This window comes from Somniosus microcephalus, unplaced genomic scaffold, assembly GCF_052327205.1.
Source record: "Somniosus microcephalus isolate GS21.2 unplaced genomic scaffold, FLI_Smic_1.0 unresolved_chr4, whole genome shotgun sequence".
NCBI lineage: Eukaryota > Metazoa > Chordata > Chondrichthyes > Squaliformes > Somniosidae > Somniosus > Somniosus microcephalus.
In genome coordinates, this window is record NW_028225182.1 from 18,256,703 (window position 1) to 18,400,881 (window position 144,179).

At 44.8% G+C, this 144,179-nt stretch overlaps 2 protein-coding genes and 3 pseudogenes across 2 annotated transcripts; 2 read left to right on the forward strand and 3 right to left on the reverse strand.

Moving 5' to 3' along the window:
- Nucleotides 1-19,458: 19,458 nt before the first annotated feature.
- Nucleotides 19,459-20,281, reverse strand: LOC147089990 (putative G protein-coupled receptor 139). Its single transcript, XM_085977104.1, has one exon. The coding sequence runs from the start codon at nt 20,279-20,281 to the stop codon at nt 19,463-19,465; it is 819 nt and encodes a 272-aa protein (XP_085833230.1). The 3' UTR covers nt 19,459-19,462.
- Nucleotides 20,282-48,039: 27,758 nt separating this feature from the next.
- LOC147089991 (lysophosphatidic acid receptor 6-like) lies at nt 48,040-104,273 on the reverse strand (annotated as a pseudogene).
- On the forward strand, nt 93,179-95,695 carry LOC147089992 (putative G protein-coupled receptor 139; annotated as a pseudogene).
- A 26,824-nt stretch (nt 104,274-131,097) lies between the features above and the next one.
- Nucleotides 131,098-133,594, forward strand: LOC147089993 (putative G protein-coupled receptor 139). The gene has a single exon (XM_085977105.1). The coding sequence runs from the start codon at nt 131,170-131,172 to the stop codon at nt 131,986-131,988; it is 819 nt and encodes a 272-aa protein (XP_085833231.1). The 5' UTR covers nt 131,098-131,169; the 3' UTR covers nt 131,989-133,594.
- A 6,528-nt stretch (nt 133,595-140,122) lies between these two features.
- The window catches only part of LOC147089994 (lysophosphatidic acid receptor 6-like), a 4,638-nt pseudogene continuing 581 nt past the window's right edge, over nt 140,123-144,179 (reverse strand).

The following is a 144,179-nucleotide window of genomic DNA, read 5'->3' on the forward strand; positions in this document are numbered from 1 at the left end:
AAAGGCAGAGTATTATTTAAATGGTGGTAGATTGGGAAATGTTGATGAACAAATGGACCTGGGTGTCCTTGTACACAAGTCACAGAAATCAAAAATGCAGGTGCAGCAAGCAGTTAGGAAGGCAAATGGTATGTTGGCCCTCATTGCAAGAGGATTTGAGTACAGGAGCAAGCATGTCTTCCTACAGTTATACAGGGCCCTGGTGAGACAACCCCTGGAGTACGCTGTAAAGTTTTGGTCTCCTTATCTAAGAAACTTGCCATAGAGTGAGTGCAGCAAAAGTTCACCAGACTGATTCCTGGGATGGCAGAGCTGTCGTATGAGGAGAGATTGGGTCGACTAGGTCTGTATTCACTGGAGTTTAGAAGAATGCGAGGGGATCTCATTGAAACGTATAAAGTACTGACAGGGCTAGACATTCTGGATGCAGGGAGGATGGTTCACCCTGCTGGCTGGGCTAGAACGATGGGCCACAGTCTCAGGATACGTGGTAGGACATTTCGGACTGAGATGAGGAGAAATTTCATCACACAGAGGGTGGTGAACCTGTGGAATTCTCTACCACAGACGGCTGTGGAGCCAAATCACTCAATATATTTAAGAAGGACAGAGATAGATTTCTCGGCGCAATAGGCATCAAGGGGTTTGGGAAGAGAGCAGGAATATGATCCTGAGATAGAGGATTAGCCATGATCATATTGAAAGGCTCAGCAGGCTCGAAGGGCCGAATGGCCGACTTCTGCTCCTATTTTTCTATGGTTCTTCTCTGTTTCTATGATTATTATAATGCATTTCATTTAATGACTTTATTACAAATGATGAAGCTGCATTATCAATTTAATCCCGTGCCTACCTGCTACCATTCTTTGTATCACTGTCATATCGGTCAGTATCGGTCGAATGCACAGTCATTGTAACGGGAGTATTCTGACAGTGAACTCACTCGATATTGGATTGTGTCCTATTCCCATTATGAACTGATAGCCTATTGTACTCACAACACTGGAGGAAAAGAGCAAGAGTCACAGTATTTGAATAGAATTCAAATAGATGGTGGCGCAGACAGGATGGGCCGAATGGCCTCCTTCTGTGATGTACTATTCTATGAATGAATGTTTCTAGCTGGTGAAATCATACGTTGTTGTAATCGCCCAGAATTTGAGCTTCTAATGACAGTGAAACTCTCAGCCTTTGCCATTATTTCAACTGGGAATATGACAGCAACTTATGGAGTATGCACATGCGCAGTTAAATGTGGTAATCCAGAACTGGCTGCCAGTCACTCCCTGCCCCTCCACAGGGCGCGCTGTTGAATTCCCCACAGCAATTAATTGAAATCACTTAAAGGACTTAAGCTTTAATGCTGCAATACCTATGGTCATTCCCCGCCTTTATATTCTTGGTACGGAGCACCAAACGTGAACATGAATATTCAATTGCCGAGCATTGAGGGTAACATGTCTGTTACTCGGATCATCCATTGTTTGACGATTGGGAATCCAGGATTACAGGATCAGACTTGGACTCAATTCTAATACCCAAAACAAACTGGGAGTCAGAAATTAACACTTGTTGTTCAAAAGCTTGGAGTGAAACTTGTTGACTTCATCTGTTTGTTAAGTGACTGTAATTAAAGCCAGTCAACAGGGGACCTGATTTTCTGACCGGATGGATTCGCTCTCTTATAAATAAAGGGAACCCTCTCAATTCATCAATCGGAGAATTGCTCTCAGCAGCAGCACCAACTATCGAATCATCGATTCTGAGCGAAAGGGATAAAATGTCTCTTGGATTTCTGATTTCAAGATTTCTGATTTGCAATTAGATAAAGCCCCGAAGACCAGGATAAATTTTGCTCCTTCATACACACATACAAGTCTGGCAATCCTAACAAGAATTTCCACAGATCCCTTTTCATAATAAAATTAAAAGAAACACTAGCAATCTTAGAATCATAGAAATTTATGGCATTTTCGGCCCATCATGTCTGTGCCGACCGAAAAAGAGCTATCCAGCCTAATCCCACTTTCCAGCTCTTGGTCCGTAGCCTTGTAGATTACGGCTTGTCAAATGCAAATCCAAGTACGTTTTAAATGTGCTAAGGGTTTCTACCTCTACCACACTTTCAGGCAATGAGTTCCAGACCCACATCACTCTCTGGGTGAAAAATTTTCTCCTCAACTCTGCTCTAATCCTTCTACCAATAACTTTAAAACTATGTCACCTGGTAATTGACCTCTCTGCGAAGGAAAATTGGCCTTTCCTACTCACTCTGTCTAGGCTACCCATATGTTTATACACTTCAATTAAGTCCCCCCTCAGCCTCCTCTATTCCAAAGAGAAAAACCCAGACTATTCAATCTTTCATTACAGCTAAATGTTTCCAGTCCTTGCAACATCCGCATAAATCTCCTCTGTACGCACTCCACTGCAATCACATCCTTCCTGTAATGTGGTGACCAGAACTATATGCCGTACTCTAGCTGTGGCCTAACTAGTATTTTATATAGTTCAAACATAACCTCCTTGCTCTTATATTCCATATCTCGAATAACAAAGGAAAATATCCCGTATGCCGTCTTAATCACCTTATCTACCTGCCCTGTTACCTTCAGGGATCTGTGGACATGCACTCCAAGGTCCTTCTGTTCATGTACACGTCTCAGTATCCTACCATTGATTATATATTCCCTTGTCTTGAATTCAGAAGAATGAGAGGGGAACTAATTGAAGCATACCCAGCTATTACAGGGCCTGATTGGATGGATGCTGGGAGAATGTTTCCCTTGGCTGGGGAGTCTAGAACAAGGGGACACAACCTCAAGATAAATGGTAGGCCATTCAAGACTGAGATGAGATGACATTTCTTCACAGAGAGGGTGGGGATTTTTGGAATTCTCTACCCCAGAGGGCTGTGGAGGCTTAGTCATTGGGTATATTCAAAACAGAAGTCGATAGATTTATGACCAGTAAGGGCTTCAAGGGATAAGGCGATAGGTCCGCTGAATGGAGTTTATGCAGAAGATCAGCCATGATCTCATTGAATGACGGAGCAGGCTCGAGGGGCCGAATGGCCTACGCCTGCTCCTATTTCTTATGTTCTTAAGAAGAAAGACAGAAAGAAAGATGCTTAAACCAATGCTGGAAAATGGACCATGCTCACGCTGAAGAGGAAAGCCCTCCAAATGGTTGCTCCTGATGCTGGTTGTCTTCTGAATTTGCTTCGTCCCCTATTACCTATTCCAACTCGTCCACACCCGCAGGCATATCCATGTGCTGTCCAGCTGCCGGTTCAACCAGTTCACCTACTCGGCCCCACTGATCACCACAGCACTGACCAGCCTCAACAGCTGCCTTGAGCCGCTGATCCACTCCATCGCACGTTGCACTTTCAACTGGAAATGGTTCATCTGTAGGGAGCAGGCTCTGTGTAACGTCAGCCTTTGAAAGAAAGGCACATCGAAGAGCAAGACTTGGTTGTCAGCAGTTGGAGCGACTGGTCACTGAGAACTCAGGAGTTGGCAGTCTACAGTCACAGGACTGTAGTTTCAGAGACTGGTCACCGACAACTCAAGACTGACAGTATCCGTTCACTCAGATCCCAGGAATGGACTGTTTCTGATCATTGAGGTCATATGACTGGACAGTTTTTGGTCACTGAGATCACAGGATTGGGCTGATTCTGGTCACTGAAATCACATTACTGGGCTGATTCTGATAACTGAGATCACATGACTGGGCTGCTTCTGGTCACTAAGATCACAGGAATGGGATGTTTCTGGTCACTGAGATCACAGGACTGGGCTGTTTCTGGTCACTGAGATCACAGGACTGGGCTGTTCCTGGTCACTGAGATCACAGGAATGGGATGTTTCTGGTCACTGAGATCACAGGACAGGGCTGTTTCTGGTCACTGAGATCACAGGACTGGGCTGTTTATTGGTCACTGAGATCACAGGACTGGACTGTTTCTGACCACTGAGATCACAGGACAGGGCTGTTTATTGGTCACTGAGATCACAGGACTGGACTGATTCTGATAACTGAGATCAAATGACTGGACTCTTTCTCGTTACTGAGATGCCAGAAATAGGCCATTTCCGTGTCACTGAGATCACAGGACTGGGCTGTTTCTGGTCACTCAGATCACTGGACTGGGCTGTTTCTGAGCACTGAGATCACAGGATTGGGCTGTTGCTGGTCCCTGAGATCAAAGGACTGGGCTGATTCTGATAACTGGGATCACATGACTGGGCTGTTTCTGGTAACTGAGATCACAGGACTGGGCTGTTTCTGGTGACTAAGATCACTGAACTGGGCTGTTTCTGGTCACTGAGATCACAGGACTGGGCGGTTTCTGGTCACTGAGATCACAGGACTGGGCTGTTTCTGGTCACTGAGATCACAGGACTGGACTGTTTCTGGTCACTCTGATAACAGGACTGGGCTGTTTCTGGTCACTGAGATCACAGGACTGGGCTGTTTCTGGCCATTCTGATAACAGGACTGGACTGTTTCTGGTCACTCTGATAACAGGACTGGGCTATTTCTGGTCACTGAGGTAACAGGACTGGGCTGTTTCTGGTCACTGATTTCACAGGACTGGACTGTTTCTGGTCACTGTGTTCACAGGACTAGGCTGTTTCTTGTCACTGAGATCACAGGATAGTATTTTTTCTGTTCAGTGTCTTGACCTTGTCCAATCTAAAATAAATTTAAAGTTGGGAGGGCAGTAACACTGAGCGGCAGCTAACAGTTCAGTGCATCCACTGGTGGTGGAGTGTACTTTCAGCACTATCCAGAAATATACACCCGTGCACACACTTTCTCTCTGTCACACACGTGCACTTTGTAGCATGGGTCACCAGTGTGTGATCAAGAATAGGACCCCTGACTGATTTCCCCACCTTTCCCCAGCAGCATTCGTGCTGTGATCCAGGCCCGTGCTGGATAGCAGATCCAAAGTGAAGTTTGGCGGGAGGGAGTTACTTGACCTCTATATTCAATCATTACATATTGAGTCAATTACTTTTCAGTTTATTAACACTTTATTTTTTATTTCAGTACAGGAGCTTCATACACAATTTGTACCCAGTCACCGAGCTGCAGTGTTCACCAGAGAAACTGCACTTGTGCAAAACCTATGATCTAAACTCCAATTGTGCAAAAGCCACGTAGAACCAATGGCTAGTCCACTGGACAGTCATTGCTGTCTGCACTAACTGGAGGAGGAATAGAGAGATCAGTGCTGGTATGCATCCAGGGCGTGAAGCGACCAAACAGGATGTACTCTGCATCTCTGTGCAGGGATTATAATTTACAGTGAGGTCATCTGAAATCTTTACAATATATAAGAGCCGGACCTTGAACCATTTCATGGACAGGGGCCGCTCTGACGGTGGTTGTCAAGGTGACCAAGGACTGGATATTTTATGTCACTGCCTAATTCCAAGCAGCAGCATAGAGTCATAAGTCATAGTCCTAGAAATTCAGTATCGCCACGTTTGGGGCATTATAGTCGAGCGGTCGCTAAATTTAGTGCCCGGCGCAATTTATCACCACCTTCACCGAAATTGACTTGCTTCACCCCAAGAGGTGCTTGGTGCGTTAAAGCATGCGCTGCATGACTGTCCTAAGGTGCTAAGCCGGAGAGGTGAGGCGCTACCACCGAGGACGGGCACAGCGCAGGTGCAGCCAGTTAGCGACTGCAGCCAGACACGCTGGCGCTGGTCACCTCTTAAAGGGAGAGGGTCGATTTAGCTTGCAGCCACGCCCTGCACATTGGAGCCCTGATTCTCGGCCTGGACAGACCTGCTGCTCATTCTAACGCCGAGGACCATGGAGAGGGTCAGGGAGCGAGGGCAGCGGTTCAGTGAGGGGGCCCTGAAGGTTCTGGTTGGCTCAGTGGAGCGCAGGCCATCTATCCTGTTTCAGGAGGCCACTGCCCAACGAATATCGAAAAGCTTGGAGGGAGTTGGCACACAGAGTGTCCTCCAGCAGCATGGTACCTAGGAGCCCTGTGCAATGCAGGAAGAAGTTCAACGACCTCACTCGGGTTGTCAGGGTGAGTACCCTTTCCAGTATCCTCTTCATCCCTGCATGTGCACCTCACTTTATGGCCAAAGGGTCCTGAAAGCCCCAATGCCCAACCCGCATCCAACACCTATGGGCCTTTCATGAAACTCACATGCTCCTTCACCACTTCACACACTTTAAGGGCTATTCGACCATGGGTGGTAGTGCAGCCAAGATCAGGGCTTCACACTGTAAGGGCTATTCCACCATGGGAGGCGTTGCAGCCAAGATCAGTGCTTCACACTGTAAGGACTGTTCGACCATTGGAGGCAGTGCAGCCAAGATCAGGGCTTCACACTGTACTCAGAGCCCATCCTTTCCCTTGCAGGGCAAGCTGGCGCACAATAGGAGGCAACAGCAATGGACCGGGGGAGGCCGTCCTGACTTTAAATACCTCAGCGATCTGGAGCAGCATGTAGAGCAGATTATAGCAGGCCGGATGATTGGCCCTGTCGCCACTGGAGATGCCAACCCCGTTCTAGACAGCAATGGTAATGTCATCAACTTTTTGACCTCTCTCCTTCCACTTGTGCCTCACACCAGCATCCTTTGCCACTATCGAACCAATACAGTGCATTGCAGCACTCATGCCTCCCTCGCTCCCGCCCTGTCCTCACGCTAAAGCAACTCTTGTACCTCCCTGCTTTCAGATGCTGATTTGCCAGGTGAGGAGGCGGGCCCTCACACTGCCACTGTGAGTGATTCTGATGGCGAGGAGGAAGAGGAAGCCAGACCATCAGTTCCACCCTCAGCCGAGGCAGCCCATGGCAATAATGGGGACATGTCTTCCTTGGAGGGGAGCAGGGGGGAAGGGTCTGAGGAGGGTGAAGCTCTGGGGCCCAGCGGGCTGCAGCAATGCAGGGGGGGTAGGGAAGTTCGGCGGCCTTCTCCCTGGAGGGAGAGTCTAGCCTCCAGTCCTGCTACAGTGAGCAGAGAAGAGGTGCGGCTCCTCGCCAAAATGGGTGCCCAGGCGGAGCACAGGCACACTGAGCTCATGGCTGCAGTGGCAAGGATGAGCGAATCCATTGAGTCACTGGCAAGGAGTGTCCAGGACTTTGGCGCAGCACTGGCAAGGAGTCTGCAGCACTTTGGCACAGCACAGGCAAGGAGTCTGCAGGACTTCGATGCAGCATAGGCAGCACAGGTGGCTTCCACGCAAGTGCTTAGTGGTGCCATGCAGTCAGTGGCTGGTCTGATGCAGACACAGATTAGGGCCACACGAGCACTGACTGCTGCCACCCTCGCTGGATTGGGCAGGATTCGCCGGGGCCCTCACCACGCCGCAGCAGGTCTGTGCTTCAGGAGATTGCTGCGCATGCTGCAGTGCTGCCCCGTGGGAGTTCCAGTGTGTTGTCCGACCACGGAGTGCCTGTGATCTGTCAGGATGGCAGCATTCCTGCTGCCAACACTGTCACTCCTCCACTGCAGCTGCCACAACCCGTAGGACAGACTGCTGCCGCCCATGCAGAGTTGGAGCAGTCAGCAGCCGGGCCCTCCAGGCCCAGAGCTGGTCCAGGCCATCCCCCAAGGGCATTTGCCGACTCACTTTCTGACACTCATCAGCTTTCCCCCAGCCTTGCTGCAGCCACTGGGGTCCCATTGCAGAGGAGCTGCAGGGTGAGAAGGGGACAATCTCGCAATCGAAGCAGATCACCCTCGCAGGCCAAAAAGTAGGAAATGTGGCAAAATGCTGTGAATTTTTTCAGTGAAGGTCAAGGATCGTGGTCATTTTGGTTAACTCTTTTGTTCATTGTCTCCAGGTTGTGAGAGCCAGTTATGTGTCTGACTGTTTTTCGGGGGGTTTCTCTGTATTTCTTTGTCATGCGGGAAGGGCACAGAGTTTGTTAAATAAATAATTGTCTTTATTCAGACTGTGCATGTTTGCTCTTTGAACTACTTGTTGCCTTGACCGGCTCAGGGTTTGTGGAACCGTTGCATTCATGTTCTTTCAATGGCACAAGCCATTCTTCAGAGGGGGCCTAGAACCGACTTGGAATAAGCTGCTGATGGACAGCCCTTGCGCTTTGTGCCTCCCACCCGTCTTGGTGCTCCTCCTCCTCCTCCTCCTCTGGTGGTGCTCCAATGTCTGCTGGCAATGGCTGAGTCCTGAGGATATCCAGGTTATGCAGCATGCAGCACACTGCAACGAAATGGGAGACTTGCTCAGGTGAGTACAGAAGGCCTCCCCCGGAATGGCCCAGAGTGTGGAACCGTTGCTTTAGCACGCCGATTGTGTGCTCAATGATGTTCCTGGTCGCTTGATGGCTGTCATTTTACCGTTCTTCAGCAGGGGTGCTGGGCACACGGAGCAGGGCCATCAGCCAGGTGCACAAAGGATAGCCCTTGTCCCTGAGAAGCCAGCCTCCTGGGTGAGCCGGGGCTTCAAAAACGTCTGCCACAGAAGTCTGGTGCAGGATGAAGGCATCGTGGCTGCTGCTTGGAAAGCGGGCATTGACAGCTAGTATCAGCTTTCTGTGGTCACACACCAACTGCACGTTCAACGAGTGGAACCCCTTCTGGTTGCGGTAATCCTCGGCATTCTCTTGAGGCACCCGCAAAGCCATATGCGTGCAGTCAATGGTGCCCTGGACCATGGGTAAGCCCGCTATTCTTGCAAATCCCATTGCATGCTCTTGCTGCTTATCCAAGGTCATGGGGAAGGAAATGTACTGACGTCACCTTTTGAAGAGGGCATTCGTGACTTGGCAGATGCAGCAATGCACCACGAACTGGGAGCCATTGGCAATATCCCCAGTAGTGGATTGGAAGGAGCCGGTGGCATAGTAGTTGAGAGCCACTGTCACCTTCACTGCCACTGACAGAGACGTCCTGCTCCTCAGTTGAGGCTGCAGATCTGTCTGAAACAGGTGGCAGATCTCAGTGACCAGCTCCCTTCTGAATCGAAGCCTCCGAAAACACTGCTCCTCAGACATGTTTAGGTAGGAGAACTGCTGGCCGTGTACCCTGCGAGGGTAAGGCCTCCTGTGCCGACGTCTGTTGGCCCTCCTTCATCTGGTCATGATTGGCACTCTCTCTCGGCATCTCTGAGCCCTCTCAATGCAATGGAGAAACCCAACGTTTCCACCCATTGCAGCCCCCATAATATGTGGCCACTCACGGCTATGGCACTGAAAAATCAATCCAACTGCAAAGTTCTGGGCTGAAGCCAGAAGTACCTGTGCGAGCGTTGACTCAATGCAGAAAGCTCTCTCCCTTTGCCTCTCTGCAAATCTCTCTGTCTCTCACACAGAAGGATTGGTCCAAAAATGGCTACCACTAAGAAGCCAGAAAGAGCCCCCTTTCAATAGCGGCCCCCCCAACCCAACAGCGACTGGGAACCATTCCACTCCACCAGTCGCTGGGAGCACCAGGCGCCACTGAATTTCCGGTTCGGGGCGCACAAAGGGCGTTGCACCATGAAATGATGTAAGGATCTGCACGCGCAGCTGAGCGGGCATTGTGGTTTTGCGCCACCGCTAAACATCTGCTCAATGTCGCGAGAGGCACAGGCCTCGCCGCACCCGGGCGCTAGCCACTTCATGCCCCACTTATCGCCCTCTTAAGGTGCTAACGGCTGGCGCTAACAACTGAATTTCTCCCCCATAGAGTCATAAAGGCAGCGAAGGAGGCTATTTGGCCCATCATTTCTGTGCCGACTATCTGTAGAGCAATCCAGTTAGTCCCATTCCCCCGCTCTATCCCCAAAGCCCTGCAAGTTTATTTCCCTCAAGTGCCTATCCAGTCTCCCCTTGAAAATATTATGGGTCTCCACTTCCACCACTTCCATCAGCAACGAGTTCCAGGTCCTCACCAATCACTGTGCAAAAAAGATTTTTCCTCACATCCCCCTATATCTCTTTCCCAAAACCGTAAATCTGTGCCCCTCGTCGTTATATCATGAATTAGTGGGAACAGCCTTTTCCCATCCAGACTATCCAAACACGTCAAATCTTCAACAACTCTATCAAATCACCCTTCAACCTCCTTTGCGCTAATGAAAACAAATCCAGCTTCTCCAACCTGTCATTGTAGCTAAGATCCCACAACGCCGGAACCATTCTGTTAAATCTCCTCTGCACCCTCTCAAGTGCCTTCACATCATTCCTAAAGTGTGGTGATCAGAATTGGACACAATGCTCCAGTTGAGGCCTAACCAGTGCATTATAAAGGTTCTGCATAACTTTTCTACTTTTGTACTCAATACTTCTATTTATGAAGCCCAAGATCCCATATGCTTTGTTAACCATTTTCTCAATATGTCCTGCCACCTTCACGTACGTATGCACATTAACTCCCAGGTCCCTCTGTCCCTGCACACTCTTTAAAACTGTGCCATTAAGTGTATATTGCCTCTCCCTGTTCCTTCTGCCTAACTACATCACCTCACACTTCTCTGTATTAAATTCCATCTGCCACTAGTCTGCCGATTCTACCAGCCTTTCTATGTCCTCTTGCAGTCGATTGGTATAATCCTCACTGTTTGCCACACCCCCAAGTTTGGTGTCCTCGGCAAATTTAGAAATTCTCCTTTTATTCCTATGACCATGTCATTTATATATTTTTTTAAAACAGTAGCCCCGGCACTGACCCTTGGGGAACTCCACTGTCTACCATTCTCCAATCTGTGAAACAGCCATTTACCACAGCTCGCTGTTTTCTCTCCTTAAGCCAATTCCTTATCCAAGCTGCCACTCCCAACTATTTCACTAGCCTCAATTTTGTTAACCAGTCTTCTATGCAATACTTTGTCAAACGCCTTTCTAAAATCCATGTAGCTAACATCCATTGCATTCCCTTCATCAATCCTCCCTGTTACTTCATCAAAAAAATCAATTAGGTTAGTCAAACATGATATTAGATATCTGACAATAACAGCTCAAGCTATTTACTGTATCCCTCAACTGAGAGGCCACATCTCCATTTTGGAGGTGCTAAGTTACTTATTTTCTCCAGGCAAAGATGCCTCGATCTATCTTGGGCAGTGTGCTATGGTGGTATAGGCATCAGCATCCCCTCTATGAGAGGATTTATGTTTACAGGTATTGTTTTGCAATAAGCTGATGCACACTTTGATAAGAAATGTCCAGAAATGCAGGTGGTAAAAAAGCATATTGAATCTTGAATGGTCGGCTTGTGAACATCAGAACTGACGCACAGAATGTTAGTTATCTCACCTTCGGCCCGTTGTCCCAACTAGCCCACATTCAAATTCAGATAAACTGAGTATTTCCCCATTAGATTCTCATATTAAGGTTTGAGTGGGAAAAGCACGGTTTAATGATAACACCCCCGGGTAGTCACTATCAGGGAGGTAGACCACGTCATCACCGAAGAGAAGGACAATGGAACATGTGAGCACTCGAGCATCAAACAAAGGAGTGAGAACTATGGAGCTTTGCAATCTGTGAGCTATAAGGCTGGGAAATGCTGGGTGTGTGGTAGTTAGAAGATCGGGGCCCGCTGCAGTTAAAGGGAGTTTATGGTGGTAGGGAGCGGGGAGCTCTGGTGTTCCAATCAGCCTGAGCTTTTGTATCATCAGCTGTGCACGTTTATTCTTGCACAGATAATGAACAGCCCATCCTGAAATAATGTCCCAATATCAAACCAAGCGGCAAGTCGGCTTGCACATGATGACATTGGAACCAACATTTCACTAATCCACACACTCCCGTTTCACCACAAGCAAAATAGCAGAATGTGTTAGCAACTGTGAGCTGAGTAAATGTACCTGTTACACCAGGACACCGGGCAGCATCGCCGGCGTCCCCTACTCGAAACTTCAAACCGATGCATATCTTCTTCTCTAATACAAGAATTGAGTGTTTTGTCCTTCAGATTTAAAGATCTCTTGTCGGTCATTTTACCCAGTCAACTCTCGCCAAATCGGCCACAATCTCTCCTATGAAAAATTAATACTAAAGCGTTGCCTTAAAGTTCTCCTCTGCTACTGTAATACAATGTGCCAGAAAGGCTACACTAGTAAGTAGATACTTTTGGACGATAACAACTGTAACTTCAACTCCAGTCCAAATCATCACAAGTAAAAGGATTGGTTTCTCTAAGTGAGGTCGAAGCTCACAAACTCTGCATTTCACGAGGCTCTGCTGTCATATCTGTAACACATGCTGACCGATTGCACCACTAGAGCCGCACACGGTGAACTGTCTCACTCTGGTGGGAATAATCTTCAGGTGAGAGGCACTTGCTGTCCCCTTGATGAAACTAATAGCCGCACTTTCACTTTTATCTTCTTTCAAATCCTCTGCTTCCTCACACTACAAACGGATTTTGCTAAAATAATTGACACGTGATGCCGTTCTGGACCAATCGACTGCAACAAACTCTGGCTTGAAATCAATGGGAATGTCTGGCTTCAAATATCATCCTCTGCACAAACACAAGAACCGCATGTGCGGAAAAGATCAATCATCCATCTTCGGATTGTTTGTCCACAGGGAAGGGGGAGAAATATAACTGAGTTTGCACCGTTCTCACTCTCTCTCTGTCTATCTGCTGTGGTCCCAGCGAGAACTAACGGAGAAGCCGATTACAGATAGAAACAAAAGGTGAACAGCAACTTGAACTAAGGACTCTCGACCCCAGTGGTTTGATGCTCTCTGACTAATTGGTCCAGGTCCTTAAAATACTATTCCAGTTACACAATCACTACATTAGTCGCCAACACATATATCTTTCCTGGAAGAACAGGATGATTGAAAGTGGAAGATTAAGGTTGTAAACCCCTGCTCACTTCCTGGGGAATTATGACATGAACCTCTAATCTGTCTGATTTACTTTCCCCAATCGGCTGTTGTAAGACGGGTATTAACCCAATTTTAAAATTCGTGTATTAAAGCATTCAACATCCCAGTTATTAACCCATTGAACATAAGCTATAAAAAATACTGGTGTATAGAAACATAGAAACATAGAAGATAGGAGCAGGAGTAGGACATTCGGCCCCTCGAGCCTGCTCCACCATTCAATGCGATCATCCAATTTCAGTACCCGGTCCCTGCCTTCTCCCCATATCCCTTGATCCATTTAGCCTTAAGAAATATATCCAACTCCTTCTTGAATATATTTAATGAATTGGCCTTTACTGCCTTCTGTGGTAGAGATTTCCACAGGTTCACCACTATCTGGGTGAAGAAATTCCTCCTCATTTCTGTCCTATATGGCCTACTCCTTATCCTTAGGCTGTGACCCCTGGTTCTGGACTCCCCGACCATCGGAAACATCCTTCCTGCATCTAGTCTGTCCAGTCCTGTCAGAATTTGATAAGTTTCAATGAGATCCCCTCTCATTCTTCTAAACTCCAGCGAGTATAAGCCCAATCGACCGAATCTCTCCTCATAAGTCACTCCTGCCATCCCAGGTATCAGCCTGGTGAATCTTTGCTGAACTCCTTCCATGGCAAGAACATCCTTCCTCAGATAAGGCGACCTGAACTACACACAATAGTCAAGATGTGGTCTCACCAAGGCCCTGTACAACTGGAGCAAGACATCCTTGTTCCTGTACTCAAACCTTCTCGCTACGAAGGCCAACATAGCATTTGCCTTCTTAACCGCCTGCTGCACCTGCATGCTTACCTTCAGCGACTGGTGCACAAGGACGCCCAGGTCTCGTTGCACTTCCCCTTCTCCCAATCTATTGCAATTCAGATAATAATCTGCCTTCCTGGTTTTTGCCACCAAAGTGGATAACCTCACATTTATCCACGTTATATTGCATCTGCCATGCTTCTGCCCAATCACCCAACCTGTCCAAATCATCCTGGAGATTCTCAGCATCCACCTCACAGCACACACGCCCACCAACCTTTGTGTCGTCTGCAAATATGGAGATATTACATCTATTTCCCTTGTCTAGATCATTAATATATATTGTGACTAGCTGGGATCCAAGGACTGATCCCTGCAGTGCCCCACCAGTCACTGCCTGCCACTCGGAAAAAGACCCGTTTATTCCAAATCTTTGCTTTCTGTCTGCCAACCAGTTCTCTATCCAAGTCAATACCTTGCCCCCAATCCCATGTGCCTTAACTTTACACGCTAATCTCTTATGCGGAACCTTATCAAACGCCTTCTGAAAGTCCAAATACACCACATCCACTAGTTCTCCCTTATCTATTTTACCAGTTACATCCTCAAAAAATTCCAGTAGATTAGTCAAGCATGTTTTACCTTTTGTAAATCCATGTTGACTTTGTCCGATTCTGACACTGTTTTCCAAGTGCTCTGCTATTACATCTTTTATAATGGACTCTAACATTTTCCCCACTACCGATGTCAGGCTTACCGGCCTGTAATTCCCCGTTTTCTCACTACCAACTTTTTTGAATAGTGGGGTAACATTAGCTACCCTCCAATCCATGGGTACTGTTCCAGATTCCATCGAATGTTGGAAGATGATCAGCAATGCATCCACTTTTTCTAGGGCCACTTCCTTAAGTACCCTAGGGTGTAGATTATCAGGCCCTGGGGATTTATCGGCCTTCAATCCCATAAATTTCCCAAACACCATTTCCGTACAAATACTGATTTCTTTCAGTTCCTCCCTTTCATCAGACCCTATGTTCCCTGACATCTCTGGGAGGTTTTTTGTGCCCTCCTTTGTGAAGACAGAACCAAAATGCGTATTTAGTTGGTCAGCCATTTCTTTGTTCCCCATTATAAATTCCCCTGATTGTGACTGCAAGGGACCTACGCTTGAATTCACCAATCTATTTCTCTTCACATATCTACAAAAGCTTTTACAGTCAGTTTTTATGTTCCCTGAAAGCTTACTCTCTTATTCTATTTTCCCCATCTTAATTAATCCCTTTGTCCTCCATTGTTGAATCCTAAACTGCTCCCAATCCACAGGTTTACTGCTTTTTCTGGACAATTTTTATGTCCTCTCCTTGGATCTTATGCTATCCCTAATTTCCGTTGTTAGCCACGTTGAGTCACCTTTTTTGTTTTATTTTTATGCCAAACTGGGATGAACAAATGATGTAGTTCATCCATGCAGTCTTTTAATGTTTGCCATTGCCTATCCACCGTCAACCCCTTGAGTGCCATTCCCCAATCAATCCTACCCAACTCGCGCCTCAAACCATCGTAGTTTCCTTTATTTAAATTCAGGACCCTAGTCTCTGAGTCAACAACTTCATTCTCCATCTTAATGAAGAATTCTATCATATTATGAACGCTCCGACCCAAGGGGCCTTGTACAACAAGATTTCTAATTAATCCTTTCTTGTTACATAATACCCAGTCTAATATGACCTGGTCTCTGGTTGGTAAAAATAACGGGCAGAATATCCGTTACTGGACTATTGATATTAAAGGCAATTTCTGAACTTTGGCACACATAACAACACAGATGGTGGAATGATTCTCGCCCAGGTGGGATATATTGTTGAGAATTCAACATGAATTCATAATGATGGTTTAACGATAGTTTGTACAATACACTGCAACTGATTTACATAAAATACAAGCCTTATCCAAAACTGTAAACTGTGGATAATTTGGATCTGATGATGATGGCTGCAGCCGTTCAGTTAAACCAGTCACTCCAGTACGGGATCTGGTCACCTCTTTCTTCCAGAGCTCGTTAACCAGCGGGTTTCTTATTATGAGTGATGTATGGGAACCTAGGCGTGTGTTGTAACTGGTCCCGTCACTGTGCTGTACCAGGACCGGGGAGATTGCTGTTTCGGGACAAGGGAGAGTGATGGACTCAGACCCGAGAGTGAGCTGCACTGGGACAAGGGAGTGTGCTGCACTAGGACCCGGGAGTGTGCTGTACCGGGATACTGAAGAGTGCTGTACTGGGACCCGGGAGTGTGCTGTACCGGGATACTGAAGAGTGCTGTGCTGGGACCAGGGAGTGTGCTGTACCGGGATACTGAAGAGTGCTGTACTGGGACCAGGGAGTGTGCTGTACCGGGATACTGAAGAGTGCTGTACTGGGACCCGGGAGTGTGCTGTACCGGGATACTGAAGAGTGCTGTACTAGCACCCGGGAGTGTGCTGTCCCGGGATACTGAAGAGTGCTGTGCTGGGACCAGGGAGTGTGCTGTACCAGGATACTGAAGAGTGCTGTACTGGGACCAGGGAGTGTGCTGTACCGGGATACTGAAGAGTGCTGTACTGGGACCCGGGAGTGTGCTGTACCGGGATACTGAAGAGTGCTGTACTAGGACCAGGGAGTGTGCTGTACTGGGATACTGAAGAGTGCTGTACTGGGACCAGGGAGTGTGCTGTACCGGGATACTGAAGAGTGCTGTACTGGGACCCAGGAGTGTGCTCTACCGGGACAAGGGCGAGTGCTCTACTGAGACCCGAGATTGTGCTGTACTGTGACCAGGGTGTGTGCTGTACCGGGACCCGGGAGTGTTCTTTACCGGGACCTGGGAGTGAGCTGCACTGGGAAATGGGAGAGTGCTGTACCAGGACCCAGAGGGTAGCAATTACATTCCCTTCTGATATGGGCTAGAACTCTTACAGTCTATCCAACCGTGAACAATTTATCACTGGGCAAAGTGTCCTTTAGTTCTATTCATAATCTGATTTATTGAACAACAGGTAAAACTTAAAGAACATGAAGGCGATGTAATATGCACGGTGTAATATGTTCAACATCTGCATGGAAACTGTTACAAACATAATGAACTGATTTAGACTAACAAACGGGTGGAGGTTGAAAGTTTATGAACGGACATCGATTCCTTTTCCGTACCTGCCTGAGTGATGGTGCGGAGATAATATCCTTCAGTGTCTTCCTGCTGCCTTGACGTATCTCTTGTGTCTGATATGATTTTCGAGAAATCTTCCTTCAAAGATCGGCAGAGATCAGAAAATTTTTCAACACCGAGGTACTAAACACTCAATGATTGACGGGACATTGCGAACTAATGGTATAGTTCGTGGAAATATTTACAAAAACCGCTCAGTCCCAAACTACCCCTGGAGTGCGAGTTCAGCACATGAATGTCTAAAGCAGCAAACTGCTCTTGGGCAAGTATCTGCTCAAACCACAGCTGTAAATAGCCCATGTCTGGGTCCTACTTCTGGGAAAATGACAGCAAGGCGCGAACTATAATATGAGCTTACTTTTAAAATTGGCCAAGATTGTGAAATGTTTCAGAAAATATAAAGAATTTTAGAGGCACGGGAGTAAATTCCACAGGATAGATGCCAAAAATACCATTAGAATTCTCTTTGAATTAATTTGACCATCATTTCGAAGGGCTATTTAACTCCGTTCTGCAACTCCTCTCTGAATTTCCTCTGGGTCACTGCATAAATAAAAGTTTTTGTGCAGCAACTCAGGAGCTGGAGCATGAAGCCGATTTCCCGAACAAATGCCGGCGCAGAAACAGGATATCTCAATCAAGAACAGACCATGAACACCACCCACAGCAGTATGAAATTCCCCGATACAAGAAACAATACAATCATGGATTTCCTTCGGTTCTCCATCTCTGGATCACTGGGACTCTCACCACTGCTCAAACTCCGGAGTCTGCTGCGGGCTCTGCTGGCCACTAAAATGTGTTTGATAGTCAATGCATTGAACAGAAAAATCAAAAGAAATGGAATAAATGGTGTTAAAATATAATGCATTAATTCAACCACGGCCCAGACCAGGGAAAGAGCAACACGGGGTTTCACACGGCAAAACCGGGGACTGTTAGAAAGCCAATATTCATGTAAATATTGAAAATACCATGAAATGTTCTTCAAAAAGCTCAGCACAGTTACTGTTCCTAGAACCACAGTGTTGTACCAGGACCGTGGAGTCTGCTGTACCGGGACAAGTGAGATTGTTGTACTGAGACCCGAGAGCGAGCTGCACTTGGACAAGGGAGAGTGCTGTACCAGATCCGGGGAGTTTGCTGTAAATGGACAAGGGAGAGTGCCATACTAGACCCGAGAGTGTGCTGCACTGGGACAAGGGAAAGTGCTGTGCTGGGACCCGTGAATATGCTGTACCGGGATACTGAAGAGTGATGTACGGAGACCCAGGATTGTGCTGTACTGGGACCCAGGAGTGTGCTACACTGGGAAATTGGAGAATGCTGAACCGGGACCCTAACTGTAGCAAATACATTCCCTTCTGATCTGGCCTAGATCTCTTACAGCCTACCCAACTGTGGAAATATTTATCACTGGGAAAAGTTACTGTTAGTTCTATTCACAATCTGCTTTATTGAACAACAGGTAAAACATATGGAACACTGGGCATGATAGAATATGCTTGGCGTAATCAGTTCAACATCTGCATGGAAACTGTTTCAAACATAAAGAACTGATTTAGACTACCGAACGGGGTGGTGAGGGGAAATATATGGACAGCCATCGATTCCTTTTCTCTATCTGCCTCAGTGATGGTGCAGAGATTAATATCACAGAATCACAGAAACCCCACAGTGCAGATAGAGGCCATTTCGGCCCATCGAGCCTGCACCGACACATATCCCACCTGATCCCCGTAACCCCACGTATTTAATCCCCCTGACACTAAGGGTCAATTTATCATAGCCAATCAACCTAACCCGCACATCTTTGGACTGTGGGAGGAAACCGGAGCACCCGGAGGAAACCCACGCAAACACGGGGAGAATGTGCAAACTCCACACAGACAGTCGCCCGAGGCCGGATTCGAACCCGGGTCCCTGGCGCTGTGAGGCAACAGTGCTAACCACTATGCCACCGTGCTGCCCTTCATAGTCTTCCTGCTGCCTTGATGTATTTCTTGTGTCTGATAAGATTTTCGACAAATCTTCCTTCAAAGACCAGCAGAGATCAGAAACATTTTCAACACTGAGGTACTAAGCACTCAATGATTGACGGGACATTGCGAACTAATGGTATAGTGTGGAGAAATATTCACGAAAGGCAGTAGAGGCCAATTCATATACCACAGAATGGCAGTAGAGGCCAATTCATTAAATATATTCAAAAAGGAGTTGGATATATTTCTTAAGGCTAAAGGGATCAAGGGGTATTGGGAGAAAGCAGGGACCAGGTACTGAACTTGGATGATCAGCCATGATTGCATTGAATGGTGGAGCAGGCTCGATGGGCTGAATGGCCTACTCCTGCTCCTATCTTCTATGTAAAAATCGGTGATTCCCAAAATAACCCTGGAGTACGAGCTCAGCACATGACTGTCTAAAGCAGCAAACTGCTCTTGGGCAAGTATCTGCTCAAACCCATGTCTGGGTCCCACTCCTGGGAAAATGACAGCAAGGCGCGAACTATAATATGAGCTTACTTTTAAGATCCGAGCAGATTGTGAAATGCTTGAGAAAATATAATGAATTTTAGATACCCGAAAAGTGAATTGTACAGGATAGATGACAAAATACATGATAATATTAGAATTGTCACCGAATTAATTTGACCATCTTTTCGAAGGGATATTTAACTCCGTTCTGCAACTCCCCTCTGAATTTCCTCTGGGTAATTGCATAAATAAAAGTGTTTGTGCAGCAACTCAGGAGCTGGAGCATGAAGCCGATTTCTGGTACAAATGTGGGCAGAGAAACAGGATATCCCAAGTAATCAAATCGTCTCATTATAGAACAAACCATGAACACCACCCACAGCAGTATGAAATTCCCTGATATAACAAACAGTACAATCATGGATTTCCTTCGGCTCTCCATCTCTGGGTCACTGGGACTCTCGCCATTGCTCTGACTCCGCAGTCTGCTGCGGGCTCTGCTGGCCACTAAAATGTGTCTGACGGTCAATGCATTGAAGAGTAGAATCAAAAGAAATGGAATAAATGGTGTTAAAATATAATGCATTAATTCAACCACGGCCCAGACCAGGGAAAGAGACACACGGGGTTTCACACGGCAAAACCAGGGACTGTTAGAAAGCCAATATTCATGTAAATATTGAAAATACCATGAAATGTTCTTCAAAAAGCTCAGCACAGTTACTGTTCCTAGAACCACAGCCGCCGTTTTTTCAGTGCAATATTTCGATTTCAGCTTCTGGCAACAAATGGCCACAAATCGATCAAAGGTGAAAGCGACGGTGAACCAGACAGAACAGTCTGTGGCCGCATAAAGCAGGACAGCGTGTATATTACATACCTTCACGTGCAACAGAAAAATAAATTGATCCCGATAAACAATAGGAATCTGCCTCAGTATCAGAGCGAGGATAACGACCAGTAGATCCACCGCTGCCATGGCCACCAGGTAGCGAGTGACACATTTGGAGAGACCATACTTTCCCCGAGACAGAATCGCAATTGTCACTACGTTAACTGTAAGCAAGAGGAAAATAGGGAAATTATTCTCCTGACAATGAATGCATACAGTAGTTTGATGCGTTTCCGATCAAATAACGTAGTAGGTTATATAACAGTTACTTTTTCGTTCTTCACAGTAACATGAAATGCGCCAAGATTTTTGCTTTTTACTTTTCTTCCAGTGATGGAACCTGAATATATTATCTGTGACTGGGCTTCATGGAGATGTTGTTTGCAATCAGAGCAATCAGTAATGCATTGATAAATAGGTGGTGCAACGGGATCGAATGAAACATTATTTGAAACATAAACTGATTTTAGAATACATGCCAAAGTAACCAATCGGGAAGTGGAAGTTCACCTACACATGATCCAATGGGAGAAGGAAAAGGTGGGATGTTTGCAGGTTTGAATTGCAGAGGGTGTGACCAAGTTTTTGGGGTGATTCAACTGAACTTAATGTCCCGAAATGGGGATGTGATAAAAGAGGATTGGGATGAAGAGGGGTGCAAGAATCGATGGTGCTCTGAGAATGGGATCCTAAGTTGACAACACCCAGTCTCTGTGCTCATAGATGGACTATAGTCAATTGTCCAAGACATTGAGCGCATCTGTACAATGGTACAAACCCAGCCTGGCCATCCAATGTTTGTAATCTTCATAATAGGAACAAAGGAATTGCTGGAAGTAAAACGACTGCAGTTCATCGAAATCATCTTGTAGCCTCAGGGTAGAGAGAAGTTTAGTCCAAGTTTTATCGACTGTTACACTTGTAACAATTGTACTTTGTTCTAAATAGTGGAATAATATGACTGACACTATAATGGCTCAGATTCTGCGGTCAGATGCGAAGTGATGGTGCTCGCCGCTGACCTCGAAGAATGCGGCCCACCATGATCTAGTTATCTCTGTGGCATCGATATCACCTCACCGACATTAATTTGAAACTGACACCAAGTATAGGGGATCTCCAGCGTCCAGAAATAGTGATGTTATGAAGCTGGCTAAGCAGCAATTCACCTTGAAAAATTCTCAGAGAGCAAACCAGGAAGTAAAATGCGTTGATTATCATTCACTTTTTAATCATTTTACAGGGAGCGAAATAAAGATTGGCACATACACATGGGAATAAAGTAAAAGCTGCAGTATCGTAAACAACCTTTCTAATAAAATATAATAAAAAATCATAGAATTTTTTTCATAGTGGTAACATTTGACATTCCACAGGTATAAAATTCGTTTTGCAGGGCCAGAACGGGTGTTCAGCAGTAACAGTAATTATGACTCAGAACGCCGTTAAAACACATTCATCAACGATTAACATTTTGGGATTTTTATTAGAGCGATATTCCAGCGTAATATCTTAAGTCAGTTAAGTGGTTTCAATTGATTTCCACGGAACGTTCAACAGTGAGCCCTGTGAAGGAGCAGGGGATGAATGAAACCAATTCTGGATATCCACTTTTAACTGCGCATGTACATACTCCGGAAGTTGCTGTCAGATTCACCGTTGTAATAATGGCAAAGGCTCGCAGTTTTGCTGTCCATGTCGGTGAAAATTCCGGGCCATTATATCAACGTGGGATTTCATAAGCTAGAATCATTCAATCACAGAATAGTTCAACACAGAAGGAGGCCATTTTGCCCATCGAGCCTGCGCCAGCAACTATTTGAATTCTATTCAAATACTGTGACTCTTGCTCTTTTCCTCCAGTGTCTGAGTACAGTAGGCTTTCACTTCATATAGGGAAGCGGAAACAATCCAATATCGAGTGAGTTCACGATCAGAATACTTCCATTGCAATGAATTTGCATTCGATCAGTGATATGAAGAACGGTACCAGGTAGGCAGCTGATTATATTGATAATGCAGATTCATTGTTTGCAATAAAGACATGAAATAAGCTGCTTAATAATAAACCATGATTCAAGCTTAGAATTATAATTTAACAATTCAGAGCCAGTAACATGATGTAAAACGTTATGAATGGGAGTTCACATCAGTAGAGCAGGGACCGTTATCAAACACACACAAGAGCAATGCACAGAATGGAAGACATACAGGAGGAATGAAAGAAAGAACGAAAGAATGAAAGAAAGAATGAAAGAAAGAAAGAGCGAAAAGAGGATATAATTGCATTAGTTTAGCTCCTTGCATGCACACGTGATGCCCCATAGCGCTTTTCAGACATCGAAGTATTTTCGAGATGTATTCATTGCTGTAATGTAAGGAAAGTAATAAAATAAAGAGTTGGACACACGGACTAAGATACCACATTCTGATAATCTTGGGTTACTGAAGTACCAGCTGCAGGTAGTAACTTACCCGGGACACCAACCGCAGCCAGGATGTGATAGTAGATATTTTGTTTATCATTAATGGCCCATAGAATCTTTAGCTTGATCAGAAAACCAAGAGACATTCTCCCCCTTCCGGGTAGAATCGTTGATTCGATAGTTGGTGTTGACGCTGGGAGCAATTCACCGATTGATGTATTGAGAAGATTCCCCTATTTATAGGAGAGCGAATCCATCCGGTCAGAAAATCGGGTCCCCTGTTGAGTCGCTTTATTACATTCACTGAACAAACAGATGAAGTCAACAAGTTTCACTCCAAGACTTTGAAAAGCAACAGCGGAATTCCAATTAGATAAAACCCCGAAGACCAGGATAAATGCTGCACCTTCATACACACATACAAGTCTGACAATCCTAACAAGAATTTCCACAGTTCCATTTTCATAATAAAATTAAACGAAATACTAGGAATCATAGAATCATAGAAATTTACAGCACTTTCAGCTCATCGTGTCTGTGCAGACCGAAAAAGAGCTATCCAGCCTAATCCCACTTTCCAGCTCTTGGTCCATAGCCTTGTAAATTATGGCTTTTCAAATGCATATCCAAGTACGTTTTAAATGTGCTGAGGGCTTCTGCCTCTACCACTCTTTCAAACAGTGAGTCCATGGCCTCCATCACTCTCTGGGTGAAAAATGTTCTCCTCAACTCTGCTCTAATTCTTCTACCAATAACTTTAAACTCTGCCACCTGTTCATTGACCTCTCTGCTAAGGAAAATAGGTATTTACTATTCACTCTATCTAGGCCACTCATATGTTTATACACTTCAATTAATTCTCCCCTCAGCCTCCTCTTTTTCAAAGATAAAATACCCAGACTTCCTAACTTTCATCAGAGCTAAAAGTTTCCAGTCCTGGCAACATCCACGTAAATCTCCTCTGCACCACCTCTAGTGCAATCACATCCTTCCTGTGATGTGGTGACCAGAACTGTATGCCGCACTCTAACTGTGGCCAACTTTTATTTTATATATTTCAAGCAGAACCTCCTTGCTCTTATATTCTATATCTCGAATAACAAAGGAAAATATCCCGTATGCCTTTTTAACCCCAGTATCTACCTGCCCTGCTACCTTCATGGATCTGTGGACATGCACTCCAACTCCTTCTGTTCCACTACACTATTCAGTATCCTGCCATTTATTATGCATTCCCTTGCCTTGTTTGCCCACCCCAAATGCATTACCTTACAGCTCCCCGGATTGAATTGCATTAACCACTTTTCTGCTCACCTGACCAATCCATTGCTATCTTCCTGCACACTACAGCCTGCTTCCTCACTTATGATATGAAAAATAAAAATATTCCCAACAACCACCACACCCTCTGACCCCTGCGGTGAACCTTCCACAGATTCTCCTGAAATGCAGTTTGTTTCCCGTATTTTCTGGTATTATTTCCGATTTCCAGCATCCACAGTGTTTTGTTTTTGTTTTAGGAATTGATCACCGCTAGTCTGAGTTTTATTCTGGGCTCGCTATTTAATAAAGAAATTGAGCAGGACACATGTAATCAAGTTGTATGCTGTGCAGTAAAATGATGGAAATAAATAACTAAATAAAACAAAAAAAAGGAAAGACAGCAAGAAAGGTGCTTAAACCCATCGCTGGAAAATGCACGGTGCTCTCAGTGAAGAGGAAAGCCTTTTGGCCAGTGCTCCTGGTGCTGATATACTCCATCGCATATGACACCTTCAAGTGCATAAAGTTCTTCAGTAGGAAGGAGGCTTTGTGTAACGTCAGCCTTCGAAGGAAAGGCACATCGAAGAGCAGGGCTCAGCTGCCAGCAGTTGGAGCGACTATAATTTGATAAAATGGTAACTGAACTTTCAAGACTGGGCTGTTTCCAATGACTCAGATCCAAGGAATCGACTGTTTCTGGTCATTGAGATCACAGGACTGGTCTGTTTCTGGTCACTGAGATCACAGGGCTGGGTTGTTTCTGCTCGCTGTGATCAAAGGACTCTGCTGTTTCTCGTCACTGAGATCACAGGACTGGTCTGTTTCTGGTCACTGAGATCACAGGGATGGGTTGCTTCTGCTCGCTGTGATCAAAGGACTCTGCTGTTTCTCATCACTGAAGTCCCAGGACTGGGCTGTTTCTGTTCACTCAGATGACAGGACTGGACTATTTATGGTCACTGAGATCACAGGATTGGGCTGTTTCTTCTCACTGACGTCCCAGGACTTGGCTGTGTCTGTTCACTGAGATCACAGGACTGGGCTGTTTCTGTCACTGAGATCGCAGGACTGGGCTGTTTCTGGTCACTGATATCAAAGAACTGGGCTGTTTCTGGTCACTGAAATCAAATGACTGGGCTGTTTCTTGTCACTGAGATCACAGGCCTGTGCTGCTTCTGATCAATGTAGCGACCTTGTCCAATGTGAAAGAAATTAAATGGTGGGAGGGCAGTAACACTGAGCGGCATCTGGCACTGCAGTGCCTCCACTGGCGGGAGTATGTACTTTCAGCGCTGTCCGAAAATATATACACGTGCACACATTTTCTCTCTCACACACACACTCTGACACGCGCTCACAGACACACACGCACTTTCTAGCATTGGTCGATAGAGTGTGATCAAGATAGGCCCCTTGGCTTATTTCCCCACCTTTCCCCACCAGAGTGGTATTGATCTATTTTGTCATGTTTCCATCTTTACCCCCAACGAAAGAGCTGGGTTGGAGCAGGATACCAAAGCCAGCATTGTAGAGCCTGACTTTTCTTCTATGTCAGGGTGCTGCTGCGAATTGTATGTTTCTGATTCAACTTCTGCTTGGTCTGTGGACGAAATATTCTTTTATTATAAACGGGTGTAATAAAATAATGAAGAGCTTCCAGCTGGTGCTCATTTCATGTAGTTTCAATGTGTTTTAAACATCGTTTCTATCAGTCCTGATGTGTGTGAGCACACAGTCCGACACACACACACATCTGATGTGTACATGTATGTGCGCATGTACAGTGACACACACACACACATACACACATATGCTCAAACGCCCACACATATAAAGTCCTACACACACTAAATCATACATTGACACACATACAAATTGAAATACAGATGCATACAGACAAAAACACGGGCACTCATTCAAACACATGCATTCATAAACAGACAGGTGCTTATATAAACAAATACACACAAAATGCACATTCATACACATGCGCAAACACATAAACACAAATATTGAGAGTGCTACACCAACATATAGAAACATACATGCAAGCTTACATATAATTACACAAATGCACACAATTTCGCCTGGAGCCATTCCTGTTTAGATAGATTTAGTGGTTTTATGTAAGTCTACAAAGGTCTAGGTGAATCTTGCAGCGCTGAGGTGATTCTTGTAGGATTCAGATGAATCTCGTAGGTATCCACTGTGGGGTTCAGATTCTATGGGCAATTAAAGATGTACAAAATATCTACTACCCCATCCTGGCTGCGGTCGGTGTCCCGGGTAAGTTACTACCTGCAGCTGTTACTTCAGTAACCCGAGATTAACAGAATGTTCCATCTTAGTCCGCATGTCCAACTCATTACTTTATTGTATCCCTTAAATTATAGCAATGAATAAAGTTCAAAAATTGTTCGATGTCTGAAAAGTGCTTTGGTGCATCCTGCATTCGGGAAAGGACCTACAACTTATTCAAATATTTCCTCATTTCATTATTTCTGTCTTTGTTTCTTTATTAATTTCATTATTTTTTTCTATAGTTATTTCTTTCTACCTTTCTTTGTTTCTGTCTTTCTTTCGTACATTCTTTCCTTTTTCATTTATTCCTGTCTGTCTTCTGTTCTGTGCATTGCTCTTGTGTGTGTTTGATAAGATTCCCTGCTCCACTGATCTGAACCCCTATTCATAACGTCATGTTACAGTTTCTAAATTGTTAAGTTATAATTCTAAGCTTGAGTCATTTTTTATTATTATTCAGCTCTTTGAAGACTTTATTACAAATAAGGAATCTGCATTATTAATGATTACTGTGTCCTGTATGGCCATTAGTAGTCCCATTTCAGAAATCTTATTAAGATCTCGATGTTCTGTCAGACAATGGAACCAGCCATGTTTCATATTCTCTTAATAAAATGTTGGTCCGTTACATTCAGAAATGAGAGAATTTATAATGGGGAACAAGGAAATGGCTGAGCAATTAAACACATACTTTGGATCTGTCTTCACAGAATCACAGAATCACAGAAACCCCACAGTGCAGATAGAGGCCATTTCGGCCCATCGAGCCTGCACCGACACATATCCCACCCTATTACCGTAACCCCATGTATTTAATCCCCCTAACACTAAGGGTCAATTTATCATAGCCAATCAACCTAACCTGCACATCTTTGGACTGTGGGAGGAAACCGGAGCACCCGGAGAAAACCCACACAAACACGGGGAGAATGTGCAAACTCCACACAGACAGTCGCCCGAGGCCGGATTCGAACCTGGGTCCCTGGCGCTGTGAGGCAACAGTGCTAATGGAAGAGGACACAAATAACTTCCCAGAAATGCTAGGGAACCAATGGTTTAGTGAGAAGGAGGAATTAAAGGAAATTAGTATTCGTAAAAATAAAGTACTGGAGAAATTAATGGGACTGAAAGCCGATAAATCTGCAGGGCCTGATAATCTGCATCCCTGAGTATTAAAGAGGCAGCCATGGAAATAGTGGATGCATTGGTTGTCATCTTCCAAAATTCTATATATTATGGAACATTTCCTGCAGATTGGAGGGTGGCAAACGTAACCCCACTATTTAAAAAAGGAGGGAGAGAGAATGCAGGAACTACAGCCCAGTTAGCCTAACATCAGTCGTCGGGAAAATGCTAGGGTCTATTAGAAAGGATGTGATAACAGGACACTTAGACAATATCAACGGGATTAAACAAGCTCAACATGGATTTATGAAAGGGAAATCGTGTTTGACACACCTACTGGAGGTTTTGGAGAATGTAACTGGTAGAACAGGTAAGGGAGAACCACTGGATGTGGTGCATTTGGATTTTCAGAAGGCCGTTGAAAAAGTCCCACAGAAGAGGCTGTGTGCAAAATTAAAGTACATGGGATTGGGTGTAGAGGCATGGATTGAAAATTGGTTAACTGGCAGAAAAAAGAGATTAGGAATAAATGGGTCTTTTTTGGGGTGTCAGCGCTGACTAGTGGGGCACTACAGGGACCGGTGCTTGGACTCCAGCTACTCACAATATGTATCAATGATTTGAATGAGAGAACCAAATGTAGTATTTCCAAGTTTGCTGATGATACGATAATTGGTGGGATTGAGAGATGTCAGGAGGATGCAAAGAGGCTTCATGGCGATTTAGACAAATTGAGTGAGTGGGCAAATACATGGCAGATACAGCAAAACTTGGATACATGGGCAGTTATGCACTTCGGCAGGAAAAACAGAAAGGCAGAGTATTATTTAAATGGTGGTAGATTGGGAAATGTTGATGAACAAATGGACCTGGGTGTCCTTGTACACAAGTCACTGAAATCAAAAATGCAGGTGCAGCAAGCAGTTAGGAAGGCAAGTGGTATGTTGGCCTTCATTGCAAGAGGATTTGAGTACAGGAGCAAGGATGTCTTACTACAGTTATACAGGGCCTTGGTGAGACAACACCTGGAGTACTGTGTGCAGTTTCTGTCTCCTTATCTAAGAAACTTGCTTAGAGTGAGTGCAGCAAAAGTTCACCAGACTGATTCCTGGGATGGCAGAGCTGTCGTATGAGGAGAGATTGGGTCGACTAGGTCTGTATTCACTGGAGTTTAGAAGAATGCGAGGGGATCTCATTGAAACGTATAAAATACTGACAGGGCTAGACATTCTGGATGCAGGGAGGATGGTTCACCCTGCTGGCTGGGCTAGAACGATGGGCCACAGTCTCAGGATACGTGGTAGGACATTTCGGACTGAGATGAGGAGAAATTTCATCACACAGAGGGTGGTGAACCTGTGGAATTCTCTACCACAGACGGCTGTGGAGCCAAATCACTCAATATATTTAAGAAGGACAGAGATAGATTTCTAGGCGCAATAGGCATCAAGGGGTTTGGGAAGAGAGCAGGAATATGATCCTGAGATAGAGGATTAGCCATGATCATATTGAAAGGCTCAGCAGGCTCGAAGGGCCGAATGGCCGACTTCTGCTCCTATTTTTCTATGGTTCTTCTCTGTTTCTATGATTATTATAATGCATTTCATTTAATGACTTTATTACAAATGATGAAGCTGCATTATCAATTTAATCCCGTGCCTACCTGCTACCATTCTTTGTATCACTGTCATATCGGTCAGTATCGGTCGAATGCACAGTCATTGTAACGGGAGTATTCTGACAGAGAACTCACTTGATATTGGATTGTGTCCCATTCCCTTTATGAACTGAAAGCCTATTGTACTCACAACACTGGAGGAAAAAAGCAAGCGTCACAGTATTTGAATAGAATTCAAATAGATGTTGGCGCAGACAGGATGGGCCAAATGGCCTCCTTCTGTGATGTACTATTCTATGATTTAATGATTCCAGCTGGTGAAATCATACGTTGTTGTAATGGCCCAGAATTTGAGCTTCTAATGACAGTGAAACTCTCAGCCTTTGCCATTATTTCAACTGGGAATATGACAGCAACTTATGGAGTATGCACATGCGCAGTTAAATGCGGTAATCCAGAACTGGCTGCCAGTCACTCCCTGCCCCTCCACAGGGCGCGCTGTTGAATTCCACACAGCAATGAATTGAAATCACTTAAATGACTTAAGCTTTAATGCTGCAATACCTATGGTCATTCCCCGCCTTTATATTCTTGTTATGGAGCATCAAACGTGAACATGAATATTCAATTGCCGAGCATTGAGGGTAACATGTCTGTTACTCGGATCATCCATTGTTTGACGATTGGGAATCCAGGATTACAGGATCAGACTTGGACTCAATTCTAATACCCAAAACAAACTGGGAGTCAGGAATTAACACTTTGTACCAGGAGTGGAAATGCTGAAAAATATCTCTAGCACAGATAATGCAACCCCATTGTAAATGTATATCTATGGAACAGGCTTCCTAGGGAGATGGTGGAAGCAGAGAGATTTGACTCATTCATATGAAAATTAGATAGGTATCTTTCAGAAGGCAACATTTCAAGATACAGCATATGCATAATTCAAGACATGTCATGTGGTAGAAGTAGCATGCTTGGGAGGAACAGGTGACTTTGGACCTATGCTTCCCAATGCTCTCCACAATGTAGTTCTCTTTGACTCATGCCTGTGCCTTTTGTTGACTATTGATAGCGATTGATTTCTATCATTAGATAAAGATTCAATTAGCATTATATCATGCAACTACCCTCAGGCGCCAGCGTGAACTAGATGAACAATATTTCTGTTTGCATCTGGCAATTCCTATGTTCCTAATTTGTAGATTACAAATATTGGATGGCAATGTTTGATTTCTGCCATTGCACAGTTGTGCTAATTGAATTGAACAAATGACCACAGTCCATCTATCAGCAGAGAAAGACAGCGGGTTAACTGCTAACGATCCCATTCTAAAGGCACCATTGATTGTCCCAAACCTCTTAATCCCAGACCTCTTTTATCACATCCCCATTTAGGGACATTAAGTTCAATTGAATCACCCAAACAGCTAACTCACACACTCTGCAATTCAAACCAGCAAACGTCCCATCTTTTCATTCTCCCATTGGCTCAGGTATAGGTGAAATTCCACTTCCTGGTTGGTTACTTCGGCATGCATTCTAAAATCAGTTTCTGCTTTAAATTATGTTTCATTGCATCACGTTGCATCGCTCATTTACCGATGCATTACTGATTGCTCTGATTACAAACAATATCTCCATGAAGCCCTGTCACAGATGAAATATTCAGGTTCCATCACTGGATGAAAGTTCAAACAGCAAAATTCTTGGCACAATTCATGTTATTGTGAAGAACAATAATGTCCCTGTTATATAAACTACTCCGTTATTTGATCAGAAACGCACCAAACTACTGTAGGCGTTCATTGTCAGGAAAATAATCTCCCTATTTTCCTTTGCTTACAGTTAATGTGGTGATAATTGCGATCCTGCCTTGGGAAAAGTGCCGCCTCTCCAAATGTGTCACTCGCTACCTGATGGCCATGGCAGCAGCAGATCTACTGGTCGTGATCATCGATTTGATACTGAGGCAGATTCCTATTGTTTATCGGGATCAATTTCTTTTTCTGTTGAACGTGAAAGTATGTAATATACACGCTATCCTGCTTTATGCCACCACAGACTGTTCTGTCTGGTTCACCGTCACTTTCACCTTTGATCAATTTGTGGCCATTTGTTGCCAGAGGATTAAATCGAAATATTGCACTGAGAAAACAGCAGCTGTGGTTATAGGAACAGTAACTGTGCTGAGCTTTTTGAAGAACATTTTATGGTATTTTCAATATTTAAGTGGATATTGGCTTTCTAACAGTCCCTGGTTTTGCCGTGTGAATGCCAGTGTTTCCCTTTCGCTAGTCTTGGCCTTGGTTGAATTAATGCATTACATTTTAACACCATTTATTCCATTTCTTTTGATTCTACTGTTCAATGCATTGACGGTCAGACACACTTTAGAGTCCAGCAGGGCCCGCAGCAGACTGCGGGCTCGGAGCAGTAGCGAGAGTCCCAGTGACCCAGAGATCAGGAACCGAAGGAAATCCATGATTGCACTGTTTGTTATATCGGGGAATTTCATACTGCTGTGGGCGGTGTTCATGGTTTGTTCTATATTGAGACGTTTGGATTACTTGAGATATCCTGTTTCTCTGCCCACATTTGTAACGGAAATTGGCTTCATGCAGTTACCCAAAATAAATTCAGGGAGGAGTTGAGGAACGGAGTGAAATATCCCCTCGAAAAGATAGTCAAATTAACTCGATGAGAATTCTGACATTATAATGTATTTTAGTCATCTATCCTGTAGAATTCACTTTCAGGTTTGTAAAATTCTTTATATTTTCTGAAACATTTCACAATCTAGTCGAACCTTAGCGGTAAGCTGATATTATAGTTCGGGCCTTGCAGCTATTTTCCCAAGGGTAGGACCCAGACTTGGGCTAATTACAGCTGCGGTTTGAGCAGATACTTGGCCAAGAGCAGTTTGTCGCTTTAGACATTCACGCGTTGAGCTCGCATTCCAGGGGTATTTTGGGAATGAGCGCTTGTTGTGGGTATTTCCACACACTATACCATTAGTTCGCAATATCCCGTCAATCATTGAGTGTTTAGTACCTCAATGTTGACAAAGTTTCCGATCTCTGCTGATCTTTCAAGGAAGATTTTTTAAAAATCAAAGCAGACACAAGAAATACATCAAGGCAGCAGGAAGATTCTGAAGGTTATTAATCCCTGCACCGTCACTGAGGGAGGTAGAGAAAATAAATCCTGATCATTTGGACTGAAAATGAAGGTACAATTATTATGATCCAAAAGAATTTCCTGATTAATGTTGCCCTTCTGGCAATTAGCTTCCTCTGGCCTGTCATGTTACAATAGCAGAGGAGAGATTTATAACAATGCTTTAGTATTAATTGTTCATAGGCGGGATTGTGGGTGACTTGGCAAGAGTTGATTGGGTAAAAGTTCGACCAGAGATCTTTAAATCTGAAGGACAAAGCACTCAATTCTTCTTTTAGTGAAGGAGATATGCATCGGTTTGAAGTGTCGAGTAGGGGACGTGTAAGATGCTGCCCGGTGTCCTAGTGTAACAGGTACATTTACTCAGCTCACAGTTGCTAACACATTCCGCTGTTTTGCTCGTGGTGAAATGGGAGTGCGCGGATTAGTGAACTGTTGGTTCGAATGTCGTCATGTGCACGCTGACTTGCCAACTGGTTTGATATTGGGACATTATTTCAGGATGGGCTGTTCATTAACTGTGCAAGAATAAATGTGCGCAGCTGATAATACAAAACCTCAGGCTGATTGGAACACCAGAGCTCCCCTCTCCATACCACCATAAACTGCCTTTAAAAGGAGCTATCCCCGAGCATCTGACTACCCCACACCCAGCATTTCCCAGCCTTCTAGCTCACAGATTGCAAAGCTCCATAGTTCTCACTCCTTTGTTTGAAGCTCGAGTGCTCACATGTTCCTTTGTCCTTCTCTTCCGTGATGACGTGGGCTTCCTCCCTGATTGTGTTGTCATTAAACTGTGCTTTTATAATCAAACTTTAATATGAAAATCTAACGTGGAAATATTCTGTTCTTCTGAAGTTGAAGGTGGGTTAAGTGGGCAAGGGGCCAAAGCTGAGATAACTAACCCTCCATGTGTCAGTTGCGATGTTCACAAACCGACCATTAGGGATTAAATACGCTTTTGGACCACCTGCATCTTTGGACATTCCTTATCAAATTGTGCAACATCTTATTGAAAAACTAAATCTCTAAACATAAATCCTCTCCTAGAGGAGATACTGATGGCGATAACAACACAGCACTCTTCCCAAGATAGATCGAGGCATCGTTGCCTGGACAAAAATGTAATTTAGAATCTCCAAAATGGAGCTGTGTCCTCTCGGTTGAGTGATGCACCTAAAAGCTTGAGCTGTACCTTGTCAGATTTCTAATGCTGCAGCTTTGAATTACCCAGTCACGTAAAATATGCACCCCGTGGTCACCTTGACTCTCAATTAGACCCGTCCCTGTCCATGAAATGATTCAAGGCCCGGCTCTTATAGATTGTAAAGATTTCAGATGACCTCACTGTAAATCATAATCTCTGCACAGAGGTGCGGATTTCATCCTGTGTAGTGGTTTCTCTCCCGGGATTGCTAACCAAAACTGATCTCTCCATTGCTCCTCCAGTAAGTGCAGTCAGGAATGAATGGCCAGTAGACTTAGTACATAATGACATCAGAAATAGGAGCAGGAATAGGCCACCTGGCCACTCGAGCCTACTCCGCCATTCAATAAGATCATGGCTGATCCTGGGTTCAAAGGCACTTCCCCGCCCATCCCCATAACCCTTCACTCCCTTATCTTGCAAAAATCTGTCTACCTCCACCTTAAATGTATTTAATGACCCAACCTCCACAGCTATCTGGGGCCGAGAATTCCTCAGACTTACGACCCTCTGGGAGAAGAAATAATTCCTCCTCACCTCAGTTCTAAAAGGGCGACCCTTTATTCTGAAAGAATGCCCCCGAGTTCTAGATTTCCCCATGAGGGGAAACATCCTCTCTGCATCTACCTTGTCGAGCCCCCTCAGTATCTTATTTGTTTCAATATGATCACCTCTCATTCTTCTAAATTCCAATGAGTATACACCCAGCCTGATCAACGTTTCCTCATAAGTCAAGCCCCCAGCTCTGGAATTAACCTAGTGATACGTCTCTAAACTGCCTCCAACGCAAGTATATCCTTCCTTAAATAAGGGGACCAAAAATGTACGCAGTACTCAAGCTGTCGTCTCACCAATGCCCTGTACAGTTGTAGCAGGACTTCACTGATTTTACAATCCAACCCCCTTTGACATAATGGTCCGAATTCCATTTGCCTTTTTGATTACTTGCTGTACCTACATGTTAACTTTTTGTGTTTCATGCACAAGGACCCCAGGTGCCTCTGAAATGTAACATTTTGTAATCTCTCTCCATTTGCCAACCGGAAAAGGGCCCATTTATCCCGACTCTCTGCTTTCTGTTAGTTAGCCAATTTTCTATCCATGTGAATATATTACCACCAATTCAGTGAGCTCTTATCTTATGCAGTAACCTTTTATGTGGCACTTTATAGAATGCCATCTGGAAATCCAAATACACCACATCCACTGGTTTAACTTTGTCGACCCTGCTCGTTACCTCCTCAAAGAACTCCAGCAAATTTGTTAAACATGATTTCCCTTTCATAAACCATGCTGAATCTGCTTGACTGCATTATTCTTTTCCAAATGCCCTGCTACTGCTTCCTTAATGAAGGACGCCAGCATTTTCCCAACGACAGATGTTAGGTTAACTGGTCTATAGTTTCTTGCTTTCTGTCTCCCTCCTTTCTTAAATAGGGGTGTTACATTTGCGGTTTTCCAATCCGCTGGGACCTCTCCAGAGTGCAGAAAATTTTGGTATATTGCAACCAATGCATCCATTATCTCTGCAGCCAACTCGTTTAAGACCCTGGGATGCAGGCCATCTGCTCCAGGGGACTTGTCCTCTTTTGGTCCCATTATTTTACCAAGTACTATTTCCTTAGTGATAGTGATTGTCTTTAGTTCCCCCCTCCCTGTGGCCCCTTGATTATCCATTATTGGAATGTTGGTTGTGTCTTCCACCGTGAATACAGATACACAATTTTGCTCAGAATCTCTGCCATTTGCCCATTCCTCATTATTAATTCACTAGTCTCATCCTCGAAGAGGCCAACGTTTACTTTAGCTACCCTCTTCCTTTTTATATACCTGTAGAAGCTCTTACTATCTGTTTGAATGTTTCTTGCCAGGTTACACTCATGATTCATCTTCTCCCTCTTTATTAATTTTTAGTCATCCTTTGCTGGTTTTTAAAAATTTCCCAATCCTCTGGTCTCCCAACAATCTTGGCAACATTGTATACCTTCGTTTTCAATTGGATACCATCCTTTGCTTCATTAATTAGCCACGGATGGTGCTCCCATCTCTTAAAATCTTTCTTGCTCACTGGAATATATTTTTGTTGACAGTTATGAAATAACTCCTTAAATGTCCACCACTGCATTTCAACTGTCTTACACTTACATTTATTTTTCTATTCCACTTTAGCCAGTTCTGACCTCATGCCATTGTAATTGCCTTTCACAGAATCACAGAAACCCCACAGTGCAGATAGAGGCCATTTCGGCCCATCGAGCCTGCACCGACACATATCCCACCCGATCCCCGTAACCCCTACACCAACACATATCCCACCCTATCCCCGTAACCCCACATATTTAATCCCCCTAACAGTAAGGGTCAATTTTATCATAGCCAAATCAACCTAACCCGCACTTTCTTTAAGATCAGGTCACTGCTTTGAGATACAACTGCATCACCCTCCAACTGATTTTGAAATTCAACCATGCGTTTGAAATTCAGTCAATCACTCTTTCCTAGAGGATCCTTTACTATGAGATCATTTATTAATTCTGTCTCATTTCACAGTATCAGATCTAAGATAGCTTGCTCCTTGGTTGGTTCCATTACATACTTTTCAAGGAAACAATCCGTGATGCACACTATGAAATCTTCCTCAAGGCTACCATGGCAAATTTGATTTGTCCAATCAATATGGAGATTAAAACCACTCATGATTATTACCGTACTTTTTTACAGACCTCCATTATTTGTTGATTTATACTGTGTCCAACAGTATTGTTACTGGTCGGAGGCCTGTAGACTACGCCCACCAGAGATGTTTTCCCTTTATTATTTGTTTTCATTTCCACCAAAAACGATTCTACATCTTGATCTTCTGAACCAATATCACTTCTCTCCACTGCACTGATCCCATCCTTTACCAACAAAGGCACCCCGCCTCCCTTTGATTTCTGCCTATCCTTCCAAATTGTCAAATACCCTGGAATATTCAGTTCCCAGCCCAGATCACCTTGCAACCAAGTCTCTATAATGGCGATCATATCATTCACATTTGTATCTATTTGTGCCGTCAACTCATCTATCTTGTTACGAATGCTCTGTGCATTCAGATATAAAGCTTTTAACCTTGTCTTTTTACCATTTCTCCTTGTTTTGGCCCCATTTTCTGTTGCATCCTTATTTTTAAACATTCTGTCCCTTTCTGTCACACTCCCGTTACTATTTCCCCATCTCTAACCTGCTATATTGCTTTCTCATTTCTCATTGACTTTTGAAATTCCTGCTCATCTGGATCCCCCCCCCCAATATTTAGTGTAAAGCCCTATCGACAGCACTAGTTATTCGAATCACCATGACTCTATCCCCAGCATGGTTCAAGTGAAGCCCGTCCAAACGGAACTGCTCCCTCTTATCCCAGTACTGGTGCCAGTTCCCCACAAATCGAAACCCAATTCTCCCACACCAGTCTTTGAGCCACTCGTTCATTTCTCTGATTTTATTTACCCTATGCAAATTCGCTCGTGGCTCAAGTAGTAATTCTGAGATTATTACCTTTGTGGATCTGCTTTGTAATTTAACCCCTAGCAGCTCATACTCTCTCAGCAGAACCTCTTTCTTTGTCCTACCTGTGTCATTGGTGCCTACGTGGATCATGGCAACTGGATCCTCCCCTTCCCACTCCAAGTTTCTTTCCACCCCAGAGGAGATGTCTTTAACTCTCTGGCACCGGGCAGGCAACACAGCCTTCGGGACTCACACACTCGGCTGCAGAGAACAGTGTCTATCCCCCTAACTATACTATCATCTATCACTAATACATTTCTTTTTAACATCCCCCCCACTTCAATGGCTCCCTGTACTACGGTGCTGTGGTCAGATTGTTCATCCTCCCTGCATTCCCTGCCCTCGACCACACAGGGAGCAAGAATCTCGTAACTGTTGGACAAGGCCTTGGGCTGAGGGTCCTCCATCACTACCTCCTGGATCCCAATACCTGCCTCGCTTGCAGTCACATTCTCCTGTCCTTGACCATGGAGCAAATTGAAAGTAATTACTCTAGTGTGTGTGACTGCCTCATGGAATTAGTGTCTAGATAATGCTCCTCCTCCCTAATGTGCTGCAGTGTCTGAATCTCGGACTCCAGATCATCAACTCAGAGCCGAAGTTCCTCGAACAGCCAACATTTGCTGCAGATGTGGTCGCCTTGGACCTCAATGGTGTCCACCAGCTCCCACATGCAACAACAACAACACATTGCCTGGTGTCCCATCTCAATTCATTAATTAATTCATTTTAAAATTTGGAACTCGTATATATTTTAATCTACGCCAAAGCACTTATATTTAGAGTCCCAAGTTTGGAAGAAAGCGTGAAATATAGAAATACTCACCAACCAATCACATACCTGCTTTCTGGTGACGTCACACTTCGATAACTTTTTACTTCTTTACATTCACCGGTCTGTTGTAGCCACCGCTCACCTGGGCTCCCGCACACCTTTAATAGCATTGTAGTCTTGGGCTCACCTGGGCTCCCAGTCACCTTTAATAGCATTGTAGTCTCGCGCTCTCCTGGGCTCCCACTAACCTTTTGAATCTGCTGAGGTCTCCCGCTCTCCTGGACTCCTGCTCACCTTTATTAGCATTGTAGTCACTCGCTCTCCTGGGCTCCTGCTCACCTTTTCACTCTGCCGAGGTCTCTCGCTCTCCTGGGCTCCCGCTTACCTTTTGAACCTGAGCTCCCATGCTCTCCTAGGCTCCCGCTCACCTTTTCAATCTGCCGAGGTCCCGCGCTCTCCTGGGCTCCCACTCACCTTTTCAATCTGCCGAGGTCTCTCACTCTCCTGGGCTCCTGCTCAGCTTCTGAACCTGCCAAGGTCTCGCGCTCTCCTGGGCTCCTGCTCACCTTTTGAGTCTGCCAAAGTCTTGCGCTCTCCTGGGCTCCCGCTCACCTTCAGAACCTGCCAAGGTCTCACGCTCTCCTGGGCTCCTGCTCACCTTTTGAATCTGCCAAGTTCTCGTGCTCTCCTGGGCTCCCGCGCACCTTATGAATCTGCCATGGCCTCGCATTCTCCTGGGCTCACACTCACCTTTTGAATCTGCCGAGGTCTCGCCATTGGTTCTATGCAGGTGTTGCACAATTGGAGTTTCTTTGGCGTATACTGCAGCTTGGAGACTGGGTCCAACTTGTTTAAGAAGCTCCTGTGCTGAAATGAAAATAACTTGTAAATAAACTGAAAAATAAATGACTCAACATGTAATGATTGAATATCAGTTTCAAGTAACCCCCCTCCCGTCACACTTCACTTGGGATCTGCTATCCAGCACGGGCCCCATATATTGCCTTGGTGACAGCAGCATTGCTCATGTGCCGAATAAATAATGGGCGCAAAACTTTTTGAATGATATTTATTGAATTATGTGATTATCATTGCCAGTTATCCTGCAAATAGCGCCATGGACAGACCATGTATTATCCTCCCTAAGGCACTATTGATGTACTGCAAGCACTTGAAATAGCACTTCATAATACAGGGTAGCCAATGATCATCAGTGCTGCAGCCACCGACCATTGGTCACAGTGCAACAGATGAAAATGCTGAAACATATCGGAAAACACGAGAGAAACTCTCGTAGAAAGTTGAAAGGTTGGTCAGGATTGAGCAGAGCTTCCTAGGCATTCGTTAACTCGGGGCAGTTCAAACAGCCCCAAAATGTACTGTTCCTTGACAGGATTTACAAACGAGCCATGGATGTAAACGGGCTCAATCCTGCCCACTAGACCAGCTAAGAGGTGTCCTGCAAGCAGGCAGATGAACACAGTCTTTCCTACTTGCTCCTTTGAAATTCACATCACTTTCGCACCAGGCAAACAGTTCAGAAAAAAGTGGCATTTTAGGTGAGATCACAAAAGAGATGTTCGCGCAACCACAGCACCAAGTGTGGGTAGGCATCCACTTGAAATGTACAGTGAGGTGAAATATAACCACAAGCTGCCGATGTACATGTTTCCATCTCTAAAATTGCACGCACCGAACAATGCATCTCCTCAGAAAACTGCAAATCAACGCAGGGCTGTCCTGCATCATTTGAAACAACAGTCATGCGCAAAATTCTGCCCCTTCCAAATGGCTTTCTCATCTGCTCCAATCACGTCTTTTCCTCCAGCTTCCACTGCCTCTCCAACTCCCAGGTGAATTAGATACTTGATGCAAACGGAGCGAATTCAAGCCAAGCCTTACCTGGCCAGCAGGAAGATGGGAAAAATGAAGCTGCGCATTCAGAAGTGATGTTTTTTGCGGTGGCCATGATAAATAGACACACAGTTCTAATCTCTCTGAGTCTTTCCGATAATAAATATCTTGATGCTCTGGAGAAGTAATCACCTCACACAGCCCTTTATCTCAAGGCACACTCTGATTCCAAACTTGGCAGTTGGAGAGGTTTAAGATAATTAAGGAGAGCTGTGATAAGCTAAGGATGTTTGGGAGATGAAGTTCAAAAAGTTAGTTGGAAGACGATTGATAACCGCGACTGCTCTGACAATGTGAGTGGCAAATAAATGTTGGCGATATTTAAAATGTTAATCAGCAAGTCTCGTTCAAAATGTTGACAGAAACTGGTCGCAATTTCATGCCGACTTTGCTCAACGTCATGAATTTAAATCCTCGGCCATTTTAAAGAAGACAAGACAACGTATTTAGCGAGAGATTAGCGTGTAGATTTAAGGCACATGGGATTGGGGGCAAGGTATTGACTTGGATAGAGAACTGGTTGTCAGACAGAAAGCAAAGAGTTGGAATAAATAGCTCTTTTTCCGAGTGGCAGGCAGTGACTAGTGGGGTGCCGCAGGGATCGGTCCTTGGACTCCAGCTATTCACAACATATATATTAATGATCTGGACGAGGGAACTAGATGTAATATCTCCAAGTCTGCAGATGACACAAAGCTGGGTGGGTGTGTGTGCCATGATGAGGATGCTGAGAAACTCCAGTATGATGTGGGCAGGTTGGGTGATTGGGCAGAAGCATGGCAGATGCAATATAACGTGGATAAATGCAAGATTATCCACTTGGAATCAAAAAGAAGAAGGCAGATTATTATCTGAATGGCAATAGATTGGGAGAAGGGGAAGTGCAACGAGACCTGGGCATCCTTGTGCACCAGTTGCTGAAGGTAAGCATGCAGGTGCAGCAGGCAGTTAAGAAGGCAAATGGTATGTTGGCCTTTGTAGCGAGAATGTTCGAGTACAGGAACAAGGGTGTCTTGCTGCAGTTGTACAGGGCGTTGGTGAGAGCACATCTTGAGTATTGTGTGCAGTTTTGGTCGCCTTATCTGAGGAAGGATGTCCTTGCCATGGAAGGAGTGCAGCGAAGTTTCACCAGGCTGATACCTGCGATGGCAGGAATGACTTATGAGGAGAGATTGGGTCGATTGTGCGTATACTCGCTGGAGTTTAGAAGAATGAGAGGGCATCTCATTGAATCTTATAAAATTCTAACAGGACTAGACAGACTAGATGCAGGAAGGATATTCCCGATGGTTGGGGAGTCCAGAACCAGAGGTCACAGTCTAAGGATAAGGGGTAAGCCATTTAGGACAGAGATGAGGAGGATTTTCTTCACCGAGAGAGGAGTGAACCTGTGGAATTCTCTACCAAAGAAGGCAGTAGAGGTGTAGGATTTCGCAATAATTTCAAAATTTTCTACAGCTCCGAAGATTTATTTTTGATTAAAGAATACCTGGGTAGAATACACCTTTAAAAATCCAGGGATCAAAAATATACATCAGACCTCGTGGCAGAAGAAAAGGCAGCCTGTGTGTGTCTGTGAAAAAGGAAAATCAAAGATGGCTGTCCGACCTCGTGGCAGAAGACAAAGCACAGCCTGTGTGCTGTGAAAAGGAAAATCAAAGATGGCTGACAAAGGATTTTAATAAAAATCAGCCCCTGAAGTAATAAAGTAGTTAAACCGTCAATCAAATGCGGTTCGGGAAACTGCTACAATGTTGACTCAGAATATTAAGTGCTTGAGACTGTCAGCATGAACAAAAGAACTTTGTATACACGAACGCTTTACAATATTGACTTAAGAGATTAAGCACTTGAGACTGCCAATCAATTGCGGTTGGGCGTGACCACAGGACAATCAGATTGTTTACACTAACCTCCAAGGGCTGTTTTCTCAGCAATTCAGGAAATAGACATGTTCTCTTCAAACGGAGACAGCTTTATTCAACCCATCACAATGAATGGGGATACATTCAAAAACCCATCACAAGGGAAATGGGTAATTCATCCAAAACCCATCACAATGAATGGGACAGATTGATTTCCTTTTGTATAGCCCAGATACATCCGGATTTGGGCGGGAAGATTTAGGCTCCAAATGGGGTATAAGAAAGCTCCTCAGGAAGCCATTTCTCTCTCTCTGCAGCCTCGCCTCCGTGCCCTATCTACAACTCAGGAGCCCACCCAAGGGAGTGGAATATCAGCAGTTACTTTTAAACACTGGGGTTTCTCCACTTCAGGGTGGTGAAGAATCTAAGACCGCAGGGGCACGGAGCAGGCGTTTCACTGGTGAGCATAGTTTTTCTGGCCCATCACAAGGCAACTTAGATAGGTATTTAGGGCTGGGAATTAAGGGGGATTTTGTTAGATTGTGATTTTAATCAATTTTCCCTCGTTGTGTCCGTTTTCTCCTCCCCTGTTAAGTAACAGTGTTGCACTAAGCAAAAGGGTGCTGTACTGGACACTAAGTGTACTGTGAGAAGTAAAGTGCTGCTCTAGTTAAAAGTGCTGTGTTTAAGTAAGAGTGCACTGTATTAAAGGTGCTGAAAAAGAATGTTGCACTAAGCAAAAGAGTGCTGTAGTGGACAATAAGTATACTGTGTTAAGTAAAAGTGCTGTATCGAGCACAGCCATGTTGTATTCATTATTTTATGTTGTTTTCTTTTTGTTTCAATAAATACTGGTCTGTTTTGCACCTAACCATGAGTCTCGTTTCTGTCTACATAGCTACCGAATAAATCCGGCGGTCAAAACCAGGAAAGGGGAGTGCATCTAAACTGCACGGGGCTCTGGAGCAGCTCAGAGGCTTCTGCCTGGCCAGAGACAGTAACCCCATCCCCGCGAATAATTCCTACAGAGGCCAATTCATTAAATATATTCAAGAAGGAGTTAAATATATTTCTTAAGGCTAAAGGGATCAAGGGATATGGGGAGAAGGCAGGAACAGGGTAATGAATTTGGATGATCAGCCATGATCTCATTAAATGGCAGAGCAGGCTCGAGCGGCCGAATGGTCTACTCCTGCTCCTATCTTCTATGTTTCTATAATGTATTTTGTATCGCTGTAACGAATGCTGCGCTGCTGACTGTTGAGGCAGGAGCAACGGTGTGGAAAGCACTGAGGTCGATAAGTTTCGAGCATTGCTTTGTGCAGGTACTTTGATTGGTGGCGGTATTAACAGCCCCAAATATCTTATGAAGATTACAAATATTGGATAGTTACGTTTGATTTCGACCATCGTACAGAAGCGCTCAGTGACTTGAACAAGTGCTCTTAATTAATGTATGAGCACAGAGAGTTAGCTCATTATTCCGTGCAGAGGCCACCTTGGAGTCCTCCATTCCTCTTACTCCCAGGCTTCTTTTATCACCTCCCCAAATCCTATACGGTTCACATCTACTCTACAAGATTCATCTGAACCCCAGAAGACTCAGCTGACAGCGGCGAGATTCACCTGAATCCTACAAGAATCACCTCAACGCTGTAAGATTCCCCTATTACTTATTAGATTTACTTAAAACCAAGAAATCTACCTAAACTCTAATGGATCCATGCGAATTTCTGTGCATTTTGGTGCATATATATGTAAGCCTGCATGTATATTTGTATAAGTGAGTGCAGATATGTTTGTGTATGAGTCTCAGTATGTGTGTGTATGTGTATGAATATGCATTTTGTGTGTATTTGTGTATGTATGCGCCTGTCTGTTTATGAGTGTTTTCGTGTGTTTGACTGTGTGCCCGTGTATTTGTTTGTATGCAACTGTATTTCAATGTGTATGTGTGTCCATATATATTTTTGTGTCTGCAGGTCTTTAAATGTGTGGGCGTCTGTGCATGTGCATGTGTATGTGTGTGTGTGTGCGTATGTGTGTCACTGTTTATGCACACATACATATACATGTCAGGTGTGTGTGTGTGTTAAGGCCTGTGTGCTCATGCGCTTCAGATAAATTCAGGTTTGAGCTGAGCAATTATGCACTCCACACAAAAATACCCTCCCAAAACTCTCTCTCACTTACCTGGGGATTTGTTGCTGAGGTCAGTGTCGATCTTAATGAAAGGAGGGCGAACTGATAGAAACGATGTTTAAAACTAATTGAAATTATATTAAATGAGCACCAGCTGGAAGCGGTTCAAGATTTTATTACACCCATTTATAATAAAAAAGAATTTCGTCCCCAGGCCAGTCAGCGGTTGAATGAGAAACCTACAATTCACGGCAGCACCATGACCCGCCAGCCAAATCAGGCTGTACAATGGGGGCATCAGTAACCTGCTCCGGCTCAGCTCTTTCATTGGGGTAAAGGTGGAAACATGACAAGAGGGCTCAAAGTTACTCTGGTGGGGAAAGGTAGGGAAATCAGCCATGGGTCCTATTCTTGATCACATTCTAGTGACCCAGGCTAGAAAGTGCGTGTGTGTCTGTGAGAGAGTGTCAGAGTATGTGAGAGAGAGAGAAAATGTGTGCACTTGCATATATTTTCGGATAGCGCTGAAAGTACACTCTCCCACCAGTGGAGTCACTGCAGTGCCAGATTCTGTTCAGTGTTACTGCCCTCCCATCATTAAATTGCTTTCACATTGGACAAGGTCGCTAGACTGATCAGAAGCAGCACAGGCCTGTGATCTCAGTGAACAGAAAGATTCAATTCCTGTGATCGCAGTGACAAGAAACACCCCAATTCTGTGATCTCAGTTACCAGAAACAACCAAGTCCTGTGATCTCAGTGACCAGAAACAGCCCAATCTTGTGATCTCAGTGACCAGAAACAGCCCAGTCCTGTGATCTCAGTGAACAGAAACAGCCCAATTTGTGATCTCAGTGACCAGAAACAGCCCAGTCCTGTGATCTCAGTGATCAGAAACAGCCCAGTCCTGTGATATAAGTGACCAGAAACAGCCCAGTCCTGTGATCTCAGTGAACAGAAACAGCCCGGTCCTGTGATCAGAGTGACCAGAAACAGCCCAGTCCTGTGATCTCACTGAGCAGAAACAGCCCAGTCTTGTGATCTCACTGAGCAGAAACAGTCCAATCCTGTGACCTCAGTGAGCAGAAACAGCCCAGTCCTGTGATCTCAGTGGCCAGAAGCAGCCCATCCTGTGATTTAAGTGACCAGAAATGTTCAGAACCTCTCTGGCCACTGGGGATGTGCCAGAGGACTGGAGAACAGCTAACGTAGTGCCATTATTCCAGAAGGGTAGTAGGGATAAACCAGGGAATTGCAGGCCAGTGAGCCTAACATCAGTGGTAGGGAAATTATTGGAAAAAATTCTGCAGGACAGAATTAGTCTCCACTTGGTGAGGCAAGGATTAATTAGGGATAGCCAGCATGGCTTTGTCAAGGGAAGATCATGTCTGACCAATTTGATTGAATTTTTCGAGGGAGTGACTAAGATTGTGGATGAGGGTAAGCAGTGGATGTGGTTTACATGGATTTCAGTAAAGCTTTTGATGAAGTCCCGCATAGGAGACTGGTCAGGAAGGTAAGAGCCCATGGGATCCAGGGTGCCTTGGCACATTGGATCCAAAACTGGCTTAGTGGCAGAAGGCAGAGGGTGATGGTGCATGGTTGTTTTTGTGACTGGAAGTCTGTGTCCAGTGGGGTACCGCAGGGATCGGTGCTGGGTCCCTTGCTGTTTGTGGTCTACATTAATGATTTGGATGTGAATGTAAAAAGGTTTTATCAGTAATTTTGCAGATGACACGAAAATTGGTGGGGTGGTAAATAGCGAGGAGGGAAGCCTCAGGCTACAGGATCATATAGATGGGTTGGTCAGATGGGCGGAACAGTGGCAAATGGAATTTAACCCTGAAAAGTGTGAGGTGGTGCATTTTGGACGGACTAACAAGGCAAGGGAATACACAATGAATGGTAAGACCCTAGGAAAGACAGAGGATCAGAGGGACCTTGGTGTGCATGTACATAGATCCCTGAAGGCAGCAGAACAGGTAGATAAGGTGGTTGAAAAGGCATATGGCATAGTGGTTAGCACTGTTGTCTCACAGCGCCAGGGACCCGGGTTCAAATCTGGCCTCGGGTGACTGTCTGTGTGGAGTTTGCACATTCTCCCCGTGCTTGTGTGGGTTTCCTCTGGGAGCTCCGGTTTCCTCCCACAGTCCAAAGATGTGCGGGTTAGGTTAATTGGCCATGATAAAAATTGGCCCTTAGTGTTAGGGGGGATTAAATACGTGGGGTTACGGGGTTACGGAGATAGAGCTTGTGTGGGATGGCTGTCAGTGTAGGGACCAGGTGCTAGGGTTTGGATGATCAGCCATGATCTCGTTGAATGGCGGAGCAGGCCCGAATGGCCTACTCCTGCTCCTATCTTCTATGTTTTCTACGTGTTTCTATGTTTGCCTTCATTAGCTCAGGCATAGAATATAAGAGCAGGGAAGTTATGATGGAGCTGTACAAAACGCTGGTAAGGCCACAGCTGGAGTATTGTGTGCAGTTCTGGTCGCCACACTATAGGAAGGATGTGATTGCTTTGGAGAGGGTGCAGAGGAGATTTACCAGGATGTTACCTGGGCTGGAGCGCTTCAGCTATGAAGAAAGACTGGACAGGCTGGGGTTGTTTTCCTTTGAGCAGAGAAGGCTGAGGGGGGGACCTGATTGAGGTGTACAAAATTATGAGGTGGGTAGATAGAAAGGAACTTTTCCCCTTAGTAGGGGGGTCAATAACAAGGGGGCATAGATTCAAGGTAAGGGGCAGGAGGTTCAGAGGGGATTTGAGGAATAACTTTTTCACCCAGAGGGTGGTTGGAATCTGGAACTTACTGTCTGAAAGGTTGGTAGAGGAAGGAAACCTCACAACATTCAAGAAGCATTTGGACGAGCACTTGAAAGGCTACAGCATACAAGGCTACGGACCAAATGCTGGAAAATGGGATTAGATTAGACAGGGCTTGATGGCCGGAGCGGATGCGATGGGCCGAAGGGCCTCTTTCTGTGCTGTATAGCTCTATGACTCTATGATTATATGAGCTCAGTGACTAGAAACAGCCCAGTCCTGTGATCTGAGTGACCAGAAACAGCCCAGAACTGTGATCTCAGTGAACAGAAACAGCCCAGTCCTGTGATCTCAGTAACCCAAAACATTTCAGTCCAGTGATCTCAGTGGCCAGAAGCAGCCCAGTCCTGTGAACTCAGTGACAAGAAACACCCCAGTCCTGGGATTTCAGAGACAAGAAACAGCCCAGAACTTTGAACGCAATGACATGAAACAGCCCAGTCCTGTGATCTCAGTGACCAGAAACAGCCCCATCCTGTGATCTCAATAACCCGAAATAGTCTAGTCCTGTGATCTCAATAACCCTAAGCAGCCGAGTTCTGGGGTCTAAGTGACCAGAAACAGCCTAGTCGTGTGATCTGAGTGACCAGAAATAGCCCAGTCCTGTGATCTCAGTGAGCAGAAACAACCCAGCTCTGTGATCTCAGTGACCAGAAACAGCCCGGTCCTGTGATCTCAGTGACCAGAAACAGCCCAGTCCTCTGATCTCAGTGGCCAGAAACAGCCCAGTCCTGTGATCTCAGTGACCAGAAACAGCCGAGTCCTGTGATCTCAGTGACCAGAAACAGCCCTGTCCTGTGATCTCAGTGACCAGAAACAACCCTGTCCTGTGATCTCAGTGACCAGAAACAGCCCAGTCCTGTGATCTGAGTGACCAGAAACAGCCCAGTCCTGTGATCTCAGTGAACAGAAACAGCCCAGTCCTGTGATCTGAGTGACCAGAAACAGCCCAGTCCTGTGATTTCAGTGACCAGAAACAGCCCAGTCCATTGATCTGAGTGACCAGAAAAAGCCCAGTGCTGTGATCGCAATGACCAAAAACAGTGCAGTCCTTGGATCTCATGGACCAGAAACAGCCCAGTCCTGTGATCTCAGTGAACAGAAGCAGTCCAGTCCTTGGATCTGAGTGACCAGAAGCAGCCCAGTCCTGTGATCTCAGTGACCAGAAACAGCCCGGTACTGTGATCTCAGTGACCAGAAACAGCCCAGTACTGTGATCTCAGTGACCAGCAGCAGCCCAGTCCTGTGATCTCAGTGACCAGAAACAGCCCGGTACTGTGATCTCAGTGACCAGAAACAGCCCGGTACTGTGATCTCAGTGACCAGCAGCAGCCCAGTCCTGTGATCTCAGTGACCATAAACATCCCAATCCTTTTTTCTCAGTGACCAGAACCAGCCCAATTCTGTGTTCTCAGTGACCAGATACAGCCCAGTCCTGTGATCACATTGACCAGAAACAGCTCAGTCCTGTTATCTCAGTGACCAGGTACAGCCCAATCCTGTGATGTCAGTGACCAGATACAGCCCAGTCCTGGGATATAAGTGACCAAAAACTCCAGTCATACGACCTCAGTAATCAGAAACAGTCCATTCCTAGGATCTGAGTGACCAGATACAGCCCAGTCTTGAGATGTCGGTGACCAGTCTCTGAAATTACGGTCCTGTGACTGCAAACTGACAACTCCTGAGATCTCGGTGAACAATCGCTCCAACTGCAAACAGCCAAGTCTGGCTGTTCGATGTGCCTTTCCTTCGAAGGCTGGCATTAGACAGAGCCTCCTCCGCAAAGAAGAACCTTTTCCACTTGAAGGTGTCGTGTGTGATGGCATAGGTCAGCGGGTCAAGGCGGCTGTTGAGGATGGTCAGTGCTGTGGTGATCAGTCGTGCTGAGTAGGTGAACTGCTTGAGTCGGCAGCTGGAAAGCACCCGAATATTCCTGTGTGTGTGGACGAGTTAGAAGAGTTAACAGTGGACAAATCAAAGGGAAAGACCACCAGCACCAGGAGCACCGTGCGCCGGCTTTCCTCTTCGCCGTGTGCATCGTGCTTTTTACGGCGATAGGTTTAAGATCCTTTCTTTCTGACTTACTTTTTTTATTGTTTAATTACTCATTTTTTTCCATCTTTTTACTGCACAACTTAACTATACTGATTGGTATGAGCAACTTGAATACATTTGTCCGCAGGTCAATGACCTCATTAAACAGTGAGTCCACAATAAATGCTCAGACTAGGGCTGATTCATTCCGAACACAGAAGCAAAGCACTGTGGATGCTGGAAATCTGAAATAATACCAGAAAATTGGTATTTTTTGAGGGAGTAACTGGTAGAATAGATGGGGGAGAGCCAGTAGATGTGGTGTACCTGGACTTCCAAAAGGCCTTCGATAAGGTCCCACATAAAAGATTAGCATGGAAAATTGAGGCTCATGGGATAAAGGGGAAAGTTTTGGCGTGGATAGGGAACTGGCTGTCAGATAGAAAACAGAGAGTTGGAATAAACGGCTCATTTTCTGAATGGCAGGCAGTAACAAGTGGGGTACCACAGGGATCTGTCCTGGGCCCCCAGCTGTTCACAATTTACATTAATGACCTGGATCAGGGAGTCGGATGCAGCATTTCCAAATTTGCAGACGACACTAAACTAGGAGGGGGGGTGGGCTCAGAGGAAGAGACCAGGAAGCTCCAGAGCGATTTGGACAGACTGGGCGATTGGGCGGATAAATGGCAGATGCACTATAATGTGGACAAGTGCGAAGTTATCCACCTTGGGTGCAGGAACGGGAGGGCAAATTATTATTTAAATGGCAATAGATTGGGAGAGGGGGAAGTACAGAGAGACCTGGGTGTTCTTGTACACCAGTCACTGAAGGCGAGCATGCAGGTGCAACAGGCGGTCAAGAAGGCAAACGGTATGCTGGCCTTCATAGCAAAAGGGTTAGAATACAGGAACAGGGATACCTTGCTGCAGCTGTACAGGGCACTGGTGAGACCACACCTCGAGTACTGTGTACAGTTTTGGTCGCCTCATCTGAGGAAGGATGTTCTTGCCATGGAGGGGGTGCAGCGGCGATTCACCAGGCTGATACCAGGAATGGCGGGAATGACCTATGAGGAGAGACTATGTAGTTTAGGGATGTACACACTGGAGTTTAGAAGATTGAGAGGGGACCTCATAGAAGTGTATAAAATTCTGACAGGTCTAGACAGACTGGATGCAGAAGGAATGTTTCCCTTGGCGGGTGAGAACAGAACTAGAGGACATAATTTAAGGATAAGGGCTAAACCATTTAGGACAGAGATGAGGGGGAATTTCTTCACTCAGAGAGTGGTGAACCTGTGGAACTCATTGCCACAGAGGGCAGTGTACGCCAGCTCATTAAATATATTTAAGAGGGAATTAGATATATTTCTACGGGCAAAAGGGGTTAAGGGTTACGGAGAGAAGGCGGGGACGGGATACTGAATTAAAAGATCAGCCATGATCTCATCGAATGGCGGAGCAGGCACGAAGGGCCGAATGGCCTACTCCTGCTCCTATCTTCTATGTATCTATGTATCTATGTAAAATGTTGGAAACACTCTGTGGAAGGTGCACGGCAGTAGTTGGGGGGCGTGCTGGATCCTGGGAAGAGTATTATTTTTCATTTCATAGGTTTCCTGTGTTTTGTTTTTTGCTAATGTGCTTTGTTAGCTTTGACCACCAAAAGGCGGAATGTTTGATAGGGTTTTGTTTCATGACTCTGGAGCATCCCGGTTGTTTACATGGTATTTAGCAAGAATTTTGACAAGGTCATACATGGCAGACTGGTCAGAAATGTAAAAGCCCATGGGAGCCAAGGGAAATTGGTAAGGTGGGTCCAAAATTGGCTCAGTGGCAGGAACCAAACTAAAAGATCGACGTGTGTTTTTGTGACTGGAAGGCTGTTTCCAGTGGCGTTCCACAGAATCACAGAAACAGAAACCCCACAGTGCAGATAGAGGCCATTTTGGCCCATCGAGCCTGCACCGACACATATCCCACCCGATCCCCATAACCCCTACACCAACACATATCCCACCCTATCCCTGTAACCCCACGCATTTAATCCCCCTAACACTAAGGATCAATTTATCATAGCCAATCAACCTAACCCACACATCTTTGGACTGTGGGAGGAAACCGGAGGAAACCCACGCAAACACAGGGAGAATATGCAAACTCCACACAGGCAGTCGCCCGAGGCCGGATTCGAACCCGGGTCCCTGGCGCTGTGAGGCAACAGTGCTAACCACTATGCCACCGTGCTCAGTACTCAGTCTTTTGATTTTGTGGTACTTACCAATAATTTAACCATCGATGATTAAGAAGGTTGCAGGCGATAGAGAAATTAGCCTTGTGGTTAAAAGTGAAGAAGAAAGCTGTAGACTGGAGGGGATTGGGAACCTGAGAGGGGAGGCAGAGGAAAGGGAAACAAGGATAAAAGCAAAAGACAGGAAGGAGCAAAACAAAAGTGGAAGGCAGAGAAATCAAGGGTTTAAATCAAACATGGCCACAGTAAATAATAATTCTAAAAGATCAAAGAGCGTTAAAAAAAACAAGCCTGAAGGCTTTGTGTCTTAATGCGAAGAGCATTCGTAATAAGGTAGATGAATTCGCTGCACAATGGAGGTAAACATATATGATATGTTTGGGATTACGGAAACATGGCTCCAGGGTGGCCAAGGCTGTGAACTCACCATTCAGGGGTATTCAATATTCAGGAAAGATAGGCAAAAAGGAAAAGTAGGTGGGGTAACATTGCTGGTTAAAGACGGGATTAACACTATTGAAAGGAAGGATATTAGCTCTGATGATGTGCAATCTGTATGGGTAGAACTGAAAAATACCAAGGGGCAGAAAACATTAGTGGGAGTGGTATATAGACCTCCAAACAGTAATGCGGAGGTCGGGGATGGCATTAAACGGGAAATTAGAGAAGCGTGCAATAAGGGCAAGGCAGTTATCATGGGTGACTTTAATCGACATATAGATTGGGCTAACCAAATTAGTAACAATACTGTGGAGGAGGAATTTCTGGAGTGTACACGGGATGGTTTCCTGGACCAATATGTCGAGATACCAACTAGAGGTCAGGCTATCTTAGACTGGGTATTATATAATGAGAAAGGTGTGGAGATGCCGGAGTTGGACTGGGGTGGACAAATGTAAGAAATCACACAACACCAGGTTATAGTCCAACAGCTTTATTTGAAATCACAAGCTTTCGGAGCGCTGCTCCTTCTTCAGGTGAAGAAGGAGCAGTGCTCCGAAAGCTTGTGATTTCAAATAAAGCTGTTGGACTATAACCTGGTGTTGTGTGATTTCTTACATAATGAGAAAGGATTAAGTAGCAATCTTGTTGTGCGAGGCCCCTTGGGTCAGAGCGATCATATTATGATAGAATTCTTCATTAAGATGGCGAGTGAAATAGTTGACTCAGAGTCTAGGGTCCTGAATTTAAATAAAGGAGACTACGATGGTATGAGGTGCGAGTTGGGTAGGATTGATTGGGGAATGTCACTCAAAGGGTTGACGGTGGATGGGCAATGGCAAACATTCAAAGATCGCATGGATGAACTACAGAATGTGTTCATCCCAGTTGGGCATAACAATAAAACAAAAAAGGTGACTCAACCGTGGCAAACAAGGGAAATTAGGGATAACAAGATCCAAGGAGAGGACATATAAATTGGCCAGAAAAAGCAGTAAACCTGAGGATTGGGAGCAGTTTAGGATTCAGCAAAGCAGGACAAAGGGATTAACTAAGAGGGGGGAAATAGAGTATGAGAGTAAGCTTTCAGGGAACATAAACACTGACTGTAAAAGCATTTATAGATAGGTGAAGGAAAAAAGATTGGTAAAGTCAAGCGTAGGTCCCTTGCAGTCAGAATCAGGGGTAGTTTAAATGGGGATCAAAGAAATGGCACACCAATTAAATACATACTTTGGTTCTGTCTTCACAAAAGAGGACACAAATAACCTACCAAAGAGATCGGGGAACATAAGGTCCAATGACAGGGAGGAACTGATAGAAATCAGTATTTGGAGGAAAATAGTGTTAGGGAAATTGATGGGATTGAGGGCCGATAAATCCCCAGGGCCTGATAATCTACATCCTAGGGTGCTTAAGGAAGTGACCATAGAAATAGTAGATGCATTGCTGGTGAACTTCCAGAATTTGATAGACTCTGGAACAGGACCCATGGATTGGCGGGTAGCTAATGTTACCCCACTGTTCAAAAAGGGTGGTAGAGAGAAAACGGGGAATTACAGACCGGTAAGCCTGACATCGGTAGTGGGGAACATGCTAGAGTCCATTATAAAGGATGTAATAGCAGAGCACTTGGAAAAAAGTGACCAGATTGGACAAAGTCAACACGGATTTACAAAAGGTAAATCGTGCTTGACTAATCTACTGGAATTTTTTGAGGATGTAACTGGTAAAATAGATAAGGGAGAACCAGTGGATGTGGTGTATTTGGATTTTCAAAAGGCTTTCGATAAGGTCCCGCATAAGAGATTAGCGTGTAAAATTAAGGCACATGGGATTGGGGGCAAGGTATTGACTTGGATAGAGAACTGGTTGGCAGGCAGAAAGCAAAGAGTTGGAAGAAATGGCTCTGTTTCCAAGTGGCAGGCATTGACTAATGGGGTACTGCAGGGATCGGTCCTTGGACCCAAGCTATTCACAATATATATTCATGGTTTGGACGAGGGAACTAGATGTAATATCTCCAAGTTTGCAGACAACACAAAGCTGGGCGGTCGTGTGTGCTGTGAGAAGAATGCTGAGAAACTCCAGTATGATTTGGACAGGTTGGGTGATTGGGCAGAAGCATGGCAGAGGCAATATAACGTGGATAAATGTGAGGTTATCCACTTTGGTGTCAAAAACAGGAAGGCAGAGAATTATCTAAATGCTTATAAATTGGGAGAAGGGGAAGTGCAACGAGACCTGGGCGTCCTTGTGCACCACTTGCTGAAAGTAAGCATGCAGGTGCAGCAGGCGGTTAGGAAGGCAAATGGTATGTTGGCCTTCGTAGCAGGAGGGTTTGAGTACAATAACTAGGATGTCTTGCTGCAGTTGTACAGGGCCTTGGTGAGACCACATCTTGAGTATTGTGTGCAGTTTTGGTCGCCTTATCTGAGGAAGGATGTTCTTGCCATGGAAGGAGTGCAGCGAAGATTCACCAGGCTGATACCTAGGATGGCAGGATTGACGTATGAGGAGGGATTGGGTCGATTGGGCTTGTATTCGCCGGAGTTAAGAAGAATGAGAGGGGATCTCATCGAAATATATAAAATTCTAACAGGACTAGACAGACCAGATGCAGGAAGGATATTCCGATTGTCGGGGAGTCCAGAACCAGGGGTCACAGTCCAAGGATAAAGGGTAAGCCATTTAGGACAGAGATGAGGAGGAATTTCTTCACCCAGAGAGTGGTGAACCTGTGGAATTCTCTACCAAAGAAGGCAGTAGAGGCCAATTCATTAAATATATTCAAGAAGGATTTGGATATATTTCTTAAGGCTAAAGGGATCAAGGGATATGGGGAGAAGGCAGGAACAGGGTACTGAATTTGGATGATCAGCCATGATCTCATTGAATGGTGGAGCAGGCTCGAGGGGCCGAATGGCCTACTCCTGCTCCTATCTTCTATGTTTATGTTTCAATTTTCTAAAATATAAATGGAGTGGTCAGGTGAGCAGTAAAGTGGCAAATGGAATTCAATTCGGGGAGGTGTGAGGTAATGAATTTTGGGATTGCGAGCAAGGCAAGGACTTTCAGAAGGCTTTTGATAAGGTCCCGCATAAGAGATTAGCGTGCAAAATTAAGGCACATGGGATTGGGGGCAAGGTATTGACTTGGATAGAAAACTGGTTGGCGGACAGAAAGCAAAAAGTTGGAATAAATGGGCCATTTTCCAAGTGGCAGGCAGTGACTAGTGGGGTACGGCAAGGTTCGGTCCTAGGACCCCAGCTCTTCACAATATATATTAATGATCTGGACGAGGGAATTGGATGTAATATCTCCAAATTTGCAGACGACACAAAGCTGGGTGGGAGGGTATGCTGCGAGGAGGATGTCACGAAACTCCAGTACGATTTGGACAGGTTAGGGGATTGGACAGAAACATGGCAAATGCACTATAATGTGGATAAATGTGAGGTTATCCACTTTGATGGCAAAAACAGGAAGGCACATTATTATTTGAATGGCAATAGATTGGGAGAAGGGGAAGTGCAAAGAGACCTGGGTGTTCTTGTGCAGCAGCCGCTGAAGGTAAGCATGCAGGTGCAGCAGGCGGTTAAGAGGGCAAATGGTATGTTGGCCTTCGTAGCAAGAGGGTTCGAGTACAGGAACAAGGATTTCTTGCTGCAGTTGTACAGGGCCTTGGTGAGACCGCACCTTGAGTATTGTGTGCAGTTTTGGTCGCCTTATCTGAGGAAGGACGATCTTGCCATGGAAGGGGTGCAGCGAAGATTCACCAGGTTGATACCTGGGATGGCAGGAATGACATATGAGGAGAAATTGTGTCGATTGGGCTTATACTCACTGGAGGTTAGAAGATTGAGAGGGGATCTCATCGAAACCTATAAAATTCTGTCAGGCCTAGACAGACTAGATGCTGGAAGGATGTTCCTGATGGTCGGGGAGTCCAGAACCAGGGGTCATAGTCTAAGGATAAAGGGTATGACATTTAAGACTGAAATGAGGAGGAATTTCTTCACCCAGAGAGTGGTGAACCTGTGGAATTCTCTGCCACAAATGGCGGTGGAGGCCAGTTCATTAAATATATTCTAGAAAGAGTTGGATATATTTCTTAAGGCTAAAGTGATCAAGGGATATGGGGAGAAGGCAGGGACAGGGTACTGAATTTGAATGATCAGCCATGATCTCATTGAATGGCGGAGCAGGCTCGAAGGGCCAAATGGCCTACTCCTGCTTCTATCTTCTATGTTTCTATGTTTCTATGTAATACATAATCAATGGCAGGATACTGAGAAGTGTAGAGGAACAGAAAGACCCTGGAGTGCATGTCCACAGATCCCTGCAGGTAGCACGACAGGTAGATAAGTTGGTTACGACGGCAGATGGGATATTTTCCTTTATTATTCGAGGTATAGAGTATCAGAACATAAGAACATAAAACATAGGAGCAGGAATAGACCACTTGGCCCCTCGAGCCTGATCCGCCATTCAACAAGGTCATGGCTGATCTTGGGCTTAAAGCCTCTTCCCCGACCGCTCCCCATAACCTTTCACTTCCTTGTCTTGCAAAAATGTGTCTATCTCCACCTTAAATATATTTAAAGACGCAGCCTCCACAGTTGTCTGGGACAGAGAATTCCACAAATTTACGACCCTCTGAGAGAAATTCCTCCTCATCTCAGTTCTAAAATGGTGACCCTTTATTCTAAAACGGTGCCCCCGCATTCTAGGTTTCCCCACGAGGGGAAACATCCTCTCTGCATCTACCTTGTCGTGCCCCTCCGTATATTACACATTTCAATGAAATCGCCTCTCATTCTTCTAAATTCCAGCGAGAATACGCCCAGCCTGCTCAACCTTTCCTCATAAGACGAAACATTCATCTCTGGAATTAACTTAGTTAATCGTCTCTGAACTGCCTCCAATGCAAGTACATCCTTCCTTAATTAAGGAGACCAAAACTGTGCGCAGTACTCAAGGTGTGGTCTCACCAATACCATGTACAGTTCTAGCAGGACTTCTATGCTTTTATACTCCAACCCCTTTGAAATAAAGGCCAACGTTCCATTAGCCTTTTTGATTATTTGCTGTACCTGCGTGCTAAGTATTTGTGTTTCATGCACAAGGACCCCCAGGTCCCTCTGAACTGTAGCATTTTGTAATCTCTATCCATTTAAATAATAATTTGCTTTTTTATTTTTCCTGTCTAACTGTATAACCTCGCACTTTCCCACATTATACTACATCTGCCAAATGTTTGCTCACTGATTTAGCCTGTCTATAGCTCTCTGCAGGTTCTTTGAGTCCTCTGCACAACTTGCTTTCCCACCCATCTTTGTATCCTCCACAAACTTGGCTACATTACACTCGGTCCCTTCATCCAAGTCATCAATGTAGATTGTAAATATTTGAGGCCCCAGCACCGATTCACCGATTCCTGTGGCACCCCACTAGTTACAGTTTGCCAACTGGAAAATGGCCCATTTATCCCGACTCTCTGCTTTCTGTTAGTTAGCCAATTCGCTATCCATGCTAATATATTACCCCCAGTTCTGTGAGCTCTTATTTTATGCAGTAACCTTTTTTGTGGCACCTTATCGAATGCCTTCGGGAAATCCAAATACACTACATCAACAGGCTCACCTTTTTCCACCCTGATCGTTACTTCCTCAAAGAACTCCAGCAAGTTTGTTAAACATGACTCCCCTTTCATAACACCACGATGACTCTGCTTGACTGCATTATGATTTTCCAAAGGCCCTGCTACTGCTTCTTAAATGAAGGACTCCAGCATTTTCCCAACGACAGATGTTAGGCTAACTGGTCTATAATTTCCTGCTTTCTGTCTCCCTCCTTTCTTATTAGGGTAGATACATTTGCGGTTTTCCAATCCGCTGGGAGCTCTACAGAGTCCAGGAAAGTTTGGTATATTGCAACCAAAGCATCCATTATCTCTGCAGCCTCTTATTTTAAGACTCTGGGATGCAGGCCATCTGGTCCAGGGGACGCATCATCTTTTAGTTCCATTAAGAGCAAGGGGGTTATGCTTAAAATGTATAAAATACTTGTTGGGCCCCAGCTAGACAATGGCGTACAGTTCTGGTCCCCACATTACAGGAAGGATGTGATTGCACTCGAACAGGTACAGAGGTGATTTCGAGGATGTTGCAAGGTCTGCTGTGATGAAAGATTGGATAGGCTGGGGATGTTTTCTTTGCAACAGAGGAGGCTGAGGGGAGACTTAATTGAAGATATAAACTTATGAGCGGCCTAGATAGAGTGAATAGGAAGGAACTATTTCCCTCAGCAGAGAGGTGAATGACCAGGCGGTATAGATTGAAAGTCATTTGTAGAACGATTAAAGTGGAGTTGAGGATAACATTTTCAATGCAGAGAGTGATGGGGGTCTGGAACTCACTGCCTGAAAGAGTGGTAGAAGCAGAAACCTACAACATATTTAAAAGATACTTGGATATGCATTTGAAAAGCCGTAATCTAAAAGGATACTGGCCAAGAGCTGGTAAGTGGGATGATGCTGGGTAGCTCTTTTTCGGTGAGCACATATATGATAGGCCGAATATGCTGTAAATTTCTATGATTCTATGATTCCCAGTGTTTCTTAAACTTTATTATGAAAAGGGATCTGTGAAAATTCTTGTTAGGATTGTCAGACTTGTATGTGTGTAGGACTGTGCATCATTTATCCTGGTTTTCGGGGCTTTATCTGATTAGAAATTTCGCTGTTGTTGTTCAAAATCTTGGAGTGAAACTTGTTGACATCATCTGTTTGTTCAGTGACCGTGATTAAAGTCACTCAACAGGGGCCCCGATTTTCTGACCGGATGGATTCGCTCTCCTATAAATAAAGGGAATCTTCTCGATACATCAATCAGAGAATTGCTCCCAGCATCAACACCAACCATCGAATCACCGATTCTAACCGAAAGGGGTAGAACTTCTGTTGGTTTTCTGATCAAGCTCAAGATTCTATGGGCGATTAATGATGTACAAAATATCTACTACCCCACCCTGGCAGCAGTTGTTGCCCCGGCTAAGTTATTACCTGCAGCTGGTACTTCTGTAACCCGAGATTAACAGAACGTGGCATCTTAGTCTGCGTGTCCAACTCTTTATTTTATTACTTTCCTTACATTACAGCAATGAATACAGTTCAAAACGACTTCGATGTCTGAAAAGCACCTGGGGGCCACCTCTGGTCATGAAAGGAACTACACCTATTCAATTATTTCGTCTTTTCTTTCTTACTTTCTTTCTTTCATTCTTTCTTTCATTCATTCTTTCTTTCTCTCTTTCTTTCATTACTTCTTTCTTTCTTTTTTTCTTTCTTTCATTCTTTCTTTTTTACTTTCTTTCTTCATTTCTTCCTGTTGGTCTTCTGTTCTGTGCATTGCTCTTGTGTTTGTTTGATAACGGTCCCTGCTCCACTGATGTGAACTCCCATTCACAACGTTTTATGTCATGTTACTGGTTCTGAATTGTTAAATTAGAATGCTAAGCTTGAGTCACGTTTCTTTATTATGCAGCTCACTTAAGGCTTTATTACACATAAGGAATCTGCATTAACAATGATTACTGTGGCTTTTATGGCCCTCAAAATTCATATTCACAAATCTTATTAAGATCTCGGAGTTCTGTCAGACTATGAAACCAGCCAGGTTTCTTACTCTCTTAATCAAAAGTGGGCACTTTGCTGTAATTTCGCCAATTTCTACAGTTTTTTGTTTAGTTGTACAAATCATCCAAACAGATAAATGACAAAAGCATCGATGTTCCAATCTGGTTCAGCTGCCTCACTTTCCACCGTTTCCCATATCTGTTATTTCACTGTTTGTGAATTGTTAAATTAGAATTCTAAGTTTGAATCACCGTTTATTATTACATACAGCTCATGTAATGGTTTTATTACAAACAATGAATCTGCATTTTCAATTTAATCCCGTGCCTACCTGGTACCGTTCTTCGTATCACTGATCAATTGCACAGGCATTGTAACGGGAGTATCCTGATAGTGAACTCACTCGATATTTGATTGTGTCCTTTTCCCTGTATGAATTGAAAGCCTATTGTACTCACGACACTGGAGGGAAAGAGCAAGAGTCACAGCATTTGAGTAGAATTCAAATAGTTTCCAGCGCAGACTAGGTGGTCAAAATGGCTTCCTTCTGTGCTGTACTATTGTATGATTCAATGATTCTAGCTTCTGAAGTCCCACGTTGTTGTAATGGACCCGAATTTGTGATTCTAATGACAGCAAAACTCTCAGCCTTTGCCCTCATTTCAATTGTGAATCTGACAGCAACTTCTGGAGTATGCTGGTGCGCAGTTAAACGCAGAAATCCAAAAGTTGCTCCTCCACAGGGCACTGTTGAATTCCCCACGGCAATCAATTGAAATCACTTAAATGACTTAAGATTTTATGCTGGAATGTCTGTCGTGTATTGATTGCGAGTTTGACACCAGTCAATATAGTAATGTAATGTGCGAGTTTAACAACAGTTAATATGCTAATGTAATGGGAATTGCATTATGTGAATTACCCGGGAAAGCTGCAGTCAGCCATTTTACCAATAAAGTAAAGATCACAGTTAGAAGCCTGTCTGCATAACTATGATTTAATTCGACGTATCTACATGCTTGATTGAACACATTCAAGCATAGATACAACATTGGCGACGAGGATAACGAACGGGAACCATTTTAGATAAGTAGTGTAATGTATATACCTTTAAGGGGTGAACTATGTTTTACAGCTCATGTATACTGCAGTACCGGCAGTGACCACACCTGTATATAGCACTGAGTAGTGATCTGTACAGTTCAGTTGCAGTGTGAGCCACGTTGAGTAAACACCTGTTGTACCGTTCTCCGCAGTCTCTGTCTTATTATACACGGACACAACATTGGCGATGAGGCAAGTTCGAACCTACCTGCAACTCTGCATCACCTCCCGGGGATTTGTTCCTGGAGATCAGTGGATTGGAGGTCAAGGCCAGAGACTCGGGCGTCGACCACGGGCAACCGCCCAGTCATCCAGCAGAGACTCGAGAATTGCGGGGGAGGCTGTCGAGAGCCAGGCTTGGCTTTCCAGTCGAGGTGGTCCAGCGAAACGGGCTGGCAACAGGTAGTGCGCAGACCCTTCCCGGACAGCGGCGGGCTGGAGCCCGACCGAGCGGCACAGCAAAGGGCCGAGCAGTGTCGACGGAGAGAGAGAGAGGGCAGAGCGCACAGGGAGCAGTCGGTGTTCAGGTGCCGAGCAGCGTCGGAGAGAGGGAGACACACAGAAACCCGCGAGGCGCCGCCATTGCCACGAGGACCACCGAGAGTGGCATTGGCAGCAGCGCAGGAGAAGCGTGTGAAGCTTCCAGGATGCCGCCATTGCCACGAGAACCGCCGGGAGCGGTGTTGGCAGCAGCGGGGGATGAAGGAAAGTGCGGGAGACGCCATTTTAAGCCATTGGGAGACGCCCTTTTAAACCACACCCAAAATGCCGAAGAGTGGCAGTATCACCGCATTTGACAATGAAGTCAAAGATTGGACTACATAAGTCGAACGAATAGAGGTGTACTGTAAGGCAAATGAGGTGTCAGATGACAAGAAAGCGTCGGTATTGTTAAATTTAATGGGTGCAAAGACGTATGGTTTATTACGAAATCTAGTAACCCCAACAAAGCCAATGGAAAAGAGTTTTGAAGACATAGTAACGATACTAAAGGAGCATTTAAACCCCACACCGCTGCTGATAGCAGAAAGATTCAAGTTTCACAAACGGAACCAGCATAAGGATGAAAGCAATGCTGATTATTTAACAGAACTGTGCAAACTATCGAAACACTGCCAGTTTGGAGCGGGACTGGCAGATACCTTAAGGGACAAGTTTGATTGTGGGCTTCAAAGTGAAGGAACCCAGAAACGGCTTTTATCTGAAAAGGACCTTACGCTGTTAAAGGCTTTCAGCATTGCGGTATCATATGAAGCAGCAGCACGGGGCGCTGCAGAGAAACAACAGAGACCGCAAGACTATGGCACAAACGAAATGTCATATGGAACAGAGAAGTGCTATCACTGCGGCAGAACAACACACGACCAGAATGATTGCTGGTTCAAAGACAAAGTGTGCAGACAGTGTGGAAAAGTAGGACACATAGTACGAGTCTGCAGGTCGGGAAAGGAAACCAGCAATAAGAAACCTACCAAAGGAAAGTACGAGAAGGTAGATAAGATGACAGAGAATAGTTCAAACGAACAAAAGAGTGATAACAACTCCGAAAGCAGGGAACTGAGTTGTCTGAAACTACATAATGTGATCACAATGGAGGATCACCAAACCATTTGGGTCACTCTCAAGTTAGCAGGAGTCCAGGAAAAGATGGAATTGGACACAGGATCAGCCCTAATAGTCATAAACCGACGGGACTACGAGTGGCTATTCTCACACATACACTTGAGAGACACAAAAATTATTTTGAAGATGTACACGGGGCAAAAAGTCTACCCCACAGGAAAAATAAGGGTGACCGTTATATATAATGGTAAGGAAACACCAAAACTAGACCTGTATGTATTGCAAGATGGAGGACCACCATTACTGGGATGTGAATGGATCCAGAAAATACAACTGGATTGGCATTCCAAACAGGCACTGATTGTGGCTGACAAAAAGGATGACGACATCACACCTGGGCGACTCTCAAGTTAGCAGGAGCCCAGGTAAAGATAGAATTGGACACAGAATCAGCCCTAATAGTCATAAACCGACGGGATTCCGCGAAAGAAGTGTTCCAGCAAGGACTCGGAACACTAAAAGGCATGACAGCGATGATTAAAATTTAAGAAAACGCAAGCCCAAAATTTTTTAAGGCCAGACCGGTACCTTATGCGATCCGCCCAGCCGTCAAAGCAGAGCTGGAGAGTCTGGAACGTTCCGGTGTACTGTCCAAGGTAGACTGGAGCGAGTTGGCTACACCCATCGTCCCTGTGATGAAAAAGTCATTGAGCAGCACCCCTGGGGAACCAAGGAAGGTTCGCATCTGTGGGGACTTTAAGGTAACAGTGAACCCAATCCTTCACTGCTTCGTGCATTCAGATAAAGAGCTTTTAATTTAATTTTTTTTACCATTATTCCCTGATTTGACCTTATTCTCTGTTGCATTGCAACCATTAAACTCTCTGACCCTTCCTGTCACACTCTGCTTATTTTTACCCAAATCGCTACACTGCTCTATTGTCTTGAACTTTCTCTTTAGTTTTCTAAATTTCCCCTCACCTGACCCCTCCCTCCAAAGTTTTAGTTAGAAGACCTATCTACAGCCCTAGTTATTTGATTTGGCAGGACGTTAGTCCCAGTCCAGTTTAAGTTGAGCCCGACCCAACGGAACAGCTACCTCTTTCCCCAGTACTGGTGCAGGTTCCCCATGAACTGAAACCCTTTCCTCCCACACCACTCTGAGCCACACATTTAACTCTCTGATCTGCTCGACACTATGCCAATTTGCACGTGGCTCAGGTAGTAAGCCAGAGATTATTACCCTTGTCGATCTACTAATTAATTTAGACCCTAGCTCTACAAATTCTCTCAGCAGAACCTCATTGATGGATCTACCTATGTCGTTGGTTCCTACATGGACCAGGACAACTGGATCCTTCCCCTCCCACTACAAGTATTTCTCCAGCCGCGAGGAGTTATCATTAACCCTGGCACTGGCCAGGGAATACAGCCTTCGGGGCTCTCTTTTGCCGCTGCAGAGAACAGTACCTATCCCACTGACGGTACTGTCCACTACTACTACCACATTCCTACCTTCTCACACCACATGGACGGCCCCTGTACCAGAGTGCAGTGGTCAGTTTTCCCATCCTCCCTGCAGCCCTTTTCCTCATCAATACAGGTAGATAGTACCTTGTACCTGTTGGACAGGGTCCAGGGCTGAGGATCCTCCAACACTACACCCTGGTCCCTATATCTTCCTGACTCGCATTCACATATTCCTGTCCCTGACCACTGACGAATTCAAAAGTACTACTTAACCTAAAGGCTGTGACTGCCTCCTGCAACAAAATGTCCAGGTACTTCTCCCCCTTCTGATGCTTCACAATATCTGCAACTCGTACTCCAGTTGAACAATTCTGAGCTGATGTTCCTCGAGTTGCAGACACGTACTGCAGTTCTGGTTGCTCGGGATCACGATGCTCTCCACAAACTCCCACATGTTGCAGTTCTGACACACCACCTGCCCTGCCATCGCTAACCTTGTTTTATTTATTAATTAATTAACTAGTTAAAGATTTTATTCAATCGATATGTTAGGCTTATTGTTTGACGATTTTATTTAGTTTAGGTTATCAATTTAATAAGTACCAGCAAGTTACATTTTCTCAGCTCTTAAATTAAACCCCTTCCCTAACTTAGAGAGCAGGAAAGAGCTGTAATACTCATCAACCAATCACCTTCCTGCTCTCCTGTGACTTCACTCTTTGATTTTGTTACACTCCCTTTCCCCCTCTTATTTTTTTCAGTTATTCTCTTTACTTTTTGTATTCTGCATGGTTCTCTACTGAATAGTAAGCCTGAAATTTATAATAAGCATCCTTTCTTGTGTTTCATTTTAGTTCTAGCTCTGGATGCCCTTTCTGTATCCCTCATGGGAATGCATCTAGTCTGTACCCGAACTATCTCCTTGTTGATGGTCTCTCAACGCTGTTTTACTGCTTTACCTGTCAGTCTTTGATTGCAATCTGCCTGGGCCAAAACCCTTTCAACTCATTCAAATTAGTCTATCTCCATAAGAACATAAGAACATAAGAAATAGGAGCAGCAGTAGGCCATTTGGCCCTCCGAGCCTGCTCTGCCATTCAATAAGATCATAGCTGATCTTTTACCTCATCTGCACTTTCCTGCACTATCTCCATACCCCTTGATTCCCTTAATATTCAAAAATCTATCGATCTCTGTCTTGAATATACTCAATGACTGAGCCTCCACAGCCCTCTGGGGTAGAGAATTTCAAAGATTCACCACCGTCTGAATGAAGAAATATCTCCCTATCTCAGTCCTAAATGGCCGACCCCTTATTCTGAGATTTTGACCCCTGGTTCTGGGCTCCCCAGTCAGGTCAAACTCCATCCCTGCATCTACCCTGGCAAGCCCTGTAATAATTTTGTATGTTTCAATGAGATCACCTCTCATTCTTCTAAATTGTAGAGAATATAGGCCTACTCTACTCAATATGTCCTCATAGGACATTCCCTCCATCCCAGGAGCCAGTCTGGTGGGCCTTCCTTGCACTCCCTCTATGGCAAATAGATCCTTCCTTAGGTAAGGAGACCAAAACACACAATACTCCAGGTGTGGTCTCACCAGGGCCCTATATAATAGCAGTAAGACTTCCTTACACTTATACTCGAATCCTCTTGTAATAAAGGCCAACATACCATTTGCTTTCCTAATTGCTTGCTATACCTGCATGTTCACCTTCGGTGATTTGTGTACAAGGACACCCATGTCGCTCTCAACACCAACATTTCCCAATCTCTCACCAGTTAAAAAATAATCTGATTTTCTATTTTTCCTACCAAAGTGGATAACTTAATAAGAACATAAGAAATAGGAGCAGGAGTAGGCCAATCGGCCCCTCGAGCCTGCTCCGCCATTCAATAAGATCATGGCTGATCTGATCCTAACCGCCAATCTACTATCACAGAACCATCTCCTGAATCTAACAGAATTAGACACACGAAAGAGGAGAAGGATCAGGCTACACGGCCCCTGGGCTGGCTCCGCTACCCACAGGGCCATGTCCGATCCGAACCTAGACTCATGTCCAAATTTCTGCCTGCTCCCCGTAACCCTTAATTCCCTTTACTTCTAGGAAAATGTCTATTTCTGTTTTAAATTTATGTTATGATGTAGCTTCTACAGCTTTTTGGGGCAGCATATTCCATGGACCTACCAACCTCTGAGTAAAGTAGTTCCTCCTCATCTCAGTTTTGAAAGAGCAGCCCCTTATTCTAAGACTATGCCCCCTAGTTCTAGTTTCACCCATCATCGGGAACATCCTCCCCGCATCCACCCGGTCCAACCCCCTCACAATCTTATATGTTTCAATAAGATTGCCTCTCATTCTTCTGAACTCCATTGAGTAGAGTTCCAATCTACTCAAACTCTCCTCATATGTCCATCCCCTCATCCCTGGGATTAACCGAGTGAACCTTCTTTGTACTGACTCGAGAGCAAGTATGTCTTTTCTTAAATATGGACACCAAAAGTGTATGCAGTATTCCAGGTGCGGTCTCACCAATACCTTGTACAACGGAAGCAATAACTCCCTATTTTTATATTCTATCCCCCTAGCAATGAAAGCTAACATTCCATTGGCATTCTTAATCACTTGCTGCACCTGCATACTAACCTTTTGAGTTTCGTGCACCAGGACCCCAAGATCCCTTTGTACTTCAGTACTTTCCAGTTTCTTGCCATTAAGATAATAACTTGCTCTACGATTTTTCCTGCCAAAGTGCATAACCTCACACTTTCCAGTATTGTATTCCATCTGCCAAATCTCTGCCCACTTACTTAGCCTGTCTATGTCCCCTTGCAGGTTTTTTATGTCCTCCTCACTCACTACTTTCCCTCCCATCTTAGTATCATCTGCAAACTTTGATATGTTACACTCGGTCCCCTCCTCCAAATCGTTAATATAAATTGTAAAGAGTTGGGGACCCAGCACTGACCCCTGCGGAACACCACTAGTTACTGATTGCCAGTCTGAGAATGAACCATTTATCCCAACTCTCTGCCTTCTGTTAGATAGCCAATCCTCTATCCATGCCAGAATATTACCACCAATCCTGTGATTTTTTATCTTAAGCAATAATCTTTTGTGTGGCACCTTGTCAAATGCCTTTTGAAAGTCTAAATACACTACGTCCACTGGTTCCCCTTTATCCACCCTATATGTTACTTCCTCAAAGAACTCCAGCAAATTTGTCAAACATGACTTCCCCTTCATAAAACCATGCTGACTTTGTCCTATTAAATTATTATTATCCAAATGTCCTGTTACTGTCTCCTTAATAATGGACTCCAACATTTTACCTACCACAAATGTTAGGCTAACCGGTCTATAGTGTCCAGCCTTCTGTCTACTGCCCTTTTTAAATAAGGGTGTTACATTAGCAGTCTTCCAGTCTGCCGGGACCTTTGCTGAATCCAGGGAGTTTTGGAAAATTATTACTAATGCATCCACAATCCCTACCACCACTTCTCTCAAGACCCTAGGATGTAAGCCATCGGGTCCAGGTGATTTATCCGACTTGAGTCCCATTATTTTACCGAGTACCACTTCCTTCGTGATTTTGATCGTGTTTAGCTCCTCCCCCCCTGCAGCCCCCTGTTTGTCCAGTGTTGGGATATTCTTAGTGTCCTCTACTGTAAAGACTGATACAAAATATTCATTCAGTGTTTTTGCCATCTCCATATTTCCCACCATTAATTTACCGGTCTCATCCTCTAAGGGACCAATTGTCCACGTTATATTCCATTTGTCGTGTTCTTGCCCACTCACTTATCCTGTCTATATCCCCTTGAATCCTCCTTGCATCCTCCTCACAACTTACATTCCTACCCCCAATCCCATGAGCCCGAATTTTGTTTAATAACCTCTTGTGTGGCACCTTATCGAATGTCTTCTGAAAATCCAATTGTGCCACATCCACTGGTTCCCCCTTATTTATTCTGCTAGCTATAACCTCAATAAACTCCAACAGATTTGTCAATCACGATTTTCCTTAATAAATTCCTGTTTACTCCACCCACTCCTATTATTATTTTCTAAGTGCCCTGTAACCACGTCCATAATAATAGATTCGAGCACATTCCCTATTACTGATGTCAGGCTAACTGGTCTGCAATTCCTTGTTTTCTCCCTCCATCCTTTTCTAAATAGAATGATTACATTTGCTTCCTTCCAATCCACGGGAACCATTCTAGAATCTATGGAATTTTAGAAAATGACAACCAATGCATCCACTATCTCTATAGCCAACTCTTTCAAAACCCTAGGATGTAGGCCATCAGGTCAGGGGAGTTATCCGCTTTCAGTCCCATTAATTTCTCCAGTTGAGAATTTTCACATTTCATTGCTCCTTTTCTTTTTCCATAACTACTCTACACCGAATGATATCGTGATCACTGTTTCCAAAATGCTTCTCCACCGAAACATGCTCCACTTGCCCCATTTCCCAGATCCAACACTGCTTCATTTCTGGTTGGGCTGGAAACATACGGATCAAGAAAGATCTCGGCCAGATTTCAGGAATTCTCCCCTGCTTTGCCCTTTACGTAGTTATTATCCCACTTTATGTTGATGTCTCCCATTATCACCACTCTAAAGTTATTGAATCGTTCTGCATTATTTTATTCAGTTTAAGTTATGAATTTAATAAGTACTAGCAAGTTACAGTTTCTCAGATCTTAATTTAATCCCCTTCACTAATTTGGAGAGCAGAAAAAGCTGTAATACTCAGCAACCAATCACCTACCTGCTCTCTTGTGACGTCACTCTCTGGTTTTGAATCGGAGACTCGCACTGCCGCTGATTTAACACAGCTCCACTCTCCTGCCGCTGATTTACCGCAGCTCCAGTCTCCTGCCGCTGATTTAACGCAGCTCCAGTCTCCTGCCGCTGATTTACCGCAGCTCCAGTCTCCTGCCGCTGATTTACCGCAGCTCCAGTCTCCTGCCGCTGATTTAACGCAGCTCCACTCTCCTGCCGCTGATTTACCACAGCTCCACTCTCCTGCCGCTGATTTAACGCAGTTCCGCTCTCCTGCCGCTGATTTACCGCAGCTCCAGTCTCCTGCCGCTGATTTAACGCAGCTCCAGTCTCCTGCCGCTGATTTAACGCAGCTCCACTCTCCTGCCGCTGATTTACCACAGCTCCACTCTCCTGCCGCTGATTTAACGCAGTTCCACTCTCCTGCCGCTGATTTACCACAGCTCCACTCTCCTGCCGCTGATTTACCACAGCTCCAGTCTCCTGCCGCTGATTTAACGCAGCTCCACTCTCCTGCCGCTGATTTACCACAGCTCCACTCTCCTGCCGCTGATTTAACGCAGTTCCGCTCTCCTGCCGCTGATTTACCGCAGCTCCAGTCTCCTGCCGCTGGTTTAACGCAGCTCCAGTCTCCTGCTGCTGATTTAACGCAGCTCCAGTCTCCTGCCGCTGATTTACCGCAGCTCCAGTCTCCTGCCGCTGATTTACCGCAGCTCCAGTCTCCTGCCGCTGATTTACCGCAGCTCCAGTCTCCTGCCGCTGATTTACCGCAGCTCCACTCTCCTGCCGCTGATTTACCGCAGCTCCAGTCTCCTGCTGCTGATTTAACGCAGCTCCAGTCTCCTGCCGCTGATTTACCGCAGCTCCAGTCTCCTGCCGCTGATTTACCGCAGCTCCAGTCTCCTGCCGCTGATTTACCACAGCTCCACTCTCCTGCCGCTGATTTAACGCAGCTCCACTCTCCTGCCGCTGATTTACCGCAGCTCCAGTCTCCTGCCCCTGATTTAACGCAGCTCCAGTCTCCTGCCGCTGATTTACCGCAGCTCCACTCTCCTGCCGCTGATTTAACGCAGCTCCACTCTCCTGCCGCTGATTTACCGCAGCTCCAGTCTCCTGCCGCTGATTTAACGCAGCTCCACTCTCCTGCCGCTGATTTAACGCAGCTCCACTCTCCTGCCGCTGATTTACCGCAGCTCCAGTCTCCTGCCCCTGATTTAACGCAGCTCCACTCTCCTGCCGCTGATTTACCGCAGCTCCAGTCTCCTGCCCCTGATTTAACGCAGCTCCACTCTCCTGCCGCTGATTTACCGCAGCTCCACTCTCCTGCCGCTGATTTAACGCAGCTCCAGTCTCCTGCCCCTGATTTAACGCAGCTCCACTCTCCTGCCGCTGGTTTACCGCAGCTCCAGTCTCCTGCCGCTGATTTACCGCAGCTCCAGTCTCCTGCCGCTGATTTAACGCAGCTCCACTCTCCTGCCGCTGATTTAACGCAGCTCCAGTCTCCTGCCGCTGGTTTAACACAGCTCCAGTCTCCTGCCGCTCTTTATGGAATGGCAGCATATGAAGCGACAAGGAGAAAAGTCAAGTAACCAATTAAGAAAGCAAAGAGGAAATATGCAATTAAATTATCACGGAATGTAAAACAAAATAGTAAAATATTCTACAGGTGCATTAATAAAAAGAAAATTCGGATGGGAATAGGGCCACTAAGGGATGGAGAGGTTAAAATCACAGGCATCGATGGTGAAATGGCAGAAATATTAATTAATTTCTTTGCTTCTGTATTTACGGTGGAGACAGTTCAGGTGGAAATGGCATCAGAAGATGATACTAGAACTGTTATAACCACACTTAAAATAAAAAGAGGAGAAATATTAAACTAAATAATCAAGTTCAAAGAGGATAAAACCCCTGGTATGGACGGATTACATCCGCGCATTTTATTATAATCTAGGGCAGAGATAACAGAGGCATGACCACACATATTTAATTATTCGTTGTAAAAAGATGTAGTGCCAGAGGACTGTTGGATAGCTAACGTAATACCTGTATTCAAGAAGGGAAATACAACATTTCCAGTTAACTATAGATCAGTAATGGACAGAGGCATCTGCGACAGGTAGATTGGTGTGGACGATGCCAAGTAGATTTTCCCCTCGTGTTTATTCTCTCGCCAACTATCTCTCTGCTGCAGCCCCAGTCTATCAGCTACATCTTTCAACCCTCCCTCGGCCAGGAGGGTCAGTAGTGTTGTTACTGAGCCACTCTTTGTGATGCACATTGAAGTCCCCCACCAAGTGTTTATTCTGTGCCCTTGCAGCCCCAATATTTCTTCCACGTTGGAGATGTATTACCTGAATGAGGGCAATTGTTTGTAATCAGCAGGAGGTTACATTCCCCATGTTTGACCTGCTACCAAGAGACTTCGTGGGCTCTGAATTCATTGTTGTGTACTCCCAGGACCACTCCTTCCTGATTGGATAACACTGTACTGCAACCTCTGGTGGTTTTGTCCTGCCGGTGGTTCAGGACATACTCAGGGACGGGGATGGAGGAGTCTGAGACATTGGTTGAAAGTTATGATTCAGTGAATATGACTAGTCCTTGGGGCAACATTCACAAGTTTGGTGCAAGTCTGCAGATGTTAGTGATGAGGACAGGGTTTGACTGGGCTGGGAGTGCCTTTGTTGTATCCTAATCCAGTGCCCAGATCGAATTTACTCTTATTATAGCAGAGTTTCCATTGTGTAGTGGTTATCACGTTTGCCAAACAGGCGGAAGGGCCCCGCTGCGAAACTGGGCAGCAACATTTGGCGGAGCAGGTTCGAAGGAGCAAATGGCCTACTCCTGCTCCTATTTTTCTATATGGTTTTTCGTAGCGGTTTGGCACAAGTGAATGACTTGCTAAGACATTTCAAATGGCAGTTAAGTGTCAACCACATTGCTCTGGGCCTGGAGTCACATGTTGGCCCGACTGGGTGAAGACGTCAGGTTTCCTTCCACTAAAGGAAATTAGTGAACCAGATGAGATTATACGACGGCATTATTGATACCAGCATTTTAATTCCAGATTTATTTAATTAATTGAAATTGAATCCCCCGTGAAGGGATTTGAGCTCATGTCTCCAGAATATTAGTCCAGGCTTCTAGTCCAGTAACATAACCACTGTGCTACCGAAGCCCCAATTTGAATGCAACGCGTGGTGTTCCCCCGGGATCTGTTCTAATGCGTCAACTTTTCACCATATTTATTAAAGACTTGGATAAAGGAATAGAGATTTGTATATTCAAGTTTGCAGATGACACTAGATTAAGAGGGACAGTAAGTAGAGCAGATTGGAGCAGGAAATTGCAAAACAGCATAGGCAGAGTAAATGCAAGATGGATTGTAATGCGGGGAACTGTGAGATCATCCCATTACTTGTCCCATTATCACCCCCTTTTCCCTTGCAACATCGTCCATTTTGTCATTTAATCATCCTGCCTTTCTCTGGCTCAGTACTTGCATATAAACTGGTAAATCTCCAACTTATTCCAGTCCTCATCTATTTCCCTCTCCACAATAGCTGCCAGATCTGCTGATTCTTTCCAGTGTTTTCTGTTTGATTTCAGTTACACCTTTATCTATCTCCCTCTGATGGTGTCTCTCTGCATCACTCAACGTCCTAATTTATCTTCCCCTGCTGGCGACTCACTTTTTCAGCACCTATACGCAATAATAGTGTTTGTCTGCCTCGCTCAGCTGATGTACTCAGTATTGCCCATTGCTCTCATTCACCGATGTTGCTATCTCCCTCTGCTGGTGGCTCCTTGTATTACTGCCTCTGCAAAGTTGCCCGTCTCTATAATTGTCTCATTATCTTTTATTATCTCATTGACTTGATTCAATAAATAGCATTACCCAGACGATTCCGTGTTTCCTTGTCCTCGAACTTGTATTAGAGATAAAGGATATATGATAATATTCTACAGTGCCTCGACATAAGAGTATTAAAGATATATGACCATATCCTATATAAAACCAACAATAGCAATCAATCTCTATCAATCTCTATCAATTAGTCGACAAAGCACCCAAACATGAAGCGAGGAGACCCCCCAGTGATGGAGAGCTTTGAAAACCATAGGTCTAAAGGTACCTTTTTCACCCAAGCTTGCTGCACTTACCACGTCATGACTTAAATTATGCATATACTCTATTCCAATATTCGATTAATGAACTGGAAAAACGCGCTATCACCTTTGGGGTGAGCTCTATTGCTTTCATTATTTCATTAATTTAACTTTTAGGTAACTGGATATTTCACTGCACTCCTGAACTGCTCTCTGAACTTGGTCTGAGGCACCACATAAATGGAGCTTTTTAAATGCTGAAGCATATATCTGACATTTAACAGTGTACTTAAAGAGGCATTGTAATCTGATAGATTATGTTTTGTAGTAATACAAAAGAAGATATCTATGACAGGTGCCAGCCACAAAAGTATGAAGCTGCCGGATATTGTGAAGAGTAGAATCACAGACTTTCTTCTGCTCTCCATCTCTGGGTCATTGCTATTGGCTCCCTTGCTCTGACCCCTCAGTCCCTTACTGTCTAGACTGGCCACTAAAATGTGTCTGACGGTCAGAGTATTGAGCAACAAGATTGAAGCGAATGGGAGCAATGCGGTTAAAATCATATCAAACCAGTCAAATCCCACCCATTCGGGTGAAATAAAATAACTTGGTCTTATATAACAACCCATCGGTACATCATCGATTATCTCCCCAGGTTCATCTGTAAAGAAGAACGGAACGTTTTTCAAACAGAGCAGAATGCAGGTTGTTGCTATAACCAGAGCCGCGGTTCTCTCGGTGCAATATTTTGTTTTCAAGTTCCGGTAACAAATGGTGACAAATCGATCAAAGGGGAAAGTGACTGTTAACCAGGCTGAACAGTTAATAGCTGCAACACACAGGACTTTAATAACATGACACACAGGGGTGATCTCCAGGAAAGATCCCGGAAATTAATAATAACTCATCCGACACATTATGACTTCAATGATAATGATCAGTAGATCCGCCATTGCCATGGACACCAGGTAGCGAGTGATGCAGGTGGAGAGCCCGCACTTTCATCGGGACAAGATCACAATCACCAGTAAATTAACTGTAAGAAAGAGAATGGAAAAGCTTAGAGGCATTACTGATTAAAGTCAATGGACCATTACCACAACTGAGCCCAGACAGTAAGCATTTGAGCGGAAAATTTTCCAGTGGGCTCACTGAGGTGCATTTACCTGTCCGGGGCAGCAGGGTCACTGCACAGGGATCAAAAACCGGGACCTGGGAATAATTCCTTCCCAGCTCAGAGTTCGTGAAGCTCCCTTTTCCATCCCCAAACTCTGCCTGGTGTGATTGACAGAACCTTGTCTGAAATTAAAAACATTGCTTCTGCATCCACGGATGACAAATTGACTTGTTACTTGTGAGAGCAAGGAATTACAATTCAAGTGTAAAATTAACAACAGCTTGGTCATTGGGTGAGCAAAAGACAAATGAATAGAGCATAATACGGGAGATGGGAGTTCCAGCGAGAACGGCGAGGGATAGTTACTAACCAGGACATCGAAATGGTGCTCACAGAATGTACCAGCATGAGACGATGGAGGGGAACTGGTCAGGCAAAGATGTCACGGGGTCCAGAATGTGAGATTCCATCTGATGTGAGTTTGGTGGGAGCACGGGTTTACTGGATATTGGACCAGAGGAGTGGGGCACTGATATTGTCAGAAATCTAAATGGACATCATGATCGGAGCAGCTTCCTCAGATGGAAAGAAGTCACAGCTGTATCTGGGATAAAAGGGGCAGCATAAACCAGTGGATGAGGGTTCGGAACCAGGAGAAGGGAATAAGATTTGTGAGGCGAGAAAATGAACACTATCAATTATTAATTTGATAAATTAATCAAACATTTGCAATAATAGTTATTCAATGTCATCAGTTCATTGATTGAAAGTTTTCCTTCAAGGGGGTTTGTACTGAAGCGGACAACTATTTACAGTCCAAGGAGTGTCCATAAAACATATCCCATCTGTACCATGAATTGGTTAGAAAAGCCAGAATTTGGAGAGTCCACACTTTCCATGGGACAGAATCGCAAATCGCCACCAAGTTCACTGTGAGCAGGAAAGGAAAAGAAACAGTGATATCACTATCCAGACTGAAAAATTGTCAAACATTTTAACAGATGTGCACGGGCTGTGCATTTATTTGTTTAGTTTACCCCCTTGGCTGCTGCCTCCACTTATGAAGCAGAAGCTAATGCTGGGGGTTTAATTGTGTTTGGTGGTGGCCCCGTGATCCCTCACTCTACAGCTGAGTCTTCACATGTGATCATTGAAATGAAATTGACTCCGCGGATCCAACACTGGGTGGTTCGCGGGCCAGGACCTCACCAACTTTGAAAGCAAAAGGCGACAAAATGAGTATCATCAGGGAGTGCAGATTAGGAGACTAAATCTGGATTTACTCATAATACAGAATTTAAACACTAATGATTTGCGCCACACAATGCCAGAGAGTTTGATTGTAGAAAATATAGTGGAAACACGAGCCTGGTATTGCGCTGCTACACCAAGTATAAGTAATTCATTATATCAGGTTGCCACTGGAGCATCGTGAATGCGTTATGTCACAATATGCCAAGCAATTCAATTATGACACGAAGCTGGGTGTGCATGTGTGCTGTGAGGAGGATGCCGAGAAAAATAGAAACATAGAAGATAGGAGCAGGAGTAGGCCATTCGGCCCTTCGAGCCTGCTCCGCCTTTCAATGAGATCATGGCTGATCGGCCTAATTCAGTACCTTGTCCCTGCTTTCTCCCCATATCCCTTGATCCCTTTAGCCTTAAGAAATATATCCAACTCTTTCTTGAATATATTTAATGAACTGGCCTCCACCGCCCTCTGTGGTAGAGTATTCCACAGGTTCACCACTCTCTGGGTAAAGAAATTCCTCCTCATTTCAGTCCTAAATGGCTTACCCCTTATCCTTAGTCTATGACCCCTGGTTCTGGACTCCCCGGCTATCAGAAACATCCTTCCTGCATCTAGTCTGTCCAGGCCTGACAGAATTTTATAGTTTTCGATGAGATCCCCTCTGAATCTTCTAAACTCCAGTGAGCATAAGCCCACTTGACAGAATCTCTCCTCATACCTCATTCCTGCCATCCCAGGTATCAGCCTGGTGAATCTTCACTGCACTCCCTCCATGGCAAGAACGTCCTTCCTCAGGTAAGGCGACCAAAACTGGACACAATACTCAAGGTGCGGTCTCACCAAGGCCCTCTACAACTGTAGCAAGACATCCTTGTTCCTGTACTCGAACCCTCTTGCTACGAAGGCCAACATACCATTTGCCCTCTTAACCGCCTGCTGCACCTGCATGCTTACCTTCAGCGACTGGTGCACAATAACATCCAGGTCTCTTTGCACTTCCCCTTCTCCCAATCTATTGCCATTCAAATAATAATCTGCCTTCCTGTTTTTGCCACCAAAGTGGATAACCTCACATTTATCCACATTATAGTGCATTTGCCATGTTTCTGCCCAATCACCCAACCTGTCCAAATCGTATTGAAGTTTCACGACATCCTCCTCACAGCTTACCCTCCCACCCAGCTTTGTGTCGTCTGCAAATTTGGAGATATTACATCCAATTCCCTCATCCAGATCATTAATATATATTGTGAATAGCTGGGGTCCAAGGACCGATCCTTGCGGTACCCCACTAGTCACTGCCTGCCACTCGGAATACGACCCGTTTATTCCAACTCTTTGCTTTCTGTCCACCAACCAGTTCTCTATCCAAGTCAATACCTTGCCCCCAATCCCATGTGCCTTAATTTTGCAGGCTAATCTCTTATGTGGGACCTTATCGAAAGCCTTCTGAAAGTCCAAATACACCACATCCACTGGTTCTCCCTTATCTATTTCAACAGTTACATCCTCAAAAAATTCCAGTAGATTAGTCAAGCATTATTTACCTTTTGTAAATCCATGTTGACTTTGTCCGATCCTGTCACTGCTTTCCAAGTGTTCTGCTATTACATCTTTATAATAGGCTCTAGCATTTTCCCCAATACTGATGTCAGGCTTACCGGTCTAAAATTCCCCACTTTTTCTCCAGGATGATTTGGACAGGTTGGGCGATTGGGCAGATGTATGGCAGATGCAGTATAATGTGGATAAATGCGAGGTTATCCACTTTGGTGGCAAAAACAGGAAATCAGATTATTATCTGAATGGCAATAGATTGGGAGAAGGGGATGTGTAACGAGACCTGGGTGTCCTTGTGCACCAGTCGCCGAAAGTAAGCATGCAGGTGCAGCAGGCTTTAAGAAGGCAACTGTTATGTTGGCCTTCGTAGCGAGAGGATTCGTGTACAGGAACAAAGATTTCTTGCTGCAGTTGTACAGGGCCTTGATGAGACCACACCTTGAGTATTGTGTGCAGTTTTGGTCGCCTTATCTGAGGAAGGATGTTCTTGCCATGGAGGGAGTGCAGCGAAGATTCACCAGACTGATACCTGGGATGGCAGGAATGACGTATGAGGAGAGATTGGGACGATTGGGCTTATATTCGCTGGAGTTTAGAAGAATGAGAGGGGATCTCATTGAAACTTTTAAGATTCTAGCAGGGCTAGACAGACTAGATGCACGATGGATGTTCCCGATTGCGGGGGAGTCCAGAACCAAGGGTCACAGTCTAAAGATAAGGGGTAAGTCATTTAAGACAGAGATGAGGAGGAATTTCTTCACCCAGAGAGTGGTGAACCTATGGAATTCTCTACCACAGAAGGCAGTTGAGGCCAATTCATTAAATATATTCAAGAAGGAGTTAGATATATTTCTTAAGGCTAAAGGGATCAAGGGATATCTGGAGAAAGCAGGGACAGGGTACTGAATTTGGAGGATCAGCCATGATCGCATTGAATGGTGGAGCAGGCTCGAGGGGCCGAATGGCCTACTCCTGCTCCTATCTTCTATGTTTCTATGTTTCTATTTCAAATTCATCTAAAGGCTTTAGACAAAGAATTCCCAATTGATTGTGCCATTTTTCTGCTTTTATCTTATATCCTCAATTACTTCCTCTCTTTTAATTTTAGAGTAATTACCATTTCATCTCATTCAGGGTCCATGGAGGAACGTTACTTTCCAATACAATAATATCATAGATGACACGCTTGTCCAATTTTAACATATTTTGTTTGTTTAAATTTTACTTAATCGAACCTCTTCTTGAACTTATTATTTCACAAAATAACCGTTTATATTGTTCCTAAGTCTATTGCATCTTTTCACAATGATCCCAAATCCAAAAATAAGTATTTTTGGACAAACAGGTCTTGCCAATATTCAATTTTATTTTCCCCTTAAAACGCTCTTCCTTGATAGACAGGAAGCACCTGGACTGTACGCCTCCCTCTTCTTCTAATAAAACTTTGATTATACGTTTGAAGTTCAGGTGCATTTTACCATCTTGAGTTCTTGAAACAGCAACTCATATCGATTTATCAAATCAATTCCAATTTCAGAAACAAATGAGGCGCAGGCTTGGTGGTTTTACATTGGAGACAGAGGTGCTTGAAATTGCTTTGAAAGTAGCATCCAAATCGCACCCTCTCGTGAACTCTGTCTCTGAAGATAGAAATAACCCTGAATGGGTTCAGACCGAGTGTTAGAAAGGCAAGGCCTCGAGGTCAAATCGTCACCATCCCGTGACATTTGATGCAATCAAGTTCTTAACTGCTTAAAACTGGTGGATCTCTTTCTATGCCGTCAACATCCCTGTGGTCCATGGTCCCCTGTTTATAATAAAAGAGAAAGGGAGAATCCATCGTGCCTCTGCATAAGAGCCCAAGTGTTTAATTTATAAATTCATAATTCCTCTGACACTGTGGGGAAATGTCCACTTAAATTAAGAAACTTAAATTTAGTAATGCCCAGTATATCAATTTACATTGAGAAATACAAAATTTGTTTCTTGGTGAATTAAATATACAGCTTTCACGGAAAGGGTTAACTCCTCTGTAGGTTGATAAGAAGACGGGGCAAAACAAAGTCAGATGCAATTGCATCACTTTTTCGTAAATTTAAGACAACTTCCCAATCGAAAAAGAACCAAAGATAAAAGCCAACAGATCACGTGGACCTGACGGCCAACTTCCCACGGTACTTTCCAGGGCTGCACAGATTTTGGATGCATTGGTTTGATCTTACAAAATTCCCTAGATTCTACAACAGTTCCCGTGGATTAGAATGTAGCATCTCTGAGAGTCTTTCAGATAATGAATATCTTGATGCTCTGGAGAAGTAATCACTGTTCGCAGCCCTTTATCTCAAGGCACACTCTGATTCCAAACTTGTCAGTTGGAGAGGTTTAAGCTAATTAAGGGGAGCCAACACGGATTTGTTAAAGGCAGATCGTGTTTGACTAATCGAATTGAATTTTTTGATGAAGTAACAGGGAGGATTGATGAAAGAAATGCAATGGATGTTGTCTACATGGATTTTAGGAACGCGTTTGTCAAAGTACCACGTAGAAGGCTGGTTAACGCAATTGAGGCTCATGCAACAGGTGGGTCAGTGGCAGCTTCAGTAAATAGTTGGCTTAAGGACAGAAAAGAGCGAGTGGTGGTAAATGACAGTTTTTCAGACTGGAGGATCGTAGACAGTGGTGTTCCCCAAGGGTCAGTGCTGGGGCCACTGCTTTGTTTGGTATATATAAATGACCTGGATATTGGAATCCACAATAGAATTTTTAAACTTGCCGATGACACCAAACCTGGGGGAGTGGCAAACAGTGACAATGGCACCAATCGACTGCAACAGGACAAGAATGGCTAGCAGAATGGGCAGCAAAGTGGCAGATGGAATTTAATGCATAGAAGTGTGAGGTGATGCATTTTGGCAGAAGGAGCATTATACACCTGGGAGTTAGTGTGCATAGGTCCCTGAAGGTGGCAGGACATATTGAGAGAGTGGTTAGAAAACATATGGTATCTTGTGTTTCATAAATAGAGTTATTGAGTACAAAAGTAGAGAAGTTATGCTGAACTGTTATAAAGAGCTGGTTAGGCCACAACTTGACTATTGCGTCCAGTTCTGGTCACCACACTTTAGGGAGGATGTGAAGAGTGTGTGCAGAGGAGATTTACCAGAATGATTCCGGGGATGGGGGACTTTAGCTACAAAGACAGGTCGGAGAAGCTTGATTTGTTTTCATTAGAGCAAAGGAGGTTGAGTGGTAAATTGATAGAGGTGTACAAGATTATGATTGGTTTGGGTAGGCTAGATGGGGAAAGGCAGTTCCCACTAGTTGATGGTACAAGGACTATGGGACACAGATTTAAGGTTTTGGGCAAGAGATACAGGGGAGATATGAGGAAAATGTTTATATGCTGCATGTTATGAGGACCTGTAACTCGCTGCCAATGGAAGTGGTGGAAGCGGAGACACTCAATGCTTTCAAGGGCGACTGGATAGGCCCTTGAGGGAAATAAACTTGCAGGGCTACGTGGATACAACGGGGGAATGGGACTGACTGGATTGCTTGCAGAGAACCGGCACGGACTCAATGCGCCGAATTGCCTCCTTCTGTGCCATTAGGATGCTATAACTCTATGACTGTATGTTGAGGCTCTGGAGAAGTAATCACTGCATGCAGCCCTTTAGCCCCAGGCACACACTGATTCCAACCTTGCACACGTTGCTAAGTTTGAAAGGTTGCATTTTTCACACTGGCAATCCATTGAGTGATAGCAGTGCTGTGATAAGTTAAGGTTGTTAGGGGGATGTAGTGCCAGAAGATACATGGAGGACTGATGATAGCTGTGACTGTTCAGACAATGTGAGCGGCAGTTAAATGTTGGCAATATTTAAAATGTCAATCAGCAAGTCTCGTTCAAAATGTTGACAGAAACTGCTTGTCAGTTCATGCTGACTTTGCACAACATCATGACTTTAAATCCGCAGCCATTTTACAGAAGACAAGTCTACGTATTTTGTATCACTTTAATGAAGGACGCACTGCTGACTTTTATAAGAACAATAAGACGTACGAGCAGGAGTCGGTCATTCGGCCCTCGAGCCTGCTCCGCCATTCAATAAGATCATGGCTGATCTGATCTTGACCTCAACTCCACTTCCCTGCCCGCTCCCCATAACGCTTCACTCCCTTATCTTGCAAAAATCTGTCTATCTCCACCTTAAATATATTAAATGACCCAGCCTCCACAGCTCTATGGGGAAGATAATTCCAAAGATTCACAACTCCCTGAGAGAGGAACTTCCTCCTCATTTCCGATTTAAAAGGGTGCCCCCATATTCTGAAATCGTGCCCCCTAGTTCTAGATTCCCCCCGAGGGGACACATCCTCTCTGCATCTACCCTGTCAAGCCACTTCAGAATCTTATATATTTCAATAAGATCAACTCTCATTCTTCTAAACTCCAATGAGTATAGGCCCAACCTGCTCAACCTTTCTTCATAAGACAACCCCTTCATCTCTGGAATCAACCTCATGAACCTTCTCTGAACTGCCTCCATTGCAAGTATATCCTTCCTTAAATAAGGAGACCAAAACTGTACGCAGTGTTCCAGGTGTGAGCTCACCAATGCCCTGTAGAGTTGTAACGGGACTGCCCTACATTTATACTCCATTCCCTTTGCAATAAAGGTCAACATTCCATTTGCCTTCCTAATTACTTGCTGGACCTGCATTCTACCTTTCTCTGATTCATATGCAAGGACCCACAGATCCCTCTGCACCTCAGCATTTTGTAATCTTTCCCCAGTTAAATAATAATTCGCTTTTTTATTTTTCCTACCAAAGTGGATAACCTCGCATTTTCCCACATTAAACTCCATCTGGCAGATTTTTGCCAACTCACTTAACCTATCTATATCAGTTTTGAGATAATTTGCACCCTCCACACAAATTGCTTTCCCACCTATCTTTGTATCTTCGGCAAATTTGGCTACATTACAATCAGTCCCTTCATCCAAATCATTATTATAGATTGTAAATAGCTGAGGCCCCAGCATTGATCCCTGCAACACTCATTGTTACAGTTTGCCAACCTGAAAATGATCGATTTATCTCGACTCTCTGTTTTCTGTTAGTTAGCTAATCCTCTATCCATGCTAATATATTACCCCAAGCCCCTTGAGCTCTGATCTTGTGCAGTAAACTTTGTGGTAAACCACTGTTTGTATTCCTGTTTGTCCTGTTTGTATTCCACTGTGTACATGCCTGGACATGCCTCGGCTGACTCCTCCCACAGGTCCTAGTATAAAGGTGACTGCTCCCCAGCCCTTTGTATCCTGGACCGGTCGACCACGCGAGGCAGACCTCCATTCTGTTGTTAATAAAAGCCTTTCGTTACTCTTCTAACTCTCAGTCTTTTATGAGTAATTAATAGCGCATCAATTTTATTAACAACATTTTTATAATGGAGAAGATCCTCACACCAGCATGCCTGGACTTAGATCATCGGGAGGCGGACTCATCCACCAAGATTACTCACTGGCTTAAGTGTTTTGAAAAATTCCTGACCGCCTCCGAAGCAATCAAATCGGACGAGGACAAACTGGATGTCCTGACCTCCAAAGTTAACCACCGAGTGTACTCGGTCATCCAAGATGCAACCTCGTACGCGGACGCTATCAAGCTCCTCAAGGACCAGTACACGTGCCCAGTGAACGAAGTGTACGCCAGGCACCTCCTGGGGAGTCGTAAACAACAACCTGGGGAATCGACCGTGGAATACCTTCAGGCACTGTCTGTGCTTGGCCGGGCCTGTGGTTGTAAGGATGTAAAGGCCGCCGTGTACACAGAGGAACTTATCCGGGACGCTTTTGTAGCGGGCCACAGATCCAATTACACCCGACAGCGACTGTTGGAGCAGAGTAACCTCGACCTCAACAAGGCCTCTGAACTCGCACTATCGTTGGATGCAGCCTACCAGGGCATGGATGCCTACTCCTCTGCACCGTGGACGCCGCGGGGAATGACAGCCTGGGACACGGTAGGACCGCCTCATAGTGCCGTGCCACCCCAGCCACACCCCAACAACGGCCCAACTACCGCAGCAGTGTCCCAAGGCCAGACAGCAGTGCCCCAAGGCCAGAAATGCTACTTCTGTGGCCAGGCAAAACACCCCAGAGCGTGCTGCCTGGCGAAAAACGCGATCTGCTCGGGCTGCGGGAAGAAGGGACACTATGCTAGCGTCTGCAGGGCCAAAGCCACCCCGAACCCCAGCAGCGCCGCGTGTGGGCCATGCGGGCCGCCATCTTGGACCTCCCCGGCCATGTGCGAATCACCGGTACAGCAGCCATTTTGGATGCCTCCAGCCACATGGGGATCATGGACACCGCCATCTTGGATGACAGCCGGGATGCAGCAGGCCCCCGACACCGCCTCATCTGATACCCGCAGCGACACACCGACCCCTACGCTGGCATCCGTTACACTGGACCAAGCGAGAGCGCACCAACTGGCCAGTTCCACAATGGACATTAAGGTAAATGGTCACGATACAATCTGCCTTTTTTACTCTGGGAGCACGGAGAGCTTCATCCACCCCGACACGGTGCGGCGGTGCTCTCTCCCAGTCCTGCCTGTGCAACAGCGGATTTCTACGGCCTCCGAGTCCCAGTCGGCGGACATCGGCGGCTACTGCGTGGTGACACTCGTAGTGGACGGGACCGTGTACGATCATTTTAAACTTCTGGTCCTGCCTGACCTCTGCGCTGCCGTCCTGTGGGGTTAGATTTTCAGTGCCACCTTAAAAGTGTTACGATGGCGTACGGTGGACCACTACCCCCACTCACAGTCCGCAGCCAGCAGCTTCCAAATTGCCCGCCGCGCACCAGGTGCAACCTCTCCACACTCAGAGTCACCCCCCACCACTGTTTGCTAACCTCACCCCCGACTGTAAGCCCATCGCCACAAAGAGCAGGCGATACAGTGCCGGGGACAGGGTTTTCATTAAAACCGAAGTGGAGCGGCTCCTGAAAGAAGGGATTATTGAGGGCAGCACCAGCCCCTGGCGAGCCCAGGTTGTGGTCGTTAAGACCGGCGAGAAGCAGCGCCTGGTCATCGACTACAGCCAGACAATAAATCGCTACACCCTGCTGGACGCCTACCCACTCCCCCGTATAGCTGATATGGTCAACCAGATCGCGCAGTACCGCGTCTTCTCGACCATTGACCTGAAATCAGCGTACCACCAGCTCCCCATCCGCCCTGAGGACCGCCAGTACACAGCCTTTGAGGCAAACGGCCACCTCTATCACTTCCTTAGGGTTCCCTTTGGCGTCACCAATGGGGTCTCCGTCTTCCAAAGGGAGATGGACCGGATGGTAGATCAAAATGCGTTGCAGGCCACTTTCCCATATCTGGACAATGTGACCATCTGCGGCCGTGACTTGCAGGACCATGACGCAAACCTCTCCCCTCCTCCGACCGCAATGTGTACTTCCTCAATATTATTGATGAGTACTCCCGTTTCCCGTTCGCCTTCCCCTGCCCGGACATGACCAGTGCCACGGTCATTAAATGTCTGAACAACCTCTTCACCCTGTTCGGCTTCCCCAGCTATATCCAAAGCGACCGGGGCTCATCGTTTATGAGCGACGAACTCCGTCAGTACCTGCTAACTAGGGGTATTGCCACAAGCAGGACCACCAGTTACAACCCCCGGGGGAATGGACAGGTGGAAAGAGAAAATGCGACAGTTTGGAAGGCCGTCCTGCTAGCCTTAAAGTCCAGGGGCCTTCCAACCTCCCGCTGGCAGGATGTGCTCCCCGATGCGCTCCACTCTATTCGGTCACTGCTCTGCACTGCCACTAACGCCACCCCTCATGAGAAAATGTTTGTCTTCCCAAGGAAGTCCACATCAGGGACATCGCTACCGCCATGGCTGACGTCCCCAGGGCCGGTCCTACTGAGAAGACACGCGAGGACCCATAAAATGGACCCCCTGGTCGAGAGGGTCGACCTCCTCCACGCCAACCCCCAGTATGCTTACATCGCATACCCGGACGGGCGGGAGGACACAGTCTCCATAAGAGACCTTGCACCCTCGGGGGCCGCAGTAACCCACTACCCGCGACGGCGGAAGCTTCACTACCCCTGCCGTTGCCACGCCGATCACAGCGGCAGACAAGACCTCCGGAGAGACTCCAATACACTAACTTTTAATACACTTCACCCCGCCGGACTCAATTTTAAACAAGGGGTGAATGTGGTAAACCACTGTTTGTATTCCTGTTTGTCCTGTTTGTATTCCACTGTGTACATGCCTGGACATGCCTCGGCTGACTCCTCCCACAGGTCCTAGTATAAAGGTGGCTGCTCCCCAGCCCTTTGTATCCTGGACCGGTCGACCACACGAGGCAGACCTCCATTCTGTTGTTAATAAAAGCCTTTAGTTACTCTTCTAACTCTCAGTCTTTTATGAGTAATTAATAGCGCATCAAACTTTTACATGGTACCTTATCGAATGCCTTCTGCAAATTCAAATACATGACATCTACTGGTTCCCCTTTATCCACCTTGCTCGTTACATCCTCAAAGAATTCCAGAAAATTTGTCAACAGTGATTTCCCTTTCATAAAACCATGCTGACTCTGCTAGACTATATTATGATTTTATTAAATGTCCTGCTACAATTTCCTTAATGATGGACTCCAGCATTTTTCCAATGACAGATTTTAGGCTACCTGGTCGATAGTTGCCTGCTTTCTGTCTTCCTACTTTCTTAAATAGGGGCGTTACATTTGCAGTTTTTCAGTCCGCTGGGACCTCTCCAGAATCCAGGGAATTTTGGTAGATTACAACCAATGCATCCACTATCTCTGCAGCCACCTCTTTTAAGACTCTAGGATGCAGACCATCGGGTACAGGGGAATTGTCCACCTTTAGTACCATTAGTTTGCCTAGTACTTTCTCTCTAGTGATTGTTTTAAGTCCCCCCTCACCACAATAGCCCCTTGATTATCCATTATTGGGTTGCTTTTAGTGTCTTCTACCGTGACGACAGATAAAAAATATTAGTTCAAAGTCTCCGCCATTTCCCTGTTTCCCGTTATTAATTCCCCAGTCTCATTTGCTAGGGGACCAACGTTTACTTTTACTAATCTCTATCTTTTTATAAACCTGTAGTAGCTCTTACTGGCTCTTTTTATATTTCTTGCTAACTTGCTCTCATAAGGTATCTTCTCTCTCTTTATCATTTTTTTGGTCGTCCTTTGCTTTTTCTTTAAAAATTTCCAATCGTCTGACCTTTCACTATTCTTCACAACATTTTATGCTTTTGTTTTCAATTTGGTACCATTATTTACTTTCTTAGTTAGCAACGGATGGTTCATCCTTCTTTAATATTCTTTCTTTTTCACTGGAATATATCTTTGCTGAGTGTTATGAAATATCTCCTTAAATGTTTGCCACTGCTTTTCTACAGTATTACCCTGTAATATATTTCCCCAGTCCACTTTAACGAAGTCTGCCTTTATACCTTTGCAATTACCTTTGTTTAATTTCAGGACACTAGTTTGAGACCTAGCTTTCTCACCCTCAAACTGAATTTGAAATTCTACCATGCTATGATCAGTCTTCCCAAGAAGATCCTTCACTTTGAGATCATTAATTAATCCAACCTTTTTACACATGACCAGATCTAAAATATTCTCCTCCCTGGTTGGTTCCGCAATATATTGTTCCAAGAAACCATCCTGTATACACTCTAAGAACTCTTCCTCAGGTCTACATTTGCCAATTTGCTTTATCCAATCAACGTGAAGATTAAAACTTCCCATGATTATAATCGTACATTTCTTATAAGCCTCTATTATTTATTGATTTCTACTTTGCCCTAAAGTGTGTCTAATGTTTGGGGGCCTATTGTAATGGCTATCAGATCATACCCATGTATTTCTATTTGTGCTGTCAACTCATCTATCATGTTACGGATGCTGCATGCGCTCTGATATAGAGTTTTTAATATTGTCTTTTTACCATTTTCCCCTATTTCTACCCCTCTTTCTGATGCACTCGTATGTGTATACACTCTGTCCATTCCTGTCACACTCTGGTATTCATTACCCCTATCGTTACCCTGCACTTTTGCCGTCTCATTTTTCGTTGAATTTTTACATTTCCACTCAGCTTATCCCTCCCCCACACTATTAAGTTTAAAGCCCTATCCACAGCCCTAGTCAGTCGATTCGCCAAGACACTGGTCCCAGCTAGTTCAAATGAAGCCCGTCCCGATGGAACAGCTTCCTCTTATCCCAGTACTGGAGCCAATGCCCATGGAATCAAAACCCATTTCACTTACACCAATCTTTGAGCCACTCATTCCTCTCTCTGATCTTATTTACCCTATGCCAATTTGCACGTGGCTCAGGTAGTAATCCAGAGATTATTACCTTTGTGGTCTGCTTTTTAATTTAGCCCCTAGCTGCTCATACTCCCTCAGCGGAACTTCTTTCTCTGTCCTACCTATGTCGTCGGTACCTACATGGACCATGACAACAGGATCTTTCCCCTCTCACTCTAATTTCCTTTCCAGCCCAGAGGGGATGCCCTTTACCCTGGCACCGGGCAGGCAACACAGCTTTCAGTATTCGCACTCTTGGCTACAAAGAACATTGTCTATCACCGTAAATTTAGGGTCCTCTACAACTACCAAATTTCTTTTTGCTCCTCCCACTTGAATGGCTCCATGTACCATGGTGCTGTGTTCAATTTGCTCATCCTCCCTGCAGTCCCTGCCATCGTCCACACAGGGTGTAAGAACCTCGCAACTGTTGGACAAGAGCAAGAGCTGAGGTTCTTCAGCCACTCGCTCGTAGCCACACCCACCAGTCCCTGATCACGGATCAAATTTGAATTCAGTAATCTAAGGAGTGTGATTGCCTCCAGGAACACAGCGTCCCGGTAACTCTCCCCCTCCCTGATGTGTCGCAGTGTTTGAAGCTCGGACTCCAGCTTATCAACACAGAGCCGAAGTTCCTCGAGCAATGAACACTTACTGCAAATGTGGTCGCCATGGTCCTCAATGGTGTCCATGTTGAGGTAGTATCACCGTTGTTGAAGGTGCTGAGGTCGATAAGGTGCGAGCATTGCTTCCTGCAGGTACGTTGATTGGTGTTAGTTCAAATAGCCCCAAATATCTTATGCAGATTACAAATATTGGATAGAAAGGTTTGATTTGGTCCATCGTACAGGAGTGCTCAGTGGCTTGAACAAGTGGTCTTAATTAATGTATGAGCACAGGGAGTTAGTTCACTATTTGATGCAGGTTCCACCATGGAGTATTGCATTCCTCTTACTCCCAGGCTTCTATTATCACCTCCCCAAATCATAAACGGGTCATGTGTACTCTTCAAGAGTCATCTGAACCCCACAGCCGATAACTACGAGATTCACCTGAATCCTACAAGAATCACCTCAATGCTGCAAGATTCACCTAGACCTTTGTAGACTTACATAAAACCACTAAATCTACCTAAACAGGAATGGCTCCATGCGAAATTGTGTGCATTTGTTTAATTATATGTAAGCTTGCATGTATGTTTCTATATGTTGCTGTAGCACTCTCAATATTTGAGTTTATGTGTTTGCGCATGTGTATGAATGTGCATTTTTTGTGTATTTGTTTATATAAGCAGCTGTCTGTTTATGAATGCATGTGTTTGAATGAGTGCCCGTGCTTTTGTCTGCATGCATCTGTATTTCAATGTGTATGTGTGTCGATGTATGATTTAGTGTGTGTAGGGCTTTATATGTGTGGGTGTTTGAGCATATGTGTGTATGTGTGTGTGTGTGTCATTGTACATGCGCACATACATGTACACATCAGATGTGTGCATGTGTCGGACTGTGTGCTCACAGACATCAGGACTGATAGAAACGATGTTTAAAACACATTGAAACTACGTGAAATGAGCATCAGCTGGAAGCTCTTCATTATTTTATTACACCCGTTCATAATAAAAAAGAATTTCGTCCACAGACCAATCAGAAGTTGAATCAGAAACCTACAATTCCCAGCAGCACCCTGACACAGAAGAAAATTCAGGCTCTACAATGCTGGCTTTGGTATCCTGCTCCAACTCAGCTCTTTCGTTGGGGTAAAGATGGAAACATGACAAAATAGATCAATGCCACTCTGGTGGGGAAAGGTGGGGAAATAAGCCAAGGGGCCTATCTTGATCACACTCTATCGACCAATGCTAGAAAGTGCGTGTGTGTCTGTGAGCGCATGTCAGAGTGTGTGTGAGAGAGAGAAAATGTGTGCACGTGTATATATTTTCGGACAGCGCTGAAAGTACATACTCCCGCCAGTGGAGGTACTGCAGTGCCAGATGCCGCTCAGTGTTACTGCCCTCCCACCATTTAATTTCTTTCACATTGGACAAGGTCGCTGCACTGATCAGAAGCAGCACAGGCCTGTGATCTCAGTGACCAGAAAGAGCCCAGTCCTGTGATCTCAGTGCCCATACATAGCCCAGTCCTGTGATCTGAGTGACCATACATAGCACAGGCCTGTGATTTCAGTGACCAGAAACAGCCCAGTCCTGTGATATCAGTGACCAGAAATAGCTCTGTCCTGCGATCTCAGTGACAGAAACAGCCCAGTCCTGTGATCTGAGTGACCATACATAGCCCAGTCCTGTGATCTCAGTGCCCATACATAGCCCAGTCCGCTGATCTCAGTGAACAGACACAGCCAAGTCCTGGGACCTCAGTGAGAATAAACAGCCCAGTCCTGTGATCTCAGTGACCAGAAATAGTCCAGTCCTGTGATCTCAGTGAACAGACACAGCCAAGTCCTGGGACCTCAGTGAGAATAAACAGCCCAGTCCTGTGATCTCAGTGACCAGAAGTAGTCCAGTCTTGTCATCTGAGTGAACAGAAGCAGCCCAGTCCTGGGACTTCAGTGAAGAGAAACAGCAGAGTCCTTTGATCACAGAGAGCAGAAACAACCCAGCCCTGTGATCTCAGTGACCAGAAACAGACCAGTCCTGTGATCTCAATGACCAGAAACAGTCGATTCCTTGGATCTGAGTCATTGGAAACAGCCCAGTCTTGAAAGTTCAGTTACCATTTTCTGAAATTACAGTCGCTCCAACTGCTGGCAGCTGAGCCCTGCTTTCAATGTGCCTTTCCTTCGAAGGCTGACATTACACAAAGCCTCCTTCCTACTGAAGAACTTTCTGCACTTGAAGGTGTCACATGCGATGGAGTATATCAGCACCAGGAGCACCGGGCATAAGGCTTTCCTCTTCACTGAGAGCACCGTGCATTTTCCAGCGATGGGTTTAAGCACCTTTCTTGCTGTCCTTACTTTTTTTTGTTTTATTTAGTTATTTATTTCCATCATTTTACTGCACAGCATACAACTTGATTACATGTGTCCTGCTCAATTTCTTTATTAAATAGCGAGCCCAGAATAAAACTCAGACTAGGGGTGATTAATTCCTAAAACAAAAGCAACACACTCTGGATGCTGGAAATCAGAAATAATAACAGAAAATACGGGAAACAAACTGCAGTTCAGGAGAATCTGTGGAAGGTTCACCGCAGGGGTCGGAGGGCATGGTGGTTGTTGGGAATATTTTTATTTTTCATATCATAAGTGAGGAAGCAGGCTGTAGACTGCAGGAAGATATCAATAGATTGGCCAGGTGAGCAGAAAAGTGGTTAATGCAATTCAATCCAGGGAGCTGTAAGGTAATGCATTTAGGGTGGGCGAGCAAGGCAAGGGAATGCTAATAAATGGCAGGATACTGAATAGTGTAGTGGAACAGAAGGACCTTGGAGTGCATGTCCACAGATCCATGAAGGTAGCAGGGCAGGTAGATACTGGGGTCAAAAAGGCTTACGGGATATTTTCCTTTGTTATTCGAGATATAGAATATAAGAGCAAGGAGGTTATGCTTGAAATGTATAAAATAAAAGTTAGGCCACAGGTAGAGTGCGGCATACAGTTCTGGTCACCACATCACAGGAAGGATGTGATTGCACTAGAGGTGGTGCAGAGGAGATTTACGCGGATGTTGCCAGGACTGGAAACTTTTAGCTCTGATGAAAGTTAGGAAGTCTGGGGATTTTATCTTTGAAAAAGAGGAAGCTGAGGAGAGAGTTAATTGAAGTGTATAAACATATGAGCGGCCTAGATAGAGTGAATAGTAAATATCTATTTTCCTTAGCAGAGAGGTCAATGAACAGGTGGCAGAGTTTTAAAGTTATTGGTAGAAGGATTAGAGCAGAGTTGAGGAGAACATTTTTCACCCAGAGAGTGACGGAGGCCATGGACTCACTGTTTGAAAGAGTGGTAGAGGCAGAAACGCTCAGCACATTTAAAACGTACTTGGATATGCATTTGAAAAGCCATAATTTACAAGGCTATGGAGCAAGAGCTGGAAAGTGGGATTTGGCTGGATAGCTCTTTTTCGGTCTGCACAGACACGATGGGCTGAAAGTGGCGTAAATTTCTATGATTCCATGATTCCTAGCATTTCTTTTAATTTTATTATGAAAATGGATCTGTGAAAATTCTTGTTAGGATTGTCAGACTTGTATGTGTCTATGAAGGAGCAGCATTTATCTTGGACTTCGGGGCTTTATCTAATTGGAAATTCCACTGTTGCTTTTCAAAGTCTTGGAGTGAAACTTGTTGACATCATCTGTTTGTTCAGTGACTGTAATTAAAACCACTCAACAGGGGACCTGATTTTCTGACCGGATGGTTTCGCTCTCCTATAAATAAAGGGAATCTTCTCAATACACCAATCGGTGAATTGCTCCCAGCGTCAACACCAACTATCAAATCAACGATTCTACCAGGAAGGGGTAAAATGTCTCTTGGTTTTCTGATCAAGCTCAAGATTCTATGGGCCATTAATGATGTACAAAATATCTACTATCCCATCCTGGCTGCGGTTGGTGTCCCGGGTAAGTTACTACCTGCAGCTGGTACTTCAGTAACCCGAGATTATGAGGATGTGGTATCTTAGTCCGCGTGTCCAACTCTTTATTTTATTACTTTCCTTACATTACAGCAATGAATACATCTCGAAAATACTTCGATGTCTGAAAAGCACTATGGGGCGTCACGTGTGCATGAAAGGAGCTAAACTAATGCAATTATTTCCACTTTTCGCTCTTTCTTTCTTTCATTCTTTCTTTCATTCTTTCTTTCGTTCTTTCTTTCATTCCTCCTGTCTGTCTTCCATTCTGTGCATTGCTCTTGTGTGTGTTTGATAACGGTCCCTGCTCTACTGATGTGAAATCCCATTCATAACATTTTACATCATGTTACTGGCTCTGAATTGTTAAATTAGAATTCTAAGCTTGAATCATGGTTTATTATTCAGCAGCTTATTTCATGTCTTTATTGCAAACAATGAATCTGCATTATCAATATAATCAGCTGCCTACCTGGTACCGTTCTTCATATCACTGATCGAATGCAAATTCATTGCAATGGAAGTATTCTGATCGTGAACTCACTCGATATTGGATTGTTTCGGTTTCCCTATATGAGGTGAAAGCCTACTGTACTCAGACACTGGAGGAAAAGAGCAAGAGTCACAGTATTTGAATAGAATTCAAATAGTTGCTGGCGCAGGCTCGATGGGCAAAATGGCCTCCTTCTGTTTTGAACTATTCTGTGATTGAATGATTCTGGCTTATGAAATCCCACGTTGAAATAATGGCCCGGAATTTTCACCGATATGGACAGCAAAACTGCGAGCCTTTGCCATTATTACAACGGTGAATCTGACAGCAACTTCCGGAGTATGTACATGCGCAGTTAAAAGTGGATATCCAGAATTGGTTTCATTCATCCCCTGCTCCTTCACAGGGCTCACTGTTGAACGTTCCGTGGAAATCAATTGAAATCACTTAACTGACTTAAGATATTACGCTGGAATATCGCTTTAATAAAAATCCCAAATTGTTAATCGTTAATGAATGTGTTTTAACGGCGTTCTGAGTCATAATTACTGCTGAACACCCGTTCTGGCCCTGAAAAATGAATTTTATACCTGTGGAATGTCAAATGTTACCAATATGAAAAAAATTCTATGATTTTTATTATATTTTATTAGAATGATTGTTTACGATACTGCAGCTTTTACTTTATTCCCATGTGTATGTTGCAATCTTTATTTCGCTCCCTGTAAAATGATTAAAAAGTGAGTGATAATCAATGCATTTTACTTCCTGGTTTGCTGTCTGAGAATTTTTCAACGTGAATTACTGCTTAGCCAGCTTCATAACATCATTATTTCTGGACGCTGGAGACGCCCTATACTTGGTGTCAGATTCAAATTAATGTCGGTGGGGTGATATCGACGCCACAGAGATAACTAGATCATGGTGGGCAGCATTCTTTGAGGTCAGCGGCGAGCACCATCACTTCGCATCTGACCGCAGAATCTGAGCCATTATAGTGTCAGTCATATTATTCTACTATTTAGAACAAAGTACAATTGTTACAAGCGTTAGCTGTAATGCAATTCAAAAACTGGCCGAGAAAATGAACCACATTATATGGTGAGTCACTGCCTTTTTATTCTTGGTGTGGAGAATCACACGTGAAGATAAATATCCAATTGCTGAACATAGAGCATAGCATGTCTGTTACTATTCACATCCAATGTTTGACCATTGGGAATCCAGAAACAGTCGACAAAATTTGGACTAAACTTCTGTCTACCCTGAGGCTACAAGTTGATTTCGATGAACTGCAGTCGTTTTACTTCCAGCAATTCCTTTGTTCCTATTATGAAGATTACAAACATTGGATGGCCAGGCTGGGTTTGTACCATTGTACAGATGCGCTCAATGTCTTGGACAATTGACTATAGTCCATCTATGAGCACAGAGACTGGGTGTTGTCAACTTAGGATCCCATTCTAAGAGCACCATCGATTCTTGCACTCCTCTTCATCCCAATCCTCTTTTATCACATCCCCATTTCGGGACATTAAGTTCAGTTGAATCACCCCAACAACTTAGTCACACCCTCTGCAATTCAAACCTGCAAACGTCCCACCTTTTCCTTCTCCCATTGGCTCATGTGTAGGTGAACTTCCACTTCCCGATTGGTTCCTTTGGCATGTATTCTAAAATCAGTTTATGTTTCAAATAATGTTTCATTCGATCCCGTTGCACCATTTATTTAACGATGCATTACTGATTGCTCTGATTGCAAACAACATCTCCATGAAGCCCTGTCACAGATAAAATATTCAGGTTCCATCACTGGAAGAAAAGTAAAAAGCAAAATGCTTGGCGCATTTCATGTTACTGTGAAGAACGAAAAAGTAACTGTTATATAACCTACAACGTTATTTGATCGGAAACGCATCAAACTACTGTATGCATTCATTGTCAGGAGAATAATTTCCCTATTTTCCTCTTGCTTACAGTTAACGTAGTGACGATTGCGATTCTGTCTCGGGGAAACTGTGGTCTCTCCAATTGTGTCACTCGCTACCTGGTGGCCATGGCAGCAGCGGATCTACTGGTCGTTATCCTCGATCTGATACTGAGGCAGATTCCAATTGTTTATCGGGATCAATTTATTTTTCTGTTGCACATGAAAGTTTGTAATATACATGCTGTCCTGCTTTATGCTGCCACAGACTGTTCTGTCTGGTTCACCGTCGCTTTCACCTTTGATCGATTTGTGGCCATTTGTTGCCAGAAGCTGAAATCGAAATATTGCACTGAGAAAACGGCGGCTGTGGTTCTAGGAACAGTGACTGTGCTGAGCTGTTGGAAGAACATTTCATGGTATTTTCAATATTTACGTGAATATTGGCTTTCTAACAGCCCCTGGTTTTGCCGTGTGAAACCCACTGTATCTCGCTCGCTGGTCTGGGCCGTGGTTGAATTAATGCATTATATTTTAACACCATTTATTCCATTTCTTTTGATTCTACTGTTCAATGCATTGACCATCAGATAGATTTTAGTGGCCAGCAGAGCCCGCAGCAGACTGCGGAGTCAGAGCAGTGGCGAGAGTCCCAGTGACCCAGAGATGGAGAGCCGAAGGAAATCCATGATTGTACTGTTTCTTATATCGGGGAATTTCATACTGCTGTGGGTGGTGTTCATGGTTTGTTCTATAATGAGACGATTTGATTACTTGGGATATCCTGTTTCTCTGCCCACATTTGTACCAGAAATCGGCTTCATGCTCCAGCTCCTGAGTTGCTGCACAAACACTTTTATTTATGCAATTACCCAGAGGAAATTCAGAGGGGAGTTGCAGAACGGAGTTAAATATCCCCTCGAAAAGATGGTCAAATTAATTCGGTGACAATTCTAATATTATCATGTATTTTGTCATCTATCCTGTACAACTCACTTTTCGGGTATTTAAAATTCATTATATTTTCTCAAGCATTTCACAATCTGCTCGAATCTTAAAAGTAAGCTCACATTATAGTTCGCACCTTGCTGTCATTTTCCCAGGAGTAGGACCCAGACATGGGTTATTTAGAGCTGTGGTTTGAGCAGATGCTTGCCCAAGAGCAGTTTGCTGCTTTAGACAGTCATGTGCTGAGCTCATACTCCAGGGTTATTTTGGGAATCACCGATTTTTACATAGAAGATAGGAGCAGGAGTAGGTCATTCAGCCCATCGAGCCTGCTCCGCCATTCAATGCGATCATGGCTGATCATCCAAGTTCAGTACTGGGTCCCTGCTTTCTCCCAATGCCCCTTGATCTCTTTAGCCTTAAGAAATATATCCAACTCCTTTTTGAATATATTTAATGAATTGGCCTCTACTGCCATTCTGTGGTATATGAATTGGCCTCTACTGCCTTTCGTGAATATTTCTCCACACTATACCATTAGTTTGCAATATCCCGTCAATCATTGAGTGCTTAGTACCTCAGTGTTGAAAATGTTTCTGATCTCTGCTGGTCTTTGAAGGAAGATTTGTCGAAAATCTTATCAGACACAGGAAATACATCAAGGCAGCCAGAAGACTATGAAGGATATTAATCTCTGCACCTTCACTGAGGCAGATAGAGAAAAGGAATCGATGACTGTACATATATTTCCCATCACCACCCCGTTCAGTAGCCTAAATCAGTTCTTTATGTTTGTAACAGTTTCCATGCAGATGTTGAACTGATTACGCCAAGCATATTCTATCACGCCCAGTGTTCCGTATGTTTTACCTGTTGTTCAATAAAGCAGATTGTGAATAGAACTAACAGTAAATTTTCCCAGTGATAAATATTTCCACAGTTGGGTAGACTGTAAGAGATCTAGGCCAGATCAGAAGGGAATGTATTTGCTACAGTTAGGGTCCCGGTTTAGCATTCTCCAATTTCCCAGTGTAGCACACTCCCGGGTCCCGGTACCGCACAATCCTGGGTCTCTGTACATCACTCTTCAGTATCCCGGTACAGCATATTCACGGGTGCCAGCACAGCACTTTCCCTTGTCCCAGTGCAGCACACTCTCGGGTCTACTATGGCACTCTCCCTTGTCCAGGTACAGCAAACTCCCTGGTCCTGGTACAGCACTCTCCCTTGTCCCAGTGCAGCTCGCTCTTGGGTCTCAGTACAACAATCTCACTTGTCCCGGTACAGCAGACTCCACGGTCCTGGCACAACATAGTGACGGGACCAGTTACAGCGCAATCCCGAGTTCCCATGCAGCGCTCATAATATAAAGACCACTGGTTATCGAACTCTGGAAGAAGCAGGTGTCCAGACCCCGTACTGGAGTGACTGTTTTAACTGAACGGCAGTAGCCATCATCAGCAGATCCGAATTATCAACAGTTTACAGTTTTGGATAAGGCTTGTATTCTATGTAAATCAATTGCAGTGTATTGTCAAAACTAACGTTAAACCATCATTATGAATTCATGTTGATTTCTCATCAATATAACCCACCTGGGAGACAATCATTCCACCATCTGTGTTGTTATTTGTGTCAAAGTTCAAAAATAGCCTTTGATATCAATAATCCAGTAACGGATATTCTGCCAGTTATTTTAATCCACCAGTGTTTGTAAAGCTTGTGTTCAATGGGTTAATAACAGGCGTGTTCAATGGGTTAATACACTGACTTTTAAATTGGGATCATACCAGTCTTGCAAAAGCGGATTGGGGAAAGTAAATCAGACAGAATGGAGGTTCACATCATAATTCCCCAGAAAGTGATCACGGATTAACAACCTCAATCTTCCACTTTCAATCATCCTGTAGTTCCAGTAAAGATATATGTGCTGACGACTAATGTAGTGATTATGTTACTGGAATAGTATTTCAAGGGTTAGAACCAATTAGTCCGAGAGCATCAAACTATTGGGGCCGAGAGTCATGAGTTCAAGTTACTGTTCACCTTTTGTTTCTGTCTGTAGTCGGCCTCTCCGTTAGTTCTCACTGGGGCCACAACAGATAGAAGGAGAGAGTTAGTGAGACCGGTGCAAACTCAGTTACATTTCTGTCTCTTCCCTGTGGATGAACAATCCGAAGCCTGATGATTGCTCTTTTCTGCACATGTGGTTTTTGTGTTTGTGCAAGAATGATATTTCAAGCCAGGCATTCCCATTGAGTTCCTTCCAGTGTTTGTTGCAGTCGATTGGTCCAGAATGGCATCACGTGTCTATGATTTTAGCAAAATCTGTTTGTAGTGAGATGAAGCAGAGGATGTGAAAGAAGCTGAAAGTGGAAGTGCAGGTATTAGTTTCACCAAGGGGACAGGACCCACTTCCACAGCAAGGCCCTCTCACCCGAAGATTATTTCCATCAGCGTGGGAGAGTTCACCATGTGCGGCTCTAGTGGTGCAATCGGTCAGCGCGTGTTACACATATGGCAGCACAGCCTCGGGAAATGCTGAGCTTCCACCCTCACTTAGAGAAACCAATCCTTTTACTTCTGATCATTTGGACTGAAGTTGAAGTTACAATTATTATGGTTCACAAGTATCTACTTATTAGTGTTGCCTTTCTGGCACTTCGGTTCCTCCGGCACACCGTGTTACAGCAGCAGAGAAGAGCTTTAAGGCAACGCTTTAGTAATAATTGTTTATAGGAGAGATTGTGGCCGATTTGACGAGAATTGACGGGGTAAAAGGACCGACAAGTGATCATTAAACCTGAAGGACAAAACACTCAATTCTTGTTTTAGTGAAGCAGTTATGCATCGGTTTGAAGTGTCGAGTAGGGGATGTGGGCGATGTTGCCCAGTGTCCTGGTGTAACAGGTACATTTACTCAGCTCACAGTTGCTAACACATCCCGCTGTTTTGCTCACGGTGAAACGGGAGCATGCGGATTAGCGAACTGCTGGTTCGAATGTCATCATGTGCACGCCGACTTGCCGCCTGGTTTGATATTGCGACATTGTTTCTGGATGGGCTGTTCATTATTCGTGCAAGAATAAATATGCACAGCTGATAATACAAAACCTCAGGCTGATTGGAACACCAGAGCTCCCCGTTCCATACCACCATAAACTCCATTTAACTGCAGTGGGCCCCGATCTTCTAACTACCCCACACCCATCATTTCCCAGCCTTCTAACTCAGATTGCAAAGCTCCATAGTTCTCGCTCCTTTGTTTGAAGCTCGAGAGCTCACATGTTCCTTTGTCCTTCTCTTCCGTGATGACGCGGTCTTCCTCCCTGATAATGACTACATGGGAGTGTTTTCATTAAACCGTGCTTTTCCCACTGTAACCTTAATATAAGAATCTAAGGGAGAAATATTCAGTTCTTCTGAATTTGTATGTGGGCCAGGTGGGACAATGGGTGAAAAGTGTGATAAATTAACTAACTGACGTGTGTCAGTTGTCATGTCCACAAACCGACCATTCGGGACTCAAAACACTTTTTTACCATTTGCATTTCTGGACATTTCTTATCAAAGTGTGCAATGGCTTATTGCAAAACAATACCTGTAAACATAAATCCTCTCCTAGAAGGGATGCTGATGCCTATACCACCATAGCACTCTGCCCAAGATCGATCGAGGCATCGTTGCCTGACCAAAAAAATAATTTAGAATCTCCAAAATGGAGCTGTTCCCTATCAGCTGAGATATACACCCAATAGCTTGAGCTGTTATTGTCAGATATCTAACACAATGTTCCACTAATCTAATTGATTTTTTTGATGAAGTAACAGGGAGGTTCGATGAAGGTGTCTACATGGATTTTAGGAAGGCGTTTGAACAAGTACCACATAGAAGGCTGGTGAACAAAATTGTGGCTGCTGAAATACGTGGATCAGTGGCAGCTTGGATAAGCAATTGGCTTAAGGACAGAAAACAGCGAGTTGTGGTAAATGGCTGTTTTTCAGTTTGGAGGATGGTAGACAGTGGTTTTCCCCAAGGGTCAGTGCTGGGGCCACAGCTTATTTTGATATATATAAATGACCTCGATATTGTAATACAAAATAGAATGTCTAAATTTGCTGATGACACAAATTTAGGGGTGTGGCAAACAGTGAGGATGATACCAATCGAATTTAACATGACATAGAAAGGCAACAGAATGGGCAGACAAGTGGCAGATGGAATTTAATACAGAGAAGTGTGAGGTGATGCATTTTGGCAGAAGGAACAGGGAGAGGCAATATAGTCATCGGACAGTTTTAAAAAGTGTGCAGGGGCAGAGGGACCAGGGAGTTAATGTGCATAGGTCCCTGAAGATGATGACATACGACATATTGAGAGAATGGTTAGCAAAGCCTATGTGATCTTGGGTTTCATAAATCGAAGTATTCAGTACAAATGTAGAGAAGTTATGCTGAACCTTTATAAAGTGCTGGTTAGGCCACAACTGGAGTATTGTTTCCAGTTCTGGTCAAAACACATTAGGAATGATGTGATGGCCCTTGAGAGGATGCAAAGGAGATTTACCAGAATGGTTCCTGGGATTGGTGATTTTAGCTACAAGGTCAGGTTGGAGAAGCTGGATTTGTTTTCATTAGAGCAAAGGAGGTTGAGGGGTGATTTGATTGAGGTGTACAAGGTTATGACGGGTTTGGCTAGGCTAGACGGGAAAAGGCTGTTCCCACTAGTTCATGGTACAAGAACGGGGGGAAACTGATTTAAGATTTTGGGCAAGAGATGCAGGGTGGATGTGAGGAAAAACTTTTTTGTGCAGCAAGTGATGAGGACCTGGAACTCGCTGCCGACGGAAGTGGTGGAAGCGGAGACACTCAATGCTTTCAAGGGGAGACTGGATAGGCACTTGGGGGAAATAAACTTGCAGGGCTACGGGGATAGAGCGGGGGAATGGTACTGACTGGATTGCTCTACAGAGAGCTGGCACGGACTCGTTGGGCCCAATGGCCTCCTTCTGTGCCGTTATGACTCTATGACTTATGACTCTATGCTGCCGCTTGGAATTACCCAGTCACATAAAATATCTAGCCCGTGGTCACCGTGACAGCCACCGTCAGAGTCCTCCCTGTCAATGAAATGGCTGAAGGTCCGGCTCTGACAGATTGTAAAGATTTCAGATGACCGCATTATAAATTATAATCCCTGCACAGAGGTGCAGAGTTCATCCTGTGCAGTCGCTTCATGCCGAGGATTGCATACCAGCACTGATCTCTCTATGCCACCTCAAGTAAGTGCAGACTGCAATGACTGTCCAGTGAACCAGCCGTTGGTTCTATGTAGGTTTTGCACAATTGGAGTTTCTTAGCGGAACACTGTGGCTCAGAGACTGAGTAAAACTTGTGTGTGAAGCTCCTCTACTGAAATAAAAATGAAGTGTTAATAAACTGAAAAATTGTAGACTCAACATGAATTGATTGAATATAAAGGTCAAGTATCTCCCTCCCACCTTACTTCAATTTGGATCTGCTATCCAACACGGGATGGTGGAGAAAGGTGGGGAAATCAGCCAAGGGACCTACACTTGCCCACACACTAGTGATCCATGCTAGAAAGTGCGTTTGAGAGAGTGTGAGGGAGAGAAAGTGTGCACATGTGTGTATATTTTATAATAATGCTGATAGTACACTCTCTCACCAGTGGAGGCACTGCAGTGTTAGCTGCCGCTCAGTGTTACTGCAATCCGATTTGTAAATTTATTTCAAATTGGACAAGTTCAAGACACTGACTAGAAAAATTACATGCTGTGATCTCAGTGACAAGAACAGTCCAGCCCTGTGATCACAGTGACCAGATACAGCCCAGTCCTGTGATCTCAGTGACCAGAAACAGCCCAGTCCTGTGATCTCAGTGACCAGACACAGCCCAGTCCTGTGATCTGAGTGACCAGAAACAGCCCAGTCCTGTGAGCTCAGTGACCAGATACAGAACAGTCCTGTGGTCTCAGTGACCAGATACAGCCCAGTCCTGTGATCTGAGTGACCAGAGGCAGCCCAGTCCTGTGAGCTCAGTGACCAGAAACAGCCCAGTCCTGTGATCTCAGTGACCAGATACAGCCCAGTCCTGTGATCTGAGTGACCAGAAACAGCCCAGTCCTGTGAGCTCAGTGACCAGATACAGAACAGTCCTGTGATCTCAGTGACCAGATACAGCCCAGTCCTGTGATCTGAGTGATCAGAAACAGCCCAGTCCTGTGATCTCAGTGACCATAAACAGCCCAGTCCTGTGATCTCAGTGACCAGAAACAGCCCAGTCCTGTGAGCTCAGTGACCAGATACAGAACAGTCCTGTGATCCCTGACAATAAACAGCCCAGTCCTGTGATCTCAGTGACCAGAAACAGCCCAGTCCTGTGCTCTCAGTGACCAGAAACAGCCCAGTCCTGTGATCTCAGTGACCAGAAACAGCACAGTCCTGGGATCTCCGTGACCAGAAACAGTCCAGTCCTGTGATCACAGAGACCAGAAACAGACCAGTCCTGTGATCTCAGTGACCAGAAACAGCCCAGTCTTGTGATCTCAGTGACCAGAAGCAGCCCAGTCCTGTGATCTCAGTGACCAGAAACAGCCCAGTCCTGTGATCTCAGTGACCAGAAACAGCCCAGTCCTGTGCTCTCAGTGACCAGAAACAGACCAGTCCTGTGATCTCAGTGACCAGAAACAGCACAGTCCTGGGATCTCCGTGACCAGAAACAGTCCAGTCCTGTGATCACAGAGACCAGAAACAGACCAGTCCTGTGATCTCAGTGACCAGAAACAGTCCAGTCCTGTGATCTCAGTGACCAGAATCAGCCCAGTCCTGTGATCTCAGTGACTAGAAACAGCCCAGTCCTGTGAGCTCAGTGACCAGATACAGAACAGTCCTGTGATCCCTGACAATAAACAGCCCAGTCCTGGGATCTCAGTGACTAGAATCAGCCCAGTCCTGGGACCTTAGTGACCAGAAACAGCCCAGTCCAGTGATTTCAGTGATCAGAAACAGCCCAGTCCTGTGATCTCAGTGACCAGAAACAGCCAAGTCCTGTGATCTCAGTGACCAGAAACAGCCCAGTCCTGTGATCACAGTGACCAGAAACAGCCCAGTCCAGGGATATCAGTGACCAGAAACAGCCCAGTCCTGTGTTGTCAGTGACCAGAATCATCCCAATCTTGTGATCTGAGTGCTTAGAAAGAGCCCAGTCCTGTGATCTCAGTGACCAGAAACAGTCCAGTCCTGAGATCCCAGTGACCAGAAACAGCCCAGTCCTGTGACCTCAGTGACTAGAAACAGCCCAGTCCTGTGATCTCAGTGACGAGGAACAGCCCAGGCCTGTGATCTCAGTGACTAGAAACAGCTCAGTCATGTGATCTCTGTGAGCATTAGCAGCCCAGGCCTGTGATCTCAGTGACCAGAAATAGCCTAGTCCTGGGATCACAGTAACCATAAATAGCCCAGTCCTGTGATCTCAGTGACCATAAACAGCCCAGTCCTGTGATCTCAGTGACCAGAAAGAGCACAGCCCTGTGATCTCAGTGACCATAAACAGCCCAGTCCTGTGATCTCAGTGACCAGAAACAGCCCTGTTTTGTGATCTGAGTGACCAGACAGAGCCCAGTCCTCTGATCTCAGTGTCTAGAAACAGCCCAGTCCTGTGACCACAGTGTCCAGAAACAGCCCAGTCCTGTGATCTCAGTGACCAGAAACAGCCCAGTCCTGTGATCTCAGTGACCAGAAACAGCCCAGTCCTGTGATCTCAGTGACCAGAAACAGCCCAATCCTGTGATCTGAGAGACCAGAAATAACCCAGTCCTGTTTTGTCAGTGACCAGAAACAGCCCAATCCCGTGATCTCAGTGTCTAGAATCAGCCCATTTCTGTGATCTCAGTGTCGAGGAACAACCGAGTCCTGTGATCTTAGTGACCAGAAACAGCCCTGTCCTGTGTTGTCAGTGACCATAAACAGCCCAGTCCTGTGATCTCCATGACCAGAAGCATCCCAGTCCTGTCATCTCAGTTACCAGAAACAGACCAGCCCTGTGATCTCAGTGACCAGAAGCAGCCCAGCACTGTTTAAAAATCAGCCCAGCTCCTGAGTTCTCAGTGACCAGTCGCTCCAAGTGCTGACAGCCAGTCTTGCTCTTCGATGTGCCTTTCCTGCGAAGGCTGACATTAGACAGAGCCTCCTCCCGACCGAAGAACATTCGGCACTTGAATTTATCGCCTGCAATGGAGTGGATCAGCAGATCAAGGCAGCTGTTGAGGCTGGTCAGTGCCGTGGTGATCTGCCAGGCCGAGTAGCTGGACTGGTTGAGCCGTCAGCTGGACAGCACCTGGTTATGCCTGAGGCCCTGGACGAGTTGAACGAGGTAACACAGACCAAAGCAAAGGAGAAAGGCCACCAGCACCAGGAACACCGTGCGGAGAGCATTCCTCTTCATCACCAGCACCATGCATTATCCGGTGGTGGGTTCCAGCAGCATCCTGGCAACGAGCGGGTATCAGAGCATGATAACCAGCAATGGAATGAAGAAAGCAATGAATGCTGCCGCGATCCTGATACTTGAAATGCACTTGCTCCAGGAGCTGAAGGAGAAGTTCTCCAGACATGCGGTCTATCATTTCTGGTTCTTGTTGCTCAGAGGACCTCTGATGGTCAAGTAGAGCAAGTTGACGGACAGAACGGGCCACATGAGGCAGCAGGCCAACAGGTGGTGGCGCTGTCTGTGGAGCTGCAGTGGTGTGATGGGATGGGCCACGGCGATATGCACAGATTCAGGTGAGGAACAAAGTGCTGCCATTCATGTTAACAAAGAATAGGGAGTCGGAGATTTTACATGCCAGGTCCCAGAAGACCCACTTATTCTGCAAGTTATGGTAGGCAACTTTGAAAAGAAGGGTTGTGGCAAAGACAAGGTCCATCATGGCCAGCTTAACCATGAACACGTCATTGGTCAAGAAAGCATCGTTTTTCCTGCAGAGGTACCACAGGCCGCAGCAGTTGGACACCATACCGAACACGAACACAGTGAATAAACCACGGGGAACATGAAGTACTAGAAGTTAACACCGACCACGGATTCATGGGTGTTGTTGGTGTCTGTAGATACAAATGACCACCAATGCACTAATTTTGAAAAATTGTCCCTGCTGTAGTATAGGGAACAATTTAACAATCACTCACAAAAATTAAGTGCAGAGTCCTAGAGATCGTGTGTTATTATTTATCAACAATTTTTTAAAATAAAAGTTCATGTTTCTGTTTAATTAAATGGGAGAGTGTTTTGAGACGAGATCATCAAATGGTTATTTTCCACCTTTGCACCAACCTTTTCAGGTCTTTATCAGTACTGGCCGGAGATTATCTCAACAAGCGTGACTCACCTTTAGCGAATAGCTGACTGGTAATATTACTTAGCTACAGAGTCCACACTCTCCGTCTCTCTCCGTCTTCTCACTGATTGGGTTGTGTTTCATTTATTTCTTATCCTGAACAAACAAAACTCGCCTTTCCCACTCTGTTCAGTGCATGTGTTACTTTGGCCTGTGGTGAATCGGTTCTCTGACCAGGTATATGACCACAACTTGACCCCTTCACTAAGCACTGAGCACTGATAAATTCCTGCGATTTCGGTACATGTCACTTAAATAAACCTTCACTATTCTGATCAGCAGTGACTCACCGAACGCTATTTCCTTTGCACTGTGTTCACCTCAATGCGCTGCAGCTATTCACCTATTGAGATTCGTACTACCCTTACACTCCCACCTCCTTCTCACTGATCAGCGCTGAGTCACCTATTGCTCCTGGTGCTACCCATTCTACTCACACCTTCACCTCACTGTTTAGCACTGTTTTAACTATTGAGCTTACTACTACCCTTACACTCGCACCTCCACCTCACTGATCAGCGCTGAGTCACCTATTGCCCCTGGTGCTACCCAATCTACTCACACCTCCATCACACTGATTAGCACGGATTTTACTATTGTGCCCAGTACTACCCTTACACTCCTACCTTTATCTCACTGATCAGCACTGAGTCACATATTGACCCTGGTGTTACCTATTCCACTGCAGTTCTGGTTTGCTCGGGATCGCGATGCTCTCCACAAACTCCCACATGCTGCTGTTACGACACACCACATGCCCTGCCATCGCTAACCTTGTTTTATTTATTTATTAATTAGTTAAAGATTTTATTCAATTGATATTTTAGGTTTATTGTTTGATTATTTTACTTAATTTAAGTTATTAATTTAATAAGTACCAGCAAGTTACATTTTCTCCGCTCTTAATTTAAACCCCTTCCCTAACTTAGAGAGCAGGAAAGAGCTGTAATACTCACCAACCAATCACCTACCTGCTCTCCTGTGACTTCACTCTTTGATTTTGTTGCACTCCCTTTCCCCCTCTTATTTTCCTTTCCAGTTATTCTCTGTACTTTTGTATTCTGCTTGGTGTTCTACTGAATAGTAAGCCTAAAATTTATTATAAGCATCCTTTTTTGTGTTTCATTTTAGTTCTAGCTCTGGATGCCCTTTCTGTATCTCTCGTAGGAATGTGTCAAGTCTGTACCCGAACTATCTCCTTGTTGATGGTCTTTCAATGTGGATGTACTGCTTTACCTGTCAGTCTTTGATTTCAATCTACCTGGGCCAGAACCCTTTCAACTCATTCAAATTAGTCCGTCTCCATAAGAACATAAGAACATAAGAATTAGGAGCAGGAGTAGGCCACTTGACCCTTCGAGCCTGCTCCGCCATTCAATAAGATCATGGCTGATCATTTACCTCATTTCCATTTTCCTGAATTATCCCCATATCCCTTGATTCCCTTAATATTCAAAAATCTATCGATCTCTGTCCTGAATGTACTCAACGACCGAGCCTCCGCAGCCCTCTGGGGTAGAGAATTCCAAAGATTCACCACCATCTGAGTGAAGAAATTTCTCCTCATCTTAGGCCTAAATGGCCGACCCCTTATTCCGAGATTATGACCCCTGGTTCTTGACTCCCCAGCCAGGGCAAACAACGTCACTGCATCTACCCTGGCAGCCCTGTAATCATTTTGTATGTTTCAATGAGATCACCTTTCATTATTCTAACTCTAGGGAATATAGGCCTAGTCTACTCAATCTCTCCTCATAGGACAATCCCGCCCACCACCCCACCCCCCATCCCAGGAACCAGTCTGGTGAGCCTTCGTTCCACTCTTTCTATGGCAAGTCTATTCTTCCTTGGGTAAGGAGACCAGAACATTCAACAGGGCCCTTTATAATTGCAGTAAGACTTCTTTACACTTATACACAAATCCTCTTGTAATAAAGGCCAACATACCATTTGCTTTCCTAATTTCTTGCTATACCTGCAAGTTAACTTTCAGTGATTCGTGTACAAGGACCCCCAGGTCCCTCTCAACACCAACATTTCCCAATCTCTCACCATTTAAAAAATGCTCTGCTCTTCTATGTTTCCTAACAAAGTGGATACCTTCACATTTCTCCACATTATATTCCATTTGCCATGTTCTTGCCCACTCACTTAGCCTGTCTACATCCCCTTGAAGCCTCCTTGCACCCTCCTCACAACTTATATTCCTAACCTCAATCCTATGAGCCCTAATTTTGTTTAATAGCCTCTTGTGTGGCACCTTATCGCATGCCTTCTGAAAATACAAATATGCCACATCCACTGGTTCCCCCTTATCTATTCTGCTAGTTACAACCTCAAAATCCTCCAGCAGATTTGTCAAACACGATTTTCCTTAATAAATTCATGTTTACTCCACCCACTCCTATTATTATTTTCTAAGTGCCCTGTAACCACGTCCATAATAATAGATTCGAGCAAATTCCCTACTACTGATGTCAGGCTAACTGGTCTGCAGTTCCCTCTTTTCTCCCTCCCTCCTTTTCTAAATAGAATGGATACATTTGCTTCCATCCAATCCGCGGGAACCATTCTAGAATCTATGGAATTTTGGAAAATGACAACCAATGCATCCACTATCTCTATAGCCAACTCTTTCAAAACCCAAAGATGTAAGCCATCAGGTCCAGGGAATTATCCGCTTTCAGTCCCATTAATTTCTCCAGTTGAGAATTTTCGCATTTCATTGCTCCTTTTCCTTTTCCATAACTACTCTACACCGAATGATATCGTGATCACTGTTTCCTAAATGCTTCTCCACCGAAACATGCTCCACTTGCCCCATTTCCCAGATCCAACACTGCTTCCTTTCTGGTTGGGCTGGAAACATACGGATCAAGAAAGATCTTGTATACATTTCAGGAATTCTCCCCTGTTTTGCCCTTTACGTAGTTATTATCCCACTTTATGTTGATGTCTCCCATTATCACTACTCTAAAGTTATTGAATCTTTCTGCATTATTTTATTCAGTTTAAGTTATTAATTTAATAAGTACTAGCAAGTTACAGTTTCTCAAATCTTAATTTAATCCCCTTCACTAATTTGGAGAGCAGAAAAAGCTGTAATACTCAGCAACCAATCACCTACCTGCTCTCTTGTGACGTCACTCTCTGGTTTTGAATCGGAGACTCGCACTGCCGCTGTTTTACCGCAGCTCCAGTCTCCTGCCCCTGATTTAACGCAGCTCCAGTCTCCTGCCGCTGATTTAACGCAGCTCCAGTCTCCTGCCGCTGATTTAACGCAGCTCCACTCTCCTGCCGCTGATTTACCACAGCTCCAGTCTCCTGCCGCTGGTTTAACGCAGCTCCACTCTCCTGCCGCTGTTTTAACGCAGCTCCACTCTCCTGCCGCTGATTTACCGCAGCTCCACTCTCCTGCCGCTGATTTAACGCAGCTCCACTCTCCTGCCGCTGATTTACCGCAGCTCCACTCTCCTGCCCCTGATTTAACGCAGCTCCACTCTCCTGCCGCTGTTTTAACGCAGCTCCAGTCTCCTGCCGCTGATTTAACGCAGCTCCACTCTCCTGCCGCTGATTTAACGCAGCTCCAGTCTCCTGCCGCTGGTTTAACACAGATCCAGTCTCCTGCCGCTCTTTATGGAATGGCAGCATATGAAGCGACAAGGAGAAAAGTCAAGTAACCAATTAAGAAAGCAAAGAGGAAATATGCAATTAAATTATCACGGAATGTAAAACAAAATAGTAAAATATTCTACAGGTGCATTAATAAAAAGAAAATTCGGATGGGAATAGGGCCACTAAGGGATGGAGAGGTTAAAATCACAGGCATCGATGGTGAAATGGCAGAAATATTAATTAATTTCTTTGCTTCTGTATTTACGGTGGAGACAGTTCAGGTGGAAATGGCATCAGAAGATGATACTAGAACTGTTATAACCACACTTAAAATAAAAAGAGGAGAAATATTAAACTAAATAATCAAGTTCAAAGAGGATAAAACCCCTGGTATGGACGGATTACATCCGCGCATTTTATTATAATCTAGGGCAGAGATAACAGAGGCATGACCACACATATTTAATTATTCGTTGTAAAAAGACGTAGTGCCAGAGGACTGTTGGATAGCTAACGTAATACCTGTATTCAAGAAGGGAAATACAACATTTCCAGTTAACTATAGATCAGTAATGGACAGAGGCATCTGCGACAGGTAGATTGGTGTGGACGATGCCAAGTAGATTTTCCCCTCGTGTTTATTCTCTCGCCAACTATCTCTCTGCTGCAGCCCCAGTCTATCAGCTACATCTTTCAACCCTCCCTCGGCCAGGAGGGTCAGTAGTGTTGTTACTGAGCCACTCTTTGTGATGCACATTGAAGTCCCCCACCAAGTGTTTATTCTGTGCCCTTGCAGCCCCAATATTTCTTCCACGTTGGAGATGTATTACCTGAATGAGGGCAATTGTTTGTAATCAGCAGGAGGTTACATTCCCCATGTTTGACCTGCTACCAAGAGACTTCGTGGGCTCTGAATTCATTGTTGTGTACTCCCAGGACCACTCCTTCCTGATTGGATAACACTGTACTGCAACCTCTGGTGGTTTTGTCCTGCCGGTGGTTCAGGACATACTCAGGGACGGGGATGGAGGAGTCTGAGACATTGGTTGAAAGTTATGATTCAGTGAATATGACTAGTCCTTGGGGCAACATTCACAAGTTTGGTGCAAGTCTGCAGATGTTAGTGATGAGGACAGGGTTTGACTGGGCTGGGAGTGCCTTTGTTGTATCCTAATCCAGTGCCCAGATCGAATTTACTCTTATTATAGCAGAGTTTCCATTGTGTAGTGGTTATCACGTTTGCCAAACAGGCGGAAGGGCCCCGCTGCGAAACTGGGCAGCAACATTTGGCGGAGCAGGTTCGAAGGAGCAAATGGCCTACTCCTGCTCCTATTTTTCTATATGGTTTTTCGTAGCGGTTTGGCACAAGTGAATGACTTGCTAAGACATTTCAAATGGCAGTTAAGTGTCAACCACATTGCTCTGGGCCTGGAGTCACATGTTGGCCCGACTGGGTGAAGACGTCAGGTTTCCTTCCACTAAAGGAAATTAGTGAACCAGATGAGATTATACGACGGCATTATTGATACCAGCATTTTAATTCCAGATTTATTTAATTAATTGAAATTGAATCCCCCGTGAAGGGATTTGAGCTCATGTCTCCAGAATATTAGTCCAGGCTTCTAGTCCAGTAACATAACCACTGTGCTACCGAAGCCCCAATTTGAATGCAACGAGTGGTGTTCCCCCGGGATCTGTTCTAATGCGTCAACTTTTCACCATATTTATTAAAGACTTGGATAAAGGAACAGAGATTTGTATATTCAAGTTTGCAGATGACACTAGATTAAGAGGGACAGTAAGTAGAGCAGATTGGAGCAGGAAATTGCAAAACAGCATAGGCAGAGTAAATGCAAGATGGATTGTAATGCGGGGAACTGTGAGATCATCCCATTACTTGTCCCATTATCACCCCCTTTTCCCTTGCAACATCGTCCATTTTGTCATTTAATCATCCTGCCTTTCTCTGGCTCAGTACTTGCATATAAACTGGTAAATCTCCAACTTATTCCAGTCCTCATCTATTTCCCTCTCCACAATAGCTGCCAGATCTGCTGATTCTTTCCAGTGTTTTCTGTTTGATTTCAGTTACACCTTTATCTATCTCCCTCTGATGGTGTCTCTCTGCATCACTCAACGTCCTAATTTATCTTCCCCTGCTGGCGACTCACTTTTTCAGCACCTATACGCAATAATAGTGTTTGTCTGCCTCGCTCAGCTGATGTACTCAGTATTGCCCATTGCTCTCATTCACCGATGTTGCTATCTCCCTCTGCTGGTGGCTCCTTGTATTACTGCCTCTGCAAAGTTGCCCGTCTCTATAATTGTCTCATTATCTTTTATTGTCTCATTGACTTGATTCAATAAATAGCATTACCCAGACGATTCCGTGTTTCCTTGTCCTCGAACTTGTATTAGAGATAAAGGATATATGATAATATTCTACAGTGCCTCGACATAAGAGTATTAAAGATATATGACCATATCCTATATAAAACCAACAATAGCAATCAATCTCTATCAATTAGTCGACAAAGCACCCAAACATGAAGCGAGGAGACCCCCCAGTGATGGAGAGCTTTGAAAACCATAGGTCTAAAGGTACCTTTTTCACCCAAGCTTGCTGCACTTACCACGTCATGACCTAAATTATGCATATACTCTATTCCAATATTCGATTAATGAACTGGAAAAACACGCTATCACCTTTGGGGTGAGCTCAGTTGCTTTCATTATTTCATTAATTTAACTTTTAGGTAACTGGATATTTCACTGCACTCCTGAACTGCTCTCTGAACTTGGTCTGAGGCACCACATAAATGGAGCTTTTTAAATGCTGAAGCATATATCTGACATTTAACAGTGTACTTAAAGAGGCATTGTAATCTGATAGATTATGTTTTGTAATAATACAAAAGAAGACATCTATGACAGGTGCCAGCCACAAAAGTATGAAGCTGCCGGATATTGTGAAGAGTAGAATCACAGACTTTCTTCTGCTCTCCATCTCTGGGTCATTGCTATTGGCTCCCTTGCTCTGACCCCTCAGTCCCTTACTGTCTAGACTGGCCACTAAAATGTGTCTGACGGTCAGAGTATTGAGCAAGAAGATTGAAGCGAATGGGAGCAATGCGGTTAAAATCATATCAAACCAGTCAAATCCCACCCATTCGGGTGAAATAAAATAACTTGGTCTTATATAACAACCCATCGGTACATCATCGATTATCTCCCCAGGTTCATCTGTAAAGAAGAACGGAACGTTTTTCAAACAGAGCAGAATGCAGGTTGTTGCTATAACCAGAGCCGCGGTTCTCTCGGTGCAATATTTTGTTTTCAAGTTCCGGTAACAAATGGTGACAAATCGATCAAAGGGGAAAGTGACTGTTAACCAGGCTGAACAGTTAATAGCTGCAACACACAGGACTTTAATAACATGACACACAGGGGTGATCTCCAGGAAAGATCCCAGAAATTAATAATAACTCATCCACCACATTATGACTTCAATGATAATGATCAGTAGATCCGCCATTGCCATGGACACCAGGTAGCGAGTGATGCAGGTGGAGAGCCCGCACTTTCATCGGGACAAGATCACAATCACCAGTAAATTAACTGTAAGAAAGAGAATGGAAAAGCTTAGAGGCCTTACTGATTAAAGTCAATGGACCATTACCACAACTGAACCCAGACAGTAAGCATTTGAGCGGAAAATTTTCCAGTGGGCTCACCGAGGTGCATTTACCTGTCCGGGGCAGCAGGGTCACTGCACAGGGATCAACAACCGGGACCTGGGAATAATTCCTTCCCAGCTCAGAGTTCGTGAAGCTCCCTTTTCCATCCCCAAACTCTGCCTGGTGTGATTGACAGAACCTTGTCTGAAATTAAAAACATTGCTTCTGCATCCACGGATGACAAATTGACTTGTTACTTGTGAGAGCAAGGAATTACAATTCAAGTGTAAAATTAACAACAGCTTGGTCATTGGGTGAGCAAAAGACAAATGAATAGAGCATAATACGGGAGATGGGAGTTCCAGCGAGAACGGCGAGTGATAGTTACTAACCAAGACATCGAAATGGTGCTCACAGAATGTACCAGCATGAGACGATGGAGGGGAACTGGTCAGGCAAAGATGTCACGGGGTCCAGAATGTGAGATTCCATCCGATGTGAGTTTGGTGGGAGCACGGGTTTACTGGATATTGGACCAGAGGAGTGGGGCACTGATATTGTCAGAAATCTAAATGGACATCATGATCGGAGCAGCTTCCTCAGATGGAAAGAAGTCACAGCTGTATCTGGGATAAAAGGGGCAGCATAAACCAGTGGATGAAGGTTCGGAACCAGGAGAAGGGAATAAGATTTGTGAGGCGAGAAAATGAACACTATCAATTATTAATTTGATAAATTAATCAAACATTTGCAATAATAGTTATTCAATGTCATCAGTTGATTGATTGAAAGTTTTCCTTCAAAGGGGGTTTGTACTGAAGCGGACAACTATTTACAGTCCAAGGAGTGTCCATAAAACATATCCCATCTGTACCATGAATTGGTTAGAAAACCCAGAATTTGGAGAGTCCACACTTTCCACGGGACAGAATCGCAAATCGCCACCAAGTTCACTGTGAGCAGGAAAGGAAAAGAAACAGTGATATCACTGTCCAGACTGAAAAATTGTCAAACATTTTAACAGATGTGCACGGGCTGTGCATTTATTTGTTTAGTTTACCCCCTTGGCTGCTGCCTCCACTTATGAAGCAGAAGCTAATGCTGGGGGTTTAATTATGTTTGGCGGTGGCCCCGTGATCCCAGCTCTACAGCTGAGTCTTCACATGTGATCATTGAAATGAAATTGACTCCGCGGATCCAACACTGGGTGGTTCGCGGGCCAGGACCTCACCAACTTTGAAAGCAAAAGGCGACAAAACGAGTATCATCAGGGAGTGCAGATTAGGAGACTAAATCTGGATTTAATCATAATACAGAATTTAAACACTAATGATTTGAGCCACACAAGGCCAGAGAGTTTGATTGTAGAAAATACAGTGGAAACACGAGCCTGGTATTGCGCTGCTACACCAAGTATAAGTAATTCATTATATCAGGTTGCCACTGGAGCATCGTGAATGCGTTATGTCACAATATGCCAAGCAATTCAATTATGACACGAAGCTGGGTGTGCATGTGTGCTGTGAGGAGGATGCCGAGAAAAATAGAAACATAGAAGATAGGAGCAGGGGTAGGCCATTCGGCCCTTCGAGCCTGCTCCGCCTTTCAATGAGATCATGGCTGATCAGCCTAATTCAGTACCTTGTCCCTGCTTTCTCCCCATATCCCTTGATCCCTTTAGCCTTAAGAAATATATCCAACTCTTTCTTGAATATATTTAATGAACTGGCCTCCACCGCCCTCTGTGGTAGAGTATTCCACAGGTTCACCACTCTCTGGGTAAAGAAATTCCTCCTCATTTCAGTCCTAAATGGCTTACCCCTTATCCTTAGTCTATGACCCCTGGTTCTGGACTCCCTGGCTATCAGAAACATCCTTCCTGCATCTAGTCTGTCCAGGCCTGACAGAATTTTATAGTTTTCGATGAGATCCCCTCTGAATCTTCTAAACTCCAGTGAGCATAAGCCCACTTGACAGAATCTCTCCTCATACCTCATTCCTGCCATCCCAGGTATCAGCCTGGTGAATCTTCGCTGCACTCCCTCCATGGCAAGAACGTCCTTACTCAGGTAAGGCGACCAAAACTGCACACAATACTCAAGGTGCTGCCTCACCAAGGCCCTCTACAACTGTAGCAAGACATCCTTGTTCCTGTACTCGAACCCTCTTGCTACGAAGGCCAACATACCATTTGCCCTCTTAACCGCCTGCTGCACCTGCATGCTTACCTTCAGCGACTGGTGCACAATAACACCCAGGTCTCTTTGCTCTTCCCCTTCTCCCAATCTATTGCCATTCAAATAATAATCTGCCTTCCTGTTTTTGCCACCAAAGTGGATAACCTCACATTTATCCACATTATAGTGCATTTGCCATGTTTCTGCCCAATCACCCAACCTGTCCAAATCGTATTGAAGTTTCACGACATCCTCCTCACAGCTTACCCTCCCACCCAGCTTTGTGTCGTCTGCAAATTTGGAGATATTACATCCAATTCCCTCATCCAGATCATTAATATATATTGTGAACAGCTGGGGCCCTAGGACCGATCCTTGTGGTACCCCACTAGTCACTGCCTGCCACTCGGAAAATGACCCGTTTATTCCAACTCTTTGCTTTCTGTCCACCAACCAGTTCTCTATCCAAGTCAATACCTTGCCCCCAATCCCATGTGCCTTAATTTTGCAGGCTAATCTCTTATGTGGGACCTTATGTGGGAAAGCCTTCTGAAAGTCCAAATACACCACATCCACTGGTTCTCCCTTATCTATTTCAACAGTTACATCCTCAAAAAATTCCAGTAGATTAGTCAAGCATTATTTACCTTTTGTAAATCCATGTTGACTTTGTCCTATCCTGTCACTGCTTTCCAAGTGTTCTGCTATTACATCTTTATAATAGGCTCTAGCATTTTCCCCAATACTGATGTCAGGCTTACCGGTCTAAAATTCCCCACTTTTTCTCCAGGATGATTTGGACAGGTTGGGCGATTGGGCAGATGTATGGCAGATGCAGTATAATGTGGATAAATGCAAGGTTATCCACTTTGGTGGCAAAAACAGGAAATCAGATTATTATCTGAATGGCAATAGATTGGGAGAAGGGGATGTGTAACGAGACCTGGGTGTCCTTGTGCACCAGTCGCTGAAAGTAAGCATGCAGGTGCAGCAGGCTTTAAGAAGGCAACTGTTATGTTGGCCTTCGTAGCGAGAGGATTCGTGTACAGGAACAAAGATTTCTTGCTGCAGTTGTACAGGGCCTTGATGAGACCACACCTTGAGTATTGTGTGCAGTTTTGGTCGCCTTATCTGAGGAAGCATGTTCTTGCCATGGAGGGAGTGCAGCGAAGATTCACCAGACTGATACCTGGGATGGCAGGAATGACGTATGAGGAGAGATTGGGACGATTGGGCTTATATTCGCTGGAGTTTAGAAGAATCAGAGGGGATCTCATTGAAACTTATAAGATTCTAGCAGGGCTAGACAGACTAGATGCATGATGGATGTTCCCGATTGCGGGGGAGTCCAGAACCAAGGGTCACAGTCTAAAGATAAGGGGTAAGTCATTTAAGACAGAGATGAGGAGGAATTTCTTCACCCAGAGAGTGGTGAACCTATGGAATTCTCTACCACAGAAGGCAGTTGAGGCCAATTCATTAAATATATTCAAGAAGGAGTTAGATATATTTCTTAAGGCTAAAGGGATCAAGGGATATCTGGAGAAAGCAGGGACAGGGTACTGAATTTGGATGATCAGCCATGATCGCATTGAATGGTGGAGCAGGCTCGAGGGGCCGAATGGCCGACTCCTGCTCCTATCTTCTATGTTTCTATGTTTCTATTTCAAATTCATCTAAAGACTTTAGACAAAGAATTCCCAATTGATTGTGCCATTTTTCTGCTTTTATCTTATATCCTCAATTACTTCCTCTCTTTTAATTTTAGAGTAATTACCATTTCATCTCATTCAGGGTCCATGGAGGAACGTTACTTTCCAATACAATAATATCATAGATGACACGCTTGTCCAATTTTAACATATTTTGTTTGTTTAAATTTTACTTAATCGAACCTCTTCTTGAACTTATTATTTCACAAAATAACCGTTTATATTGTTCCTAAGTCTATTGCATCTTTTCACAATGATCCCAAATCCAAAAATAAGTATTTTTGGACAAACAGGTCTTGCCAATATTCAATTTTATTTTCCCCTTAAAACGCTCTTCCTTGATAGACAGGAAGCACCTGGACTGTACGCCTCCCTCTTCTTCTAATAAAACTTTGATTATACGTTTGAAGTTCAGGTGCATTTTACCATCTTGAGTTCTTGAAACAGCAACTCATATCGATTTATCAAATCAATTCCAATTTCAGAAACAAATGAGGCGCAGGCTTGGTGGTTTTACATTGGAGACAGAAGTGCTTGAAATGGCTTTGAAAGTAGCATCCAAATCGCACCCTCTCGTGAACTCTGTCTCCGAAGATAGAAATAACCCTGAATGGGTTCAGACCGAGTGTTAGAAAGGCAAGGCCTCGAGGTCAAATCGTCACCATCCCGTGACATTTGATGCAATCAAGTTCTTAACTGCTTAAAACTGGTGGATCTCTTTCTATGCCGTCAACATCCCTGTGGTCCATGGTCCCCTGTTTATAATAAAAGAGAAAGGGAGAATCCATCGTGCCTCTGCATAAGAGCCCAAGTGTTTAATTTATAAATTCATAATTCCTCTGACACTGTGGGGAAATGTCCACTTAAATTAAGAAACTTAAATTTAGTAATGCCCAGTATATCAATTTACATTCAGAAATACAAAATTTGTTTCTTGGTGAATTAAATATACAGCTTTCACGGAAAGGGTTAACTCCTCTGTAGGTTGATAAGAAGACGGGGCAAAACAAAGTCAGATGCAATTGCATCACTTTTTCATAAATTTAAGACAACTTCCCAATCGAAAAAGAACCAAAGATAAAAGCCAACAGATCACATGGACCTGACGGCCAACTTCCCACGGTACTTCCCAGGGCTGCACAGATTTTGGATGCATTGGTTTGATCTTACAAAATTCCCTAGATTCTACAACAGTTCCCGTGGATTAGAATGTAGCATCTCAGAGAGACTTTCAGATAATGAATATCTTGATGCTCTGGAGAAGTAATCACTGTTCGCAGCCCTTTATCTCAAGGCACACTCTGATTCCAAACTTGTCAGTTGGAGAGGTTTAAGCTAATTAAGGGGAGCCAACACGGATTTCTTAAAGGCTGATCGTGTTTGACTAATCGAATTGAATTTTTTGATGAAGTAACAGGGAGGATTGATGAAAGAAATGCAATGGATGTTGTCTACATGGATTTTAGGAAAACATTTGTCAAAGTACCACGTAGAAGGCTGGTTAACACAATTGAGGCTCATGCAACAGGTGGGTCAGTGGCAGCTTCAGTAAATAGTTGGCTTAAGGACAGAAAAGAGCGAGTGGTGGTAAATGACAGTTTTTCAGACTGGATGATCGTAGACAGTGGTGTTCCCCAAGGGTCAGTGCTGGGGCCACTGCTTTGTTTGGTATATATAAATGACCTGGATATTGGAATCCACAATAGAATTTTTAAACTTGCCGATGACACCAAACCTGGGGGAGTGGCAAACAGTGACAATGGCACCAATCGACTGCAACAGGACAAGAATGGCTAGCAGAATGGGCAGCAAAGTGGCAGATGGAATTTAATGCATAGAAGTGTGAGGTGATGCATTTTGGCAGAAGGAGCATTATACACCTGGGAGTTAGTGTGCATAGGTCCCTGAAGGTGGCAGGACATATTGAGAGAGTGGTTAGAAAACATATGGTATCTTGTGTTTCATAAATAGAGTTATTGAGTACAAAAGTAGAGAAGTTATGCTGAACTGTTATAAAGAGCTGGTTAGGCCACAACTTGACTATTGCGTCCAGTTCCGGTCACCACACTTTAGGGAGGATGTGAAGAGTGTGTGCAGAGGAGATTTACCAGAATGATTCCGGGGATGGGGGACTTTAGCTACAAAGACAGGTCGGAGAAGCTTGATTTGTTTTCATTAGAGCAAAGGAGGTTGAGTGGTAAATTGATAGAGGTGTACAAGATTATGATTGGTTTGGGTAGGCTAGATGGGGAAAGGCAGTTCCCACTAGTTGATGGTACAAGGACTATGGGACACAGATTTAAGGTTTTGGGCAAGAGATACAGGGGAGATGTGAGGAAAATGTTTATATGCTGCATGTTATGAGGACCTGTAACTCGCTGCCAATGGAAGTGGTGGAAGCGGAGACACTCAATGCTTTCAAGGGCGACTGGATAGGCCCTTGAGGGAAATAAACTTGCAGGGCTACGTGGATACAACGGGGGAATGGGACTGACTGGATTGCTTGCAGAGAACCGGCACGGACTCAATGCGCCGAATTGCCTCCTTCTGTGCCATTAGGATGCTATAACTCTATGACTGTATGTTGAGGCTCTGGAGAAGTAATCACTGCATGCAGCCCTTTAGCCCCAGGCACACACTGATTCCAACCTTGCACACGTTGCTAAGTTTGAAAGGTTGCATTTTTCACACTGGCAATCCATTGAGTGATAGCAGTGCTGTGATAAGTTAAGGTTGTTAGGGGGATGTAGTGCCAGAAGATACATGGAGGACTGATGATAGCTGTGACTGTTCAGACAATGTGAGCGGCAGTTAAATGTTGGCAATATTTAAAATGTCAATCAGCAAGTCTCGTTCAAAATGTTGACAGAAACTGCTTGTCAGTTCATGCTGACTTTGCACAACATCATGACTTTAAATCCGCAGCCATTTTACAGAAGACAAGTCTACGTATTTTGTATCACTTTAATGAAGGACGCACTGCTGACTTTTATAAGAACAATAAGACGTACGAGCAGGAGTCGGTCATTCGGCCCTCGAGCCTGCTCCGCCATTCAATAAGATCATGGCTGATCTGATCTTGACCTCAACTCCACTTCCCTGCCCGCTCCCCATAACGCTTCACTCCCTTATCTTGCAAAAATCTGTCTATCTCCACCTTAAATATATTAAATGACCCAGCCTCCACAGCTCTATGGGGAAGATAATTCCAAAGATTCACAACTCCCTGAGAGAGGAACTTCCTCCTCATTTCCGATTTAAAAGGGTGCCCCCATATTCTGAAATCGTGCCCCCTAGTTCTAGATTCCCCCCGAGGGGACACATCCTCTCTGCATCTACCCTGTCAAGCCACTTCAGAATCTTATATATTTCAATAAGATCAACTCTCATTCTTCTAAACTCCAATGAGTATAGGCCCAACCTGCTCAACCTTTCTTCATAAGACAACCCCTTCATCTCTGGAATCAACCTCATGAACCTTCTCTGAACTGCCTCCATTGCAAGTATATCCTTCCTTAAATAAGGAGACCAAAACTGTACGCAGTGTTCCAGGTGTGAGCTCACCAATGCCCTGTAGAGTTGTAACGGGACTGCCCTACATTTATACTCCATTCCCTTTGCAATAAAGGTCAACATTCCATTTGCCTTCCTAATTACTTGCTGGACCTGCATTCTACCTTTCTCTGATTCATATACAAGGACCCACAGATCCCTCTGCACCTCAGCATTTTGTAATCTTTCCCCAGTTAAATAATAATTCGCTTTTTTATTTTTCCTACCAAAGTGGATAACCTCGCATTTTCCCACATTAAACTCCATCTGGCAGATTTTTGCCAACTCACTTAACCTATCTATATCAGTTTTGAGATAATTTGCACCCTCCACACAAATTGCTTTCCCACCTATCTTTGTATCTTCGGCAAATTTGGCTACATTACAATCAGTCCCTTCATCCAAATCATTATTATAGATTGTAAATAGCTGAGGCCCCAGCATTGATCCCTGCAACACTCATTGTTACAGTTTGCCAACCTGAAAATGATCGATTTATCTCGACTCTCTGTTTTCTGTTAGTTAGCTAATCCTCTATCCATGCTAATATATTACCCCAAGCCCCTTGAGCTCTGATCTTGTGCAGTAAACTTTGTGGTAAACCACTGTTTGTATTCCTGTTTGTCCTGTTTGTATTCCACTGTGTACATGCCTGGACATGCCTCGGCTGACTCCTCCCACAGGTCCTAGTATAAAGGTGACTGCTCCCCAGCCCTTTGTATCCTGGACCGGTCGACCACGCGAGGCAGACCTCCATTCTGTTGTTAATAAAAGCCTTTCGTTACTCTTCTAACTCTCAGTCTTTTATGAGTAATTAATAGCGCATCAATTTTATTAACAACATTTTTATAATGGAGAAGATCCTCACACCAGCATGCCTGGACTTAGATCATCGGGAGGCGGACTCATCCACCAAGTTTACTCACTGGCTTAAGTGTTTTGAAAAATTCCTGACCGCCTCCGAAGCAATCAAATCGGACGAGGACAAACTGGATGTCCTGACCTCCAAAGTTAACCACCGAGTGTACTCGGTCATCCAAGATGCAACCTCGTACGCGGACGCTATCAAGCTCCTCAAGGACCAGTACACGTGCCCAGTGAACGAAGTGTACGCCAGGCACCTCCTGGGGAGTCGTAAACAACAACCTGGGGAATCGACCGTGGAATACCTTCAGGCACTGTCTGTGCTTGGCCGGGCCTGTGGTTGTAAGGATGTAAAGGCCGCCGTGTACACAGAGGAACTTATCCGGGACGCTTTTGTAGCGGGCCACAGATCCAATTACACCCGACAGCGACTGTTGGAGCAGAGTAACCTCGACCTCAACAAGGCCTCTGAACTCGCACTATCGTTGGATGCAGCCTACCAGGGCATGGATGCCTACTCCTCTGCACCGTGGACGCCGCGGGGAATGACAGCCTGGGACACGGTAGGACCACCTCATAGTGCCGTGCCACCCCAGCCACACCCCAACAACGGCCCAACTACCGCAGCAGTGTCCCAAGGCCAGACAGCAGTGCCCCAAGGCCAGAAATGCTACTTCTGTGGCCAGGCAAAACACCCCAGAGCGCGCTGCCTGGCGAAAAACGCGATCTGCTCGGGCTGCGGGAAGAAGGGACACTATGCTAGCGTCTGCAGGGCCAAAGCCACCCCGAACCCCAGCAGCGCCGCGTGTGGGCCATGCGGGCCGCCATCTTGGACCTCCCCGGCCATGTGCGAATCACCGGTACAGCAGCCATTTTGGATGCCTCCAGCCACATGGGGATCATGGACACCGCCATCTTGGATGACAGCCGGGACGCAGCAGGCCCCCGACACCGCCTCATCTGATACCCGCAGCGACACACCGACCCCTACGCTGGCATCCGTTACACTGGACCAAGCGAGAGCGCACCAACTGGCCAGTTCCACAATGGACATTAAGGTAAATGGTCACGATACAATCTGCCTTTTTTACTCTGGGAGCACGGAGAGCTTCATCCACCCCGACACGGTGCGGCGTTGCTCTCTCCCAGTCCTGCCTGTGCAACAGCGGATTTCTACGGCCTCCGAGTCCCAGTCGGCGGACATCGGCGGCTACTGCGTGGTGACACTCGTAGTGGACGGGACCGTGTACGATCATTTTAAACTTCTGGTCCTGCCTGACCTCTGCGCTGCCGTCCTGTGGGGTTAGATTTTCAGTGCCACCTTAAAAGTGTTACGATGGCGTACGGTGGACCACTACCCCCACTCACAGTCCGCAGCCAGCAGCTTCCAAATTGCCCGCCGCGCACCAGGTGCAACCTCTCCACACTCAGAGTCACCCCCCACCATTGTTTGCTAACCTCACCCCCGACTGTAAGCCCATCGCCACAAAGAGCAGGCGATACAGTGCCGGGGACAGGGTTTTCATTAAAACCGAAGTGGAGCGGCTCCTGAAAGAAGGGATTATTGAGGGCAGCACCAGCCCCTGGCGAGCCCAGGTTGTGGTCGTTAAGACCGGCGAGAAACAGCGCCTGGTCATCGACTACAGCCAGACAATAAATCGCTACACCCTGCTGGACGCCTACCCACTCCCCCGTATAGCTGATATGGTCAACCAGATCGCGCAGTACCGCGTCTTCTCGACCATTGACCTGAAATCAGCGTACCACCAGCTCCCCATCCGCCCTGAGGACCGCCAGTACACAGCCTTTGAGGCAAACGGCCACCTCTATCACTTCCTTAGGGTTCCCTTTGGCGTCACCAATGGGGTCTCCGTCTTCCAAAGGGAGATGGACCGGATGCTAGATCAAAATGCGTTGCAGGCCACTTTCCCATATCTGGACAATGTGACCATCTGCGGCCGTGACTTGCAGGACCATGACGCAAACCTCTCCCCTCCTCCGACCGCAATGTGTACTTCCTCAATATTATTGATGAGTACTCCCGTTTCCCGTTCGCCTTCCCCTGCCCGGACATGACCAGTGCCACGGTCATTAAATGTCTGAACAACCTCTTCACCCTGTTCGGCTTCCCCAGCTATATCCAAAGCGACCGGGGCTCATCGTTTATGAGCGACGAACTCCGTCAGTACCTGCTAACTAGGGGTATTGCCACAAGCAGGACCACCAGTTACAACCCCCGGGGGAATGGACAGGTGGAAAGAGAAAATGCGACAGTTTGGAAAGCTGTCCTGCTAGCCTTAAAGTCCAGGGGCCTTCCAACCTCCCGCTGGCAGGATGTGCTCCCCGATGCGCTCCACTCTATTCGGTCACCGCTCTGCACTGCCACTAACGCCACCCGTCATGAGAAAATGTTTGTCTTCCCAAGGAAGTCCACATCAGGGACATCGCTACCGCCATGGCTGACGTCCCCAGGGCCGGTCCTACTGAGAAGACACGTGAGGACCCATAAAATGGACCCCCTGGTCGAGAGGGTCGACCTCCTCCACGCCAACCCCCAGTATGCTTACATCGCATACCCGGACGGGCGGGAGGACACAGTCTCCATAAGAGACCTTGCACCCTCGGGGGCCGCAGTAACCCACTACCCGCGACGCCGGAAGCTTCACTACCCCTGCCGTTGCCACGCCGATCACAGCGGCAGACAAGACCTCCGGAGAGACTCCAATACACTAACTTTTAATACACTTCACCCCGCCGGACTCAATTTTAAACAAGGGGTGAATGTGGTAAACCACTGTTTGTATTCCTGTTTGTCCTGTTTGTATTCCACTGTGTACATGCCTGGACATGCCTCGGCTGACTCCTCCCACAGGTCCTAGTATAAAGGTGGCTGCTCCCCAGCCCTTTGTATCCTGGACCGGTCGACCACGCGAGGCAGACCTCCATTCTGTTGTTAATAAAAGCCTTTAGTGACTCTTCTAACTCTCAGTCTTTTATGAGTAATTAATAGCGCATCAAACTTTTACATGGTACCTTATCGAATGCCTTCTGCAAATTCAAATACATGACATCTACTGGTTCCCCTTTATCCACCTTGCTCGTTACATCCTCAAAGAATTCCAGAAAATTTGTCAACAGTGATTTCCCTTTCATAAAACCATGCTGACTCTGCTAGACTATATTATGATTTTATTAAATGTCCTGCTACAATTTCCTTAATGATGGACTCCAGCATTTTTCCAATGACAGATTTTAGGCTACCTGGTCGATAGTTGCCTGCTTTCTGTCTTCCTACTTTCTTAAATAGGGGCGTTACATTTGCAGTTTTTCAGTCCGCTGGGACCTCTCCAGAATCCAGGGAATTTTGGTAGATTACAACCAATGCATCCACTATCTCTGCAGCCACCTCTTTTAAGACTCTAGGATGCAGACCATCGGGTACAGGGGAATTGTCCACCTTTAGTACCATTAGTTTGCCTAGTACTTTCTCTCTAGTGATTGTTTTAAGTCCCCCCTCACCACAATAGCCCCTTGATTATCCATTATTGGGATGCTTTTAGTGTCTTCTACCGTGACGGCAGATAAAAAATATTAGTTCAAAGTCTCCGCCATTTCCCTGTTTCCCGTTATTAATTCCCCAGTCTCATTTGCTAGGGGACCAACGTTTACTTTTACTAATCTCTATCTTTTTATAAACCTGTAGTAGCTCTTACTGGCTCTTTTTATATTTCTTGCTAACTTGCTCTCATAAGGTATCTTCTCTCTCTTTATCATTTTTTTGGCCGTCCTTTGCTTTTTCTTTAAAAATTTCCAATCGTCTGACCTTTCACTATTCTTCACAACATTTTATGCTTTTGTTTTCAATTTGGTACCATTATTTACTTTCTTAGTTAGCAACGGATGGTTCATCCTTCTTTAATATTCTTTCTTTTTCACTGGAATATATCTTTGCTGAGTGTTATGAAATATCTCCTTAAATGTTTGCCACTGCTTTTCTACAGTATTACCCTGTAATATATTTCCCCAGTCCACTTTAACGAAGTCTGCCTTTATACCTTTGCAATTACCTTTGTTTAATTTCAGGACACTAGTTTGAGACCTAGCTTTCTCACCCTCAAACTGAATTTGAAATTCTACCATGCTATGATCAGTCTTCCCAAGAAGATCCTTCACTTTGAGATCATTAATTAATCCAACCTTTTTACACATGACCAGATCTAAAATATTCTCCTCCCTGGTTGGTTCCGCAATATATTGTTCCAAGAAACCATCCTGTATACACTCTAAGAACTCTTCCTCAGGTCTCCATTTGCCAATTTGCTTTATCCAATCAACGTGAAGATTAAAACTTCCCATGATTATAATCGTACATTTCTTATAAGCCTCTATTATTTATTGATTTCTACTCTGCCCTAAAGTGTGTCTAATGTTTGGGGGCCTATTGTAATGGCTATCAGATCATACCCATGTATTTCTATTTGTGCTGTCAACTCATCTATCATGTTACGGATGCTGCATGCGCTCTGATATAGAGTTTTTAATATTGTCTTTTTACCATTTTCCCCTATTTCTACCCCTCTTTCTGATGCACTCGTATGTGTATACACTCTGTCCATTCCTGTCACACTCTGGTATTCATTACCCCTATCGTTACCCTGCACTTTTGCCGTCTCATTTTTCATTGAATTTTTACATTTCCACTCAGCTTATCCCTCCCCCCCACTATTAAGTTTAAAGCCCTATCCACAGCCCTAGTCAGTCGATTCGCCAAGACACTGGTCCCAGCTAGTTCAAATGAAGCCCGTCCCGATGGAACAGCTTCCTCTTATCCCAGTACTGGAGCCAATGCCCATGGAATCAAAACCCATTTCACTTACACCAATCTTTGAGCCACTCATTCCTCTCTCTGATCTTATTTACCCTATGCCAATTTGCACGTGGCTCAGGTAGTAATCCAGAGATTATTACCTTTGTGGTCTGCTTTTTAATTTAGCCCCTAGCTGCTCATACTCCCTCAGCGGAACTTCTTTCTCTGTCCTACCTATGTCGTCGGTACCTACATGGACCATGACAACAGGATCTTTCCCCTCTCACTCTAATTTCCTTTCCAGCCCAGAGGGGATGCCCTTTACCCTGGCACCGGGCAGGCAACACAGCTTTCAGTATTCGCACTCTTGGCTACAAAGAACATTGTCTATCACCGTAAATTTAGGGTCCTCTACAACTACCAAATTTCTTTTTGCTCCTCCCACTTGAATGGCTCCATGTACCATGGTGCTGTGTTCAATTTGCTCATCCTCCCTGCAGTCCCTGCCATCGTCCACACAGGGTGTAAGAACCTCGCAACTGTTGGACAAGAGCAAGAGCTGAGGTTCTTCAGCCACTCGCTCGTAGCCACACCCACCAGTCCCTGATCACGGATCAAATTTGAATTCAGTAATCTAAGGAGTGTGATTGCCTCCAGGAACACAGCGTCCCGGTAACTCTCCCCCTCCCTGATGTGTCGCAGTGTTTGAAGCTCGGACTCCAGCTTATCAACACAGAGCCGAAGTTCCTCGAGCAATGAACACTTACTGCAAATGTGGTCGCCATGGTCCTCAATGGTGTCCATGTTGAGGTAGTATCACCGTTGTTGAAGGTGCTGAGGTCGATAAGGTGCGAGCATTGCTTCCTGCAGGTACGTTGATTGGTGTTAGTTCAAATAGCCCCAAATATCTTATGCAGATTACAAATATTGGATAGAAAGGTCTGATTTGGTCCATCGTACAGGAGTGCTCAGTGGCTTGAACAAGTGGTCTTAATTAATGTATGAGCACAGGGAGTTAGTTCACTATTTGATGCAGGTTCCACCATGGAGTATTGCATTCCTCTTACTCCCAGGCTTCTATTATCACCTCCCCAAATCATAAACGGGTCATGTGTACTCTTCAAGAGTCATCTGAACCCCACAGCCGATAACTACGAGATTCACCTGAATCCTACAAGAATCACCTCAATGCTGCAAGATTCACCTAGACCTTTGTAGACTTACATAAAACCACTAAATCTACCTAAACAGGAATGGCTCCATGCGAAATTGTGTGCATTTGTTTAATTATATGTAAGCTTGCATGTATGTTTCTATATGTTGCTGTAGCACTCTCAATATTTGAGTTTATGTGTTTGCGCATGTGTATGAATGTGCATTTTTTGTGTATTTGTTTATATAAGCAGCTGTCTGTTTATGAATGCATGTGTTTGAATGAGTGCCCGTGTTTTTGTCTGCATGCATCTGTATTTCAATGTGTATGTGTGTCGATGTATGATTTAGTGTGTGTAGGGCTTTATATGTGTGGGTGTTTGAGCATATGTGTGTATGTGTGTGTGTGTGTCATTGTACATGCGCACATACATGTACACATCAGATGTGTGCATGTGTCGGACTGTGTGCTCACAGACATCAGGACTGATAGAAACGATGTTTAAAACACATTGAAACTACGTGAAATGAGCATCAGCTGGAAGCTCTTCATTATTTTATTACACCCGTTCATAATAAAAAAGAATTTCGTCCACAGACCAATCAAATGTTGAATCAGAAACCTACAATTCCCAGCAGCACCCTGACACAGAAGAAAATTCAGGCTCTACAATGCTGGCTTTGGTATCCTGCTCCAACTCAGCTCTTTCGTTGGGGTAAAGATGGAAACATGACAAAATAGATCAATGCCACTCTCGTGGGGAAAGGTGGGGAAATAAGCCAAGGGGCCTATCTTGATCACACTCTATCGACCAATGCTAGAAAGTGCGTGTGTGTCTGTGAGCGCATGTCAGAGTGTGTGTGAGGGAGAGAAAATGTGTGCACGTGTATATATTTTCGGACAGCGCTGAAAGTACATACTCCCGCCAGTGGAGGTACTGCAGTGCCAGATGCCGCTCAGTGTTACTGCCCTCCCACCATTTAATTTCTTTCACATTGGACAAGGTCGCTGCACTGATCAGAAGCAGCACAGGCCTGTGATCTCAGTGACCAGAAAGAGCCCAGTCCTGTGATCTCAGTGCCCATACATAGCCCAGTCCTGTGATCTGAGTGACCATACATAGCACAGGCCTGTGATTTCAGTGACCAGAAACAGCCCAGTCCTGTGATATCAGTGACCAGAAACAGCTCTGTCCTGCGATCTCAGTGACAGAAACAGCCCAGTCCTGTGATCTGAGTGACCATACATAGCCCAGTCCTGTGATCTCAGTGCCCATACATAGCCCAGTCCGCTGATCTCAGTGAACAGACACAGCCAAGTCCTGGGACCTCAGTGAGAATAAACAGCCCAGTCCTGTGATCTCAGTGACCAGAAATAGTCCAGTCCTGTGATCTCAGTGAACAGACACAGCCAGGTCCTGGGACCTCAGTGAGAATAAACAGCCCAGTCCTGTGATCTCAGTGACCAGAAGTAGTCCAGCCTTGTCATCTGAGTGAACAGAAGCAGCCCAGTCCTGGGACTTCAGTGAAGAGAAACAGCAGAGTCCTTTGATCACAGAGAGCAGAAACAACCCAGCCCTCTGATCTCAGTGACCAGAAACAGACCAGTCCTGTGATCTCAATGACCAGAAACAGTCGATTCCTTGGATCTGAGTCATTGGAAACAGCCCAGTCTTGAAAGTTCAGTTACCATTTTCTGAAATTACAGTCGCTCCAACTGCTGGCAGCTGAGCCCTGCTTTCAATGTGCCTTTCCTTCGAAGGCTGACATTACACAAAGCCTCCTTCCTACTGAAGAACTTTCTGCACTTGAAGGTGTCACATGCGATGGAGTATATCAGCACCAGGAGCACCGGGCAAAAGGCTTTCCTCTTCACTGAGAGCACCGTGCATTTTCCAGCGATGGGTTTAAGCACCTTTCTTGCTGTCCTTACTTTTTTTTGTTTTATTTAGTTATTTATTTCCATCATTTTACTGCACAGCATACAACTTGATTACATGTGTCCTGCTCAATTTCTTTATTAAATAGCGAGCCCAGAATAAAACTCAGACTAGGGGTGATTAATTCCTAAAACAAAAGCAACACACTCTGGATGCTGGAAATCAGAAATAATAACAGAAAATACGGGAAACAAACTGCAGTTCAGGAGAATCTGTGGAAGGTTCACCGCAGGGGTCGGAGGGCATGGTGGTTGTTGGGAATATTTTTATTTTTCATATCATAAGTGAGGAAGCAGGCTGTAGACTGCAGGAAGATATCAATGGATTGGTCAGGTGAGCAGAAAAGTGGTTAATGCAATTCAATCCAGGGAGCTGTAAGGTAATGCATTTAGGGTGGGCGAGCAAGGCAAGGGAATGCTAATAAATGGCAGGATACTGAATAGTGTAGTGGAACAGAAGGACCTTGGAGTGCATGTCCACAGATCCATGAAGGTAGCAGGGCAGGTAGATACTGGGGTCAAAAAGGCTTACGGGATATTTTCCTTTGTTATTCGAGATATAGAATATAAGAGCAAGGAGGTTATGCTTGAAATGTATAAAATAAAAGTTAGGCCACAGGTAGAGTGCGGCATACAGTTCTGGTCACCACATCACAGGAAGGATGTGATTGCACTAGAGGTGGTGCAGAGGAGATTTACGCGGATGTTGCCAGGACTGGAAACTTTTAGCTCTGATGAAAGTTAGGAAGTCTGGGGATTTTATCTTTGAAAAAGAGGAAGCTGAGGAGAGAGTTAATTGAAGTGTATAAACATATGAGCGGCCTAGATAGAGTGAATAGTAAATATCTATTTTCCTTAGCAGAGAGGTCAATGAACAGGTGGCAGAGTTTTAAAGTTATTGGTAGAAGGATTAGAGCAGAGTTGAGGAGAACATTTTTCACCCAGAGAGTGACGGAGGCCATGGACTCACTGTTTGAAAGAGTGGTAGAGGCAGAAACGCTCAGCACATTTAAAACGTACTTGGATATGCATTTGAAAAGCCATAATTTACAAGGCTATGGAGCAAGAGCTGGAAAGTGGGATTTGGCTGGATAGCTCTTTTTCGGTCTGCACAGACACGATGGGCTGAAAGTGGCGTAAATTTCTATGATTCCATGATTCCTAGCATTTCTTTTAATTTTATTATGAAAATGGATCTGTGAAAATTCTTGTTAGGATTGTCAGACTTGTATGTGTCTATGAAGGAGCAGCATTTATCTTGGACTTCGGGGCTTTATCTAATTGGAAATTCCACTGTTGCTTTTCAAAGTCTTGGAGTGAAACTTGTTGACATCATCTGTTTGTTCAGTGACTGTAATTAAAACCACTCAACAGGGGACCTGATTTTCTGACCGGATGGTTTCGCTCTCCTATAAATAAAGGGAATCTTCTCAATACACCAATCGGTGAATTGCTCCCAGCGTCAACACCAACTATCAAATCAACGATTCTACCAGGAAGGGGTAAAATGTCTCTTGGTTTTCTGATCAAGCTCAAGATTCTATGGGCCATTAATGATGTACAAAATATCTACTATCCCATCCTGGCTGCGGTTGGTGTCCCGGGTAAGTTACTACCTGCAGCTGGTACTTCAGTAACCCGAGATTATGAGGATGTGGTATCTTAGTCCGCGTGTCCAACTCTTTATTTTATTACTTTCCTTACATTACAGCAATGAATACATCTCGAAAATACTTCGATGTCTGAAAAGCACTATGGGGCGTCACGTGTGCATGAAAGGAGCTAAACTAATGCAATTATTTCCACTTTTCGCTCTTTCTTTCTTTCATTCTTTCTTTCATTCTTTCTTTCGTTCTTTCTTTCATTCCTCCTGTCTGTCTTCCATTCTGTGCATTGCTCTTGTGTGTGTTTGATAACGGTCCCTGCTCTACTGATGTGAAATCCCATTCATAACATTTTACATCATGTTACTGGCTCTGAATTGTTAAATTAGAATTCTAAGCTTGAATCATGGTTTATTATTCAGCAGCTTATTTCATGTCTTTATTGCAAACAATGAATCTGCATTATCAATATAATCAGCTGCCTACCTGGTACCGTTCTTCATATCACTGATCGAATGCAAATTCATTGCAATGGAAGTATTCTGATCGTGAACTCACTCGATATTGGATTGTTTCGGTTTCCCTATATGAGGTGAAAGCCTACTGTACTCAGACACTGGAGGAAAAGAGCAAGAGTCACAGTATTTGAATAGAATTCAAATAGTTGCTGGCGCAGGCTCGATGGGCAAAATGGCCTCCTTCTGTTTTGAACTATTCTGTGATTGAATGATTCTGGCTTATGAAATCCCACGTTGAAATAATGGCCCGGAATTTTCACCGATATGGACAGCAAAACTGCGAGCCTTTGCCATTATTACAACGGTGAATCTGACAGCAACTTCCGGAGTATGTACATGCGCAGTTAAAAGTGGATATCCAGAATTGGTTTCATTCATCCCCTGCTCCTTCACAGGGCTCACTGTTGAACGTTCCGTGGAAATCAATTGAAATCACTTAACTGACTTAAGATATTACGCTGGAATATCGCTTTAATAAAAATCCCAAATTGTTAATCGTTAATGAATGTGTTTTAACGGCGTTCTGAGTCATAATTACTGCTGAACACCCGTTCTGGCCCTGAAAAATGAATTTTATACCTGTGGAATGTCAAATGTTACCAATATGAAAAAAATTCTATGATTTTTATTATATTTTATTAGAATGATTGTTTACGATACTGCAGCTTTTACTTTATTCCCATGTGTATGTTGCAATCTTTATTTCGCTCCCTGTAAAATGATTAAAAAGTGAGTGATAATCAATGCATTTTACTTCCTGGTTTGCTGTCTGAGAATTTTTCAACGTGAATTACTGCTTAGCCAGCTTCATAACATCATTATTTCTGGACGCTGGAGACGCCCTATACTTGGTGTCAGATTCAAATTAATGTCGGTGGGGTGATATCGACGCCACAGAGATAACTAGATCATGGTGGGCAGCATTCTTTGAGGTCAGCGGCGAGCACCATCACTTCGCATCTGACCGCAGAATCTGAGCCATTATAGTGTCAGTCATATTATTCTACTATTTAGAACAAAGTACAATTGTTACAAGCGTTAGCTGTAATGCAATTCAAAAACTGGCCGAGAAAATGAACCACATTATATGGTGAGTCACTGCCTTTTTATTCTTGGTGTGGAGAATCACACGTGAAGATAAATATCCAATTGCTGAACATAGAGCATAGCATGTCTGTTACTATTCACATCCAATGTTTGACCATTGGGAATCCAGAAACAGTCGACAAAATTTGGACTAAACTTCTGTCTACCCTGAGGCTACAAGTTGATTTCGATGAACTGCAGTCGTTTTACTTCCAGCAATTCCTTTGTTCCTATTATGAAGATTACAAACATTGGATGGCCAGGCTGGGTTTGTACCATTGTACAGATGCGCTCAATGTCTTGGACAATTGACTATAGTCCATCTATGAGCACAGAGACTGGGTGTTGTCAACTTAGGATCCCATTCTAAGAGCACCATCGATTCTTGCACTCCTCTTCATCCCAATCCTCTTTTATCACATCCCCATTTCGGGACATTAAGTTCAGTTGAATCACCCCAACAACTTAGTCACACCCTCTTCAATTCAAACCTGCAAACGTCCCACCTTTTCCTTCTCCCATTGGCTCATGTGTAGGTGAACTTCCACTTCCCGATTGGTTCCTTTGGCATGTATTCTAAAATCAGTTTATGTTTCAAATAATGTTTCATTCGATCCCGTTGCACCATTTATTTAACGATGCATTACTGATTGCTCTGATTGCAAACAACATCTCCATGAAGCCCTGTCACAGATAAAATATTCAGGTTCCATCACTGGAAGAAAAGTAAAAAGCAAAATGCTTGGCGCATTTCATGTTACTGTGAAGAACGAAAAAGTAACTGTTATATAACCTACAACGTTATTTGATCGGAAACGCATCAAACTACTGTATGCATTCATTGTCAGGAGAATAATTTCCCTATTTTCCTCTTGCTTACAGTTAACGTAGTGACGATTGCGATTCTGTCTCGGGGAAACTGTGGTCTCTCCAATTGTGTCACTCGCTACCTGGTGTCCATGGCAGCAGCGGATCTACTGGTCGTTATCCTCGATCTGATACTGAGGCAGATTCCAATTGTTTATCGGGATCAATTTATTTTTCTGTTGCACGTGAAAGTTTGTAATATACATGCTGTCCTGCTTTATGCTGCCACAGACTGTTCTGTCTGGTTCACCGTCGCTTTCACCTTTGATCGATTTGTGGCCATTTGTTGCCAGAAGCTGAAATCGAAATATTGCACTGAGAAAACGGCGGCTGTGGTTCTAGGAACAGTGACTGTGCTGAGCTGTTTGAAGAACATTTCATGGTATTTTCAATATTTACGTGAATATTGGCTTTCTAACAGCCCCTGGTTTTGCCGTGTGAAACCCACTGTATCTCGCTCGCTGGTCTGGGCCGTGGTTGAATTAATGCATTATATTTTAACACCATTTACTCCATTTCTTTTGATTCTACTGTTCAATGCATTGACCATCAGATACATTTTAGTGGCCAGCAGAGCCCGCAGCAGACTGCGGAGTCAGAGCAGTGGCGAGAGTCCCAGTGACCCAGAGATGGAGAGCCGAAGGAAATCCATGATTGTACTGTTTCTTATATCGGGGAATTTCATACTGCTGTGGGTGGTGTTCATGGTTTGTTCTATAATGAGACGATTTGATTACTTGGGATATCCTGTTTCTCTGCCCACATTTGTACCAGAAATCGGCTTCATGCTCCAGCTCCTGAGTTGCTGCACAAACACTTTTATTTATGCAATTACCCAGAGGAAATTCAGAGGGGAGTTGCAGAACGGAGTTAAATATCCCCTCGAAAAGATGGTCAAATTAATTCGGTGACAATTCTAATATTATCATGTATTTTGTCATCTATCCTGTACAACTCACTTTTCGGGTATTTAAAATTCATTATATTTTCTCAAGCATTTCACAATCTGCTCGAATCTTAAAAGTAAGCTCACATTATAGTTCGCACCTTGCTGTCATTTTCCCAGGAGTAGGACCCAGACATGGGTTATTTAGAGCTGTGGTTTGAGCAGATGCTTGCCCAAGAGCAGTTTGCTGCTTTAGACAGTCATGTGCTGAGCTCATACTCCAGGGTTATTTTGGGAATCACCGATTTTTACATAGAAGATAGGAGCAGGAGTAGGTCATTCAGCCCATCGAGCCTGCTCTGCCATTCAATGCGATCATGGCTGATCATCCAAGTTCAGTACTGGGTCCCTGCTTTCTCCCAATGCCCCTTGATCTCTTTAGCCTTAAGAAATATATCCAACTCCTTTTTGAATATATTTAATGAATTGGCCTCTACTGCCATTCTGTGGTATATGAATTGGCCTCTACTGCCTTTCGTGAATATTTCTCCACACTATACCATTAGTTTGCAATATCCCGTCAATCATTGAGTGCTTAGTACCTCAGTGTTGAAAATGTTTCTGATCTCTGCTGGTCTTTGAAGGAAGATTTGTCGAAAATCTTATCAGACACAGGAAATACATCAAGGCAGCCAGAAGACTATGAAGGATATTAATCTCTGCACCTTCACTGAGGCAGATAGAGAAAAGGAATCGATGACTGTACATATATTTCCCATCACCACCCCGTTCAGTAGCCTAAATCAGTTCTTTATGTTTGTAACAGTTTCCATGCAGATGTTGAACTGATTACGCCAAGCATATTCTATCACGCCCAGTGTTCCGTATGTTTTACCTGTTGTTCAATAAAGCAGATTGTGAATAGAACTAACAGTAAATTTTCCCAGTGATAAATATTTCCACAGTTGGGTAGACTGTAAGAGATCTAGGCCAGATCAGAAGGGAATGTATTTGCTACAGTTAGGGTCCCGGTTTAGCATTCTCCAATTTCCCAGTGTAGCACACTCCCGGGTCCCGGTACCGCACAATCCTGGGTCTCCGTACATCACTCTTCAGTATCCCGGTACAGCATATTCACGGGTGCCAGCACAGCACTTTCCCTTGTCCCAGTGCAGCACACTCTCGGGTCTACTATGGCCCTCTCCCTTGTCCAGGTACAGCAAACTCCCTGGTCCTGGTACAGCACTCTCCCTTGTCCCAGTGCAGCTCGCTCTTGGGTCTCAGTACAACAATCTCACTTGTCCCGGTACAGCAGACTCCATGGTCCTGGCACAACAAAGTGACGGGACCAGTTACAGCGCAATCCCGAGTTCCCATGCAGCGCTCATAATATAAAGACCACTGGTTATCGAACTCTGGAAGAAGCAGGTGTCCAGACCCCGTACTGGAGTGACTGTTTTAACTGAACGGCAGTAGCCATCATCAGCAGATCCGAATTATCAACAGTTTACAGTTTTGGATAAGGCTTGTATTCTATGTAAATCAATTGCAGTGTATTGTCAAAACTAACGTTAAACCATCATTATGAATTCATGTTGATTTCTCATCAATATAACCCACCTGGGAGACAATCATTCCACCATCTGTGTTGTTATTTGTGTCAAAGTTCAAAAATAGCCTTTGATATCAATAATCCAGTAACGGATATTCTGCCAGTTATTTTAATCCACCAGTGTTTGTAAAGCTTGTGTTCAATGGGTTAATAACAGGCGTGTTCAATGGGTTAATACACTGACTTTTAAATTGGGATCATACCAGTCTTGCAAAAGCGGATTGGGGAAAGTAAATCAGACAGAATGGAGGTTCACATCATAATTCCCCAGAAAGTGATCACGGATTAACAACCTCAATCTTCCACTTTCAATCATCCTGTAGTTCCAGTAAAGATATATGTGCTGACGACTAATGTAGTGATTATGTTACTGGAATAGTATTTCAAGGGTTAGAACCAATTAGTCCGAGAGCATCAAACTATTGGGGCCGAGAGTCATGAGTTCAAGTTACTGTTCACCTTTTGTTTCTGTCTGTAGTCGGCCTCTCCGTTAGTTCTCACTGGGGCCACAACAGATAGAAGGAGAGAGTTAGTGAGACCGGTGCAAACTCAGTTACATTTCTGTCTCTTCCCTGTGGATGAACAATCCGAAGCCTGATGATTGCTCTTTTCTGCACATGTGGTTTTTGTGTTTGTGCAAGAATGATATTTCAAGCCAGGCATTCCCATTGAGTTCCTTCCAGTGTTTGTTGCAGTCGATTGGTCCAGAATGGCATCACGTGTCTATGATTTTAGCAAAATCTGTTTGTAGTGAGATGAAGCAGAGGATGTGAAAGAAGCTGAAAGTGGAAGTGCAGGTATTAGTTTCACCAAGGGGACAGGACCCACTTCCACAGCAAGGCCCTCTCACCCGAAGATTATTTCCATCAGCGTGGGAGAGTTCACCGTGTGCGGCTCTAGTGGTGCAATCGGTCAGCGCGTGTTACACATATGGCAGCACAGCCTCGGGAAATGCTGAGCTTCCACCCTCACTTAGAGAAACCAATCCTTTTACTTCTGATCATTTGGACTGAAGTTCAAGTTACAATTATTATGGTTCACAAGTATCTACTTATTAGTGTTGCCTTTCTGGCACTTCGGTTCCTCCGGCACACCGTGTTACAGCAGCAGAGAAGAGCTTTAAGGCAACGCTTTAGTAATAATTGTTTATAGGAGAGATTGTGGCCGATTTGACGAGAATTGACGGGGTAAAAGGACCGACAAGTGATCATTAAACCTGAAGGACAAAACACTCAATTCTTGTTTTAGTGAAGCAGTTATGCATCGGTTTGAAGTGTCGAGTAGGGGATGTGGGCGATGTTGCCCAGTGTCCTGGTGTAACAGGTACATTTACTCAGCTCACAGTTGCTAACACATCCCGCTGTTTTGCTCACGGTGAAACGGGAGCATGCGGATTAGTGAACTGCTGGTTCGAATGTCATCATGTGCACGCCGACTTGCCGCCTGGTTTGATATTGCGACATTGTTTCTGGATGGGCTGTTCATTATTCGTGCAAGAATAAATATGCACAGCTGATAATACAAAACCTCAGGCTGATTGGAACACCAGAGCTCCCCGTTCCATACCACCATAAACTCCATTTAACTGCAGTGGGCCCCGATCTTCTAACTACCCCACACCCATCATTTCCCAGCCTTCTAACTCAGATTGCAAAGCTCCATAGTTCTCGCTCCTTTGTTTGAAGCTCGAGAGCTCACATGTTCCTTTGTCCTTCTCTTCCGTGATGACGCGGTCTTCCTCCCTGATAATGACTACATGGGAGTGTTTTCATTAAACCGTGCTTTTCCCACTGTAACCTTAATATAAGAATCTAAGGGAGAAATATTCAGTTCTTCTGAATTTGTATGTGGGCCAGGTGGGACAATGGGTGAAAAGTGTGATAAATTAACTAACTTACGTGTGTCAGTTGTCATGTCCACAAACCGACCATTCGGGACTCAAAACACTTTTTTACCATTTGCATTTCTGGACATTTCTTATCAAAGTGTGCAATGGCTTATTGCAAAACAATACCTGTAAACATAAATCCTCTCCTAGAAGGGATGCTGATGCCTATACCACCATAGCACTCTGCCCAAGATCGATCGAGGCATCGTTGCCTGACCAAAAAAATAATTTAGAATCTCCAAAATGGAGCTGTTCCCTATCAGCTGAGATATACACCCAATAGCTTGAGCTGTTATTGTCAGATATCTAACACAATGTTCCACTAATCTAATTGATTTTTTTGATGAAGTAACAGGGAGGTTCGATGAAGGTGTCTACATGGATTTTAGGAAGGCGTTTGAACAAGTACCACATAGAAGGCTGGTGAACAAAATTGTGGCTGCTGAAATACGTGGATCAGTGGCAGCTTGGATAAGCAATTGGCTTAAGGACAGAAAACAGCGAGTTGTGGTAAATGGCTGTTTTTCAGTTTGGAGGATGGTAGACAGTGGTTTTCCCCAAGGGTCAGTGCTGGGGCCACAGCTTATTTTGATATATATAAATGACCTCGATATTGTAATACAAAATAGAATGTCTAAATTTGCTGATGACACAAATTTAGGGGTGTGGCAAACAGTGAGGATGATACCAATCGAATTTAACATGACATAGAAAGGCAACAGAATGGGCAGACAAGTGGCAGATGGAATTTAATACAGAGAAGTGTGAGGTGATGCATTTTGGCAGAAGGAACAGGGAGAGGCAATATAGTCATCGGACAGTTTTAAAAAGTGTGCAGGGGCAGAGGGACCAGGGAGTTAATGTGCATAGGTCCCTGAAGATGACGACATACGACATATTGAGAGAATGGTTAGCAAAGCCTATGTGATCTTGGGTTTCATAAATCGAAGTATTCAGTACAAATGTAGAGAAGTTATGCTGAACCTTTATAAAGTGCTGGTTAGGCCACAACTGGAGTATTGTTTCCAGTTCTGGTCAAAACACATTAGGAATGATGTGATGGCCCTTGAGAGGATGCAAAGGAGATTTACCAGAATGGTTCCTGGGATTGGTGATTTTAGCTACAAGGTCAGGTTGGAGAAGCTGGATTTGTTTTCATTAGAGCAAAGGAGGTTGAGGGGTGATTTGATTGAGGTGTACAAGGTTATGACGGGTTTGGCTAGGCTAGACGGGAAAAGGCTGTTCCCACTAGTTCATGGTACAAGAACGGGGGGAAACTGATTTAAGATTTTGGGCAAGAGATGCAGGGTGGATGTGAGGAAAAACTTTTTTGTGCAGCAAGTGATGAGGACCTGGAACTCGCTGCCGACGGAAGTGGTGGAAGCGGAGACACTCAATGCTTTCAAGGGGAGACTGGATAGGCACTTGGGGGAAATAAACTTGCAGGGCTACGGGGATAGAGCGGGGGAATGGTACTGACTGGATTGCTCTACAGAGAGCTGGCACGGACTCGTTGGGCCCAATGGCCTCCTTCTGTGCCGTTATGACTCTATGACTTATGACTCTATGCTGCCGCTTGGAATTACCCAGTCACATAAAATATCTAGCCCGTGGTCACCGTGACAGCCACCGTCAGAGTCCTCCCTGTCAATGAAATGGCTGAAGGTCCGGCTCTGACAGATGGTAAAGATTTCAGATGACCGCATTATAAATTATAATCCCTGCACAGAGGTGCAGAGTTCATCCTGTGCAGTCGCTTCATGCCGAGGATTGCATACCAGCACTGATCTCTCTATGCCACCTCCAGTAAGTGCAGACTGCAATGACTGTCCAGTGAACCAGCCGTTGGTTCTATGTAGGTTTTGCACAATTGGAGTTTCTTAGCGGAACACTGTGGCTCAGAGACTGAGTAAAACTTGTGTGTGAAGCTCCTCTACTGAAATAAAAATGAAGTGTTAATAAACTGAAAAATTGTAGACTCAACATGAATTGATTGAATATAAAGGTCAAGTATCTCCCTCCCACCTTACTTCAATTTGGATCTGCTATCCAACACGGGATGGTGGAGAAAGGTGGGGAAATCAGCCAAGGGACCTACACTTGCCCACACACTAGTGATCCATGCTAGAAAGTGCGTTTGAGAGAGTGTGAGGGAGAGAAAGTGTGCACATGTGTGTATATTTTATAATAATGCTGATAGTACACTCTCTCACCAGTGGAGGCACTGCAGTGTTAGCTGCCGCTCAGTGTTACTGCAATCCGATTTGTAAATTTATTTCAAATTGGACAAGTTCAAGACACTGACTAGAAAAATTACATGCTGTGATCTCAGTGACAAGAACAGTCCAGCCCTGTGATCACAGTGACCAGATACAGCCCAGTCCTGTGATCTCAGTGACCAGAAACAGCCCAGTCCTGTGATCTCAGTGACCAGACACAGCCCAGTCCTGTGATCTGAGTGACCAGAAACAGCCCAGTCCTGTGAGCTCAGTGACCAGATACAGAACAGTCCTGTGGTCTCAGTGACCAGATACAGCCCAGTCCTGTGATCTGAGTGACCAGAGGCAGCCCAGTCCTGTGAGCTCAGTGACCAGAAACAGCCCAGTCCTGTGATCTCAGTGACCAGATACAGCCCAGTCCTGTGATCTGAGTGACCAGAAACAGCCCAGTCCTGTGAGCTCAGTGACCAGATACAGAACAGTCCTGTGATCTCAGTGACCAGATACAGCCCAGTCCTGTGATCTGAGTGATCAGAAACAGCCCAGTCCTGTGATCTCAGTGACCATAAACAGCCCAGTCCTGCGATCTCAGTGACCAGAAACAGCCCAGTCCTGTGAGCTCAGTGACCAGATACAGAACAGTCCTGTGATCCCTGACAATAAACAGCCCAGTCCTGTGATCTCAGTGACCAGAAACAGCCCAGTCCTGTGCTCTCAGTGACCAGAAACAGCCCAGTCCTGTGATCTCAGTGACCAGAAACAGCACAGTCCTGGGATCTCCGTGACCAGAAACAGTCCAGTCCTGTGATCACAGAGACCAGAAACAGATCAGTCCTGTGATCTCAGTGACCAGAAACAGCCCAGTCTTGTGATCTCAGTGACCAGAAGCAGCCCAGTCCTGTGATCTCAGTGACCAGAAACAGCCCAGTCCTGTGATCTCAGTGACCAGAAACAGCCCAGTCCTGTGCTCTCAGTGACCAGAAACAGACCAGTCCTGTGATCTCAGTGACCAGAAACAGCACAGTCCTGGGATCTCCGTGACCAGAAACAGTCCAGTCCTGTGATCACAGAGACCAGAAAGAGACCAGTCCTGTGATCTCAGTGACCAGAAACAGTCCAGTCCTGTGATCTCAGTGACCAGAATCAGCCCAGTCCTGTGATCTCAGTGACTAGAAACAGCCCAGTCCTGTGAGCTCAGTGACCAGATACAGAACAGTCCTGTGATCCCTGACAATAAACAGCCCAGTCCTGGGATCTCAGTGACTAGAATCAGCCCAGTCCTGGGATCTTAGTGACCAGAAACAGCCCAGTCCAGTGATTTCAGTGATCAGAAACAGCCCAGTCCTGTGATCTCAGTGACCAGAAACAGCCAAGTCCTGTGATCTCAGTGACCAGAAACAGCCCAGTCCTGTGATCACAGTGACCAGAAACAGCCCAGTCCAGGGATCTCAGTGACCAGAAACAGCCCAGTCCTGTGTTGTCAGTGACCAGAATCATCCCAATCTTGTGATCTGAGTGCTTAGAAAGAGCCCAGTCCTGTGATCTCAGTGACCAGAAACAGTCCAGTCCTGAGATCCCAGTGACCAGAAACAGCCCAGTCCTGTGACCTCAGTGACTAGAAACAGCCCAGTCCTGTGATCTCAGTGACGAGGAACAGCCCAGGCCTGTGATCTCAGTGACTAGAAACAGCTCAGTCATGTGATCTCTGTGAGCATTAGCAGCCCAGGCCTGTGATCTCAGTGACCAGAAATAGCCTAGTCCTGGGATCACAGTAACCATAAATAGCCCAGTCCTGTGATCTCAGTGACCATAAACAGCCCAGTCCTGTGATCTCAGTGACCAGAAAGAGCACAGCCCTGTGATCTCAGTGACCATAAACAGCCCAGTCCTGTGATCTCAGTGACCAGAAACAGCCCTGTTTTGTGATCTGAGTGACCAGACAGAGCCCAGTCCTCTGATCTCAGTGTCTAGAAACAGCCCAGTCCTGTGACCACAGTGTCCAGAAACAGCCCAGTCCTGTGATCTCAGTGACCAGAAACAGCCCAGTCCTGTGATCTCAGTGACCAGAAACAGCCCAGTCCTGTGATCTCAGTGACCAGAAACAGCCCAATCCTGTGATCTGAGAGACCAGAAATAACCCAGTCCTGTTTTGTCAGTGACCAGAAACAGCCCAATCCCGTGATCTCAGTGACCAGAAACAGCCCAGTCCTGTGAACTAAGTGACCAGAAACAACCCAGTCATGTGAACTCAGTGAACAGAATCAGCCCATTTCTGTGATCTCAGTGTCGAGGAACAACCGAGTCCTGTGATCTTAGTGACCAGAAACAGCCCTGTCCTGTGTTGTCAGTGACCATAAACAGCCCACTCCTGTGATCTCCATGACCAGAAGCATCCCAGTCCTGTCATCTCAGTTACCAGAAACAGACCAGCCCTGTGATCTCAGTGACCAGAAGCAGCCCAGCACTGTTTAAAAATCAGCCCAGCTCCTGAGTTCTCAGTGACCAGTCGCTCCAAGTGCTGACAGCCAGTCTTGCTCTTCGATGTGCCTTTCCTGCGAAGGCTGACATTAGACAGAGCCTCCTCCCGACAGAGAACATTCGGCACTTGAATTTATCGCCTGCAATGGAGTGGATCAGCAGATCAAGGCAGCTGTTGAGGCTGGTCAGTGCCGTGGTGATCTGCCAGGCCGAGTAGCTGGACTGGTTGAGCCGTCAGCTGGACAGCACCTGGTTATGCCTGAGGCCCTGGACGAGTTGAACGAGGTAACACAGGCCAAAGCAAAGGAGAAAGGCCACCAGCACCATGAACACCGTGCGGAGAGCATTCCTCTTCATCACCAGCACCATGCATTATCCGGTGGTGGGTTCCAGCAGCATCCTGGCAATGAGCGGGTATCAGAGCATGATAACCAGCAATGGAATGAAGAAAGCAATGAATGCTGCCGCGATCCTGATACTTGAAATGCACTTGCTCCAGGAGCTGAAGGAGAAGTTCTCCAGACATGCGGTCTATCATTTCTGGTTCTTGTTGCTCAGAGGACCTCTGATGGTCAAGTAGAGCAAGTTGACGGACAGAACGGGCCACATGAGGCAGCAGGCCAACAGGTGGTGGCGCTGTCTGTGGAGCTGCAGTGGTGTGATGGGATGGGCCACGGCGATATGCACAGATTCAGGTGAGGAACAAAGTGCTGCCATTCATGTTAACAAAGAATAGGGAGTCGGAGATTTTACACGCCAGGTCCCAGAAGACCCACTTATTCTGCAAGTTATGGTAGGCAACTTTGAAAAGAAGGGTTGTGGCAAAGACAAGGTCCATCATGGCCAGCTTAACCATGAACACGTCATTGGTCAAGAAAGCATCGTTTTTCCTGCAGAGGTACCACAGGCCGCAGCAGTTGGACACCATACCGAACACGAACACAGTGAATAAACCACGGGGAACATGAAGTACTAGAAGTTAACACCGACCACGGATTCACGGGTGTTGTTGGTGTCTGTAGATACAAATGACCGCCAATGCACTAATTTTGAAAAATTGTCCCTGCTGTAGTATAGGGAACAATTTAACAATCACTCACAAAAATTAAGTGCAGAGTCCTAGAGATCGTGTGTTATTATTTATCAACAATTTTTTAAAATAAAAGTTCATGTTTCTGTTTAATTAAATGGGAGAGTGTTTTGAGACGAGATCATCAAATGGTTATTTTCCACCTTTGCACCAACCTTTTCAGGTCTTTATCAGTACTGGCCGGAGATTATCTCAACAAGCGTGACTCACCTTTAGCGAATAGCTGACTGGTAATATTACTTAGCTACAGAGTCCACACTCTCCGTCTCTCTCCGTCTTCTCACTGATTGGGTTGTGTTTCATTTATTTCTTATCCTGAACAAACAAAACTCGCCTTTCCCACTCTGTTCAGTGCATGTGTTACTTTGGCCTGTGGTGAATCGGTTCTCTGACCAGGTATATGACCACAACTTGACCCCTTCACTAAGCACTGAGCACTGATAAATTCCTGCGATTTCGGTACATGTCACTTAAATAAACCTTCACTGTTCTGATCAGCAGTGACTCACCGAATGCTATTTCCTTTGCACTGTGTTCACCTCAATGCGCTGCAGCTATTCACCTATTGAGCTTCGTACTACCCTTACACTCGCACCTCCACCTCACTGATCAGCGCTGAGTCACCTATTGCTCCTGGTGCTACCCATTCTACTCACACCTTCACCTCACTGTTTAGCACTGTTTTAACTATTGAGCTTACTACTACCCTTGCACTCGCACCTCCACCTCACTGATCAGCGCTGAGTCATCTATTGCCCCTGGTGCTACCCAATCTACTCACACCTCCATCACACTGATTAGCACGGATTTTACTATTGTGCCCAGTACTACCCTTACACTCCTACCTTTATCTCACTGATCAGCACTGAGTCACATATTGACCCTGGTGTTACCTATTCTACTGCAGTTCTGGTTTGCTCGGGATCGTGATGCTCTCCACAAACTCCCACATGCTGCAGTTACGACACACCACATGCCCTGCCATCGCTAACCTTGTTTTATTTATTTATTAATTAGTTAAAGATTTTATTCAATTGATATTTTAGGTTTATTGTTTGATTATTTTACTTAATTTAAGTTATTAATTTAATAAGTACCAGCAAGTTACATTTTCTCAGCTCTTAATTTAAACCCCTTCCCTAACTTAGAGAGCAGGAAAGAGCTGTAATACTCACCAACCAATCACCTACCTGCTCTCCTGTGACTTCACTCTTTGATTTTGTTGCACTCCCTTTCCCCCTCTTATTTTCCTTCCCAGTTATTCTCTGTACTTTTGTATTCTGCTTGGTGTTCTACTGAATAGTAAGCCTAAAATTTATTATAAGCATCCTTTTTTGTGTTTCATTTTAGTTCTAGCTCTGGATGCCTTTTCTGTATCTCTCGTAGGAATGTGTCAAGTCTGTACCCGAACTATCTCCTTGTTGATGGTCTTTCAATGTGGATGTACTGCTTTACCTGTCAGTCTTTGATTTCAATCTACCTGGGCCAGAACCCTTTCAACTCATTCAAATTAGTCCGTCTCCATAAGAACATAAGAACATAAGAATTAGGAGCAGGAGTAGGCCACTTGACCCTTCGAGCCTGCTCCGCCATTCAATAAGATCATGGCTGATCATTTACCTCATTTCCATTTTCCTGAATTATCCCCATATCCCTTGATTCCCTTAATATTCAAAAATCTATCGATCTCTGTCCTGAATGTACTCAACGACCGAGCCTCCACAGCCCTCTGCGGTAGAGAATTCCAAAGATTCACCACCATCTGAGTGAAGAAATTTCTCCTGATCTTAGGACTAAATGGCCGATCCCTTATTCCGAGATTATGACCCCTGGTTCTTGACTCCCCAGCCAGGGCAAACAACGTCACTGCATCTACCCTGGTAGCCCTGTAGTCATTTTGTATGTTTCAATGAGATCACCTTTCATTATTCTAACTCTAGGGAATATAGGCCTAGTCTACTCAATCTCTCCTCATAGGACAATCCCGCCCACCACCCCCCCCCCCATCCCAGGAACCAGTCTGGTGAGCCTTCGTTCCACTCTTTCTATGGCAAGTCTATTCTTCCTTGGGTAAGGAGACCAGAACATTCAACAGGGCCCTTTATAATTGCAGTAAGACTTCTTTACACTTATACACAAATCCTCTTGTAATAAAGGCCAACATACCATTTGCTTTCCTAATTTCTTGCTATACCTGCAAGTTAACTTTCAGTGATTCGTGTACAAGGACCCCCAGGTCCCTCTGAACACCAACATTTCCCAATCTCTCACCATTTTAAAAATGCTCTGCTTTTCTATGTTTCCTAACAAAGTGAATACCTTTACATTTCTCCACATTATATTCCATTTGCCATGTTCTTGCCCACTCACTTAGCCTGTCTACATGCCCTTGAAGCCTCCTTGCACCCTCCTCACAACTTATATTCCTAACCTCAATCCTATGAGCCCTAATTTTGTTTAATAGCCTCTTGTGTGGCACCTTATCGCATGCCTTCTGAAAATACAAATATGCCACATCCACTGGTTCCCCCTTATCTATTCTGCTAGTTACAACCTCAAAATCCTCCAGCAGATTTGTCAAACACGATTTTCCTTAATAAATTCGTGTTTACTCCACCCACTCCTATTATTATTTTCTAAGTGCCCTGTAACCACGTCCATAATAATAGATTCGAGCAAATTCCCTACTACTGATGTCAGGCTAACTGGTCTGCAGTTCCCTCTTTTCTCCCTCCCTCCTTTTCTAAATAGAATGGATACATTTGCTTCCTTCCAATCCGCGGGAACCATTCTAGAATCTATGGAATTTTGGAAAATGACAACCAATGCATCCACTATCTCTATAGCCAACTCTTTCAAAACCCTAGGATGTAAGCCATCAGGTCCAGGGAATTATCCGCTTTCAGTCCCATTAATTTCTCCAGTTGAG

Coding starts and splice junctions, on each gene's coding strand:
- LOC147089990 (XM_085977104.1), bottom strand. CDS start 20,281: ATGGCAGCGGTGGATCTACTGGTCGTTATCCTCGCTCTGATACTGAGG.
- LOC147089993 (XM_085977105.1), top strand. CDS start 131,170: ATGGCAGCAGCGGATCTACTGGTCGTTATCCTCGATCTGATACTGAGG.